The 144,179-nt window shown below is 34.2% G+C and overlaps 11 protein-coding genes across 16 annotated transcripts; 3 read left to right on the top strand and 8 right to left on the bottom strand.

Annotated features, from left to right (window-relative positions):
• Nucleotides 1-16,506: 16,506 nt before the first annotated feature.
• Nucleotides 16,507-19,388, bottom strand: LOC124840876 (mitochondrial phosphate carrier protein 3, mitochondrial-like). Its single transcript, XM_047317009.2, has 6 exons — nucleotides 18,943-19,388; nucleotides 17,954-18,315; nucleotides 17,784-17,827; nucleotides 17,264-17,478; nucleotides 17,039-17,163; nucleotides 16,507-16,938 (listed from the first exon to the last, which is right to left on the bottom strand). The coding sequence occupies exons 1-6, from the start codon at nucleotides 19,249-19,251 to the stop codon at nucleotides 16,866-16,868; spliced, it is 1,128 nt and encodes a 375-aa protein (XP_047172965.1). The 5' UTR covers nucleotides 19,252-19,388; the 3' UTR covers nucleotides 16,507-16,865.
• Nucleotides 19,389-23,513: 4,125 nt separating this feature from the next.
• On the top strand, nucleotides 23,514-25,372 carry LOC124840877 (protein NETWORKED 3C-like). Its single transcript, XM_088092195.1, has 2 exons — nucleotides 23,514-23,913; nucleotides 24,450-25,372. Exons 1-2 carry the CDS (start codon nucleotides 23,838-23,840, stop codon nucleotides 25,235-25,237), a joined length of 864 nt encoding a protein of 287 aa, XP_087948321.1. The 5' UTR covers nucleotides 23,514-23,837; the 3' UTR covers nucleotides 25,238-25,372.
• A 152-nt stretch (nucleotides 25,373-25,524) lies between these two features.
• On the bottom strand, nucleotides 25,525-28,703 carry LOC124840879 (pentatricopeptide repeat-containing protein At3g26782, mitochondrial-like). The gene is made up of 2 exons (XM_047317013.2): nucleotides 27,582-28,703; nucleotides 25,525-26,702 (listed from the first exon to the last, which is right to left on the bottom strand). The coding sequence occupies exons 1-2, from the start codon at nucleotides 28,542-28,544 to the stop codon at nucleotides 25,659-25,661; spliced, it is 2,007 nt and encodes a 668-aa protein (XP_047172969.2). The 5' UTR covers nucleotides 28,545-28,703; the 3' UTR covers nucleotides 25,525-25,658.
• A 5,355-nt stretch (nucleotides 28,704-34,058) lies between these two features.
• Nucleotides 34,059-34,815, bottom strand: LOC148197779 (uncharacterized). Its single transcript, XM_088091978.1, has one exon. It carries the CDS (start codon nucleotides 34,756-34,758, stop codon nucleotides 34,240-34,242), a length of 519 nt encoding a protein of 172 aa, XP_087948104.1. The 5' UTR covers nucleotides 34,759-34,815; the 3' UTR covers nucleotides 34,059-34,239.
• A 7,744-nt stretch (nucleotides 34,816-42,559) lies between these two features.
• LOC148197778 (nuclear cap-binding protein subunit 1-like) lies at nucleotides 42,560-64,456 on the bottom strand. Its single transcript, XM_088116288.1, has 19 exons — nucleotides 64,219-64,456; nucleotides 64,079-64,138; nucleotides 63,419-63,475; nucleotides 62,358-62,429; nucleotides 60,570-60,632; nucleotides 58,995-59,171; nucleotides 57,950-58,081; nucleotides 57,449-57,515; nucleotides 54,904-55,103; nucleotides 51,968-52,038; nucleotides 51,587-51,671; nucleotides 48,854-48,922; nucleotides 48,631-48,749; nucleotides 46,961-47,099; nucleotides 44,309-44,806; nucleotides 43,729-44,028; nucleotides 43,360-43,532; nucleotides 43,140-43,251; nucleotides 42,560-42,982 (listed from the first exon to the last, which is right to left on the bottom strand). The coding sequence occupies exons 1-19, from the start codon at nucleotides 64,300-64,302 to the stop codon at nucleotides 42,872-42,874; spliced, it is 2,589 nt and encodes an 862-aa protein (XP_087972414.1). The 5' UTR covers nucleotides 64,303-64,456; the 3' UTR covers nucleotides 42,560-42,871.
• A 10,413-nt stretch (nucleotides 64,457-74,869) lies between these two features.
• Nucleotides 74,870-76,234, bottom strand: LOC148197777 (uncharacterized). The gene has a single exon (XM_088115438.1). The coding sequence runs from the start codon at nucleotides 76,163-76,165 to the stop codon at nucleotides 75,281-75,283; it is 885 nt and encodes a 294-aa protein (XP_087971564.1). The 5' UTR covers nucleotides 76,166-76,234; the 3' UTR covers nucleotides 74,870-75,280.
• Nucleotides 76,235-81,816: 5,582 nt separating this feature from the next.
• LOC148197776 (uncharacterized) lies at nucleotides 81,817-85,511 on the bottom strand. 3 transcript variants are annotated; one of them, XM_088115291.1, is made up of 7 exons: nucleotides 84,591-85,445; nucleotides 83,758-83,814; nucleotides 82,934-83,465; nucleotides 82,631-82,723; nucleotides 82,289-82,412; nucleotides 82,055-82,115; nucleotides 81,817-81,972 (listed from the first exon to the last, which is right to left on the bottom strand). In XM_088115291.1, exons 3-6 carry the CDS (start codon nucleotides 82,991-82,993, stop codon nucleotides 82,090-82,092), a joined length of 303 nt encoding a protein of 100 aa, XP_087971417.1. In that variant the 5' UTR covers nucleotides 82,994-83,465; nucleotides 83,758-83,814; nucleotides 84,591-85,445; the 3' UTR covers nucleotides 81,817-81,972; nucleotides 82,055-82,089. The 3 variants fall into 3 exon arrangements, with proteins under 3 accessions (XP_087971417.1, XP_087971416.1, XP_087971415.1); XM_088115290.1 differs by having other exon boundaries at nucleotides 82,631-82,726; nucleotides 83,758-85,511; XM_088115289.1 differs by having other exon boundaries at nucleotides 83,758-85,511.
• A 3,401-nt stretch (nucleotides 85,512-88,912) lies between these two features.
• On the top strand, nucleotides 88,913-93,376 carry LOC148197775 (uncharacterized). The gene is made up of 4 exons (XM_088091954.1): nucleotides 88,913-90,126; nucleotides 90,385-90,481; nucleotides 91,677-91,783; nucleotides 93,265-93,376. The coding sequence occupies exons 1-4, from the start codon at nucleotides 88,913-88,915 to the stop codon at nucleotides 93,374-93,376; spliced, it is 1,530 nt and encodes a 509-aa protein (XP_087948080.1).
• A 532-nt stretch (nucleotides 93,377-93,908) lies between these two features.
• Nucleotides 93,909-97,606, bottom strand: LOC148197774 (uncharacterized). Of its 4 annotated transcripts, none has more exons than XM_088115303.1 (7): nucleotides 95,850-97,606; nucleotides 95,507-95,557; nucleotides 95,026-95,145; nucleotides 94,723-94,815; nucleotides 94,381-94,504; nucleotides 94,147-94,207; nucleotides 93,909-94,064 (listed from the first exon to the last, which is right to left on the bottom strand). In XM_088115303.1, the coding sequence occupies exons 1-2, from the start codon at nucleotides 96,425-96,427 to the stop codon at nucleotides 95,533-95,535; spliced, it is 603 nt and encodes a 200-aa protein (XP_087971429.1). In that variant the 5' UTR covers nucleotides 96,428-97,606; the 3' UTR covers nucleotides 93,909-94,064; nucleotides 94,147-94,207; nucleotides 94,381-94,504; nucleotides 94,723-94,815; nucleotides 95,026-95,145; nucleotides 95,507-95,532. The 4 variants fall into 4 exon arrangements, with proteins under 4 accessions (XP_087971429.1, XP_087971431.1, XP_087971430.1 ...); XM_088115305.1 differs by having other exon boundaries at nucleotides 95,026-95,557; nucleotides 95,850-95,906; nucleotides 96,683-97,543; XM_088115304.1 differs by having other exon boundaries at nucleotides 94,723-94,818; nucleotides 95,026-95,557.
• Nucleotides 97,607-111,587: 13,981 nt separating this feature from the next.
• LOC148197773 (uncharacterized) lies at nucleotides 111,588-113,907 on the bottom strand. Its single transcript, XM_088115256.1, has one exon. The coding sequence runs from the start codon at nucleotides 113,652-113,654 to the stop codon at nucleotides 111,804-111,806; it is 1,851 nt and encodes a 616-aa protein (XP_087971382.1). The 5' UTR covers nucleotides 113,655-113,907; the 3' UTR covers nucleotides 111,588-111,803.
• Nucleotides 113,908-130,140: 16,233 nt separating this feature from the next.
• On the top strand, nucleotides 130,141-132,156 carry LOC148197772 (uncharacterized). The gene is made up of 5 exons (XM_088115630.1): nucleotides 130,141-130,206; nucleotides 130,288-130,848; nucleotides 131,628-131,738; nucleotides 131,807-131,951; nucleotides 132,116-132,156. The coding sequence occupies exons 1-5, from the start codon at nucleotides 130,141-130,143 to the stop codon at nucleotides 132,154-132,156; spliced, it is 924 nt and encodes a 307-aa protein (XP_087971756.1).
• Nucleotides 132,157-144,179: the final 12,023 nt, after the last annotated feature.

Genomic DNA, 144,179 nt, shown 5'->3' with positions numbered 1-144,179 from the left:
ATTTATTTCAAAATATAAATTAAACTATGTTAATTAATTATTAAATAAATTAATGCATTATTTTCTTAAACATGTTTTTCTATATGTTTTAATTGATTATAATCAATTATCGTATAATCAAATCTATGAAGAACAATTTAATCAACTTCGTAAAACCTTAATCAATTAAAACAAACTTAAAATCTTTATAACGCATTTTAACCGTTTTAAAAAGTTCTATTGATTAATTTTAAGATTGGTTGTATGCTAAATTAAAATTCTTATGAATACCTTCTAGATAAGACTCTCAAGCATATGCAATAAAAGTTATAATATTTAATACATCTCATCAAAATCTTCAAACATCTTCATCAAAATTGGTTCCCTTGATGCTTGACTTTATTCTTCAAGTCTAACAATTAATACATTGTTTTAAATAAGAGAAGAAGTTTTTAAATTTTTACATGGTGTGGAGGTTGCATAGGGTTACTCTTCCAATGTCAAGGACCTTCTAACCATGAAACTACTTTGGTTAAGGTCTCATGATATTCATATTTCGATGCAACAACCTCAATATGTGGTTATTTGTCGAATATTTGCCTAAGAATATAAGATAAGCATTAACAAGATTATGCCTCCTTTTTTAATGCAATATGAAGTTATGAATCCAAGGAAGTTGGATCAATCAGAAAATTAAGTTGTAGTTATATTGTGTCAATTAGAGATGTATTTACTCCATTATTTTTCGACATCATGATACACTTTAGTGTACATTTAGTAAAAGAAGTTACACTTTATGGTCCATTATTCTTATGATGGATGTACTAAGTTAATTGATACATGAAGATATTAAAAAAATATGTAACGAATCAATATCATCCTAGAACATATTATTGAAAGATATATTGCAAAGGAAGGTATCGAGTTTTATACATAATACTTATCAGATGTTGAAGTTGTGGGGCTATTCAAGTCTCATCACCATGGAAGGTGCTAATAAGGGTACTCAAAATGAAAAAGTGATGGCATTGTCCAAGATGAAGTTCTCCAAGCATAATTGTATACATTTATTAACATTGATATTGGCATCCCCTACTTAAGGACAAACATCATGTTGTACATCAATGTGTTACTTTGGTATAATTGAAGACATTTGGATGATTAATGAACAAGATTTAAAGTACCTATTTTTAAATGTAATAGATTGATAATAATAGTAGTGTCAAGATTGGTGATATGGATTTTACATTGGATGACCTTGAAAAGGTTGATTGTAATGAAGAGTCATTCACCATGGTATCTCAAGCAAAACAAGTTTTTTTATGTCATTGATCCCATAAACAAAAAAATATGGTCGGTGGTTCTTTAAGAAAAATTCACAAATGATATTCATGAGAATGGTGATTCAACACTTGATATCAATGAGGCTTCAACTTCCTCCACAAATATTCCAACCTTGGATGTTGATGATGAAGTGGATGATGTTCACGCTACACAAGATGACCATCATAAAAGATTATGGAAGAATACTCTAACCTTACAATGTAAATAATTTACTTATGTTTCCTTTATAGTGTAATATTTCTATGTTTATTTTTATTTAGTATATTTCATTTACATATAATAATTGTTTCAATAGGTGTATGATTAATTCATAGTGTACACCTCTTCCCTTAGAAAGGGAGGGACCAAAGTCAATTTCCTACCCAAGAAAGGTAGGTATGTGACTATGTTGAGAGAGGTGATTTATTTTTATTAGTGTTCATGACCATGTTTTAAAGACATTGAAGAAGTAAATATGCTAGAATATCTTGGTATAAAATTTTTAACCTAAGTAATTTAATAATAAACAAACTTGCAAAAGTAACATATAAATGTGTATATATTATGCAATTAACATATTATGTCTAAAATAGTATTATGTTAAGGGCAAAAGGAATTTCACATGATGGCAAGTGATGAAGGAGTTTTAAGAGTGACCTTACTAGTCATTATATTTGTGATGAACTGAGTAACAAAGACCCCTGAGAGACATACCATTTCCTCCATGAAGATATGTGGCATACGTTTTGGGCAAGATGATTAGACGTTGGCGTTTAGATAAATTGAATTATAATTTATGGAATAGTATCTTAATTATTTTGTAACATATATTCTTCTTGATTATTTATACATATGATGTAAAAACAAACAAGGAGAAAAGTTGAACAAGAAATTTAGAAAAGGACTGCTCACTCTCACATATTACCTTGTTGGAGATATATAGGCTAGAACAAACTATGATTCGTAAGTCGTCTTTCTCGGCTAAGATGTTTAGACGCTGGTTTTTATGCAGTGTGTAAATGGAAAACATTTTAAAGAGCAAGGTAGTAAAACACATATTTTATACTGGTTCACTCAACCTAAGATACGTCCAGTTCTCCTTTAATAACTCTCAAAGGGTTCTACTAATCTTTAACAATCTTTGATGAAATTGTAGACCTTGAGGCCAAACCTCTTGAGTCAGTTGAATTAGATGCAGGCAATGATGAAGATTTGTAGAAGACAACAAATGAAGCGAAGAATGATGACAATCCTCAAGATGAGGATCTAAACAAAATGTGGAAACAACCTAGAGGATTATCATTACGAAATTGGAGGCATATCTAACGGGGTAAACATTAGAAGAGATCTAAGAATCTTTAGAAATATCTTAGGATTGAATTTTTAAATGCGTTCCAGTTTTGCAATTTTGAAAAACTAGCCATATTTTTGTATGCTTTAAAATTCCTATCTTATATAGTTCAATGTATGTTTAAACAATGTTTTATAAGTTCTTCATCCTAAAATTATTTACTTTAAATATCCTATTGTGTATGTTTGAATGAATCTTTAAATTTGAAATATTTTTATCTCATATGCATACATGCTTTTATGAAGGGGGAGTATTATCTTAAGCGGAGAACATCAAACACACCTTTTTAATTATGATCAAAAAGGGGGAGAAAATGTTTAAAGCTTATTTAAGCTTATTTGCTTATTTGTGTTTATTCACTAATGCACTTTTTCTTCCATAAGTTGTGTTTTATCGAGATTATTACTAAAAGCTTTAAATCAAAGTAGTTTTTGATCATCATCAAAAAGGGGGAGAATGTTAGCAAAAATCAAAGATGAAGTTTTGATGATGAACAGATTTGCACAAGTCAAGATCCATAAAGACAAATTGAAGATCTCTGTATTTTATAAAGCTTTTATAATAATCAAAGTTGATGATGTAATAGTGTTCAAATATGTATTAGGGTTGATTCTTGTAATTTATATTTGATTTATTTAGTTAATCGATTATTCCTGAGAATAATCAATTAACACTAGCCGTTGGGGGTTTCAGATTTGAAAAACTAGCCGTTGGGGGTTTCAGATTTGAAAAACTAGCCGTTGTACTCATTATTAATCGATTAATATTTATGTTAATCGATTAAATGCGTTAGATGGCCCGTTTTCGAAGAATGGAAGGGTATTAGGCCGAGTCTATAAAATGGCTCACTCTTTATCTCAAAAATAACTCTTCCCTTGTGCAAAAGATCTCTGAACTCTTTGAGAACTCTGTGAGATTGTTGAAGCTAAGGAAACTCTTGTCTGCAAAGTCCTGAAGTGCTACTGCGGTGACAGAGGAATAGCTTGTTCATCCTTGGTGTGTCCGAGGAAGTGCGTGGAAGAGAATCATCCTTCGTGAAGCATTCGAAGGAGGTGGTCATCCTTTGTGAAGATTCAAAGGAAGTGTAAGTTCGTCTCTTGTGGTTTCAAGAGAGGTGGTATCATCCTTTGTGAAGATTCAAAGGAAGTGTAAGTTCATCTCTTGTGGTTTCAAGAGAGGTGGTATTTCTAAACTCTTACAAATTGTTTTTCTTTGTGACTAATATTTGTAAGTGTTTTGTGTTAGTGAAAAAGGTTTATCTTGTTTGAGATAAGCGACTGGACGTAGGATCCTAGTGATCTGAACCAGGATAAAATCACCTGTGTAATTTTTCTCTTTCCCTTACTCTGTCATTTATATTTAATCATTCGCCCAGTAAGAAAAATTAAGAGAAAAATAATAAAAGGCACAATAAAAGTATATAACCAATTCACCCCCCCCCCCCCTCTTGGTTTGTTCCACGCTAATAATTCCGTTGCAGCGATTCTAACATAAGGTATAATAGGTAGCCTTTAGGTGAGAAGTCAGACTCAAGTCTACTTTCCAGAGGTACAATGCCTAGTCATAGCCTTTATCAAAACATAGCTTGTACGATGTGACAAAGTAGAAGGTTTCAAGGGAAATATTCCCATAATGTTCTTTACATATCTCAATGTCCTTTTCTTTGGTGTAGTGATTCATATCATATATTTCTACTTTAGTGATATGCACAAATATTAAGAACATAGTACACAAGCATCGAGGCACTTTATGGTACATGCATTAAATACTTTTAACATTGATAAGCGTTAGCTCGCATTGCATGTTAAAATTTTTTATCATTTGTCATTTTATTAATAAATGCATTGTTTGGTAAAGAATGATTATAAGATGATGTAAGACATTAGATGCTTGAAAAGGTGTTTGTACATGTAGTGTTTAGCGGTCTTAGCGGTCTTTTGTTAGATGGTATATTTCGTAAGATGCTTTGCTTGAACTTAACATTGTTTTGAATAAAATACATTTTAAGGTTTAGTGTTATCATGAGATAGATGTTTAATGTTCATAAAACTCTTACTTTATAAAATGTTGTTTGCTTAGGAATTTAGGTGTTGTATATAAAATGTTGTTTGTTGTCTGTATCATCTATTAGATGATTCATTAAGAGAGATGCTTACTTTTACTAAACGTTGTTTGTAAAATTTTTATCAACCAACATAATTTAAAAAGAAGTTATTGTAAGCTTGACTTTGTCTATAAGGATGTTACAAAATGTTTTTATCTTAGATGTTATTTCTTTAAACCGTTCAGTCTCTAAACGATATTGTCTTAATATCACTATATAGGGAAGAGAATTCGCCAAAAAAACTTTAGGAGAGTACATATTTAAACAAAATCATATCATAGTTGGGTGGATTATAAGTAAGTCATGCTAGAAATTATTTTAATGTATTGATTATTGTGGGACATTTTTCATAAAAATATGTATTAAAATATTGTTTTAAGGATGACTTGGGCTGCTTTGGTAAATTGTATTTTAATAACTTTTTGTTTGTATTTGGTTTATTCTCATCTATTTTTGTAACTTTAGGTAAGGTTTATAAGTTGGGGTTAACCATTCGCCACCAGATGATTTAGGATGACATGATGTTAGTGATGATTGTATACATTCGAGATTTTGTCGCTCAAATCCATGTACCCACTGAGGAAGTTTGAGGTGGAACAAGCCCCAATAAATTTTATTAGTTGGCTAACTAGACTAGAAAAGCTAATTGCAGTTGGAGTAACTCTCTTGTTTTGATTATATACTCATCTTTGCAACATCTTAACATGAGTTATATTTGTATATTAATTTTATTTAAATGTTGGATGATTCTAAAATGAGTGTTGCTCCCTACACCTCACTTGTTTCACCTTACACCTTCCAATGTACTAGAAGTTTGTGCATGCACCCCATCTCATTTTTTCACTGTTCCATTTTTTCCTTCCTTGTTTCATTGACATTTATTTGTGAGAGATTATATTGTGAAGGTAGTGATGCATTGGTGGTGATCGTGGTGACCGTTTTGTGGTGGTTCTTGGAGGAGAAAGGTGTTGGAAGAGATTTGATGGTTTGAGAGTCTTTCACGATGTTAGTAGAGAGTAATACACATTATCACCCTTAACTGGCGTTGGAACGCTGGTTTTTGTAGTGCCACAATTGGAAATTCGGCTGCCGAACTTCGAATTTCGGCTTGTTTTTATCTTTTATATATATTATTTTTTTATTATTTGTTTAATGTTTTTATATTTATTTATTTAAATTGCATTATTTATCCATTAATCATATTTATTTTTATTATTTTTTTTTATAAATTTTTTGTTATTTATTGTGTATTAGTTAATTTTGTAGAATTTTTTTTATATAGTAGTTAGTTTTCTCTTTATTAAATATTTTATATTTTTTATTAAATTTTTTGTTAATTTTTAAGTGTTAATTTTTTTAACTTTTGATTTAATTTATAAGATGTTTCTATTTATATAATATGATATATGCTGTTTTTTAAATTTAGTTTTATGTTGTTTTAGTTTTATGCTTTTATTTAGGTGTTTTAGTTTTATGCTGTTTTTTATTTCGTTATATATATTTTTACAATAAATATATTTAAAATATTTTGTATTTAAATTATAATATGTTAATGTTTTATGTTATTATTTAAATTGTAATAATTTTCGTTGTATTTTATTTTTTATGTTTTATTTATTAGGTGATTTTTATGTATTATTCTTTTTCAATAATTGTTATGATTTTTTAACTATTCTGTATTAATTAATTGTGTTATGATTTTTTACTGTTTTACTTGTGTTGTGATTTTTTATATATATATATTATACTATTAATGAAGTTTTATTTATTTTTAATTAATTTTTTTATTTAGTATTTAGTTTAATATATTTTATGTTATTTTGTATTTATTATATATGTCAGGACCTATTAAAATACCTCCAAAGCCACCTGTTAGTATCATTAAATGCACCCAAACCCCACCTGTCTAATCCCATTTATTATACCCAAAACCCTGCTTAGAACCATTAAAACGCACTCACACACTCTCTGCGCTAACGCCAAGTGTCACAGTAGAAGCTTCGGAAGTCAGTTAGTGGAGTGCAGGTATCAAGAGGAGAGCGCACGACCGTTTGGACGTGGGGTAAACAAAAATGATTTTCTGAAAAACGCTGCCCAGTCTCCTGTACGCACCTTCTTCTTCCTAAACTCAGACTTCCATTTTCTCCTCCTTCTCTCTAGAAAACTCTTCCTTCTCTCTACTGAAACTCACCCTTTTTCTTCTCCGTTCATCACTCAGAAACCATAGAAGTACTCCCGGCGCCGTAAGCTTCAGTTTGGACCGAACAGTTTCAGAGTCTGAAGCTGGTAAGTTCTCATCTATAATCGTTCGTTCTTGGGTTACATGCAAAACCAAGTTTTGGTTGCATGCAGGGGTACCATCTAAATTCTTCTTTATATTTCTGGTTAGACTTAGTTGGAAGAATTAAGAAATCGTTGGGGTAGAAAGCTGTATACGGACAACCAAAAAATTATAGTCTTAGAACGTTCACCACTAATCCAGGTAAGGGAAGCTTATTCAATTTAATTCGTATGTTGTATTGTCCTGTATGGATGTTCTGTGATTTGCATGAAGCATGATCTGTGATATTTAATTTTGATATATGGTCATAAGTATGAACTGATGTATGGTGAAGATGTGATGAACTATGGTATGAGTATTTGGAAGTATGAAATGTATATGCTGAAAATGAGTAAATGTAAATGAATCTTTAAGTATGAAATTCCCTATGATAAAGTACGTTCGTCATTGAACGGTCCTTGACCGTTCGGTGTTGTTATTAAACTTTATTTGAAATTGAATTCTTTCATTCGGAAAGAATTCTAGTTGAGGACGAACGCCCTCTTATATTAGTCCTACGTTTGAGCGTTCGGCCAAACGTTGATGCCCTGAGTGTTAAGTGAGGAGTTGAGAAGCTTGAAAATATACATTCGGACACTTAGTCATTCTTAAAAATCTAACTTTATCATCTCGTCTTATATAAATTTCTATTTTTAATTCGAATCAGTGATGGGTCTCGACCCAAAGCGTTCGTTATGAGTGGCGCTCGGTCTTATACCGAACGCTCGTCCTGGCCTTTAATTACCAAATGGTTGGAAATAGCGTTCGTCCAAACTTTCAGTAAATACGTACCGCGTTCGGTCATTGACTGGCAGTCGGTTTCTATAATTGCATTGTTCTCGGTATGGTCGTTCACTCGTCTAGTGGTGTTTCTATCCATCTGGATTCGGCCTAGCGCCTTGGTACTTAATTTATTCTGAGTGTTGATCGGATATTCCTAGAGTCATTTCATTCAACTGATTCAATTGGTAATGACGTTCGTCAAATAATGTGTCGGTTTTGTTCTGTTCTGAAAAGAGGATTCCTCGGTCTCGTGTTTTTACATTCGTCAGTGTTATAAAGCGGGCTGAACGCTCATCATTTTATGAACTTGGATCTGATGACGAAAATGATATTAAATTGAAAGGTTATAAAGGATGAATAGTATATGAGATGAAATAATGGTTGTGTATTTTGAACGAGCGTTCCAGGGAGGAACGACTCTTGGATGAAAGTTGGAATTGTAAAGTATGAATGTGGACAAAGCTTAGCTGGCGATTCATCCTGATGTTCCGTGAGTGCTCGTCCTCACGTAAAGGGGAGTATGTCATGTGTGGGAACGGCAGGAGGTCTTAGTCCATAAATGTACTTTGGACGGAACGGACTAACCTCGGGTGGTAGCTGATGAGAATTCCAACTACTCCACCTGGGTGCACGAACGTCGTAGCTACACAGAATTCATACAGTCCGGACAGTCAGTCTAGTATCAGGAATTGATTGAGTTAAAGAATTGATTGAATTATATGTTGTGAAATATTTGATATGTTTGATGTGTTATGAAATGCATGTTATTAATTGAATTAAATTCAATAAGCTTACCCTTCGTTTTTCATTGTGTTGTCCTGTCTCTGTATGTCCGTTCTTGTCCTTGCAATGATCATCCGTGTGGATGTGAGCAGATGGAGAGGCGTTGCTGGAAGAGACGCTTGTGGAAGGGATTTTGGAGGAAGAGAATCTCGTTGATATAGAAGTGAAGGTCGAACAGTAGGACGTTCGGTTATTAGTTAATTTAGAATGTTAGCATGCTGTATTAGGACGACCCCCCTTCCCTTTTTGCTTATTTTTGGCCGTTCGGTATTTATATTTTGTAAACCGTTCGGACAAGAAGTCTTAGATTGAACATCTTTATTTGTGTTTGCTTATGTAAGGCTGTTCGGCTAAGAGTGTACTTTACCTCTTTAAATGTAAGACTGAATTGATGTATTAATATATGTAAATACTCTATTTTATATGGTTTATTACTGTATTTTATGGGATGTTACAATATACATTTTGTTATGTGTTAATTTTTTAATTTTGATTTATTTTAAAATATTTTATGTTATTTATGATGTATTATCTAATTAATTATATGTTATTTTTTACGTAGTAGTTAATATTTTGTTATGAAATTTTTTTATTTGTTATTAAGTTTTTAATGTTTTATATGTGTTAATGATTTGAAGTATTATTTAATTTTGAATGAGTTTTAATTTTTTTATTTAGTATTTAGTTTAGAATATTTTTTGTTATTTTGTATCTATTGTATATATTTTTTTTGGGTTAATTTTTTAAAATTTTGATTTAATGATGTTTATATTTTGTAATTTTTAATTTAATTTTAAAAATTTTCTTTAATTTGTTTTTTTTTTTGTTAAATTTTAATATTCTAATGTTTACTATAGGTTGTATTTAATTTTATTATCGATTCACAAATAAATTATGGTTTTATGTCAGAATTTTCTTTTTTCCTAAACGAAGTTGGTGAGGGTGATTACACAGATAAATTTTCCACTGATCAAATCTTCCTATCACGTGCCAATTTAATTGAATTCGAAAGCTTGCATTCGACTTTGGATTTGTTGTCGTGATTATAAGATCTAACACAACAACTGGTGAAGCTGGAAGAAAGACATTGTGTTAGGCTGCGAAAGGAGTGGGAAGTATAGAAAGTATAAGCTAGATGTTCAGTCTAGTGTATTTGGCACAAGAAAATATGAGTGTTTGTTTAGGTTGAGGGGTAAACCTAAAGGACACTTCTGGGTGTTAAAGGTTATGTGCGGCTATCACAACCATGAATTAGCATAGACTTCAGTTGGTCATCCTTTCACGGGAAGGTTAAATGCTACTGAACAGTCAATTCTTGTCGACATGACTAAGACTCAAGTAAAACCCTAAAATAATCTTTTGACTCTTAAAGAACATAATGAAGATAATGTGACCACGATAAAGTAAATATAAACGCGAGGTAAACTTTCAAACGATCTTTGAGAGAGTCGAGAACTGATGCAGCAGTTGATGATGTTTTGGACGATTCTAACGTGGTAAGTGACCTGTTTTGGACACATCCCGATTTAGTGCACTTGTTGAATTCATTTAATATTGTCTTCTTAATGGATACGACATACAAGATGAACAAATATCGTCTTCCGTTGCTTGAGATTGTTGGAGTCACATCAACTGGTTTGACATTCACAGCCGCCTTTGCATTGCTTTCAAGTGAACGCCAAAATAATTTCACTTGGGCATTGGAAAGGTTCAAAGGATTACTATTGAAATCAGAGGGCGGTCCACACGTTGTTGTTACTGACAAGGACCTTGCTTTGATAAATTTCATTAGCAATTTCTTTCTTGAGACGTATCAGATGCTTTGTACATTCCATATTATGAAAAATGTGAAAGCAAAATGTAAGATGTTAGTGGATAATGTTGAGGCATGAGATGTATTTATGGAAGTGTGACAAAATGTGATGGATTGTGACGACTAGTCGATGTTTGATGCTTATGTTCATTGTCTTGAGTATGCCTCTGCCTCATGGCCTCTATTTTTTTATTATGTGAACTGTACTTGGATCATTTTGTACAAGGCAAACTTCGTCAAGACGTGGACAAACATAGTCATGCATTTAGACAACACTACAACAAACAAGTAATTGTTATTGTTAATTTGTTTACTTATGTATTTCATATTTGTTGTGATAGTATTAATGTGTTTTGTGACTGGGTTGAGTCTGCGCACCAGAACCTCAAGAGATTATTGGGGTCTAGTATAGGAGAAATATGGTCGTGTTGGGATGTTATGCATAATGTCCTTGTCCTACAACATAATAAGATCAAGGCATCCTTTGAAATGGATGCAACACAACATCGGATCCTAGCATTGGATTTGTTAATGGATGTCATTTCGTACAGGTAAACTTCCATTTCTATTGTACCATTACTCATTATGATTCATTTACTAATATTAAGTTTCCAGGTTCACTTACAAGATGGTTGTCCGTTACCCATGGTAGACATAATTCCTCAAACCATTGTTACATAGAGGTGCGAGCATGGTCTTCATTTTATACACATAGGATGCAATCATTTATGGAGTTAATGAGAGTTAATACGACTTATATAGATCTTGGAAAAGACTGAAATTAAGTTTGTTACGTAGTAATTTTTTTTTCAATTGTAAATACTTTTTGTAGTAATTCATTGTTTTCAATTGGTTATCGTATTAATTGAATTATTTTAATTGTGTCTCGTTATATAATTTGATTCAACGAAAGTGATTCATATTAACGCGTTAAATAAATTATAATTAGTCAAAGTATGAAAACCAAAGTATAAATAAACGTTGCATTAAATAACCATTAAAAAATAAAGATATATAACAATGTCCTTTCAAGAAAATGATGCTCGTCCACGCACATGATGAGCAACTCTACTAGTACTAGCCTCATACTCCTCAACGAACTTTCGAGCTACCTGTAGTGTCTCAATAGTACGATGATAACCTACAATGCTCTCTATGACGTCTCGACAGGTTAACATGCCCTACATCATCCTGATCACACGCCTCATACTACCCTGAAATTAATATAACAAAAGAAGTAAATTTACTATGTAAACAATAACAAAAATTGATAAAAAAAACCATAAGAGTTAGTTTCATTACATACCAACAATCCTAGCTCAGGCGACCGTCAATGAATGGGCAAGTACGTCCGTGCGAAATGTATGGATGTGAAATGACTGCACAATAAGTGAGGGCATCCAGATATGTTCGCCCCTCCGTCAAACTTCAACCCTGCCTTGAAGGTATATATCATGAAGCCCGTGGATCGAGGTTTTTGTACCTCCCTGACACTTGCCTCCTTCTCATGCCAAGAAGATGCTCATATATCCAACTCTACAAAAAACATTATTTAAATTGTTTTGTTCATTCCTAAAATATATTAAAATAAATTTCTAAAACTAAAATGTACTTGTAGAATAGTAGAATATCCAACTATCTGCCTGACCTAGTGAAGCTAGCATCTCCTAACTGCTCATAAGTATGTGCCAGTGTCGTTACTCCCCAAGCATATCTCACACAGGCATTCAAGCCTCGCAAGAGAAGGAGGTACGAGACTCGAATCAGAGTGTCACTCTTATTTATAAAAATTGTGCATCCAAGTAGATGCAACAAGTAGGCCCGAGTAGCGCACTCCCAAAGCTCCTGCTCAATGCACTCCTGATAGACCTCCCGAAGCCAGCCCAGCCTAACTTTTGGACTACGTGATCGTTTCATCTCAGCCTAACAAAATTGACCCATGATAGGTAGGTGGAGCAGATTGAGAACGTCATCTAATGTGACGCTTATCTCACCTACCAGGAGGTGGAAAGTATTCGTCTCCGGGTGCCACCTCTTTGAAAGGGCAACGATCAATCTATGATCGGCATATTCGTATGATAGGTTCACTAAGGAAGCCAACCCCGACATGGAGATATAAGGCTCAATAGCCTCATGGTACATTCCAAAATATTTTAGTTTTTTCCCAAGAGAGATCACCTTGATCTCCCTTCGATCCTACATAAAAATACAAAATTATATAACAAAAGTAAATTAACAAATAGTGAACAATTAACATTTAGGTTAATGACTAACATGGCCTTGGCATATGACAAATGCAACGTGATGGGTATAATGGGTAAGCAAGGAGGTGTGATGTTGATCTCTTGGGATCCACCATCTTCATCTTCATCTTCTTCCTCACTATAGTCATCCTGGTGCTGAACATCCTTCTGCTCAACATAGTCATCCCCACCATATCCCTACTATACAAACATGTCCTACTCCTCATGCTCATGCTCATGAATGATGTCCTTCTACACGTCTTCTATGAGCAAATGTCGTAGGTCGTCTCCTTTCATCATGTGATGAAGATGAAGGCTCACTACGAGAAGATGAATTCTCATGACAAGAAGATGATGCACATCTAATTATGACCGTTTCTATTAACCAATTATATATATAAAAAAGAAATAATTACATAATAATAAAAATTGAAACAAATAATAAATAATCAAAAATAAAAAATTAATAATAAAATAATAAAAAAATAACAACAAAAATTACTTAATAAATAATACTTAAATAATTACAAATTATAACCAAAACATTAAAAATTATAAAAAAAATTAAGAAACAAAATAATTGGTAAAAAACAAAAATTTAGGGATAATAATTATTATTTAATTAAATAAATAATTTAATCAAAATTACAAATTCAAAAACAAATAAATAAAATTAAACAAAAAAATATACATAATAAATAATATATAAAAAATTTAAAATTATAAAAAAACAACAAATTCAAAAAAAATTAACAAACAAATAAAAAAAATGAAAAGATACTCCGAAAATATATTAAATATTATTTAACAATAAAACATAACATAAAAATTAAAATTACAGAATATATAAATATAAAATATTAAACAAAAAATATATAAAATATTAACAAAAATAAATTTAATATACTAACATAATAAAGCAAAAAAAGAAAGCAATAAAAAGAAAGCCTAAACCACAATTCCAACTACGGTAAACACCAACCTAAGCTCCAAGTGCGGCTCCCATCAGCCCCATCTCCAACTGCAGCACCCCCCTCAACCGCACTTCCAAGTGCGGTGGGGCCTTAACTGCAATTCCAATGCGGTTAAGGCCTCCGACTTCGTCTCATGCACAAGCCTAGATCAAGCATTTTTTCACACTACAACCATCCATCATGCATCATATACTCTATCATGCAAAAGGAAATCACAACCAAGAACCAACCTGGACGCCAAGCAAAGCTTGATGTGAAATGTGTGAGAAGAAGAACTACCCCTACTACAGCTTACCACGACACCAACACCACACAACCACCAAACCAGGGAGGACGAGAGGAGGGAAGGAGCACTCAGCGAGAAGACCTTAAAAAGAAATGGTCAAAAATGAGGGAAGAGGGGAGGAGCGCTAGAAGAGAGGAGAAAGAAAGGGGTGTAGACTTTTATATATGAAATGCGGCAAAGAGGAGGAAGGGAGGAGAAATGGGGTGTAGGATTTGCAAATCTGAAATGCGGCAGAGGAGGAAGGATTGTTGCTTAATTTTTATTATTGAATGGGTCAGCTTTTTTAAAAACAAAAGATTCTCTGACAGAAGTACAGTTGGAAATATAAAAAAAGAAAAGTGTAGGGAGAAATACTCTTCTAAAATAGTAAAAGGTGTCCTTCTTTCAAAATATTTTCTCTTCAATGACTTTAAGTATTAGTGATTACGAGGTAACAACCTATACAATTATATATTCCTCCAAAAGTCATAAGCATGACTAGTAGAGTCTCTCATATAGAATCTTTTTGAAATTGTTACTAGTATTGATCTACAATGTTTATCAATTCTACAACTCCAATTGTTCTAAGTATATTTTCATTAACCTCTACAAATTTAATATATTCAATAGTTTTTGTAAGATTTAAATTTATTCTAATTCAATATTTTTTATGTCATAATTAAATAGTTTTTTTTATAAAAAAATATGATTAATGGACCTACAAAATAATGTTTATCATAAAAGCTTTTTTAAAAGAAAAATTGATGATGTGAGATTTTTAGGAAAAATATTTAACTTATCAATTTAAATATATTTTTCTGTTAATGTTTCCTGTCAAATTATATTCTATGCATATTGGGAGGAACACCATATACACTACTCCTTACAATGACACTACAATCCCCACGTTCTTAGATAGCACACTACCTAAACATATCCCACCATCACATCAAATCATGGATAATAGAGCTAATTGGGGTTTTTTTGAGTTCGTAATTGGCTTTAGACCATTTGTTGGATTAGATTCCTGGGTTGAAAACCTAACTATCAACGCTATGAGTCAATAAAAGAACAAAGAAAGAATGGATTTCTGTATTGAAATTGAGAACAAAGTACACTGATAGTGTTAATGGAGGCCTAATCCCTCTCTTCTGGCCAATGTCCAGATTTACAAAATAATCTTCAATAATCCCCCATAGAATTACCAAAAGGCTTATTTATACTCTATTTCTCCCCCTAACAGCCTAACAAACTTTCCTTCTCTTTACTTCTATCCTAAATCAATTACCCATTATACCCTGCCACCCCATATCCTAACAGTTCTCTAACATGAATAATATATTTTCTACATAATGTCATCAAAATTACTTTGAAAACCCAACAACTCAAAACTCCAGGTTCTTTTAGAAAATAAATGTACATTTGAGAAGTGCATAATTGTATCAATAAGTTCACACAAACCTTTCAATTTAGAATTCAATTAATGATTTTCCTTATGAAGTGTACTAAAGGAATTGAAATGCAAATTATCCATTCATTAAGATGCTGAATAGAAAAGATTTTCTGTTAATATTTTTTTTTTGGTCTTATGCTTATGAGAAGGAATTCAACCCGATTATGCACACCAAAAAGAATGGTCTAACTTTCCATAAATACCGATTTAATCTCTAGTTTATGGTCGTGGAGTTATAATGATGGTTACAAGTGATTAAGACGAGTCTACATAGTTTTGAAGGAATGAGTTTCTTTAATGCTTAATTTTCAAAGGCATAACACAGTGGTCGATGTTCATCAATTTTAACCTAACGTTCATAAGATTAACTTAGTTTTTGCAATATATTAACTTTGACGAGTAATTTTGTTTTTGAGGTCATGTCGTCATTTCTTTAAGACAATAATGTTGCAGACACAATAAATTAGTTAAGTACTAAATGTTGACAAGTCTTCCAGTAAAATTTACACCTTCAGTTACTATGTTGTGAAAAACTAGCTTCTTTACTTAGAATATCTATTCAAATTCATAATAAATGTAGAAGTCGACCACTACTTGTGAAATGGACGAACCCTGAACATTGTTGAAATATACGTGAGCATTTCCTTGGTGATTCTAATATAATTTATCAATGCGTTGCAATTAAACCTTTTTGTTATAGGAAAAAAAGAATTATTGATTATTTAGATTTGAAAAATAAATAACAAAATTTTACGTAATCGTTTCACCTCTAAAATTAAAAGGTATTTTAAAGTTGTTGCAATAAAAATTTAACAAAACCTTAAAACTACTTACTATAATAGTAAAAACATGAAAAATAATAATGAAAGCCAACAACCCCAACGAATTTCTTTTGTTCAACCATCTTCCCAACCAGACAAATTTGACCAATTACTTTTCCATGTTTTTACCAAAAAATTAGGCTTGACGGCCCTAGATATAATAAATCTAGCACTAGCCAACAGAACCAGTCAACAAAGTACTGTTTCAGGATCTAGTTTGGAAACGATCATTGCAAGAGTTTATGTATGGTATGGAATTAATATAAAACGTAATTTGACAATTTCCAGGCAACAAACAATAAAAATTATCTCAATCTCGGCATTGCATAGGCGTCTGTGCTTATTGCACTGACAACAAAACAAATGTGTATTCCCGGTTGGCAATGGCATGTGGCGAACCAAACATGCTATAAATTATATCATTCCTAGCTACAAAGTTCTCAAAACGGGAAGGATGCGAGCAAAACCATCCTCCCAAAAACTTGACATACTCATACAATAAAATGGAAACAATGTCTGAACTTGAAAAGAATATTTATCCAACGAAGCTTGAGTTCCACCCAAGCAACTTCAGTCATCTGTTTATTTATGGTCCCTATTCACTGCCTTCTAACTTTCGTAAACAAGCTATTGAGTGGTCATCACTGGACATTTTACGCCTTTGCTAGGTCAGAACCAGGAGCTGGAGCTGGAGCAGCGGCAGGAGCAGGACCACCAGTTGTTGGCCTGGGAAGTTGAGGAAATGATCATCAGCACATCATATAAATAACGAAACATATAACAAAGTGTAGAACCCTATCATATAATAGCAATTGTGTAAACTTACAGCCCAACAAAGACTTTGAAAGCATCATATATTCCCCATTGGGCACCAGTAAGAGTTCCAATCATCACAATACGGAGGGGAAGACCACGGGTGAAGAGACCCCACAAACCAAGCTTACTCACCGCCTGCATTACATGGTACATAGCATTTAAAGAAACTTGACATAAACAGATGAACAGATATTGTTAGAAACTACACAACAATGGCTCCAAGTCTGACACTCACATCACCAACTGTTGCTCCTTTAGCATTGTTCAGGAAAGAGACAAGATTATCAGCAGGATGAGACACGATTGCACAAAGCACACCAGCAACATATCCACCAGCAAAACTGACACCGAGTTGCAGGCTTTTGGTGCACTCATTCTTTGGAGTAGGAATGGCATGCTTATAGATCAGCTCCACTATGGTCTCAAATGAAGCAAACTTCATCATTGTGTCTGCAGGAAAGAACTTTTTATGTCATACAAGTTCAGGTACCGGGACCTTTAATATACCACCAAGTTCCAAGTTAACGTATATAAAACAAAGGTCAAACAATACAGCACAAAATTTCTAACTTCAACACCAATATTCACATTGGTGTTGAAAACCAAAAACTTGCAACCACCCAGAATAGGGCATAACTCTTGAAGTACAAATAAAAACCAGTAGTCCAGCATCTCAAGAAATACTGAACAATGCACAAACAGCAAATTTAGGGGCACTAAAAACTATAATGCAAATTATATAATGGCCAACTTACATGGAATTTGTCGTCCCCACAGAGGCACTATTCCCTTGTACAGCCTGAAATCACAAGACATTCAATAGATCACATCCTAATCTTAAATCCAATCATAGACCAACATACTATGATTTCAAACGCATCCTCTACCAAACAATTATAGGAGTTAACAGTATTTGTAAGCATACCCCAAAGTTCCTTCAGATTTCACAAATTTTGGGAGCCCATCAGCCAACCCCCTAGCAAAACCAGGCTGTGTTTGGACACGGACCTTCACAGCCTCGAAGGGGCAAAGAGCAACATCAGCAATAACCTCGGCAGAAGCGGAACCAGCAAGGTAAATCAAGGTCTTGTACTTGCTAGCATACTCTGGACCAGCAATATCAGAGTAATACTTCTTAAAGAACTCGTAAAATCCGAATTTGCAAGCACCCTGGGCACTGTAACCAAGCAAGGTAGGCACCCAACCACGGAAAAAGCCCCTGAAGCCCTGCTCCTTAAGCAAAACCCCAAATCCAGATGTGATGTTCTTGTACTTAGCAGGGTCGATCTGAAATCAACAAGTAAACATTAAAACACAAATACTAGTAAAAAGAAGTAAGCAATTCCAATTTCAATTCCACTGGTATGCACATAATCAAGATATTGACTTTAAGCCCAGTCTCCTCTAAAGTAAACAAAGACAATAAACATCAATTGTTTATGAGAAAACTAACTCCTGATATTCCAACAAATCCATAATATGCTATTCATGTGCAGTGCAAGCAATATCAGCAATTAAATTTTATTATCAACCACCGAGATTGCCTACTCTAGAGAACCTGGATCCTTAACGTCACAACACAATCACAATACTAATAACAGATTCCGCACTTCATAATGTACCAACTTCTATGTCCTTCACCCAATTATCCGCACTTCATAAGAGGCTAACGATTGTTCAACTAAACAAACAGCCAGACCTAGCAGATCTAATTAACTAAGACACAACAATCACGACTTGATACCGGAAAATACTTCAAAGAAAACTGCAGATCTAACAAGAACGAAGACAAGTGGCAAAAACACCACACAATCGAGCGAAAACGGTTAAATCTAAGGACAACAAGTCAGATCGAGATAAACAAATATATAGAGATAGAGAGAAATACAGAGACAGGAAGAGAGATAGAGAGACCTGCATATTACACTTGACAAGGTCAAGAGGAGTGACGGCCATGTGAGTGAGGCCACAGCTGAGGATTCCACCGGCAGTACAGGCGGCGTAGAAGGCGGGAGAGTACAGCTCGATTTTACGTGACTCGCTGGGAGAGTGAATCATGAAGCCGCGCGATCCAGAATCGAGGTTTGCCGGCGGTGCCGAGGGTGGGGCGGCGGCGGCGGTGGAGTGGAGCATACGGTGGAGAGGAAGCGTCTTGGAGGACGAGGAGTATAGGAAGGAGGGGATGAGAGAGTTGCGGCCAGAAGAAGAGTCGGAGAAAGCCATTAGGTCAGAGAAGAGAACAGAAAGGCGTTTTGGAAGGGAAAAGGGTCAGAAGCGTCAAAGGAAAGCAAGAGAGAAGGAAAGGATCTCTCTCTATATTTTTCCAATGCCCCTGCTGCTTTTGGTTCCAAGTTTTCGGCTTCTCTACTTTATATTGGTGGTGACGTTTTTGTTCAGAGAGAATGGCCCCACCAACCTATGTGAATTACCGTCTTGACACTCTGGGAAATGGAACAGTAATAGTTTAGAAATGAGAGAATATAGGGGAATGAAATCAAGAGAAAATGAGTGCGCTAAGATTTTGAGCCACATATATAATATTTTTAATTTTTATAATTATTATTTTTAGTTTTTATAATTATTATTATTTTAATAAATTGATATATTAGAAAAGCGTTTTTTTATTAACAATAGAAATAGAAAAGTTAAAGCTTTAATAATTAGATTTATGATTAGATAATGATATCAAATTGTTTTTTATTTATCTTTTCTCTAGAAAGATAAATTGAAGTGAAGTTGGTATCTTCTAAACTTAAAAAATATTATTGTAAAAATAACAAATTATTAAAATTTGTATAGTTTTAAAATATTATGGAATTAGTTCAAAAATTCATTTATTAGATATAGGAAAACATTATGGAATTAGTTCAAAAATTTATTTATTACAGAATAGGTGACAAAACAGATTGATTCGATTTATTTGAGTCTAATTTGACTTTGGTTCGAAAAAAATGAGTCAGATCGGCTAGCCTATCATTTAAAAATAGGTTGATTTTTATAACCTGGTTCGCCAAGTTATTCTCATGGTCCACTACATTTTGTAACTTTAATTCCAATATTCAAGTTTTCCTTATTTATGTTTTATTGGATTGAAGATAGGTTAGTCAATTTGCTTAGTTCATTCTAGAGGTTTAGAATAGGGAAAAATACATAATTGGTAATTGGATTTTGTTTGAGAGTCTTAAAGGAAAACATAAATAGTTTGCATCTGATTTAGATGTCAAAGGACCTCAAAGTGGACCTAGATTTTCAAGAGGCCTTCTTGAGATATGTTAAATTTCGTGTTGTTAGACCAAGTCTAGTTTCAGCTTTGTATTTTCATTTCTTGTTAAATTTGCATTTACCATTCTTACAGCTAGTTCATGTGCAAATTGTAATATATTAGGTGATGTATCTAGGAAATGCTTGGTTAGTAAAAAATTAGGATTTACTCTACATTCGAAACTTAATAAGAATCAAGTCCTTTGATTGATCCGAGGTTATTCCCTATACTACATTGGTGCGAGATACACATTTCATTTCAACACAAATATCATATTCATTTGTATTATTTCTATCCTCTCATTAATAGTTATCAATGTGTACCTTTGCTCATAACACTATCTACATTGTAAATTCTGAAAAGAATTAAAACATTTGGTGTTTAGCTCAATTGAGTTAAATAGTCTAGATGTGTTGCTAGAGTTGAGATTAGAAGTAGTTAGAATGCTTGTAAACCAAGAGTGGTTAAATTCGGAGTATTCGTGTTGACTAGGTGAACTAGGAGTGATGAGAATACTCATTGTAAACCTGGAGAGGTAAAACCTGTGTAAACTTGTTAAAGATTAGTCGAACCTCTTAAGAGATCTTAAGGGAGAACTGAACGTAGTTTAAGTTGAGTGAACCAATATAAAATTTATGCTTTATCACTTTTCTTCTTAAAACATTTTCATAAATCCCTTTTGAAACATCATTGTGTGAACATATCTTTTGTTTATTAATTTTTTGAAAACTTATGTCATTTGGGAAAAGTTTTCACTCTAGTGTTTTAATGTGTTTTTCACTTTTATGCTTGTTACTTTTATAAGACACTTCAATTTTTTTATACTTGCGTTTGGTGAAAATATCTTGGTGTTTCATATGCATTTATTATATTATGACTCATTATTTCTTGATAATAAAGGCCTTAATCTCTTTTCTCTAAAAACATGTCTACTCACTCATTCTTTGTTTTGTGTTTCTCATTCCTCTTTTGTGTTCTTCTTTATTTCTTGCAAAGCACAACACAGAGTACTCCATTCACATCTCTTCTCGTTTCACAACAACACATTCACATAGTGATCCCAACCACTTCATGCATGACTATTAAGTTTGATGAAAATGTAATATTATAGAGTTTCAATCACTTCATTTTGCTAAAATTGTTGAACCAGGTATGAAAAAAATATTAACCCTAATACTCGTTATATTTTACCGTAGAAAATTATATAGTTGTTATTCTTTTATTCTATCTTTCATTTTTTTTAATTTGTTAATTGTATAATTTTGGTTCATATTTAATTATTTTTTAACATGAAGTTTTTCATTTATTTTTTTTCAAAATACAATATTTTCTCTAAAATGTTGTATCAAATAAGAAAATTTCTGACTTTGAAGATACGGAGGGATATGTATAAATAAAACATAAGAGTAAGATGATTTCACGGAATTTATAAAGTAATAAATAATTTCATTATAATTAGGAATTAAATTTGAAATAAAATTTAGTGGAGTGATTATTAAAGATAATTTGTATTTGATAAAAATAGAGGTTTCAAGTTGGTACTCACAAATGTAAAACAGTATTTTCTTTTTCAACATGAGAAGTAGTTTTTTAACTCTAACAGCTAATGAAGATTTCTTTTTTTCTACCTTTAAAAAGAATGGAAACGTTCTAATGTTATGGAGAACTCCAAATATAACAAACAAAGAGATGACAATTTTGAACAATTGTTTTTATCATTAATAATAAGAATCATACTTATTTAGAATCTTATTAAATTTTTATGATCTATAATCTTGAAAAAATCTAAAGATTTTGCTCACATAACTATGAAAAATCATTTGGTGATATAAAATGTTTTACCGAGGTCTCATTTGAGAGAGAGAAAAATAGAAGATGAAAATTTTCATTTTCTTATAAATAAAAATGTACTACAGCATATACGGAACTATTTTTCTAAACATAATTAATTAAATAATAAAATTATGAATATTCAGCAAAAAATTAATTGGGTCTCAATACATTATTTCTATTTTCTCCTCCCATGTCCTTTTTTGCTACGTTTATTAATTTTTTATTTTATAGATATTTTTCCTTTATTCATATATAATTTAACACAAAGATGTTGTTTAGAAAAAGTATATTAATTTATTAATTAAAGCTAAAAATAATGAAAATTTTTTATATGTAAAAAATAAATTTAAAACTGAAAAAAATAAAATTTATGAAATTATTATATGTTAAAAACTTCATTAAGTTTAGATTTCATTAATTTGTGAAAAATATTAAATAATACACTTTTAATTTTCACTCTAACATTCAAACCGGTGTAACAAGTCTAAATTTTATAATAAAAATCTTAATATTTTAGTAATTTTTATTATAAGTTTACATTTACAACATTCCAATATATAAGAGAAGTATTGGCGGCATGTACAGTTATATATTATTTGTAATATATTTCCTTTTATTTATTCAAATCATTAAAAAATATTGAAAGTTACACTTATTAAATAAGAAATGAGTTCCACACGATTTATAATTTTCAATCAATTTAGACAAAAAATGAAAAATAAAAACTTATCTTTTGAAATCTAATGATTATTCCTGCCTTTGATTTATTTTTCTTTCAAGAAAATATCATTATAAAGAAAAAATGTTTTTTTTTTTTTTTAAAATTCTTGCTATATTTCGTGCTAAATAATCTCCATGAAAATTAAAATTAAAATATAACTTCTACGAATTAACAAAAAAGTATTAAACGGTGGAAATATCACATTAGTTTCATTAAATCGTTTAATTTCTCGTAAAATCATAACAAATATGCTTTGTTCTGAGTTTAGAAAAACATTAATATAGTAAAAATATCATACTAATTTTATTAAATAATTTAACATGATAAAGGATTAAAGCTTTTATTAAATATACAAAGTAATTTTGACTAAATATTTTATAAATATTTCCAAAATTATTTATGACAAATCAAAAATAATTTTTAATCATGCCTAAAGCTTATGGTTTAGAGCATGTGGGATCTCATGTATCTTAAATAGCCTACCGAATAAAAATCACTATTCATATGATATGATTTTTAAAATAGTTATTTTGGATGGCATGTTAGTGTATTTCACAGTTATTACGTTGCCTATTATTTTATTAAAAGAACTTGAAATAAATTACATATTAGGTACGATTAATTATGACCAAAGATTACTCCATTGTTTATTATGCTGCAAACTAACACAGCTGAACTGTCAATATTATAGTCATTACAAAATAACGTGTGCTTTAAATAAATGAATATTATTGAAATGGTTTATAAAAAGTCAACCAAATTTTTTGAGTTAAAATAGGAAATTGGAAACTATAGAACTCTGCCACAGGATGCTTTCTAATTTGTTAAAGAATCTGCTTAACTTTGGTCTGCTGCAATATACAAAGTCCATCATGGCATAAATCTTCCTCTTCAAATTCTATACTTTACTTGTTTCCTTACACTTTACCCTGTTGTCACCGTTTCTCCTCTAATAAATTATCTTGCTCGGAGTTGAAGAAGACACATTTGACCATGGAGAATAAAGATCCTGAATCATGGAGTTCTGCTCCTATCTATCAGTCTCAATGGCTTCAAACAACCATATCAGGTTCTCTCTATCTTAGTCACTCATACTCATACAGATATACATACACATGCATGCTTGCTGAGGTGTAAAAGTTCTATTTTGCAGACTAAATATATGTGCAACTAGTATTTCCATACTTTAACTTGTTAGCGTTCTTTGACTCAACTTTGCATTAAAAGCATATTATAAAGTTGTAGAAAGTGAAGTTGACTACTGAAAGAGGGAGGGGGTGACATGAACTGAGGCTAGAAAAAGGCATGTTTGAAGTCGATTTCATATACTAGATTAGAAACTGTCCTCTCAGAAAAGGTTCAATAGGAGCACCTGGAATATATATTGCACATTAATTATCAAGTAGTAATATTTTTAGTCCTCAAAATCCCTTAGACATCCCTCTTAACCAAAATTCCAGGTTTAAAATCTGGGATTTCTGGCTTATTTATTGCCTGTAGGAGTTGCTCAAAGTCAAACAAACATTATTGGAATATACATAAGGTCTTAACCTAGTTATTCTGCAGTATATACTCACAAACACCTGAATTTTAATAACTTTTTAGACTTGGATGAGAAATTGGATGCTATGAAGACCATTTTAGATGGTGACAATTCTCCAAAAGAACTCATGCATTGCGAATGGAGAGAAGATCTCATAGAGATGCTTGAAGATTTTGGCCAATCTTACCGTGTGTTAGCCATAGCATATAACCAACTGAAGTTAAAAACCTCTCAGGGTACCTTCCAATCTGGATCTTTATCATCTTCTGGTACATCAAGAACCATTTGTTCTATCTGCAATAAAAGAGCAATAGGTAAATTGAGAGATAAAAATAACCAAGGAGATGAATGTTCCTTGGAGCACTCCAATATCAAAATTGACCGTAGTATCCTTGGTTTTGATCTTTCAAACGAGCAAGGAGATGAATGCCATGAACTGTTATCAGCAGGCACATGCAGCACGAAATTAAAACCAGAACGCAGAAATATTCAAATGGAGGACAGAATGACAAAATTTTCAACCACTGAAGAGAAGATTGACGATTCGGAATTAAATCAGAGAACTGAAGATCCTCCAATGATCAGTTTCAAATGTGACAATTTGTGGTCGACACTAAAGTATCAAACAAAACTTACACAGGACAATCTGCACCAGTTGCTACTGCTGGTCCAAAGAAATGATGAAAAGAGAGAAACCATCAGAAGGCTTAGACTAAAGGTGGAAACTTTGAAGACTGAGAACAGGGCCCTGCAGATTTCTTTAACCCACTCCAATGCTGATTCAGAATGTGATCAACCACAGACTTCAAGAGCAGGAGGAAGATCTACAGGCAAGCTCTTCAAAATCTAGTATTCTATGCAAGCAATCGACACTCAGAATTTTTTTTTGCAGAACGTTGTTATGATATACTTTTTCCTTTAGTAACTAAGTGAGCACTTGTACCGACGATACTATAGGTGCGACTTTACATGTCTTGAGGCATGTAGTAAAAAACAGTCATCATATGTTATTTGCAGTTGGTTCTACGGTGATCTCATGTGTACTATAACATTGTACATTCAAACTGAGTATTAGTCACTAAAAGATCAGTGCCTTTTTTTCCATTATCCTAATAACTGGATCTAATGGATCCACTGTTCACTCCAAAATCAAATTAAACAGTGTATTTAAGATAGATATGCACTTTCATAGCTCCATGTCTGGCTAGTAAGATGAATACATAATGCACAACCTACACCATAGATTTTGGCTACCATTATTTCAATTGCTGTCACCAGTAGTCCCCACATGAACACATACCATCCTTAAAATGATGAAACCGCTTAGAATCTCTGACAACAATTTCTCGATTTACTGCTTTGGAAATAAATTTAATTGCAATGTGGCAGTCACCACAAATTCTAAGATTTTTTATGATATGGATCACTGACCCAGGAACTGAATTCATGATTCCAAAGCAAACTGCTAGTTTCTCACTATGAACTCTTAGAACCATTCCTTTCTCTTCCTCATCAACATCATGAAGAACTGAGGTCAAATTTGGCATATACCCAAGTGCTTGCAGCTTGACATTTAATTTGTCTAGGTACTCATAAATCTTCTCATGTTGAGGATGTTCTTTGTCTCCAACTAAGAATACATGTACCCTACCCTTGAGCTCTACTATACTATATCCAGGGGTTTTAAGCAACCCACGACTCTTCATCAATATCCTCATCCTCTCAACTTCATCCCACCTTCCAGCATCAGCATAAATATTAGAGAGTAGAACATAGTACCCACAACTACTTGGATCTAACTGAAATAGTTTTTTAGCAGAGATCTCCCCAAGTTCCACATTTTTATGAATCCTACAAGCCCCAAGAAGGGAACCCCAGATTATAAAATCAGGTTTCACCTTCATTTCCAGGATCAAACGATAAGCCTCATTAAGATAGCCAGCACGCCCGAGGAGATCAACCATGCAAGAATAGTGCTCAATACCAGGTTCAACATTAAATTCACTTTTCATTCTATTAAACCAATGCCGGCCTTCTTTTAACAAACCAGCATGGCTGCATGCAGCTAAAACTGACACAAAAGTAATGTAATTCGGCTTGTCTCCAGATCTTATCATCTCGTAGAAGACTTCCATAGCCTCTTTTGCACGGCCATGCATTCCGTAACCAGCAACCATAGCAGTCCATGACTTAACATTCTTCATGTTCATGCGGTCAAATGCCTTCCTAGCCATCTCAACTCTCCCACATTTGCAGTACATATCCACTATAGATGTACCTACAACCACACTATCCTCCATATCCATCTTTATAACCTATAGTACAAGAAAACGAGCCGGTGAGACCAACAAAAATCTAGGCACTCGCTAATTATTCCATACATAAATACAATTTTAGGACCAAAAATTGGAGCAAAAATAAATTAAAATTTGGAACCTAAACTTGGACAGTTTACACCATGTTTCCGTTTTGGTCCTTATTAAATGAAGAAAAACTCATAATTTTGGTTTATACAAAAAAGGCATAAATCTTCTCTTACTCATCATAGTTTCAAGGATGTACAATTTTAGTTTCTATAAAAATTTAATTGCTCATTTGAACTTTCAAATTTTCAAAATAAACCATTCTAGTTTACTATTAATATTATCTAATTGTTAAAAAAAAATCTGACGCATGGTTGGTGAAAAAGCGTAGTTAGTTATCCAAATAGGATATCAACGGTAAGGTTTAAAACCTGTTATCGCTAACAGACACATCACTATTTTTTGTTAGAATTAGATGACATATTAACTTTAGACAAAAATTGTTCAATTTTAAAAACTGAAAGATCGAACGAGCAATCAAAATTTTATAAGAACTAAAATTTCACATTCATAAAACTATGGAGACCAAGAGTGAATTTAAGCCAAAAAAAAATATTACAACAAATTTGCCGCCCCCGTCCTTTGCCACAGTTACAATGCTATTAGATGTTTGCAGTGTTTGACAAACACTAGTCAATTAAATATTTAATTTCGTCATAAAATGTTTACAAACTCAGAAAACATCGAACATCATGATAACTTCAACAAGCAGTTAGGACCAATGTATAAACAATTTCATCAGGTAGGAACCAAAATATAAAATTTTCAAGTAACCACCAAATGTAAATCGGTGTCTAAAGACCAAATGAACCGGTGCATTAAGTAACACACCTGGTCATGTATGCACTTTCCCAGCTGCAAAGCTCCTGAATTCGCGCAGGCCAACAACACCGCAGACAATGTCACCTCGTTATATTTAACCTTGCCACTCTTCACCATGTCAGCAAAAACACAGAAAGCCTCAGCTGACAACCCATTCTGCGCATACTGAGAAATTATAGAGTTCCAAGAGCAGACATCACTCTCATGCATTCCATCAAACACTTTCCTCGCCACCCCCATTTCTCCACACTTGGCATAAGCATCCATCAAAGTATTCCCAACACCCACACACCCCTCAAACCCCCTCTTGACCACCAACCCATGAACCCCTTCAGTCGCACTCCTCCACCCCACCCGCGAACACGCCGAAAGAACACACCCCACAAGCATGGAATCCACGAAAGCCTCATACTCAGATTCCGCACTCCCACTGTCCTCCGCCAACAACTCCTTAAAGAGGCAAACGGCTTCCTGGGCGCGGTCGTTTCGGATGTAGCCTGCAATCATGGATGTCCACGAAACGACGTTTCGGCTGGGAATTTCGTCGAAAAGGTAGCGCGCGAGGTCAGGGAAGCCGCATTTGGAGTACATGTCGACGAGCGCGGCGGAGACGAAGAGGTCGTGGCCGAACCCAAATGCGAACGCCTGCTGGTGGGTCTGCACGCCGGCGCGGAGATCGGAGAGTGCGGCACAGGCCTTGATGGCGCATGGGAAGGTGGAGCGGTTGGGATGTAGAGAGAGCTTGCGCATGGAGGAAAATGCGCTGAGAGCTTCCATGAAATCGCCGCTTCGAGCGAGGTCAGCGATGACGGTGTTCCAGCTAGAGACGCTGGTTTTGTCCACGTATTTGCCGAACATGCTCGTAAGGTTCGCGGTATTGGTCTGCCATGTGGAATAAGCACGTTTGCGACGTGCGGTTGATGGTGTTGTTCTGAACACTAACCGAGTCATCGTCAGTGTTGTTGTTTCCATGCAATGTGATTTGAACTTGCTTCACGTCCCAGGCATTGATAATCGAAGGTGATTTACTTACAGTTCAGAATGCGTGTTCTGCGTATTGCATTTGAATCTCCAAATTATTGAGTGGGAAAATATACAAATATTTTTGGTGTTTTATGTAATTATTATAAACTGTCATGATTTTATAGTCTAAACTGCGTTTGGAATTTATGAGATGTCAGCTTAGGAGTGATGACCATAAGTATATAACTTAAATTCACTCGCAAATTAATGTGTAGAATCTAACTTGAAGTTTTAGGAAAATCAAAAGTAATTTACTTGCAAATTACGAGAGTATTCACCTCTTGAAGGATCAATATATTTTACTAGGGCAATATGAAATCAGCATACAAACACATCTATTGACACCTTTTAATTTCCTTATTTTTTAATATTGCTCTTTAGAGCATAATATTGTTTTTATTATCTCAATTCCCACACTTCAAATTTAGTTTGGTGTGACATATTTATCTTGTAAATGTATTAGTTTATAATAGGGAATCAATTAATAATATGTTGCATATGTTCTTTTATATCGAGAACTAATCAATAAAGTATTTTATGGGGAAGTCAAATAATTGTTACGGTGAGTTTTACACTATGTTTTGAGTGATGTATTATTTTGTCCATAGATGTTTGAAATGGTGACAGTTTTTTATCATCTTTATCATTTACACTTTGAATTAGGATGTCATCTTTGTCTTCTCTAAAAGAGTAGAAGATTTTTGGTTGAAAGATCAATAATTGCATGTTCTTTTAAGTGTCATTGGTGGATTGATTGAAATTCCTCTTTATTAAGATTTTATGTGAAATCAATAAGAAAATAGGTGTAGGATAGCATAATATCTTTTGAAGTCTCAAAGTTTGTTATCATGAATAAGTTTAAATTTAAGGTTGTTAAAGATAAGATCATCTAGAGAGACTAGACCGTCTAACAACTCATATTTTGATGTTTAATATACAATACTTAACGAAATATCGGTTATTGACTAAAGCATCTAAAGGATGTGTTTACTAAAAATAACATTGAAGATATGTAATCAAATTATCCATGACGTATCCATAGAAGAAGTTATAAAAGTTTAAAACAGTGTTTGATAAATATGGCTTGATCAAACTCAGGTATACGTTGTAGGCCAGTAGGGCTTTTTCACGAAGATAGCTTGTACGATTCTTCTAGGTTAGTAGCTTTGAATATGTATTCTTGTTTTTTAACGTCTCTATGTTTAGAGCTCTTAGATAAAACTTAGTGTTGTTATTTTCTACACAGATAACGAGAACAAGGCATGCAAGCACAAAGACACTTTTTTGTATAGTATTAAATATTTTATCTGTTGATGATTGTAAAGTATATAATGTGTTTAGAGCATTCTCATATGTCAATATCATTTAATTAATGCATGTTTAACGATCATTTTAATATAAATGGTGTATATGACATATTTATTAGATGCTTGTCTTATAAAGTTTTTCATGTGATATCAAGTACTAGCTTTTAAACATTTTATCTTTTGAATACGCATACGTGATACGCTGTCGTTGAAGCTATCAAATTAATACTACTTTTCAAGGCAACTTCAATATTGCCATGTCAGTAGTCAAGAAAGTAGATAGGGTTAAAGTAACCCTGAGTCGTCTCTCAACAAATACGAAATTGCTTTTCAATATTTGAATCTTATGAATGTTACGCAATGCTCAAGAATGAAAGTGAGAAACTATGCTAATGAAATTAATGTTTGAAGAATGTTTAAAGAACAATGAGAAAACTTAGAAACAATTATGATGAAATAGGCTAATTCCACTGCTTTTCCAAGATAGATTCATCATCGGTTATCCACAGATCATTGTTCAATTGATTATTGTTCAAGTTTCAAATTAATTAAAGTACATTCCTAATTAATTGGAGGGCGATCATGCAATTAACCAAAGTAGATTCTCAATCAAAGGCAAGACCTTTCTAGATTATTCATAATGAATTCAACCAAAGTACATTCTTAATCAAATTCTATTGTGTTTAATCATGTCCATTCTTAAATCTCCTAACCAAATATTAAAAGCTAATTAATCAAAGTAAATTCTCAATTAATTATAGTTGAAATTATTACCACCAATCAAAGTACATTCTCAATTGATAGCAAAAACCCGTTTAATCATATGAAAGTTCCTAAATTTAATCAAAGTAGATTATCAATCAAACCTAGAAACCCTTGGACTCATATGATTAATATGCATGTAGATTCAAACACCTTATGATGCAAAAATCATTACTTTTAATATGATTGAGAGATGAAAGACTTAGAAGAAGAATAACTCAAATCAATAATCAAAAGAAACAGATTCATAAATTCAACTTAACCTCATAATCCATAATGAAATTACAGTGGAATAGCCCTAGAAGCTTAGCCCTCCATGAATGGAGTAGAATACATGATGAAATAAAATGAAAGGAGTGGTGGATGAATGCTTCCAAGTGGAGGAGGGAGTCTGAGAGAATGAATGAGTTGTGATTTCTGCCTCCCCTGGGTCTCTTTATATAAGCTTGATTGGGCTTGCACTCTAAATCTTCTGTTGATAAAATCTTTTATTTTATATCTAATATCTTCCAAATATTCAACAGTTTAATCGGTTTTTGAGAATATTTGATAATATCTTTTCTAGATTCAAAAAGATTTGACAAATATTATCTTTTGATATTTATTGATATAGTTAAATAAGGTAATTGTTTACCAATATCAAATAAAATATCTTAGGATATATTTTCTCCATATTATCTTTTAAAATATCTAACAAATTTGAACTTGCCCAAAATTACAATTCAACCCATTTTATTTTATTCAAAATTGCCCAGAAGTCTAGAAATTTCTTCTAATTGCACTTTAGCCTTTTCTTTCTTTTCAAAATTGCAATTCAAACTTTAATTCCATCTGCATCAATAAACATTAGACTCTCCAAAATAATTTATGCAACTAAAATCACATTTTAAGCCTCTTTAATTCCTAAACTTGATAAAGTCAATCATCACAAATTCACTTTAAATCAATTATTTAAGCACAAGAATCTCATCAAAAAATTGAATTTTAAAACATAAATGTGGGCATAAATATGCACTCATCAATATGTCATTGTAGTTCTGACAGAAAAATGTTTGGATGCTTTTTTTTAGGAACTTTCTATCGTTTAGCGTTGGTCTGAGTTTAGTTTATTGATTAGACACTTACATATGTTTTTTAGTATTGTTTATGACTTTCGTTTCATAAGATATTTGCTTGATAAAACGTTAGTTTTAGAAAAACGCTTCACTTTGTAAGGTGTTTTTTATAACATGTTAACTTTTTAGACGTTCAGACGTTGTTTGTTACACATATCATCTATTAGATTATTCTTTAAAGAAAAAGTTTTCTTTCATTAGACGTTATTTTACAAAGGCAATATTTCATTGAATATTTTTTGATAAACTTTAAAACTTAAGTTGCTAGACATTATGATTTTGTTTCAACAACCCTCTATCATAATAGCTCACATAAAGTCAACCCTAGAGTATACAATTACTTATAAGAAGGCTTGACTCATAAAATAATTAGCCATAGAAAAGGTTTATGACAATTGGGAAGAGTCATACCAAAATTTGTCATCCCTTCAAAAGCTAAAGCAAGTTTACTTGAGTTTATTTGAAAAATGAATACCCAACCAACATATCAAGGTAACCAGTTAGATGAGGACCACATCCTCTTTAAGAGGATGTTTTGGACATTTAAACCATGGATTGATGGCTTTAATGAAATCTTTCTAATGCTTTAATGAAATCTTAGCTTATTCAGTAAGTCTAGTAACAAGTTTGACTTAATCATATTTTATGTATTAACTATTGTGAAAACATCGGTGGAGTCCTATGCTACACAATATCCTAAAGATAATGGTTAGAATTCTTTCATCGATTAGAGATAAGATAATTTCATAGTATATAAGTGAGTGCAAATTTTACCTTACAACCTAGTTTTGTGTAGTTGAGTTAGACTTTCTTAACATGATATCAAAGTCATGCATTAAAACCCATCCTAACGAGATTTCTTGTTTGTTTGGTCTATTGTACCACCTACTATCATAATATTTATTGTTTGTTGAGCATATTATTCCACCTACTATTGAGCCGCTATCGGACTACTCATTAATGTCTAGTCTCATGCTCGAGATGTATATGGGAGGTGTGTTGGAAGTCTCATGTCGCCTAGAAATAAGACGATTTCATATTATATAAGTGGAAGTTAAAACTTCATCTACACAAACCGATTTTATAGAGTTGAGTTAGGGTTAAAGTCCACTTTTTAACAACAATTTTTATAAAATTCTTGCACAATAACTCCACTAAAAGACTTAATCAAATCACATATTTCATGATAATAATGTGTAAGCTAATTGTTAGCTTATGAACAACACAAGAACTATCAAATTAGTCATTTTGTATTTTTTTTTATAGTATAATGGAAGCCTATGAATGTAGATCTTCAATAACTCCGAAAAAAAATATATTCAATTAACTTTTGTGTGTCTTTCACTATTATAGAATAAGTTAATTAACTTTTGTGTGTCTTTCACTATTATAGAATAAGTTTTACAATATTACTGGCTTTGATGCACCATAATCACTATATTATTCACCACTTGATGTCATCAATATTTGTGGTGGAATTATTAGATGCCTTGAAATGAATGAGTTCATGACACTATAAACCCTTAAAGAAGTCATTTTACATTTGCTATGATAAATTAAGTATTGTTTGTGGCAATTTGATATATATATATATATATATATATATATATATATATATATATATATATATATATATATATATATATATATACTTTTTTAAAAAAACCAAATTTTGTAAACAGACAGAGAAAATAAGTTTACATATTATATTTTGAGTAAGTGTTACAATTTCTTAAAAAAAATTAAATTTTTTGTATTTTTTACTTTGTGAACTCACCAATAAACTTAAATCAATCTTTCTCTTTGAGAGTTTTTTTTTTTAATTATCTTTTGAGATTTTAATCTCAAGAGAAAATTGAAACAAAATAACCGGTTTGTGCACTTCTTATAATTAGAAGTGATTTGTTTATTCATTTATAATCGGTATTTTAATTAGTGAAACATCTTGTCTTAAGAAAAAACTAAACGTAACACTAGTTGAGATAAATCAATATAAAACTAAGTTGTTGCGTAGTTTAATGTTTAAATAAGTTATTATTCGTGATAAATAGTCTAAAACTTTATTCTACTATGTTTAAATATTACCAATTTCATAAAAATACCAAACACATTACCAAATAATGAGTCACACGCCAACATTTAATCAAATACAATACGAGAATCTCGAGTTTAATTTTCTAGACAGAAAAAAAAAAAATAGTTGCTAATACTGAATCTGATTTTACTACAAACATCAGTCGCTTAGCAGTCCATAAATACTCTGCTTTGACTTTTAAAAATAAAAAAACACTAAAACCAGAAAATTCTTACTAATTTTTCCTGTAGCAAGATCTCACCAGGAAATTGGAACAAAGTTCATGAGAATCAACGAATTGGGCAGAAGTGAATGTATAAAGTACATAATAAGGTAGGAAGAAGAGTGAAAAAGCCTTGAAGAGAAGACAATTATATAGTAAATACTCAAACAATAACCATGTTACTACTTATGACTGCAAAAGATAGGAGAAGAGCAACAATGAGAGCAGCAGAATGGAACCTAGCTGAAGCAGAAGAGATTTTGCCCTGAAATTCCCCTGAAGAGGGTGCAGGAGCTGGTGCCTCAGAAGAAGTATCATAACTCAGTGGTTGATAGCCACTTGGAGTGGGAAAAAATGATGAAATATCAGGAGCAGACACATAAGGCAAAACTCCTGGAGAAGCTGAAATTGTAGGCTCAGTAGTAGTTGAACTCACACCCTTTGAAACCAAGATAACCGAAATGGCAAATGAAAAAAACAGCTTCATCAGAGTGGCCATGAGGGTGCAGAAATTTGTGGAGTGTTGGTAACTGTGAGTGTGTTTTTGAAGGGATAAGATAAAGATGTAATAATATAAGAAGCAAGAATAGAATGTGAGAGTTAAATTTGAGGTGCATTTGGTGAGAATCACGGGGTAAGCAAGGAAGAGGGTGAGGTATAAAATTATGTTTTTTCTTCCCATATTTATGAAACTCCTTTGTTTGTGTTTCTTTGTCGGTTGAGGAGAGTGCAAAAGAGATTCTCTATTTTCTAATATTGGAACAATTCAGCCACTGTGAGATTCATTTAACACAGTTCACATGGTGAAGCCTTTAGATTTTTATAATGAAAAGGGACCCAGTTTCTTTTGGCCTACCATGTGAGTACTAGAACATGCTAAATGATGGTAACATGCATCTCTAGTTTAAAATATAACACAATTCTTCTACCCTGTTGCAGGCACCAAATGAAGCTTTATGTGTTCTTGTTTGGATAATTTTTTTAGAGTAAAAAAAATGTTTTTCTTGTTTATCTTTTTCAGTAATAATAGTATAAAAGTAAAAGTTTATGACATTGACTTTACCAAAAGGTTTAATTTATTTTAACTGCTAATCTGCTAAATATTATCCAAACAAACTAGAGTTCAATTTTATATATGATTAAAAATGCTTTTTGAGAAGCAGAATGCATGAAAAAAAAATTGATATTTAATAGAGATTTATTTTTTAATTTGTCAAGGTTTTTATTCTCCACAAATTAATTTGTGAGAGCTTTTCAAACCTCCACGGTTAGGGTTGTAACTATTAATTTGTGGAAGTTTTTTTTTATGCGGGGTTTTTTTAGAGCAATAACTTCTTCTTATTAATTTATAGAAGTTTGAAACCTTTCTTATTTATAATTATCCACCTACATTTATAGTTTCTCAATTTAATGAAATTTGTCTTTTATAATAAGAAGTAAACAAAATATATAAATTTCTAAAATACACAAAAATTAACCAAAATTAATTTTATTGATGATTTAAGGTAAAATACATTCATTGATAATTACCCTGTAAATATAAAAGAAGAAAATACATAAGGTTGAAAAAAGAAATATTTAAGAGGCAAATCTTATTATCATTATCATAATCTTTGAACTCTCTAAAATGTACTATTATGCCCTAGTCTTCAACTTCATCCATGACGCGATCAACTTCATCTAACATTGTATTTCACATGGTTAACTACCTTCACTTATACACTGAATAGACCCTTTCGTGATTTCTTTTTTGAATTGACTTTAGTGAACCACCACAACAAAAGCAACATCATGATGGCCAACAATCATAATGCATCTTTGGTCTTTTCTTTGATACAGGTGGATCCTAACCTAAATATACCTGCAAAGAAAGTTCAGGAGTCATATCAGTTGATGACAATTATTTCTGCTAACAATTGATACTAATTATTAATCAAACATGTTGAGACAAGACAAGCTCGTCTACAACATCTTTGATTTTGAAGTTTAAACAAACAACATTAAACGAAGCAGTCTTGAGTATAGTCTTAGATTGTAAAACAGTAGAAACAGAGAAATACAAACAAAGAAGAAGTTCACCATAATCAAAATACTAACGTTTAATAGGAACACTAAGTATATAATAAAAGGTGTATACATAACAAATCTATTGGAAAAACTAAGACAAAGAGATGACAACAAATGAAAGAAATAAAATAAAAAAACATAAGAGCTAAAAGCATTTAATTCACAAATATAAACAACAAAACACTAGGAATCCAAAAAATGTTTCGACATGAAAAGCTACAACACAAATAGGTAAACAAGGCTTAAAGAAAACTACTAGGAACGAAGGGCTTTGTAAGAAGTATCCTTAACGACCTCTCCAGGAAGAACAAACAATAAACAAGCCTCACTTAACAATGATCAAACTAATTCTAAGCATAGCTTAAATATAGAAGGATTGAAAGATGTGTTTGGAAGAACATCTCAAAATCCAAAAACTCATATCAAATGAGAATCTTGCTAAACAAGACACACCACCAAACACGTCAAAAAGAGTCTTATAGAACTAGATGACGATAATATTCTCTCAATATGCCGCAATTGATAAAAGTGTCAAACGATGAAGGCACGCTAAAAAGTCTCAAACGATGTAATGGAAAACATCGTGCTAAACACGTTGGTTAGAAAAACCTAAATGGTTTACCCGAACTAGACAAACTCTCACCATAACATGATGAGTTTGATAGACACACCAAAAGAACAAAACTTGCTTCGAAACACATGATAAAAGACATTTCACTAAACACACTCTTGAAAATAACAACTATCTACCAAACAAAAACTAGCTAAGAAAAAAACATCCTACAAGCTAAATGATACCACGTGCCAAACACACTCTAATTCAATGATAAAACTTTCATGACAAATTTAGTATTCTTAATAGAAAAATTGTCTGTCAAAACCTAACCAAACGGTAGAACACATGAAAACCTAGATTGTTCTAAACAAGCATTGAATGTCATTAAACGCTCAACGTTTAAAAGCAACAAGGTAAATAAGAAAAAGGACATATCTATTATGTAGACATTTATTCTAATTTATGCAGGATATCTAGTACAAGCATTCATCTGTTCTATCCAATGCAAGTCAGAAATGATCGTTAGAAAGAAAAAGACATTAGCGGAATGTTTCGTTCATCAAAAGTCGTGGCAAATGAATAGTCTAATCTACCTTTGATAAAGATCTAAAAAGCAAGTCTGCTCTGACAAGAAGACATCAACCTATGATTGCCACCTACGATAAAAGCTACGAAAATTCAAATCACAAGGACAAGCTTTGTCCAACGGTTACAAATCTCAAGGACAAGCATCATCTACCGACTTTATTATCAAAGGTGTATAAATAGAGGATCAAAGAAGAAGATAAAGATAATGATGGAGAATTAAGAAATACAAAGAAAAATCCTTCCAATAGAAGAATTAAGAATCTCTCTCTGAGTTATTAGAGTCAAATCCTCTTACACAAGAGAAGAGCTCAAAAAGGAGATTTACTCTCAAGCTTCATTGCCATACATACTTACTATTGTAAGAAGAGAGAAAGAAAAAGAGAGATAGAGAGAAACACCAGAAAGAAAGAAGAATTGCCATCAAGCTTCATTGATGTATAAACTTACTATTGTAAGAAGAGAGAAGAGAGAGAAATAGTTAGGGAGTAAGTATTGTATTGTATTGAACATATATCCTCTCTTTGAGAGTAATTGTCTAAGACTTGTAAGCAATATGATTGATTGCACATTCTGAAGGAATTTAAACACTTGTGATTAACTCAAGTGAGTTAAGGATTACTAGACAACATATCAGGTTGATACTAGGATTGTCTAGTGGAAACTAGGAATGGGTGAAACTCAATTAGTCAAGGTAACAGAGGTTATTCGTTGACTAAGGATACTAGGAGTGGTGAATAATAATGCACAACCAAGAATGGGTGAAACTTAGTCAAGGTCACAGTAACAAGGGTTACTAGGTTGACAACGACAACCAAGAGTGGGGTAAACTCAAATAGACGATGTATCAAGAGGATACCATGAGTGTCTAGGGATACTAGAAGCGATGAAGAATATTGCACAACCAGGAGTGGCTGAAACTCACTCAAGGTCAATGTAACAAGGGTTACTTGGTTGACAACAACAACCAGGAGTGGGTTAAACTAAACTAGATGGTGTATCAGGAGGATACTAGGAGCGTCTAGAGATACTAGAAGTGGTGAAGAATATTACACAACTAGGAGCTATAAGAGCTTGATCGCTCAACGAATGAGCTCACAAGACATAAAGGGATCTTTTAGAAGAATATGGGCATAAATCTTCAGGACCTGAGTTGTAAAACAAAGCAAAGGAAGGAAAAGCTCACATAAGAGACAATGCTCATAAGCACAAGAAAAGACTTGGGTAAGTCTATAAAAGGCATAAAAGGAAGAGCATGCGTCTCACGAACACTCCTCAAGGAAGCTTAAGGAAAATAGGATCGAAGAGGTTAAAAGAAGTATCTGTCACAAGGATCAACAACAAGACTCTCCCCATGACAAAACCAAAAAGTTAGCTATAGAGATGGGATTGTACCAATGACATTTTTCCAAGACACCAAGCAAAGGAGCAAATGAAACAATTACAAAGCAAAAAGAACTACGAGAGCACAAATGTTTCGTGATACAAAGCAAAATACAATGCGCAAATAATGTTAAGCTTGCTTTGTTCAAGTGTTTGTCTTCTCTTAGTTTTTCTCTCCCAATTGTCTTGAATGTCCTCCTTTCCCGAGTCCAAAGAAGCACCTCTAGTAGCCTTCTTTCAATCCTTTAATATGTCACCTTTAATGTTAGTCAAACTTCAAAAAGGAAACACAAACCACAAGATGTTTTCAAGCACACAAGAGGCCAAAGAAAAAAAGCAACAAAACACAATTTTGAAACTAAATTCAAATGAAATTAGGTGAGACAAGACATAAGCAAAGCCAAGAAAATGACAACCTAAAATTAAGGCACAAAATCAAGTAGGTACACGAAGGAAAAATCCTAAATAAAGGTTCTAGAATAGATGAAGAAAAAAAAACTAAGGAATTGAAGTGTAATATGCTTAGCCAAGAATAAGAAGCTTACGACAATTTGAAAGAATACCAAATTTCAAGTCCAAAATGTGTTTCATAGTTGTTGTAACACTTTTCTTTTAACTCTTTTTTCACTTCTTTTGTCCCTTTTCTTTTCTTCTTTTTCTTTACTTTTTTGTAGAGGAAACTTGTCTTTTCTTTATATATTTCTTGAGACAACAGCAACCAACATATAATCTTAAAAATTCATACCCATTAACAAGGCTGAGACAATCAACATATAGAGAATCCTAAGGAAACCATTTATATTTTGATATTTTGAAAAAGACTTTATGAAAACCTAAGACTAAGAACTTGTTTAGGAACTAAAAACAAGCATGAAAAATAGTAACTAATCTCATACATAAAGCACACAACATTAATGCAAAAAATTACCCATTATAGGTTACACAAGTTTCAAAGGTTTTTCAACTTTTGCAAAATGAAAATAAAATGGCTAATGGCTAACATGGAAGTAATGACAATTTCAGATTCAAACGACTTAGACAAAACTTATAAGATCATAAAATCAAAAATAATGGCTCAAGACATAACCCAAACCCATGACAAATGACACACAAAAAACTGTAATTCATATAGACAATGGAAATCTTAGAACAAAAACATGGATTGATTCAAGAAGAACAAATAGTTTGAATCAAAACTTCAAAACATATGGAACATATACATGGATCAAAAGTACAAATAAGACATGGTGGATCATGTGAGACAACACGAAAAATTCAAGAACATACAATACAAAAATGGGTAAGAACTAGAACACTTATCTATTGAAAACCTCCAAGGAAAGTAATTAGGCTTTGATACTAAATGATGGAGAAGCTCCTTTGACATTTTTTATATGAAGTGATGGCATTGCGAAAGCACGAAGAAGAAGTGTTGAGTTGGCTTGAAGTTGTGAATTAGTGAAACATCCTAGAAGGAGGTTGGGCCAACTTGAAGTGATGTTGCGAGAAAACACTAGAAAGGGAGTTAAATGGTGTCTTCATAACTTATTTTCTTTGATAATAAGTTGATCATGAAATAAATTATCTTAATGAGCTAGTTGTCCTTAATGTTGTAAACGCTATCCTGTTGCAAGCGTTTACAAAACAAGCTTTTAAATCATTCTCCTAGGTTTGGTGAGGAATAACACTTTTGTGGGATTAACGTGTGTGATGAGACATCGCTTTTACATGATATAATTGGTTGTACCGTAGATTCAAACACACAAGCGTTTTATATTGGTTCACTCAAATAAAGCTACTTCCAGTTCTCCTCTAAGATAACTTAGAGGGTCTCATTAAATATTCAACAAAGTAAATTTGAGTATTCTAACCACTCCCGGTATCCCTAAACGCTTCTGGTATCAATTTGATACACCGTCTAGTTGAGTTTCACCTAGTCCTGATTGTGTAGTATTCTTCACCACTTTGGGTATCCCTAAACGATTCTAGTATTAAACTAATACACCGTCTAATTGAGTTTAACCCACTGTTGGTTGTCCTCGTACAACAATAGCAACCTACTATTGTGACCTTCACTGAGTTTCACCTACTTTTGGTTTCACAATATTCTTCACCACTCCTGGTATACCTAAACAATCCTGGTATCCCCTAATACGCTACCTAGTTGAGTTTTCTTTTATAGTTAAAGCAAAGAGCTAAAGTACATGCACTTAAGAAAGAGCCTTGAAGCTTCTTTGGCAAGGGGATGAGTGAGATCCTTCCCTTCCAACTAACTCCTAACTTTCGTCCAAATAAATGCATAGAAACCTTCTCTTGATGTAATCGGTCAAGGCTTCTTTCTTCCAAGTCCAAAACTTCTTCAAGGCCTATTAAAGCATATTTAGGCGTTAATTAAGGCTTAAGGAACTACATTGAACATTTTTAAAAAATAAGGATCATTTCAAACAAAATTGACAAAAATTGGGACCATTATTAAGCCAATTTTTTTTATCATGTGTTAAGTTCAAAGTGTGACATGTGACACTAACAATATAATATAATATGTTAAAAATTATTTTTAATAAAAATGTTAATATAACATTTATATAAATAAAAAATTATTTAAATTTAAAAATAGATAATATTGCTTTATTTTGATAAAAAAATTCAGACAAAATTATGTCTGTTAATAATTTTTTTAAAAAAAAGCCTAATTAAGACATTTTAAAAAATATTAAGACATAATTAAAACTCTTTTAAAAAGAACCAACTTACACACTTTCACCAAAATGAAGTCTATCCGAAGAATTAATTCTTATAATTTTTATGAGACCGGAAGAGATGGAGTGGCGTTTGGAAATTAAAAACCACCGCGCAGCAGAGTCCATGGGGCATGGTACGGAGATGTCAAATTAAAAGTTAAAGACATGTAAGAGTATGGGTGTAAAATCGGAGGTTTTCCGCTGTGGTCCCATTCTTTATATTTTGAATAGTCCAACGCAGTTTCACGAGAAGATATAATTTTTGTAACTATCTTAAATTTGGGAATAAAATAAGGATCCCGGTACTTTGATACTGTGTTTTATTATAACACTTAAATATTATTATTTTATTCAAAATTTATTTATATTTATTAAATATAATACTTAATAAATAAAAAGCAGAGTCAAATGATAGTCAGAGAAAAAGTGGATGTCAAAAAACATTTTTTCATAAAATAATTGTAAAACATGTTAATTCCAAAGACCTTCTCAAGTACGTCAAATACATGCAACAAAGATGTATAGCACCAAATTTTCAACGGGCTACCAATATTTCTGTTACCCAGTGCATCATCTACTTTTGGTGCTGACCCAGAGTTCATACCACATAATATTTCAATTCACATGAATACATGGTAAATACAAATTTCTTCTTTTAGACATGTGGTTAGAATGTTTGATCCGTCCTTTAAAATTCCAACAGGTTCCAAAATCTGGTTCCTGTAAGTAAAGCTTCTGTATTTAGAGAAAAACCTATGGTTTTCAGTTAATCTAAAATCTTTTTAAAACTGAGCCATCTTGCATTTGTACAAGTGAAGGTGCGGACTCTAAGGTTTAAACCAAACTCAACTTTAGAAAATGAACTCATCCTTAAACTACATACACTATTTTCATTATATCACTACTCAATGCGGTGTTTCTAATCACCAATCTGAAAATTGATGTTTTGTCAAATTATACATTTATATCAAACTCAACTTATGAAGCAGTCAAATAATGTATATAATTAATCAAATTACTTTTGGCTAACATCAAGTTTAGTATTTTGAATCTACTTATTCTCTTTAAGCTTCTTTTTTTCCGGAGGGTATATAAGATTTTACTTCTCGATCAAAAGAGGCATCATAGGCCAATAAAAAAGCACATTTGAATGCAAATAATCACAACTCAATTTTCATTTTACTACTAAGTGAAACAGAAGTATAGTTCAAACTCCATTTTTTTTTTGGGTATTTGAGGTCCAATTAAAAGCTATAATCGAAATCTAATGTACAGCAGCGGTGATAAAGTCCCTGTTAGAATCTAAGATGTAGAGACTCGTCATACCAACCTTGTCATTTTTAAATTACAATTGCATACAGTTTTAGGCTTTTAGCAGACTAAAAATGCTTAACTAGCAGACTAAAGAATGGAATTAAGTTATATTCTAAATAACATAGCTCAGAGGTGAAGTAACAAATTGATCATGCCTCGTGAATCGGTCTTCGAAGACCAGTATAAACAGCTGACCTAAAAAGATAAGGTGTTTCTTCTGTCAATACCTCTGCATCCAACTTTTCAACATGGGGCCATATCTGCAAGCAACAATTTAATACTAGTTTTTAGAGCTAAACAAATCTAGAGCAATCTAACCCTGGAGGAACAGGTGCAAGATTTTGTATATGCTAAGTGTTGTTTACAAGGCATTCCCTTAAAAGCCAAGATAAATGCAAAAAGGGAATGGAACAATACCTCAGCAGCATACTGCCTAGAAAAAGCCTTCACATAGCCCAAAGTGGTGATACACCACTGCTCCTTTTCACCTACAACATAAGCACCACCTTTCTTCTCTCCATTTGACTGACTGTAGAAGACATTAAAAAGCAATAGTAATATGCACATGCGTACAAAGCAAGAGAAACATTAACTTCTCTTAATTATTAATCTAGCTCAGAAGGACAGGCACGAGAACCTGTTTTGAGATCTCTGGTTTTCGTCATCTAATTCCATTGTTGGTGGCTCTTCAGCGTCCACTGCCATCACATCTACTTGCACAGACTTCAACTCATGCAGTGTTCTAGTTCCTTCAGGAAGCCGCTCTGTCAACACATTTGAGAAGCTTTTGTACAACAAGAGAAATAATGCCTGTATATGCCAATAACCAACAATGCAATGAAAATTTTCTTAGAAACATACTATCGGCACATCTATTTTATTCAAATACATGGAAAAGTTATCTCTGGCTGTAACAAAAATGAAACCATTCCCAGACATTGTAAACATGTTTGATACAAAAAACTTTATGCAAACAATTAACTTTAACAAATTTTCCATCAATTACCTCATTTTCCTCAATTGCTCGGACAAGAAGAGCTTCCTTAGATTCTAAGGATTCTTTAACAGTCAGCACGTCCTCCGTTGCCTTTTCAGCATGTGATTTCAATCTATTCAATCTAACAGGATTGTCACCAAGAACTGGTTCACCATCCACAAGTGTAAGTTTTGACTCTGCAGCATCTAGCTCAGCTTTTGCCTCCTTGGCAGCTTCTTCGGCAGATGAAATGTTCTTTTTAATAGTTAATATTTCTTTCCGTAAATCAGAAATACGATTATGTGTCTTGCTTACTGCATTTCTCAGAATCTGTTCAATAGAAATCAGGGTCAAATTACTATATGAAAGCAAAAGTAATTATCATGATGATCAACTGAAAATCCCATACATGCTAAAATTCATAATCCATGGCAATCAAACCAAAAAAAAAAAGGATGTAAATTTTGAGCACTTAAATTTAAAAATTAAAAAGCAGATCACATGAAATACAATAAAAAGCAAAAGCCAGATGGTTTCTGACCCCTGTAGACCAATAGCCCAGGAGGAAAGAGTTAACAACAATCTATCCGTAAAAACCTCAATTATGTACCTCCCATGGACGATCCGATGTATGAAATTGCTCAATATTTTCTGCTGAGAAGACCCATCTCACAATAGCCAGATTTGATACAAGTCGATAACCCATCATCCTGTCAATAGCTATTGCTGTCATTTGGGTGTTACTCTTCCAGAAAGAACTCACTTCAGCTATCAGCATGACTTGTCGATCCTCATCCGGACATACTTTCGCAAAGACTTGTGCGTATCTCTCCAAGACAGTTATCAAATGAGTGAAACTCTTGGATCCAATATTGAGAAGAGTTTGTACAATCACTCTGAGGGTAACTTCTAGACCATTATTTGGAAGCACACTTTCATCAATCCAAGAGATTATTTCACGGACAGGTGACTTCCCTTTAACCATGCCGTTGAGCTTTCCAGACAGTGCATGCTCATTGCTTTCTTTACCATCTTCTGAACCAAAACTAAAATTTGGCCCGCTTTTAGGAGGAAGCAATTCTTCCAAACGAGGTGCATTTTCAATACTCTACAAAATATCATGAAAATATACCATAAAAACACAATATGCCAATTATATAAAAAAATACCTTTCAATTAATTCTGCTGCTAATAGAAAAGCATCCAATGTAGTCAATATCAAAAATTTAGACAAGATTAGTAGGATGGCAGTAAAATATCATAAACCATAGTTTCACAACACGATCCATAGAATCCTACAAAAAAAATGCAAAATCATAACAGATAATGAAAATAACCTTTCAATCACATAATAAATTAAGTTAGAACTGAATTCTTAAGCATGACATTCAATAAAATGCAGGAGTGATAAATAGCCACATAACACAAGTTTTTCACTAAATAAAGGTTGATTAAAAAAATTAATCTGTTTTAGTGAATTAGAGTTGTTTCTTTCGGATAAAATATAAATACAAAGCCAAACAACAGAGATGAGAGATTAGGGTAGGGAAACTTGCAGTGAGAGAACAGAAGCTTCTCTCCTCTGCTGCAAGCTCTTTGACCTATCTATTTCCCCTCAGTTGTAAGCTCCACTGCCCTGGCAGACCAAAGCATGGGTGTAGAGAAAGCAGGTTGAGAGAAGACAGTTATCAACATCTCCGTTAGGAACCCAAAATTGAAAAGAGAAAGAAGAGTAATATTTCTTTATTGAACTCTGATGCATAAATATTCTCTTCCACCAAGCTGATTTTGTGAAATTGAATTAGGCTTAAAGTCCACTTTTTAACATGCTATCATAGTTATAGGTTAAAGTCTATCTTAGCGAAATTTGATATTTGTTGGATCTATTGTTTCGCCTACTATGGTGCCACTATTAAACAACCTATTAATGTCTAGTCTCATGTACGATATGTATATACCTCAATGGGAGAGGATGTGTTGAAAGTCACATATCAACTAGAAATAAGGTCAATTTACTGTATATATATATGGGTACAAACCTCACCTTATAAGCTGATTTTGTAAGGTTAAGTTGTGGGTACTCTTTAGTATGCCACTCTTACTAGACCAAAGACTAGTTATGTAAACTGAGGTACCTTAAGGATACAATATTTCATGGCTTGCATTTTCAACCTGCATCACTTAAGTACTCTTCAGTATGCCACTCTTACTAGACCAAAGACTAGTTATGTATACTGAGGTATCTTAAGGATACAATATTTCATGGCTTGCATTTTCAACCTGCATCACTTAACTGCTCTTTATGCTTATAAACCTGTTGTGATGCTGACTGGGTATCAAATATAGATGATCGAAGATCTATTTCAGGGGCAGTCATTTTTCATTGTCCTAATTGGTGGTCTAGAAAACAAGTTGTTGCACATTTCAATACTGAATCTGAGTACAGAAGTCTAGCTGAAACAGCCGCAGAATTGTCATGGATTTCCAAACTGTTAACAGAGTTGCAAGTTTCTTTCCTTACTCCAGTTCTTCTTTGTGATAAGCAAAGTGCAGTGGCTATTGCTCACAATCCTGTTTTGTCACAATCGATCTAAACATATGGAGATTGATGTCTTCTTTGTACGAGAAAAGATTTTGGCAAAGCAACTCTTAATTTATCATATTCATTGTCCAACACTTGGTTCGTGCTTCTTCGCAGCAACCTCAATGTGAAGACTTTTGCATCTAAAAAAGTCTTCTCCTTGAGTTTGAGGAGGGCTGTTAGTGTATATACTATAGCCAACGGTCAACTTGTATAATTAGTCAAACCTGTTCAGCGGTAGGTTTCTTTCATTGTATATTTTTTTCTCTGTACAGCTGTCAGTTTATAACAGCTTCTTAGACATTTGTGTCCATAAATACCTATTGTACATAACATACAATGTGTGAAAACAGTAAATAAAAATATTATGTTATTATTCAATTTTCCCTCTCTTTTCTCTGTTCAAGTTATCTAAGAAGATTCCACCACAATTCTCCTGACATGATCCTGGAGTGAGTTACCTCAAGGAAACTGAAAAATAAAAAATCATTCTATTTAACAAAGCATCCATTCCTCTACATAACAAAAACAGATAAACAGAATATCTAACCCTTTTATGATTTCCCTATATGATCCATAACCATGAAAAGATCATGAGTGGCAATGCAGTCTAATTGTCTCATCATAAGGCAATGTGCAACAAATGTAAAATTTACTGTGGTTCTAGCTTTGATAAATTACCTGCTTAACTTTGTCCCAGTATGACAAGCGAACTTCCCTCTCCAAAACCTCTTGGACAAAGACACGTTGTGGAGCCCACTTTGGGAGCTCTAGGACATAAGCCCACTCTTCCCATGGCCAGATAAACTGGAAGTTTGATCTGCATAATATAGACCATAAACCAAATTGAATATGAAAACACTTAATACACAACTTAGGACACAGACACAGATTGTGTTTTCAACTACTAACATTCATCTGAAAGTGATGATTGAAACAAATTATCAGTTTATCATCACAATGCACCAAATTGTGAGAGCTATAAATGAGCATCTAATTATTTAATACACTCATCCAACAACTTTACGCATAATTATCATAAAGTTTTGTGCATCAGCAATGTATAGGATTAATCCAAACATCACAACCACTGTTTCCGGTAACAAATTAGACCACAATCGGGGAACCAGTTAAAACCACAATTTAAGGCTAACACCAACTTCATCATAAACATCAACTGCCTCCTCAGTATCACCAAGTCACTTTCTCAAATTCTTTAATCCTTATTAGTTGGAATCATTCACTACTATGCTTAGAGAGACAAGACTCCGTTTCCTTTTGACCAAAATAACTCCCACATTGCAGAGTCATAAATGACACTGCAGTCTTTATTTGAAGTCATTATATAACCTTCTATTAGATCAATCCTTTAACATGCCAATTCCAGCATTCCATAAAAAGGACATTCAGGGCAATATTGTAGCCAAGATCAGAGGCTACAGATGTCAGAAATGCAGCTTGAGTTTCCACCTTTTCTGTTAGTTGAACTTTGAACTTTGGCAGGACAGGGGGATTAAACAATGAACCAGTTTATGACTTTTAGAGAGTGGTTAAGAAGTAACAACATATTCACTTCAACCAATTGAGTAGCTGATTATTCCTAAACTAGATATACGTCAACCAGTACTTCACTTTTTTACAGTTACCTTCTATTCGAAAATATTCACTAGGGAGTAAAAGACCAGACCAGACCAGGCACAGAGGCAACACCAGATATTATCAAACTAAAAAAGAAAATACAATTGCATGAAAAAAATAATATATTATGTTATTAATTATGTTTGGTCACCCATTAGCAATCAATTAATGGTAATCGGCAATTAAATTTTATCCATTTATTTGGCCCATGTAGTTGAATGGTAGTATCAATGGCTAACATTTAAGAAAGGTTTGTATGGTTTGGGTGTGCACAAAATATCTAACAGTTAACTGATAATTTGCAGTTGATAAAGTGAGTATTGCACAGTTTTCCTATATAATTGATAACTTAGCATGATCAAAAGGATAGTAAATACATCCATTAAATCGTTTATAATTTGGGAAATATAAAGTTTGCTTTAAAGTGTTAAGAAATGTGAGACAACAGGTTCATTTCAATGATCTTCTCACCATTGAATATAACCACACCAGAGAAATCTCGTGTCTAATTCATGAATGATATATCTTTCAACTCTAGTGTCTAGATGCCACACAAGCTTACGCATGGTTTTTAATTTTTCTATCTACAAACAAAGTGAAATAAATGAAAAAAAGGTAAAGTTGGCCAGGACAACAAAACAAGCAGCACAAGCACGTACGAATTATCTTAAGTAATGCATGTCAAAAAGAAATTACTAAAATTGTGAACATACAAATGGTGGGAGAACCAAAGGATTAGACGTGTTCGGCATTCCATATCCAAATCAGCTATCCTCTCAAAGAGAGTACGAACTGCTCCAGCAACAACAGCAGGAAAAGCTCCAGGAAGAGCCTATTGGCAGCCACATGATTACAAAAGCATTAAACATGAGCTTAAATTTCAAATCTGTATTGTTTTGAAGCAACAATATTTCCCCAGTGACCGAAACACAATACCTTGCAAAGGTCAATAATTACAAGTGTGTAATATACTGGTCTGAAAGGTGGTTGAGGTAGCATCAGCAACTGCAACAGAAATAGACATCATGTTACCCAAATCAGCCAATATTCTTATTCATAAGAAGCCACTAATTAAAAGTACAGATTCACAAATGTCAGTTACATCAAATTAGAAAATTAAACATTTCAGTGTATTTAATTTACGTAGCATGTTATTTACAAAAATAATGAAAAAGAATAAGACCATTTCATTAAACAAACACTTGCAAATAAAAATAGTAGGTGGATTCACTGTAACATTTTCCAGTTCTAAAAAATCCCGAGTTGCTATCCACTTGCATGAAATTAATAAACATTCAAAACCATTGAGTTTAAATCAATGGTTATCTATACTGCACTTCGTAGAATGTTAGATTAAATATATGACAAAAAAGCCTACATAAATGATAAATTTGTCACTGTTTGGGATTGAAGATGCAACAAATCTTGATTGAATTGATCTGATGCACTTGGATTTGATAATGAATGTGTTGAAAAGTTGATCTTATAGTTAATATTCTTCTATAAAAGTTTTCTTTCTTTCACATGTATTGCTCTTGAATGGGGTTGTCATGAGGTTTTCTAGAAATAGGGTTTCACAAGAGGTTGTAAGATATCTTGTACGGCTCAAGATTTTTTTTTTTATGAAACTCATGCAAGACACCACTATGCTCCTTGACATCTTGGCTATGTTGACACCCCAAGATATATCTATATATTATTAGAATTGTTGAAATGTAATGTTTCTATATTATTATTATGTATGGGAACACATCTCTTAGGTTAGGGTTTTAGGAGGTGCCTAACCTTTTTGTATGCTGCACCTATGTACTCTATAAATACAATAGTAAATTGTAAGAGTGGAATAAGAAAAAAAAAATACACTGGTTTACTTAATCTAAGTATTTTTTAAGTTAACATCGTTTGTCTCCTCCATATTTCTCCTTTGTTTCTACCTTTTCTACCATTAAGGTTCCTAATAATGTTCATGAGGCACTTTGTCATTCTGGATGGCAACAAGCCATGATTGACAAAATGCAAGTACTTGAACACAATGGCACTTGGGAACTTGTCCCTCTTCCTCCTGGTAAGAAGCATGTGGGCTGTAGATGGGTCTATTGTATTAAGGTTGGTCCTATTGGTGCAATAGATCGTCTCAAAGCTCGTCTAATAGCTAAGGGATATACTTAAGTTTATGGCTTCAACTATTGTGATACTTTTTCTCAAACGATAATGTTTGTCATTTTCTTGCTATGATTGTCATTCATCAATAGGCCCATCAGTTGGACATTAAGAATACCTTTCTTCACAGTGATCTCGAAGAAAAGATATACATGAAGCAACCTCTTGGGTTTGTTGCTCACGAGGAGTCTGAGTTAGTTTGTAAATTATATTGTTCACTTTATGGCTTGAAGCAATCACCTCAACCTTGGTTTGGTAAATTTAGTCGAGTTGTGTAGAATTTTGGATTGAAACGTTGTGAGGCAGATCATTCAGTGTTTTATGGTCATTCTTCTCTAGACAAATGTGTTTATCTTATAGTTTATGTTGATGATATTGTTATTACAGGAAATGGTGTCACTAGAATTGCTCAATTAAAAAATCATTTGTTCATCCATTTTCAGACCAAAGATCTGAGTCTTTTAAAATATTTTTAGTATTGAAGTGGCACAATTAAAAGAGTGTGTCCTCATTTCACAAAGAAAATATGATTTTGATATTTTGGAGGAAACAAGCTTGACAAATCGTAAGCCCATTGATAGCCCTATGGACTCAAATCAAAAGTTAATGATAGACCAAGGTGAACTTTTCCCTGACCCAGACAGATACAAAAGGTTGGTTGGAAAACTCATTTATCTTACCATAACAAGACTTGATATTTCTTATCTAGTGGGAGTTGTGAGCTAATTTATGCAAAATCCACATGTTGATCATTGGAATGTTGTGATTCGCATTCTCAAATATGTAAAAGGAAACCTAGGCAGGGATTGTTATATTTGAACAAGGGAAGTACTTGAGTAAAAGGATATTATGATGCAGATTGGCCCGATTTTCCAATTGACAAAAGATGTACCATAGGATATTGTGTATTACTTGGAGGAAACCTTGTATCTTGAAAAAGTAAGAAACAAGGTGTTGTTGCTTGATCTAGTGCAGATACAAAATATCAATCTATGGTCCTTCAAGAGTTGAAATTTTATGAAAATGAGCAGATGAAGTTGTACTGCAACAACCAAGCAACCCTTCACATTGCCTCCAATCCAATGTTTCATGAGAGAACAAAACATATAGAAATTGGAACATACAACATTCACAGGCTGAATATGACATCAAATGTTAAGAGATGAGCTTCTTTTTCTTTTTCCCACATCACTCAATTTGCTTAACATTCAATCGACAATACAAGTTACTTAACATGTCAGTGGAAAATAATATTGTTCTTCAGCTTTATTAGAATAGGCTTTATTAAAAAGTTGTACTTATCTATACCTAGGGTCTGCTTTACTTGTTTTCTATTTTTTTTTCTGCAGATTAATCAACGGTTTACGTATAAGTATTTGAACCAGAGAGGGACTAGAACAAGCTTTCTAAAATGATCTTGCTCAGGTCCCAATAATGCTAAATGCTTCAGCTTTATGCTATATTGTTATAAAAGAGGTGAGATATTTATTGCAACTTCACAAGTAATACCTGAGAGAATATTGTCTCGGCCATGAGGTACTCATATCTGAAGGAAACAGGCAAACCAACCATGAAAGATGCACACTCCTTTCGACTAGCTTTGCAATAAACCAGAAATGATAATAGTTATATTCACATCAAAACATTTTTATAGGATAAAGCGATAAGGCAGAGATGCAATATATAGCACTACAGGAAAATTCTAAACAAAATAATGTAGAATAGAACTTAGAATTCTTCATTGACACTCAATATAACAAAAAAAGTTAAATTAATAACACAAAACGGCAAGTCATGATGTGTTCTACTATATCTTTTTGGTATTCAAACTCCATCACAGGTTCATCACAACACTTTCAGTACTAGAGAAAATGAATGGTGTATACAAACCAGCCATTGAAGAACAGAAGCACATCTAGGAGATACTCTTCCATAACAAATCTGTCTATAGGTTGTATATCCTGCATCCAAAAGATTATTTCATTCAACCCGCATATATGATTGGCAAGTATTAAATTGAAATTACTGAACCTAAAACTACAGCTATAACACACGAAAATGAACATCATAACATGCTATAAAAAGCAGATCATCAGGCAGAAAGCACTTTGATCCTCAAAACAAAACGATTTTGAAAGCTGTTAAGAAAAGATTTAATTTAAGAGAAGATTTACTAAAGAGAAATACAGAAGCACTAGCAGACAAGATATTGTGCAAGGAAACTCAACATACAAGAAAAAAAAAACAGATTTTTTGGCTGTTCAACCATGAAATCGCCATCTTCTAGAAAAGGACATTAACAGTGACAATTGAAAAAAGGATACATCTTAGCCATCAAATAACAAAACCAACCACTTCATTCAAACTAACAATTCAGTAGTGGTAGATTAATTTGCAATGAATGTATGAAAGACTTCTCTCTGTTCAAAATATAAAGACAGATAATTAAAAAAATTCCTGCCTAAGGATTTCAATGGTTTTACAAATGCAGTTGTACCATAGATGCTGACTGAAATCTATTAGGAAGAACATTAGAAATATTGTTTGGAGAATATCCAGTTAAACCCACTGACAACCCTATCACTGATTAATAATTACTACCTTAAAACTCTTATAAAAGTATAGCTTAAATTAAGAAATACCAATGGATAATAGAAACACCTGAATTTAGAGGACCACCAAAAACTTATTGAGCATGCCTAAACTGATGCATGTGTGCAGGAAAAGATGAGTACAAGTACAATACAAGGAAAAGGCTACTGCCTGTGAATCTTAACACTTAAGCTAGATGCATCAAATGGGCAATTTTATAAAAGTTGTTAATTAAATAATAAACAATTATTTAACATAAATATAGAATAAAATTTTATAAGAATTCCCTATTATTGACAGCCACAACAGTTTTTAAAAGAATCCCCAAAGATGCTTCCCAAAGGTAATTGTAGCTTTAAGGCAAAACCGTCAAAACATTGTGTAGAGAAGAATGGTATACTCTTATGTGACATCAGTGTAAGTGATATCGGACAACGAAAGATATCGGAAACCCAAAATTCCATTTTAAAGCTATAACGGAAACTATATCAAGTTATGATGGATGCATTGTGGTTAAAAGAAATACAATATATGCATATAGATAATATAAGAAAAAATAGTGAGCAGCAATCGGTGGCAGACGACAGTGAGAAGTGAGGTAAGAGCAAGCAGCATGGGACTGAACAAGAATAAAGAAAGGCATGGGTAGTGTGTGAGAATAATAGGTTACGTTATAATATTTTTGTTGGGCTAGGTATGGCCCAATTTTAACAAAATTATCATTTGGACTTTTAACCCAAGAGAAAGCAAATGTGCCCTAAAACTACAGTTTCATCCTCTTGCCGCTGCCCCTACACACAAGGGTTTTCTTCTATTATGCTGCACCACTACCCTTCAAATGGTGTTTTCTTCTCCTGCACTGCACTGCACTTATCCCCCTCTTTTTGCAATCTCCACTCTGCGCCAGTAAACTGTGATGCAAAAAGTCACCACGAAGAGCTGCCATGAGAAACCCACATGGCCACTGCCATTTTGTGGCAGCAAGCTGCAAAACTGCCACAAATTTCTGCCATGGCACCACCATAATAGATTTTCAACAACACTGTGCGATATAATCCTCTTGTTTTTCTATTAGCATAGCACATGACCTGATAGCTTGGACTGAAAGTTTATCCACACTTGGAGACACATCATGTAGAAATAGAAAACACACATCCAAACTAGAGGAGGAATGTGAAACAAAGGTTCATTTGGAAACAAAATGGACTATGGAACTTTATTGACCAAAGAATAAGAGGACATTCTATTAATAAGATAACATGCAAAAAGAATGGCATCACCCCACTAATGGACAAGAGCATCGGCACCAAGCAACAAGAAACAAGCAATTTCAACTAAGTGTTTATTCTTTCTCTGTTATACATTTTGTTGAGGTGTATGAGGACATGTGGACTGCTGTAAAATTCCATGTGAGTTTAAACAAGTGGAAAAACAAGAAGAAAAGTACAATATGGCATTATCACTCCTTAAGATTTTGATCACCTTGCCAAATTGGTCTTTAGATTTCATCAAGGAATGACATGAAGATATTCAAAAGTTTAGATCAATCTTTCAATAAGTAAACCCAAGTACGACAAGAATATTCATCAATAAATGTGACAAAGTAACAAAACCCAAAGGATGAAACTTGACTTGGACACCAAATATCATAATGAATTATAGAGAAGACAGGAGCAGCCAGAAATCAGAACGAGACACAATTTTGTGAAAGAATTTGACACAGATGAATAGTGGGTACACCGAGATGACATAAATAGGAGAATTAGACTTTGACACCATCTAGAGAGAAATGGCACACATTTGTGATATAATCCTCTTGTTTTTCCGTTAGCACATCTGAGGAACATATATACATATAAAGTATCACATAAGGATGGGTTCATATACATAAAAAATAGCTTGACTACTTAAAAAGTGAAACTTCATCAGGGATTTTCAATATTAAAAGCTGAGAAATATTCTAAAGGAAAATGGAAAATTGAGTAGTTTTGACTCATATCTTTAGGAATTTCAGAAGTTCTGCATACAGAGGAAAGATGCAGACATAGAATGTCTGCAATTAATACATTGGTTAGCAAGAAAACTGTCAAAACAAAATTCATTTTTGAAAATAAAAGCCTAAATTAATAAAGCGCAGAGCTGGATACAAATAACTGTAATTCCATTTACATGGTAAAAATACCAAAAAGAACTTTAATTGATTAATAGAATGGAAATTTTGACACGCAAATTACCTCATGTTTACTGGGAGGAAATATATTTAACCGGTGTATCCTTTGTGGATATTTTAATTCAGCTTCATGCTTCTGTTTACCAGTAGACACGCCAGAAGGGATTGAAGGTGGTTCTGGTAGGCTGGGGCAGCTTATTGGCCCAAATTCATGAGACTTCCCAGCAACCAATTGAGCTTCAAATGAAAGATGAGGTCTAGGAACTACCAATTGAAACCGAAAATAATCAAAAAGGGAATAAAACACAAGAAAATTTAAATAAAGATAAACAAATTGATGTTAATGACAAGAAAAATAGAACAATAAGAAATGAAAAAGATAAATCAAACGAATTAATTATTCATTAAAAGATTTGAAAAGACAACATAAGCTTCTATATAGTTAATGTTCATGAAGAATACGATTGTCATTACTCTCCTCATATCATCTTAAGTGTAAGACTAGAATTTGAAAGCAAAGCTAGAAAATAATTCAATACCACGACAACTAAAAGCAATAAAACAGAAGTAAAGTGATAGGGTCTATGTTAGGAAAAAAGGGACAAAAAAACAGGACATAAACGGTTAGAGGATAGAGAAAGGTTGTTGGTCAAGTGGGAGAGTGTTAGTTTGATTTGTTTGTTGTTAGTTGTTTTTGTACCTAGTATAAGGGAAAATAAGTGTCTTTGGGGGTCACATTTTGTCTATAAAAAAGTAGACAGGATCATTACATCCTGGGGAGGAAGGATTGCTTCCTTGGTTGTTTTTGTGTGAGTGCTTTGCAGCAATATTGCAGCAATAAAGAAATCTTTGCAGTTTACGTGTTGTGTGTGTGATCTTTCTGTGTGGTCCAAACCAGTGGATAATTTGGACTTCTTGTCACCAAGAATCCTATCATTTGGTCCAACCTGCCAGATCCACAAAAAGGAAACAAATGGAAGGAAGAATCAGCACAGTAGAAAGGGGAATATAAACTAAAAGAGGGTCATCAAGAACTCAGAGATGTTCAGAAATTTTAAAAAAAAATTCCAAGAATTCAGACTGGAATTCGGAGGGCAGAACAGAGAAAAGGGTGGCTTCTGGACTTCACTAAAACTAAAATTAAGTATTGAGGGTCAAAACAGAGAAAAGGGGGTCTGGCGACAATTATGGAGGTGAAGCGATGTTGTTCGCATGAGCAGATTGAGGTGCATGGACAACATGTCGTAGGTTACAAATATGATGTGCATGGAAGAGAACTGGCCTTCAGCACCAGCGGGGTTGGTTATCGCATGGAGAGGCGATCCAGATCCTATGGTAGCTGGACGAAACTATGATGACAGAAGGCGGCGAACGGTGATGAAACCGCAAAGAATAGTGGTTGACAGTGTTGGATAGTTTCAAACTGCATTCGATAGCTTCAGATACAGGTGGACAGCAGCGAAACGACATCAGACAATCGCAGACTGCGGCAAACGGTGCCAAACATTTGTGGACAGCAAAGACTAGTGTCAACGAATAAGATGAGCCAGAAACCAAAGCAGGATTGACCTGCTCTAATACCAACTCGAGATTAAAACAAAGAAATATATTTGTAAAGGGATTGAAAAATCCCTCTCATGGTTCTCTATTTATATATTTGAAGGTCAATACAATAAGGAGATGAAACATTAGAAGCACTATCCTACACTACTTGGACAGAGAACTAGGTATAGAGGTTATCTAACACTCAACCTCCTATCTTAGACGTAATTATTACATAGATTTAATAATTATTTCAACAATATGAAATTAAACAAGAACAAACCAACTTAATAGAAAATTGGTGGTCCAAGTTAGTAAAGCACAGAGGTGCAAACAGCAAAGACAAAGACAAAAACAAACAAATAAGGGGCTGCAAGATAGTAGACAGTGTGGTGCATTAAATAATATGGCCTAATGACAAACCATTAAAAACAAAAAAGAAAAAGTGTAAGGAAAGTAAAAACGGGTGCACTGAGTAGAATGTACAGTCAAATCCAACTTCTTCAAAACAAATCTATGTAGTTTTAAAATTTCAAAAAAACTTGAAACTTGAATTATTTGGATAAATCGATCTAAATTCAAGCCTTTAGTTTTAATACTGTAATTTAATTTCTACTATATCATATGTATGTGTGTGTGTGTGTATAATTGAAATTTTATGATAAGCGTGTGAAAATTTTCAAATTCCTAGCTTTTAGTTGAAATTTTAAATTCTACAGATTTTAAGAAATCAAAATACTGAAACAATTTTTGAAAATTTAATTTTCTTTTTAAATTATTTATCTAAACAACATATTTAGTCATTAAGCATTTTTAATGCTTTATAAAAATGAATTACCCTCTAAAATATTATTTTCCAAACACAAGATTAAGTTTTACTTTAAGAAATTATTTGTAAACTTAACATCAATATGTAGAGAATAACCACAAAAATGGAACAAGTAATGTTAAGACAAAATTCCCTAAAACTACAGAAAGAAAAATGGGTGAACAACAGTGCAAAAGATTTCAATTTTTGAGAGAAAGGTATAGTAGCATAAACCATTCCACACAGAAGAGAATACTACCACTTTCAACTTTCCATCCCCTCGTTGATAAAGCCTGTATTCTATCCCATAAATCTTCTAAAAAATCCTGCAATGTTAAAATGAAATGTTACAAATATAATCACTTTCAAACACCCTCTAAACGAGTATTGAAAGGGAGTAGAAATACAGAAACATACCAAGATAAAAAATGTTTAAGTTACAAGAAAAATGATTAAGTTGCCAATACATTAACTCTATTACCAACTAACTAAAGAAATAACCCTTCATAAATTTTTGAATTTATTAAGCACAGAAATAAGACATGATCAACAAAAATCGAGTCTTTATCCCACTAGGAGAGCTTCCTTTCAACATGCAAAAAAATTTGAAATGATGATTTTAACACAAGTGTCCAACATGTGTCAGACAATTATAAGTTTGTAACCATGGGCAATTATATAATAGTATGGGAAAATCCTAAAGCACTGTTCATCCTTCATCAAATGCACCACCATAAGTATTAGCCAAAAAGGAGCTAACCTTGTCACTAATACCTTCCCCATTTTCATCATCATTCTCAAAAAAAGATAAGCCAGTATCAGATGTATGCTTTCTGATGCTCAAGTAAGCTTCTACACCGACCATCACTCTATCAATATCTTCAGGAACTTGCTGTTAGCAGACATGAAATGCAGTTAAAAGGAAAAGAATTCAAAGAAATCCATATTTGTAGAAAGAGAATGAATTCTGCATTTAATGTACGAGACCCGTACAGGTCAGGGGTTGGTTCCTATTTAAAGTACAGTAGAAATACATAAAAGAAAGAAGGAAAATTCTAATAAATGAAGATGCCAATCAGCATACAAATACATCCTAAAAATCAAACATAAGTAAAAGGCCCCTTTCCAATCATTCCCTTTATAATTGAGATTCTATGGGGGAAAAACATTTTCAAAAGTGTAACCTGAACATACATGAATATATTTTAACAAAAAAGGAAGTACCAACCAAGAACAGATAGCATAGCAGTTGTATCATTTTCTGCAATGTTTATAACTTCTCAACATAATGAAAGTTCATGATATGTGCATTAAATTATTTACTCATTGTTGCCATAATATGAATAGCACACAACTTAACTGCTATTTCACTATTTACCAATGCTACTAACTAATACACACCCACAAATGGAAGAGATACAGCGCCTCTCTGCTCACAGACAACATCTATATTTAAACACAGATAACTCCAGCTGAAGAATGGATAAATAACTGAAATCAGTCTTTTGTTTAGATATGAAAAACAAAAAATACAGATGTTCTTGAATAAGCAATTAAACAGTTTATTCTATAAAAGCTCATATTACTTTAAGAAATTAAATATAAACAACAAGTGATATATCAAAGAAAGATGAAAATAAGTTAATATATAAGAATTAAAAAATAATTTATACATTTAATAATCAGATAGAGAAAGGATTGGAATACTAGCAAAGGAACATTTTAAATTACAAGAACTGACGTAGACTGCTTAAATAAAGTCGAAAAATTAACCACACTTGCAATTAAAAACATCAAATAATTACCTCAGTAAGTTCTGCTCCGCCCCATGGAAGGCATGATAAAATGCAAGTGATGTAAAAGTCTGCACAAGGCTGCCATAAGGGATTGCCTTTTTCCTCATCTACTGTTGTGGCAGCTGAGGATAAAAATGTTTCAAAGACAGCCACCAAGGAGCTCGGTTGAAGAACCTTACTGCACATCTAAAGAATTTACAAGAAAGCAACATGCAAAAAAAAAAAAAATTCATTCAGTTACACAAATACATCGCATGAACAAACAACATGAATAGAAAGATAAAATGTGATCATATTTAGAACTCAAAAGGGTCGGAAAAAATAAACAAGGGTGCTGCATTAGCTAAGGGAATGTACAATAGTTTAATACAAAAGAGCAGAAAGGTTTCTAATCAGCTTTTTTTATGGAAACAGCCTTCTTTTGCACATTACAGTCAGTAAGAAACATGCTCTATAAGCTGTACATGTAAAATGCAGTAGGGAACAGGATCTTAATTAGCTTCTTTTATGGAAATGTCATTTTAAAAATTACAATTCGTAACAAGCATGCCCTATATATAACTTCTTTTTGGAGTTATAGATCTGCTCCCTTTTCGTCGTGTGTGGAGGCGCGTCCCGTCTCCTCTCAAACAACAATTCAGAGAGTAAAAGTCACTCTTTTTTCCTCTTTCAGGTCCATTGTGTGTGGTCGCATGACCCATCTCCTCTCAAGCAGCTATTCAAAGCATCGAGATAGCTCTTTTTCCTCTTTCAAGTGCCTTGATTGTAGAATCTTGGATTTTTAGGGTTTTTCTCTCTTCTATTCTTCCATGACTTCTTTTGTTATCTCTTTTGACCTGTCTTCTATAACTAGTGCATTGGACCCGTCCATATATGTTTTTTCCCCAATGGCAAAGATGACTTTTGTTAGTTTATTTATAGCCATGGTGGCTCTTCAACAATGGCTTTTTTATCCATTAGATGTTAGCAATGCATTCCTCAATGAAGATTTGCAATAAGAAATTTTTATAGAACAACCTCTCAAATTTGTTGTTCAGAGGGAGCATAGGTTGGTATTTCGTCTTTTATGTCGTCTTCGTAAATCATTAATAATTTGATATTACTCGAGTGCAGAAACAGATATTTTCACTAAGTCTTTATTGACTATATCAGTAACAAGGTTGGTACATACAATTTGTATGCACTAGCTTGAGAAGGAGTGTTAGATATATTATATTGTTAGATATCCTAGAGAGATATCTTATCTTTATCTTTTATTTTTAGTTAGTTTGTTATTATTCCTTATTTGTATTTTGGACTTAGTTCATATTTCTTATATTATAAATATATATTCAACATAAGGGAAATTAATCTCATACATAGTTTTACTATATTCAACAATTACAAGCTAACTATACAATATTTTAGACTAAAAAAAAAACAAGACATACTCAAACACAAATTACTCATAAATGTAGAATAAGTGAAAACTAGAAGGATTTCTTATCTACCTCAAAATTCCAATAATAACAATATTTCAGTCTGAAAGTTGAATGTCAATAATGCTACACAATTTTTATGCATAAAAACAGTGCCAATACATACCATAACAGTCAAAAGCCGCATTAGAACTCGAACCCCATTGCAGTTTCCAGTATCCAAGGCATCCTGAATTAAAAATATAATAAATGAGAAATGCACAAAAGCAAAATTATAGGGAATAAATTAAAAGGAGTCAGGACAAGCACTAAAAGATCAATTTAATAAGTTCTTAGATTCAAAAACATTGCAGCTGAATAGAGAAGTATATAATGGCATTATTTCGGGTGAACAAAACAAATTGAAAATGAATGTGTACTGAAAAACCGTTAGTAAGAACCATACCTTGCATTAAATCAAACAAGCCTTACCCAATAAAAATAATTGTCAATTTTTTGTTTATAAAAATCAAGCAGAAAGATGTTTAACCAACAACTTAATATTTCAATCTGGTTTAAATGATTGCAACAGACAGAAAATGGCCAGGTCATTCATCCCACTATGATGAAGGTTAAACCGATGGTTTCTTATGTTATATGCACTTTAATGTAAGCAATTATCATAAGAAAAATTCAACATGAAAATATTATTCACAAAACTGTTTTCATTTATCAGGGAAGCAGGCGAAAAATCACCAGTTTTACGACAAGTGGTCTAGAAGCCAAAGCCAGTTGAAAGACACTAAATAAAAAAAAATCAAGAAAAAATAAATAAATAGTATTTAATCAACACATTTATAGAAAGAAGATAGAAAATTTTAATAATCGACACCAACAAATATAAAGAAACTAGTATTTTCAACCAAAAATTAACTCCTTTTTTATTTATTCTTTTTCCAGTTCAATCCTCATATTTGTACTTTTTTTATTATCAGTAAGTACTTTTCCAGTTCTATTTTGAAAGTTAAAGCTTGATGAAGTTGGGAACCTACTTTATTGTTGTTCGATCGAGGACATATCACTAGGTTAAAAGTTATAGTTTATAATCAAGATGCAACTCTTGATATTTAAAAGCATAAGAACTCAAGCACCGTGATTCAATTGTGACTTGTCCACTTGACCTTTACTATAGGACAATTGATGAAGCTTATAACAATGCCCCCATCAACAATTATTCCACTAGGAATCGAAGCCTTGGCATATCTAGTCTCCACCATGTGACATTTGATGCAATCCACAACAATCTCTTCTTCAACAATTGTCTTGTTGGAAATTGAACCTGTGACCTTGGTCTAATACCAATAACTTTTTTTCTTACTAACATTCCAATATTTTGAACCTCAATATCAAACTATTTTGATGGTCTTTTTGGAGGGATTAAACTATTTTATATCAAACATGGCCAAAGTATACATTCCAAAAATCACAAGTTCATTGGTTAGGAACAAGGCCATCCATTCCTAAACCTAGATAATTCTATGGAAAGAAGCATTAAACTTTCCATGTCATTCCAAAATAGCCAGCTTTGATATTGCAAGATTTAACGGAGACAATGATGCTGCCATCTAAAATAATAGTTTCGCTTGTTTTTTTCTAATCAAGCATCCACATACATGAAACTCAATTTGAATTTCTATAGGAAAAAGTTCCTAGTTTCAGATCCAAATACCTAATAATTATATATAGCAAGCAGTCAACATTGCTGTGAAAACTAATTACATAAACTTTCACATTCTAATTTACACCATTAGATTTTAGAATTCCTAATCAATACTCAATTAGTTATAGACATCTTAGTTAAATGGAAATAGTACTAATACCCTTAACTGAACATTCAGCTAATTAACGGAATAAAGACAATGAAAATACAACACCCATAAACCAACCTAGAAGTTTCAGTGGCTTAATAGCTTACCTGAAACATGGTTTTAGTTTTCTCCACTAGTTGCTTCCCAAAGTCCTCATTTTCCAAGTTAATCAAGCCAATCTGCAATGAAATCATTCATGGAGAAACAGGATGCTCAGAAAGTTCAATTGGAACTACACAAGCAAGACAACAACAGCATAATGATACACCTAATTCACATTCAATGTAAAATACAGCAAATAAATTAATAACTGAATAATGTAACAGCATAAAAGAGTGGAGGTGTTAGACTAGGTTAATTACAATGCTTCTTTTATTATTTAAGTATCTAGTTTTCACCCAAATTTTGCTGGTTACATACATTTCATTCTTGAAAAGCACATCAAGTATAAATCTTCTATGAACATTATTGTCATCATGATGTTAAAATCATAATATTGCTCACGAAAACACATATTTTCCAAATGCATTTAACAAAAATGTTAATTCCAAAGCCAAACAGAATAAATTGAAGCCACTGCATCTTTAACAAACTGTTTTAACTATATTGAAATATATAGGTTATACTAAAATTGTCTGTCAATGTAGTTGATTGAAAGGAACTTTAAAATACACAAAAATTACTAGTAATAAACACAAGCTAACAAAGTTTATATAAAGGTTGCAGTCGAAAATATAATAAAACATGGGAAAAATGGTGTGAAAATTAAGAATGTTAAGTCTTTTTATAAAATGGAAACAAGAACACATTTTAAAAATTAAAGATCAGATACATTATCATGTCATGATTAATAACTAGAAGTTCTGTGCAAATAGGTCATAATATTCAGTAGAACTTACAGTTGCACAACCACGACAATAACAAATTAAGTCCACCAACATCCCAATATTGATATCATTAGCGTTCACTAAATAAAGCTACCTCTAAAAATGGAACACATATATACACACTCCCAAAAGTAACAATAATAACAATAATAATGTTGATGAGAAGTAGACTTCATATATACATGACATTCGTGCATACACATCCACAGTAAGATATTGCAACATGCAGGGAATAAAATAACAGATGTCACTACAGTTCAAGAGAAAAAAGAAATCTCTACCAGGGTTCCATACAGAGGAATCTTGTGAGGCAAATGTTCAGCACACGTGAGAAGGAACTGCACAAACAAATCCAATAAAGTAAATCTGATGTGATATCATGAAAGGCATTACGGTACAGAAAGAGACATGTACAAATACTGCATAACTCACAAAGTCACATATGCTAGAATATTGAAATAAGACAGCAACATAAAAGATATAATATTTTAAAACATGTAAAGAAAATGCAACGAAGCAACTAACAGGTCCAGATAACACACTTTTAATATAATTACAAGGTTATAGATTCCAATCTACTTTAAATGTTTCAGATTTCTGAAGCATATTGCGCTCTTTTCTGAAGAAAACCACTGGCAAGCACCAAGCTAAAAAGGTCAAAATAAAGTATAACTAGCATTAAAACAAGCAATATCAACATCCTCCTCAAACATGTGTGTTCCACATTGATGGCCCTACAATTAAGAAAGAAAATTGATTCACAACTACTTCGTACAACATAATATAGCATACTACGAATTAGTCCACTATCGAAGTTACGAGTACAAGCCTCAAAACCCCCAAGAAGCGAATCGAAACAATTCAATTATTCAACCGATAAATCAACTGACCTAACTATCCAAAACACGACCAAAATGCGAACGAGAAGAATCAGAGTTTACCTCCAAAACATCGGAATGGGAGTGGTCAAGTTCGCGACGAAGGGCGCCAAAGCACGTATCCTGAGAAATCAAAAGCAAAAAGAAAGATTAGACATCAACGAGTTTCGCGGCGAAGAGAAAAACAAAGAAGAGAAAACTACAATGTGATCTTTATAGTCAGAGGAGACTCCGTATTCGGGACTCTTGTCACCGATTCGTAGAAGAAGGTTTTTCCAACTGCTCATGGTTTGCCACACTACTACCACACGGAAGAGTGAGAAACCAACAGAGGAACTAAAAGGAAGGAGCTTTGGGTTTTTACGAGGGTTTTGGGTCTGAGGCCTGAACTGTGGTGCATACAACAAGGACTTCGACTTTCTACCCTAACGCTGTTACTTGGTGGCCCGGAAGTGGGAAGGGAATACACTTCTTATTTGTCAGACTTACTTAAACAATGTGAGTAAATCATTTTTAAGTCCACATCTGATTAACATTTTAACATTTATAGTAAAATATGTATTTATTTTTTTTATGATAATTAAAAGTAATAAAATTGCTATTATTATTATTAGAAAATTAATTACAAATAATTTTTGTAATTTTAATATGAGTATTTTTTATTTACTTTGTAGACAATTTTTTAATTAAAAAAATAATTAAATTTAGAAAAATAATTAAATTTAAATAAACAGTCACCTAAATGATAATATTTATAAAATTACTGTTTTCATTTAAAACATTATTTAAAATATTGTAATTGATTATGCTTTTCTTTATTGAATTTATCATTTCACTATAAATTTGGCTAATCTTTTTTATTTTAATAATTATTATAATATTGTTTTAAATTTTTTTTATATTTTATTATTGTAAATATATCGTTTGTGACACATTCTATATGTTTATGTCTTTTATATATAAATTTTATTAATATTTGGTAATAACTATTATAATGTTTAACGTAACATTTAGGAAAATAGGAGTTTTAAAAATAAAATAGTTTTAAAAATAAAATAGTTTTAAAAATAAAATAGTTTTAAAACTTTAGGTTTTTATTTGGAAATTAGTGTATTTTTGTTATAACATAATTGTTATGTTATTTCTTTATTTTTATATTTTTTTTTATGGGCAAGATGATCTTTTACCTTTATTTAATCAGTGTCAAAATTAATTAAGAGAGTTGTAGAAAAGAAAAACATGCAAATTAAATAATTTGGATATTTAATAAAATGATATTATGTAAATCTTTTAGAAGATTTAGTTATTACTTTAAAATTTAAATAAAAAATATGAGATATAATCTTGGTGGGTTTGAATATTAAAAGAGATATTATTATCAAAGAAAATCATTAATAGATATTGTTAGATATTTTAAAGATTTCATGGATTTAAAAAAATGTGATTGATGATATTTTAAAAATTAGTTAAGAGAGGAAATCCTAGTGATTTTACAAATAAACTGAGAGATTTTATTAAAACTAAAAGGCTTAATACCCTATTTTGTCCCCAGTTTCGTTCGAAAATGTCAAATTAGTCCATCCTTTAAACAATGTGTCAATTACGTCCTCACTTAATAAAATTTGCATCAATGAAATCCCTTCCTTAATAAAATTTGCATGAATGAAATCCCTTCCGTTAAATCTGTACAAACGGCGTTTATTATCTAAGTAGAAGAAAGAGAAAAATAATTAAGTACGGATTTAACGGAAGAGATTTCATTGATGCAAATTTTATTAAGTGAGGACGTAATTGACGCATTTTTTAAAGGATGAACTAATTTGACATTTTCGAACGAAACTGGGGACAAAATAGGATATTAAGCCAAACTAAAAAGATAGAGATATAATAGAAGGAGATAAAAAGGTGAAGAGTGAAAAGGGGTCTACATTTTGTTACCCTAAAATAAAAAAAAAACAAAAATTAGAAAGATAAGGGGGAGAAAAGACATTTTCTAGGAGAAAAGAGGAAGAGCTACAGAAAACATCCGTACAAGAGAGGATTTGTGGTGTTTTTTAAAGTTAGATAAAACTCTAGTATTGGCCAAGGTACGAGGAAGCTTACCATTGTTTGTTGTATGTTATGCATTCTCGATTTACTTGCATGAAAATACTTGTTTGATATGTGTTATATGATTATGATTATTTGTTGCTATTATTGGGCAAGGGTTTGTGTGTGCATGGGAATAAGTTTTTGGTAATATTTGTGATGGGTATTCTTATGAATGGATTATGTATGTTTTGTTGGGTTATTCCAACAGAGGGTTTAATGTTAAGAGAGAACAAAGTTATGATGTATGGGGGTTTCCATGCAAATATATATTGTAAGTGTTGGGTTATTGGGCTCCCTTCCAAATAATATGGATCATTATGTCTCACTTTGTTTTAATGGAGATGAGTCAGATTAGTAGGTCACAATAGAGTCATTTGAAGAAAGCAAAAAACCAAGTGAGGGAGAAAGGAAGAGAAAAAGTAATTTATGCATAACATAAAACCTGCACTGGTGTTTTCATCGTTGTGAAGTCGTTCATCGTTGGATCGGGCTTATTTTTGGACATAGGGTTCCAGACACATGGTTCTTCATTTTGACCGTTCGGATCATAAATCAATGGTCTAGTTTGGGAAAAAATAGCCCCGCATCATCAACTATATTTTGAAGAATTTTTTTCTTCTTTGTTCTTATTTGTAAGTATTATGCTTAGTTAGTTTGACTGATTGAAAACCCCATTTGGTGTTTTTATCGAAGAATTTTTTGCACCCTATTATTGATCACAAGAGATTTTACTTTAGTTTGGACGACTCGTGATTTTTATTATTGCATTGAAGGGTTTTTCATGTTAAAAATTGCTGGTGTCTCTTTGTACTCTGAATTATGGTTTTGCTCTATTTGTTTGGTGTTCTTCGCATATTCTCACAAAGAGGGGGATTGAATTTCTGTTGCATTATTACTCTTTGTTAAGTTGCTATTGTTTTTGGCCTTTTTCTTCATCAGTAGGGATATGGTAATAATCATATGCAATTTAATTGGGTTTATTCGAGGTATAACATGTCAATGATTGGATCTGGATGATTCAAGTGGTGTATTATATGTGTTTGAGTATGTTTACATGGGTATGTGATGCTTGAATGCATATATGATGTGTTAAGTATGTTTCCACGTGATCTAAGGTTGATGTATATATGTTTGAATGCTTGAATTTTGTCCAGGATGTGTTTTGATTCAGCAATAATCTATTATCTTTAGTTATAATCAATTATCTGCATGTTGATTTTGAGTGTGGTTTCGAAAATAATAGATTATTTGGGATGATAATCTATTATCCCTTCCTGCGTGATGCTTTTGTTAACTTTCACTAGGATAATAGACTATCTTAAGTGATAATTGATTATCTTAAATGATAATCGATTATCATAGTGCATTTTGGTGAAAAATGGCGAATTTGATGAAGAATGGATGTGGACCAAGCCTCAGGAGTTGTGGAACATGATTATTATCAAAGATTGAGGTTAGTGGTTATGTTTAGGATCAGTTGGATTGAGAGTGGAGCATGAGTGAGTGTTGGGATGTACTTGAGTATGTGAATGATTAGCATGAAAGTGAAGGATAAGTATACTTGTTGTACCTCTTAAATCTTGGTTCTATTTGTGGATAGGTGTTTCCTTTTGCCTTGTGTGCATTGGAATGATTGTTCGGGTATTGAGCCTTTCTTGAGTGGGGTAAAGGTGTGTTATGTGTCCTTGTGTGGCAGAACTACATGTTCCTTAGTTGGATTGCAAGACTACTCGAGCAAATCTTTATGGGAGACTATAAATGATCTGTAGGGGAGGCTACATATGTCTTGTGGGGGAGGCTACATGTGGGTTGTAGGAGCAGCTACAGTCGGTGAGGTAGGGTACATGAGTGAGATGAACTCTTTCCACTATGGTGTTATGATACGGGGATGCTCATGGTGTTGTTCATGACTGGGATAGTCATGATAGTGGTGTATCTATGATGATGATCGTGGTACTTGAGATGCTTCAAATGTTCCTATATTGATAGTTGTGTTACTATAATGGTTATAGTAGGTAGTTAGCATAGTGTTAATGGGTAGATAGACCAATGGTCTAAGTGTGAGATGTTGAAGATGACATTAATGGTTAAAGATTGAGGATCGAGGATCGTGTAATTTATTATGTTTGAATTGTTTATGTTAGAAGATTAAGACTCCTATTGTTATTACTTCCATGTATCGGGTGTTTGAGTATGGTTGATATAATCAGAAGATATGTATCTTGGTGTCTGTTTGATTATGGTTGATATAATCATAAGGTATGTATCTTGTTGTATGTTTGATTATGGTTGATATAATCAGAAAGTACGTATCTTGTTGTATGTTTGGTTATGATTGATATAATCAGTATGTATGTATCTTGTCGTTACGATTATTTTATTGGTAGCTTATCCCATATAAGTTTGTGTTTGTGTGTTTGTGAATGAAATTATTGACGATGATCGTATAATGCATTATACATGACCAAATAATGTTACATATGTTTCAAAGGCATGACGTGATTGACTCGAGAGAGGATAGAGAAAAACCTTGAGATTCAATTAAAGCTATTTTATTTTATAAGATAAAACAATATAAATGGAGTATTTCCTTCGTTATTTTATTATTCCAAATAATGTAATTGGATAATGTTTTTTTAGTATGTTTTTGTGTTATGATAAATTTTGAATTTTACCGATTTTTAGTAACCCATGACATCTCAAAAATCGGGATACTATAGTTAATTTTTAAATTATTTTTTATTCACTATTTTAGTATATACATTATTATTTTTTTTCTATTATAAACATAACTCGTATTATTTATTTTATTATTTGGAAAAGAACTACTAGCCATAAATAACTACAAATTGTACTCGTGGAATGGATGTTTAAAAATATAATTTATTTATGATATTAATTTGAGGTTGTAATAATATATTTATAATTTTATATAATTATTTTATTTAAAAAAATTAAATGATAATATTTTTATTATTTTTTTACCATAATGTATTTAATTATTTTTATATTTATAATAAAATATTTTGTATATAATTATTTTAAATAATATGTTAAGATTGAGTTAATTAAAATAATAATTTAAATTCAATTTAAAATGAAATATTGGTCAAATATTATAGAAAAATGTAAATAGTATACTCTCGAATATAAAGGAGAATAATGAAAGTTATTATAACTACATATTTAATAGAGTTTTACAAAATATTCAATATACTCATAAATTATTCATATTATCCTATGCATATGTATCCTCATCATCGAGTACCCACTTCATTGAAACATCCTTATCATCATCATTTGTTCATACAATTACGATGATCATTGCAAAAGGGAGATACAATCACACAAACAAACAAATTCACATAATGACACATATTAAACACATCATAAGAGATATATGAAAATCCAGTTATGATATTTTCGCTCAACCATCATATTTGCTCGCTCAACTAGTAGTGCTTGATAACACACTCACCCAACAATCAAATATGCTCGTTCAATATGAAAATCACTAGAACTTACATATTTAAATTCTTTGAAAAGTCACCTAACGAGTATAATTTCGTTTTGTGAATGTCAAGTTAGTAAGCTCTTTAACTTTTGTTTTGTCCAACAAGATTTTTCTTGCCCAACGACCACCAAATCAATAGCTCCTGGATTTTAACTTCGCTCAATGAGTTTGCATAATTATGCAAAACAAGATCTTGTAGATTTATGTCATCAAAACCCTATAGAACACTAAAAGGGAGGTTGAATAGTATTTTTGGAAAAAAAATTCTTTTTGCAACCCTTTTGATATAGCACGTAGTTGAGCTCTTAATGTACCTTAAGAAAGCTTAAATGTTTGACTTAGTATAAGATGTAAGACCCGTGAAAAATAAAAATATATTTTTATTTATTTATATTAAGATAATTTATTATGATTGTGTTTTTGTGGGTTAAAAAGTGTGGAAGGAGTAGATAAAAATTAATTATGATTGTTTTAATTAATTTTGTAAAATGTGTGAAATATATTAAATATTAATATTTGAAGCATGGTATTAATGAAATTGAATTGATTTAGTGGTATTGCATTGTGTCCAAAATGAGTTGGGATGGAGATGTTTTGTGTGCAAATCTTGGATGAATTGCACGTAAACGGAGTGGGTGCAGAGAAAGAGAAAATAAAAGTGTAGGAGAGAGAAAGTCCTTTATTAATTAAAATAAATGGGTGTATAACTTTTAAAGTTGAGTTTAAAGAAAGAGAATTTCCCTTTTTATTGTGCATGCCATGCAGAGAAGAATAAAAAGATAATTTGTTTAGGTTATTTTGGTTCTTAAAAACATGATTTTCTTGTATGCTAAGTTTTTTGAGATATAATTAAAGATAAGTTTTAATTAACACTTTTAAGTTGGTATCTCAGCTAGAGTTAAAGCCCAGGACCCATTTGTGAGAGGGATTTAAGAGTGATTAGGTTATAATTAGCGGGGATTGCACCATGGTCACATGAGGGAAAAGAAAACCATAAAACCCACCATCACTCAATCTTTGAGCGTTGGAGAAAAGAGTGAATCGTGAGAGAGAAACGCTGCCATAAGAAGGAGAGTGGTTTCTAGAGAGATAAGTGTTTTAAAATAATGAAATTCTTTTATAACAAAACAATTTATATTAAAATAATTTAATATTAAAATAATCGAGTATCACTATTTTTAAACCACTATCATTTCTAAAATGCAAATTTTTAGATCTTTACAAAAACTATCAATATAGTAAAAGTTAAAAAGAAAGAAAAATAACTAAGAACTTACCAAAGAAGAAGATAATCAAGTCACAACAAAAAAAAAAAGAGAGATAAACTTCACTTCTTGAAACAAAAATGAAAATTAGATAAAGGCTTAAATAGACTTTAGGTCTCTATTTTTGTCAACTTTATTTATAAGATTCATTCTTTTTTGGATGTTCAATAGAGTTCTAATTTTAGTAAATTATGTTCAATTTGATCATTTATTAATTCGTGACTTTTTTAATCCTTTATTAATTTTTAAAAGTTGCCATTATGTCACCTAATATTATATGACGTGACAATATTAATATCATATGTCAAGGATTTAAATGCTTAGTTGGTTCCCATGTTAAGACGTAAATTTCTGTTTAGTACCCGATTTTAAAATTGAAGATATTGGGTCCCTATGTTATGAAAAGTATATGAACACTCTTAACACGGAAACAAAGTAAACATTTAAACCTATATCAAGTGTCAAAACCACATATCAAATTAGTAATGCCAATACCCTGTATATCTTATATTTCATTCAATTCCAATTTTTATTAATTTTGTTTAATTTAACCTCATTTTTTTTGTTAATTTTATTTAATTTAGTCTCAATTATATATCTTGTTTTAAATTAAAACCAAATTTAATTTTTATTAAATATTTATTTCATTATTTTTAAACTAATTCTAATTATATTATTATAATATAATTATTATATTTATATTTGATTTTTTTAAAAATAAAAAAATAGAGTTAAAAGTTGACGTAGAAATAATGAAAAAAATTTCTTCTAATTTTTAAAATAATAAAGAATTTTCTTTCTAATTTTAAAAGTAAATTAAAATTTTCTCTCTAAGGTTACAAATATATTAGAATTTTCTTTCTAATTTTAAAAATAAATTAAAATTTTTCTTCTAATTTTAAAAATAATGTTGAATTTTTCTTTTAATTTTAAAAAGAGTAATAATTTTTCTTGTAATGATAAATATTTCTTCTAATTTTAGAAATAATGATAAATTTTTCTTCTAATTTTAAAAATAATAATAAATATTTCTTTTAACTTTTAAAAATAATGATAATTTTTTCTTTTAGTTTTAAAATAATGATAAACTTTTCTTCTACTTTTAAAAATAATGATGAAATTTCTATCTAAAATTTAAAATAAAATAACAAAAGTTGAAACTAAGTTAAATATTTGACACTGATTTAATGCTGACTTGCCACTCGATGCTAACTTGACACCTTACATAGACTAGACTGATTTATCTTCCATGAGAAAAATACAAAATTGAACCTAATTTACTAAAATAAAGAAGATATTAAACATATAGGAAACAATGGTTCACATCAAACAAAATCTTCGAAAATAGACAAAAAGATGTTTAAGAATTAAAGAAATGTTAATTAAAAGAAGAAAAAATGGTTACAGGAAGAAATAAACGACCGAAACAAAGAATAAAAAAGGAAGCGCATGTGTTTAGGATAAATGAGACAGGAAAGATGAACGAAAAATCTGTTTAGATAAAAGAAGAGTCTATATTTAGTGTGAATGAGGGAGAAAAAGCTTCTGAAACACAAATTTTACTGAAGAAAAATGCAAAACTTAGAATGCAATTAAAATTTTCAAACACAAGCATCAAAGACGAAATAAAGGAACTTCAAAGACAACAAAAAAATCTTTAAAAAACAAAAAAAAAAATTCAATACCTTTAACATTCAGACCTAAAGAAGAACATGGTTATTGAAAAAAATAACACCTTCAACCCCTGGTTACAAAAGGAAGCAAAATACATCAAATTTTAATGAAGTGTAATAGAAGAACAGAATCTGGTTAAATGAAAAATATTGAATGCAAATGTTGATTAAAGTAACAAAATAAAATGTTAGAAAATAAACGAAAATAAAATAGATTTACAGAAAAAAATAATGAAACCTTGCGGTTGGAATAATGGGGGAAGGAGAGAGTAAGAAGAGAAAAGAAAGAAACGGGCTCATATCAAGTGTAAATTTTGAAAGCCGTCACTGAGGAAAACCCAATTCAATTTGTGAAGATGAGATACCAAAGCCGAAACCTTTGAAGCAAGGAGATGGCGGCACCATCTTCAATATTGGAATTAGGGTTTCCACTCAAGCCTCTCTCTTTCTAATCACTGCCCAATTATTTTTCAGCATAACAGCTCAACTTAAATAGAGTTGCGGTTTCTAAGCTTTCATTTTTAAAAATATATTTATTTTTATATATAGTTATTTAGCTTGTAATTAATAAATTAAAGTATTTTTTCTTAATTTTCATTATTATTGTATATGTAAACTAATTTAGTTTGTAATAATTTTCTATAGAAATATTTATTCAAATAACTTTTAATAATAAATTAAATTTAATATTCATAACATGTCTTACCTATGATTATTTTGAATTAATAAAAAATATTTATTTTTACTATGTTATTCTTGTAAATGATATTATAATTGCATTTATTTTGAATATATTTTTTCTTATCCTTGTCTTGATATAATATCTAAAACTTTATAAATAAAATTATTTTAATTTTAATATTTTATACATATTATATATAATGATTTTAACATTATGTATATTATTTTGTATTTAATGTATAATCATAGTAATATTATATATATATATTAACCTACTTAACATTTTAGAATTAATGCTAGAAGTGTTTTTTTAAATTTATATATTTAAACTAATATTTTTATATATTTTTAATAATTTAAAAATGGTAAGTATAATTTTAGAATTAATATTAAGATATATTTTTATTAATTTTAAAATTATAGGTTATATGTATTTTTAATAGTTATAATTAGATATAGGTTTATATATTTTTGTTAAAACGATTAATTTTCTCTTCAAAGCCTCTAGAATGAGATAAGGTAATTTTCCTATGTTTTCTTTTCTATTTAGCTGTATACAGGTCTTGTACTCTAAAAGACCAAGTTGATCAATTGAAGTAATTGAGATGTTGTTTTATATGTTCTTTTATTTTTTTATTTTTGAAACAATAGTATCAACCTTGTAACTATTTTTTTTTTTTGCTTTCTTCACATCTTACTTTCTTTTTGGCTCCATTTTCTGATCAACCATGGCAAATTCAAACTAAAATAATTCTCATAGTTTTCTCACTCAAAGTCCCCCACCGGATCATCTTATTAATCCGACAAACCCTTTCTATCTTCAACCTGGTGGAAATTTGGCAATCATTCTTGTCTTTCCATTCCTAACTAAGAATTATTATCACTAATGGGAGTGTGAAATAATGGTTACTCTTGAAACCAGTAACAAGGAAAAATTTGTCAATGGTAGCCTCCCATGTCCTCCGACCATAAATCCTCTTCATGATGTCTGGTGTCGATGTAATCAAATAGTCATGTTGTGGCTCATATTATGTGGATCGACAGAGCAATTAAAATCTAGAAAGATCTCAAAGATCGTTTCTCACATGTAGATAAATTTTTCGTTGCTGATCTTCAAGATCAAATCCAAAGGTGATTCAAGTATCTTTGAATACTATACTAGATTAAAGATTTTATAAAGAAATCAAAATGTACAGGTTCATTAATGCTGCATCTGAGATTTTCCAGATTGCAGCCATCATGAATGGGCTTGTTCATATTGAAATTATGGTATAGAATTTGTTCTTCTCTGAATTGAACCAACTTTGGAAAAGTCTTAATGAGAATCTCATGAACTTCATTTTGATTCATTTATTCATTTTCTTAATATAAAAAGAAATCGCATCTCTCTTCAAGTCTTCTTCACCATGCAGAACTTAATTATTATTAGTTGAATTTTCACTTGCACACAATTTTGTCTGGTTTCTGGTATAAAAACATATTTTTGGAGAAGCAAGTCCCTGTTAAGAGTTTCCTGTACATGTAAGAAATCAGTTTAATAATTTTATCAGTATGCTTTATTTTGTCAAATTGGAAAATGGATTTACTGCATTTATAAATGCTATATGTCATAAAGAAGTGAAGAGAGAAATGAAAATCAGAAATTTTGCAACATCAAGGTCATTTATAGTTATCAACTATACACAAAAAACTAAACAGTAAGCTAACACACAGAAGCATTCTTATAATCCAGTAGTCCAATATCACAGTCCGTTGTTGGAAATCCAAGGAATTTATGAAGCAATCAAGATCTGGAGATATTAGTTTCTTACACAGACATACCAGCAACTTAATAGATTTTATTACTACCAATAGATCTGGAGATATTACTACCAACATCATATAGCTCGCTGTAGATTTTATAAAACCCAACAGATTGTTGGACATCAATCTAAACTTGGTCACACTGTAGCTTATTTTTCATTGCATAGCTCAGGTCTCTTGTATACACTTGAGACCTTAAAAATGAAAGCACCAGGCCTGTTCTACAAACTATGGTAGATTATCTGCCCTGCTTCAAACCTTCATTGGCCAAAGCTGAGTCTGCACCTTTACTTTGAATTCTCTCATATTCCAATCGGTTTGTTGCAATGGTACATTTTCTAGCAAGTTTCAAGCAAATGATTCCTGCAAATATCAGAATTGCAGAAAGGATCCAACTGAATTGTAAATTGGCCAAGCCCCTGGCCCTAAAATCAGCCTCTTTGGAGCCACAAGTAACTGCTCCAATGATATCATGGCCACTTGCCTTGGCCAAATTCATCAAACACCCTTCAGGGACTAAAGCTGGAATCCATAGCATAAACCCCATGTTTATGAACCAACATCCTTGGAAGATGACTGAAATAGAAAGCACTAGAGCCGCATTGAAATTGTTAGGAAAAATAGTTGCAGCCAAAGCTGCAACCAGTGAGACCAGCACTATGAGCTGCAGTAGCCAGTGGTAATGGCCTTCAAGTCCAACATGGTCTGTGGAGTGAAAATGGAGAAGGAACAGTTCTTGACTGAACACTGAGGATGCAAGTATCCCAACAAAGCCAGAAAAGAGGTCAAGTGAATCAGTCAACTCAGTGCAGAGGGAGAAACCAGCAAACAAAGCAAGGTGTATGAACATAGTTGCATGCTCAAAGTTATCAAGCTTAAAAGCATAGTGGAAATGAGGGAAGTCCAGAACTTGCATGAATATTGCAAGGATGGAAAAGGATAAAATGGAGACAAGCTCCAAGTGTTTGAGTCTGGAGTGAGGGGTACTAAACTGGTACCAGAATCTAACAGTGAAGTTTGCAGGGCCCTTCACAAGGTAAGTTCTGATGGTGTTGATGGCGTGCCATAATCCAAGGAGAGCTAGAGCTGAACCTTGCACTGCGTGTCCTACAAATGAGCCCATGAATGATAATTTTTGTTTCTCTTCAGAAGACAACCACTTTTGAGCTCATTTCCTTCATTTAAATATATGAAGCCACAGCAAAAATATGGTGCATACACGAAATAAAGTGCTTTATGTGATACATGATTGTCCGAGCATTTGACTAAGTGCATGTTGCATGTGTTTCCACAAACGGAAAAGAAAACCTACTATGAGCAACATCACGAAAGAAGATGAAAATGGGGACGGCACTTGATTAGAGATTAAAGTAACCCTTAACACAAGTAAAAGTTGGGGGACGTGTAACCTGTTGTTTTCTTCAGAACTGTTGCACTCTAATAATTTGAAATCCGCGTTAGAATTTTGAGGATAAGAGATAACTCCACTACCAAAAACGCCAAATATAACAGCATTGTCTTTCGTAGTGAAACTGAAAACTGGCCCTGCCGATAGTGGTTTTTGACGGGAAAAGGGAAAAAAAATATAACAACTTATCAAACACTAATAACGTAGCGGAAATTCAATCCTCCTTCTTGCGAGAATCTGTGAGGAACACCAAACAAATAGAATCCAAAACACAAAGAGACACCAACAATTTTTAGCGTGAAAAACCCCTCAATACAAGGGTAAAAACTACGAGTCGTCCAGACCAAAGAAAAATCCACTATGATCAATAATATGGTACAAAAGAGTCTCCAATAATAACACCAAATGATGTGTTCAATAAGCCAATTTAAATAAGCACAGATGCTTACAAATGAGAACCATGAAGATGAAAATTCCACAAAACAGGACTGCTGGTGCGGGACCGATTTCTCCCAATATAGACCTCCAATTGACGATCTGAACGGTCAGAATGAAGAACCGTATGTCTAAAACCTAATGTCCAAATATCAGCTCGATCCAACTGTGAACGAGTTCACAGCAAATAAAACACCAGTGCAGGTTTAGGGTTGTGCGTGAATTACTTTCTCTCTTTCTTTTTCTCTCACTTGGCTTTTGCCTCTCTTCAAATGACTCTAATGTGCTCTACTAATCTGACCCATCTCAATTTGACCTAGTGAGACCTAAAGGTCCACATTATTTGGGCCTATTCTTCACATAGGAAGGGAGCCCAATAACCTAACAAATCTCCCCCTCACGACTATGTGGAGATATCCGCCAAACCGGCGATCTCACAACAAACTTCAAACTTTCCTCTTGACAATGCCTTGGTCATCATATCAGCACCATTATCATATGTATGAACTTTAGCTAATTCCAACAACCTAGCATCCAAAACATCACGTATCCAATGATACCTCACATCAATATGTTTGGATTTAGAATGAAAAGTTGGATTCTTACCAAGATGAATAACACTTTGACTGTCACAATACAACAAGTATTTCCCTTGCATAAAACCAAGCTCCTGTAAGAATTTCTTCACCCATAACAACTCCTTACATGCTTCAGTAAGTGCAATGAATTCTGCCTCAGTATTAGACAACGCTACACACTTTTGCAACTTTGATTGCCAAGCCAAGGCTCCCCTGCTAAATGAATCAAATACCCTGAAGTAGACTTTCTGGAATCAATGTCTCCAGCCATATCTGAATCTGAGTAACCCACCAAAGTAGGCTTATGACCTCCAAAACAAAGCCTCAAACCACTAGTACCACGAAGATACCTCAAAATCCATTTCACAGCATTCCAATGCTCTCTACCCGTATTCGACAGAAATCTACTGACTGTACCAACAACATGTGCAATATTAGGCCTTGTACATACCATTGCATACATCAAACTACCCACCACAGAAGCATAAGGAACTTTGCTCATATCCATATTCTCAGCTTCATTTGAAGGACTTTGTTTAACACTCAACTTAAAATGAGTAGCAAGAGGAGTACTTACAACTTTAGCACTTTCCATTTGGAATCTTTGCAACACCTTCTGAATGTAGTGATTCTGTGATAGCCAAAGTTTCTTCTCTTTTCTATCACGAGTGATACTTATACCAAGAATCTTCTTAGCAGCTCCCATGTCTTTCATGGCAAATGACTCGCCCAGTTGCTTCTTCAACCTGTCAATTTTGGATACATCTTTCCCAACAATAAGCATGTCATCAACATATAACAACAGTATAATGAAATCATTCTTAGAAAATTTCTTGACAAAAACACAATGGTCAGAAGTAGTCTTCTTGTAGCCTTGCTCACACATAACAGACTCAAACTTCTTATACCACTGCCTCAAAGCCTACTTCAAACCATACAGGCTTTTTCATTGCCTACACACATAGTCTTCCTTGCCTTCAACAAGAAAACCATCCGGTTGCTTCATGTAAATCTCTTCCTCCAAATCACCACGAAGGAAAGTTGTCTTCACATCCATATGCTCAACCTCCAAATCTAGAGTAGCAGCTAAACTTAACATAGTTCTTATGGATGTCATCCTCACCACAGGTGAGAAAATCTCATTGAAGTCAACACCCTTTCTTTGTCTGAAGCCTTTCACCACTAATCTGGCTTTATATCTGGTAGATGTAGAATTGCTCTCTTGCTTTACCCTGAAAATCCACATGTTCTCTAAGGCTCTCTTACCCTTAGGTAACTTCACCAAGTCATAAGTGTGATTATCATGCAGAGATTTCATCTCATCCTGCATTGCATCCAACCACTTTTGCTTTTCTTCACTTTCAATGGCCTCCTCATAACATTCAGGTTCTCCGTCATCAGTCAACATCACATACTCATTGGTAGAGTACTTCTTAGAAGGTTGTTTTGGCCTATCAGATCTTCTAGATTGAGCTTCTGATAACTCAGGTACATCACCAAGACTCTCATCTAGTGACACATCATGTTCCTCTTCATCAACATTATCAATAGGAACATCCAAGTCATCTCTAATATGCTGATTAGTATCACCATGTTGTTCATCATCATGAACATCAATATCCAAATCATTAATAGACAACCAAATTGGATCAAAATCAGCCACATTACCATCTTTCTTAGGTGTAGACTTTTCCACCTTATCAATATCTTCAATGGTTTGATCTTCCATGAATTGCACATCACGACTTCTAACAACTTTCTTTTCAACGGGATCATACAACTTGTAGCCAAATTCATCCTGACCAAAGCCAATGGAGATGCATTGCCTTGTCTTCACATCCAACTTGGATCTTTCATTCTTTGGAACATGAACAAATGCTTTACAACCGAAGACACGCAAATGATCATAAGTAACATTCTTGTCAAACCAAATCTTGTCTGGCACCTCAGAGTTCAAAGTGACTGCAGGACTTAGATTAATAACATGCACTGCTGTAAACAATGCCTCACCCAAAAAATGCTTAGGCAATTTTGCTTCAGAAAGCATACACCTAACTCTTTCAATCAATGTCCTGTTCATCCTCTCTGCTAAACCATTCATCTGAGGAGTTTTGGGAGGAGTCTTCTCATGTGCAATACCATACTGTCTACAATAAGCATCAAATGGTCCACAATATTCACCACCATTGTCAGTACGAATGCGCTTCAGCTTCTTGTCTGACTGTCTCTCAACTAAAGCATGAAATTCTTTAAACTTGTCCAACACTTGGTCCTTTCTCTGTAAAGCATAAACCCAAAGCTTCCTGGAATAATCATCAATAAAAGTAACAAAGTAAAGTGCACCACTAAAAGACTTTACCTTCAATGGGCCACAAACATTAGAATGCACAAATTCAAGCAACTTTGACTTCCTGGAAGGAGGATGCATCTTGAAGGATACTCTGGTTTGTTTACCAGCCATGCAGTGAGAACATTTCTCCAACTCTACACTCTTAAATCCTGAGAGAACATCCTTTTTAACTAAGCAGTTAAGTCCTTTTTCACTAATATGCCTAAGCCTTCTGTGCCACAAAGATGATTCCATATACATGACATTCACACTATCTTTAGCAACCAAAGCTTTTGTCCAGTAAAGCTTAGAGTTTTTCTCCCCTTTAGCCACAATCAAGTTACCTTTGGTGAGCTTCCACTTTCCAGAACCAAAGTGGTTATCAAATCCACCATCATCAAGTACCTACATAGAAATCAAGTTAAAGCGAACATCTGGAGCATGTTTAACTCCTCTAAGCAACAACAACATCCCCATGTTGGTTTGCAAGTGAACATCACCAACACCAATAACCTTAGACACTCCATCATTACCCATCTTCAATACTCCAAAATCACCAGGTGTATAAGATGTGAAGAACTCCTTCCTAGATGTAACATCCAAGTGTAGTACCACTATCAATTATCCACATGCTCTCATCAGATACAAGATTAATAGTGTTATAATCACGAAGACAAATAAGGTCACCACATGTAGTAATAGTAACACGATCACCATCATCGACATCTTTTTCTCTTTGCTTACCCTTTTTGTCTTTGTTCTCTTTCTTCAACAAAAAACAGTTCTTCTTTATATGCCTGTTTTGTGACAATAATGACACTCTGTTAGAGAATGGAGGGTATATGAGAGAAGAAAGGAGAAACAGAGAACTTAACTGCTAGGCAGTTAAGTGGGTTTGGGAAAGAGGCCTATATAAGGACCTCTTTGTTGTATCAGTTAGTTAGTTAGACATTTGTTGAATTGTGACCGATCTTAGCACCTGGTGAAGGATGTTAAGCTCCTGGACTATCTTGTATACTAGTTTCTTTCTTGTGAATACACACCCATTATTCATCTCAAACTCTGTAGTATTTGTCTCAGTGAGGGTACGAGTGCGAGTGAGTTAGAATTCCTACCTGAATCTCTAACAAAGTGGTCCGACCTGCTGGATCTGTGCAGAGGAGAGAAGGTGTTATGGAGGGAAGGATGAATGTTGTTGAGGGGCGATTGGAGCACATCGAGATGGCAGTGGATGGGATGAAAGCGGAATCAGCAGCGAATCGGCAATAATCTATGGCCATACGTAAAGACATTCAAGACCTAATGCGGATGATGGGGGCTCGCGCCAAAACAACTGATAACCATTTCGACGGAAGCCAAGGATCCATCAACGATCAAGGGGGTGGCCGTCACAATGATGGTGGAGGAGGAGGAGGCGGGGAGCGTCCTGAAACGCTACCCAATTGGAGAAGAAGGGTGGAATTACCCACCTTTGAAGGACCTGACCCTTTGAACTGGATTAGTAGGGCAGAGAAGTTTTTCGCGATCCGAAGAGTGGCGGAAGAGGAGAAGGTAGAGTTGGCGCACACACTACAAAAAAGAAGGGCATTACCGAAGGCCAAAAGCCTCGGAAACAGCCCAAAACTGTCGGTAAAAGGTCATTACCGAAGGCTTATCGACGGCCAAAAAGCCCTCGGTAAATCTCTTGTCGCTAACATTTACCGAAGGCTTTTGCCCTTCGGTAATTACCGAAGGCCACCGAAGGGCTAAAGCCTTCGGTAATATTGTTTCTAGCAGTAGGCATTCCTATCAGCTGAGCAGGATGAATCTGGCCATATTTTGATAGCATGCATGGTTGAATCTGACAACGCAATTTGGCATTTATGCATAAAACTGTATATGTCTCCATTTTTCAATGTTGTATACCAATCAAAATCACATATATTTCATTTTCATGTCAATCCACAATAACTTTTATGACTCAATGAAACATAATAAAAATATATCTTGAGATTAAAAGCCATAAAATCATAATACATTTAACATGATTTAGTTACTTTTGCATTTACTCTCAAATAATACAATTTGTTCTCTTCATACATATTAAAATGAAACAAAAATATATGAAAAATTTAGTAAAAAGTTACATAAAAGTAATAGGCACTCGAACAATTAAAAAAGGAGCAGCTTGAACATGCTTCCTGAAAAGAAAATTAATTAGTATTAGTATAAGAAACAAAGATAAATGTAGATAATCACAACAATGAACAATCTATTACGCACCTGATGTCTCGATGATTTACATATTCTTAACTTTTTTAAGTTGTATAACTCTTCAAGAGTACTGCATTACAAAAAACATCATAAAAAAATGTAACCTCAAACTAATAAAATCTTTTTCAACATCATCCATTACCCACAGTTATAAGGTATCACAGTACTCATCTTTCACATCAAAATTTTCAACACATGCAAGATCAAAATTTTCAACACATACAGTAGTTTTTACATACTAACCTGATGACACTGTAATGTTTTTGCTGTGAAAGATGACATCGTTCATTTGATTAGCATCAACATCCCTCGATTTTTTATGCATTGAGATAACATACTTGTATACGTTTCTAGGATCTCTTCTTCCCTAATTGGTATAAAAAGACATGATTTAAAAGATGGAATAATAGAAAATATTATCTGTATGAATAAGATATCTCTGACACAGTTCACATTCTGCTATGATTGAATTTTCTCATAAGCAAGCAATTTACATTATGCTATGATAGAAAAGCAGAAACAACACCAGAAAACTTTTTTATTAATCAAGGAAATAAATTAAAATTTTAGGAAGAAGCAACTTACAGTATCAATTGAATAGTTAGAATCATCAATAATATCTTTTCGCTTCCTTTGACGGGAGCTTCTAGGAAGTCGTTCAACCAACCCACCCACATTCTGCTAAGATACAATCTTCTCATAAGCATGCATAAATATATAACTAAACATATAATACCAAGCAAAACTTAAAATATTTTACCAAATAATTCTAAACATCTTTTACATTTATCAACAACTTTACCGCAAAATATCATTACTGATTGAGCAATTCCCACAATGCCTTAAATCATATTAAAATTGCTAACACAAAAATGTGAACTAACTTACAGTATCATTTCCATCAACATCAAATTGCGTTGTCAGATTCAACATGAGGTTGTGGGTCATATGGAGAAGCTAGTAGGCCACTAAAGCATGGCTCAACAAGATGGAATGCAGTATGAGCCTGAAAAGCAAATTATAAGAAAAGAGATTTGCAAACAATATCAGTCCACTGAGATACAATCATACATCAACTTAACAATCTAACAAAAGAAATCTTAAAACAGCAAATCCTAATTTACAAGCTCAAACAGAACCTAGAAAATGAAAAGAATCTAAAATAACTACTAAGAAAACAACAACAGAACAAGAAACTAAAAGAAGGAAGAGAAAATAGGAACAGGAAAAGAAAGAAACCTAAAAGAAGTTCTAACAGAATCAATGAAAGTAAAAGAATCTAAGAAGTATTAACAATCAAAACTAAAAACTAGCTAATTCCTATTAAAAAAACCAAAACAGATCTTTCCAAGCCTTTCTGCACTTTCCTCCTCCCAAATAATTGCCTTAGTGTTTTTAGCATTCTTTGCTTCCTTTAATTCTGCACAATAATCAAGTTCAAAGTTAGATTCAAAGTTAGCAAAACAATCTTTTCTTCCTTTGACAATAAAGTGCAGTAACAGATTTCAAACCAACATTAACTCTGTAGAGTTGGATTTAAAGAACAGAACAGAACAACACATAATTGACTCTTGGAATTGATGACACTATGAACATAGCAATGATCTAATACGAAGCAGGAAATGATTTTGAACTTTCTTTGATGTTTTAAGCATGTTAAAAAACAAAGTTTTAAGCATAAAAACAAAATTAAAACAACACTGAAAGCTTACTTGTGATCATTCCCACCCACCAGAGTGGCTCCAAGAGATAATAATACCCACCAAAACCTGCAAAATGGCAAAGAAAACAAAATCATGTATAACCAAATACAAGCAGAACATATGGCAGAACTGATTTCTTCACAAATTTCACAACCACCCCCAAGGCATGTACAAGCAGTGAGTTTTTCATTGTTCAGTTCTAAAGAATTTAAGAACCCAACAAACTCAAGTTCAAGTTCTAATCCTAAATCAGTACAAGCATTTTCAAAATCAGCCAAAGCAACTTTCACATCATCAAAAACTGCATGTCTATCATCATGAGCATCTGATTCCTCATCAAAAAGTGCATTTAAATATGTGGAATCATCAAAAACACTAGATGCAGGTATATGAACTCTATCAATGGAAAATGCTGAATTTATGATATTAGAATTATCAAAGCAAGGAGTAAAATCAACAACTTCTACAGGCACATCATGCATATGATCAAGCACATTGAAATCAATTTCAAGCTCACACACATCAGCATCAAAATGCATTTCACAGTACTGAATGAGGTTCAGTACTATCACCATCATAATACACATTTTCACTCAATTGAACATTAGCAGTGGTAAATTCAGATATAGGGACAACAACAAAGCTATTACAATCATAGCCAACTACCTAAAACCATCAACTAGCTTTTCAAAATGAGTATCAGTGTAATTATGGTCATAAGGTTCACATACACATTCAGAAATATCAATAGATGCACTCATATAATCATCACTCATCAGAGAATTGGAATTATCAGAATTTAAAGCATAATATGAATTAGTGAAAGAAGGATTAGAGTATACAGAGGTGGTAGGACACTCAATCTCTTGAAATTATGGGGCAACAGCTACCATCAGTGGTGCTTCATTGTTTGTTGCCCCTTTCTCCTCTTCATTTTTCCTTGTCAGCTGATTGATAACAGTCACCATTTGAGCCACTTGGGTGGTCATTTCTTGAACCCGTCGTTGATACTGTCATGCTTCAGACATTGCCGATGCATCTCGGATCACCATCGTGCTCCCCTCCACCCTGAATGTCCCTCGCTGCCGTCGCTCCAGAGACGTCATCTTCCCCCGCCACCAATTTTGCAAGAGTAGAAACACGAAAATAGCTGTAGCGCGTCTCGCTACCTCCATCACCATCGCAATGCTATTCGCTCCAGATCTACCAGTCTTCGCTAGACAGTGAGACTCTCGGTGCCGCCGCGTTCCGGACATCTCCCACGAACCCCGAAACCTGCGTCAACGAACCCAGCCGCAAAACCCCCAAATTGGCGTCAACCAACCCAACCGTAGAACCACCAAACCGACCTCAGAAAACCTAGGCGTAGAACCCCCAAACTGCCATCTTCAATCCCAGCCAAAGAATCCCCAAACCGGTGTCAACCAACCAACCCTCACTTGTCTCAAAATCGCTCAATATTGGAGGGCACAATGGAGGGCACCAGCATAATAGAGAAGGGAAGGGGGAAGCTTTCAGAGAACCAGCAGAATAGAGAAGGGAAGGGGGAAGCTTTCAGAGAAGAGAACAAAGGGGAGGGAAATTGGAAAATTTGGGGAAAGTGACGAAGCGTGAAGTTGAGGAAAGTGATGAAACTAGGAACGAAAACCCCAATTTCGAACTTAAATTAGCGAGAATGTTACCGACGGCTTAAAAGCCTTCGGTAATCACCTTAATACCGAGGGCTTCAAGGCCTTCGGTAATATGCCGTCTGTAAATCGCACTTTTCCAGTAGTGACATTAGTATGGAGGGGAGCGTCGTGTATTAGTTTAAATTCTGGCAAGATAAGGCGAGGGATCAATCATGGGAGGGCATGAAGGAAGCGTTGTTGATATGCATCGAGAGCCGACACCGCGACGGAATTTTTTAGAGGATGGCGGCGACACGACAGACGGCCACCGTGGAAGAATACGTCAGGGAATTCGAAGCGTTAGCGGGACAGACGAAGGAATTCTCTGATCACCAGCTTTTGGGATATTTTTTGGCGGGATTATGAGAGGACTTGAGATGTCAGATGAGGCCACACGACCCGCGAGACCTGATGACCGCGATGAAGATCGCGCGGGACGTCGAAGAGGCTTTTCGGGGTCTAGGGTTGACGAGATGGGTCGTGTAAGATCCTTGAAAATATTTGTATGTTAAAATGTAAGATCCATGAAAAAAAAATATTTATAATAGTAAATTTTAACATTTTATTAGTAATAATAATTTTAATGGATAGAAAAATGTAAATTTTTGGATATAAAGTTATAGTAATTTTGGAGGGAGAGCTTCAAATTTTTGATAACTTATTTAGGATTTTTTTAGAAATGTGAATAGTGAATAGTGAATAGTAAATAGTAAATAGTGAATAGTGAATAGTGAATAGTTAAAAAAAAATATTAAAATAAATTATGGAAGAGAACACTCCACGTAGAATTAATCATTCAGAGATAAGAATGGTGAATAAAAAATAATTTTTGAATAGTAAAAATGAATAGTAAAAGTGAATAGTAAAAATGAATAGTAAAAATGAATAGTAAAATTTTTGGCTATAAATAGCCAAGGGGGGGAGGCTGAAGATTTACACCAAAATTCTAGAGAAATTGTGAGAGAAGAGAGTTAGAGGAAATTCTAGTTAAAGAGGGGAAATTCTGGAAGTTTCCGGAGAACGGTTTGAGAAGAGGAAACTAAGTCTGGAATAGAGGTAAGGGAAGCTAACTTTGAGTATTTCTTTTTGTATTATCTTGAGTCTTGAATATGCTATATTTTTCTTTTGTCTGATTTTAAATCTTAAATATGGAGTATTTTGTTTCTGTATGATTTTGAATTTTAAATGAGAATATGTTTTTTTTGTGTGTTAATATCCAAGTGTGATAATTGTAAAATGTGATATTGATTATGTTATGTCAATTGTATGTTATTAGTGGTTTATATTTTTATTTTGGAAGGATTAGAAATTGTCTAACCGGCTCTGCCAGATTCAATTTCTTGTTTCCCCAAACATTTTATTGTTTTCCTTATTTATTTTTATTGTATTTTGGAAGGATTAGAAATTGTCTAACCGGCTCTGCCAGATTCAATTTCTTGATTCCCCAAACTTTTTTTTTATTTCCTTCCGTATTTATTTTATTACATTTTTGGAAGGATTAGAAGTTGTCTAACCGGCTCTGCCAGATTCAACTTCTTGTTTTCCCCAAACTATTTATTTCTTTACTTATTTATTTTATTGCATTTTTGGAAGGATTAGAAGTTGTCTAACCGGCTCTGCCAGATTCAACTTCTTATTTCCCCAGACATGTATTGTTCTTGTTATTTAATTATATTGTATTGATGGATGGATTAGAAGTTGTCTAACCGGCTCTGCCAGATTCAACTTCTTGTTTCCCCATGAATTTTTATATTAAGATTATTTTTATGATTGTCAAATATTGTATTCTTCTATGACCATTTATAGTAATGTTTTATTATTGTTAATTGTTTATAATTATCTTGTATGAATTCTATTATGGATGTTTATTGTGATGATTTGATTGAATGAGTTTGTTGGCTGAAATTAATCTTGTTGGAAGGTTTGGAATAAGGGTTCTATAATAGCTTGTATATGGGTATTAAATATATATACAGTGTTTGAGGTTGTTGTGAGAGGAAGTAAAATTAGGCATTTTAAGATTTAGAGCATAAGAAAACAAGGTAGATAAATTAAATAAATAAATTGTTAATTATTGAAGGCCTCCCTTTGTTGGTAGGATAGAGGAACCTTAAAAACCTGAGTTGGCACATCCCTGATCATAGAGCAGCCCTGGCCTGGTCCAGTCAGTTGTGACTAGTCATATGTGCTGGCGTCGAAGGTGAGTTTGATGCGTTCAGACATCTGGGTCCTCTCCGGTGACCAATTGGGGTAAAGAAAAATCTCTACTAGGATGAAAATAAAATAAAACAAGTTGATTGTAGATGCATAATATTATCATGGTAAAAATTTCATATATATTTTATTTATCATTACATTGAGCCCAGACTTTAATATGTAGTTCCTAAGATATGTTGATGTATTTTGGTTGATCCATGATCTTTGTTTGGTGAAAATATGTTGAGTTATACTCGTTATGGGCAAAATGAGTTTATAATATGAAGCATGATATCTGTCAATGTGTTTAATTTATCGATACCAAAACGGGTTATTATGAATTCATGATTAAAGAATGAACATGATTGAGTTAGGTGGATAAGAGGGTATGAATTGTTGGTTTTTATGAAATGTTGGAGTGGATATGAGAAATCATTACTTATGAAATGAAGTTTACTACCGGGAGTAGTATGTTCGAGTTATACCATGAGAGTTTGGTATGAGCAAAGTAACACCTGAGATTTATGGAAGCAGGCAGAGAGGGGTCTGACCATAAGGCTTCAGAAAGTAAGACATAGTATGTAAGTGAGGCTTAAGGAAGCAGGCAGAGAGCGGTCTGACCATAAGGCTTCATGAGTAAGCATGGTACACTTGTAAGATTTATGGAAATGAGAAAGATGATTTTGATAATGATGAATTAATGACATCGGAATAATGATATTTTATCAATTGCAGAAATACCTGATTTTAATATTTTTGTTACAAGTTTAATGATTTTATGATATGGTTGGCTTACCCTTATTTGTTTGTACTATGATCATATAACTCATGTTATATGTGATTAGATAATGTTGCAGATGCGGTTGAAAAAGCTTAGAGATGAGAGAGATGCGGGGAAAAACTTTCAGGGATTTTTGTAAAAAGAATAAATTTGTATTGGGAAGATTATGTTGTGTAAAATTTATAAGTTGAAATTTCAATGGTGAAGACTATATTGTTTAAAGTTTGTAAGTTTGGTATTGTACTTTGGAGTAATTGAAATAAAGTTTGATTGTTTATATGAGATATCAAATTAATTTAGTCTCTACTATCAGTAATACCCTTTAAAATATTCGGGTGTTACATTATGGTATCAGAGCAATGGTTTTCGAAAGTATTTTGGGACTATGGGGAGTGAAATTATTATTCTTAGTAAAACTATTAATGGTTATGATGAAAATGACTATTTGGAGGAAATTGATATCATATGCTAAATTGTATTGTTATCTTTTTGAAGAAATCATTTAAACTCGACAAAGATGCAGCAACAACAAGTTGATCAAGTACCTCAAAATCATTCTAGCTTGAATGACTTCTTAAGGCATGATCCAACTAAATTTAATGGGGAGGCTACTCCTGATGAGGCTGACTCTTGGCTAAGGCAGAATGAGAAGATTTTTTGGGTAATAACTTGCTCAGAAGAACAAAAATTAACTTATGCATCATTTCTTTTGGTGGGTGAGGCTGAATATTGGTGGGAAAGTATGCAACAGTTGATGACGGTTCGTGGTGAGACTGTGAATTGGGAGAACTTTAAGATAAGGTTCTTGGAAAAATATTTTCCAAACAGTGCAAAATTTGCAAGGGAGGCGGAGTTTCTGACCTTACAACAAAGAAGGTTATCAGTACAAGAGTACGTAGTAAAATTTAATTATCTCTCGAGGTTTTATACTCAGAATATCACAGAAGAATGGAGATGTCGAAAATTCGAGGGAGGACTAAGGCATGAACTGAAGAAGGTACTTATGCCATTGGAAATACAAGAGTTTCCAGCATTGGTAGAGAAAGCCAGAATGATAGAATTGTTGGAGTTTGATCCAAGTAGAGTTTCCAGACTTGCAAAGGGAGAATCTTCAATGAAATTCAACAAGAAACCTTATGAAAAACCACAATTATCATATCGAGGAACAGTGAAGTGTTTTGAGTGTGGAGGGGCACATTTCAGACGTGACTGCCCTAAACTTACTGGGGAAAGAGTTGAAGGGAAGAGATGTTTCATCTGCAATGATCCAGGACACTTTGCTAATGTCTGTCCAAAGAAAAAGAAGGTGGGAGAACCACAACAACAAGATTCTGCTGAAGTAAAGCCCCGGGCAACAGGAAGAGTATTCGCAATGTCTGCAGAAGAGGCTACTAAGCCAGGTACATTAATCTTACACACCTGTATGCTGTTAGGAGAATGCGTATATGTTTTGTTTGACTCTGGAGCCACACACTCCTTTATATCTCTAGCATGTTTAGAAAGACTCGGATTACCGATGCTTGATCTAGGGTGTGAATTAGTAGTTTCTACACCAGCATCGGGACCAGTTACGACCAGTTCAGTCTGTGTCGGATGCCCGATCCAAATTGCAGGACGCAAGTTCAAAGTGAACTTGATCTGCTTACCCCTTCAAAATCTAGACATTATTTTAGGAATGGATTGGTTGACTGCCAATCACGTTCTTATTGATTGTGGGAAACAAAAGATAGAGTTTCTAAATTTGAACAATTTAGAACTAAGCTCAACTCGAGTCGCTGCGAAGGATATCAAAGATGGAGCTACCTGCTATGTGGTGTTAGCTCAGGAGAAAAGAGAGAATACTGAAGAACAAATCATCGGAATACCTGTGGTAGAAGAATATGTTGATGTTTTTCCAGAAGAAGTGCCAGGTTTACCACCTAGTCGAGAGATCGATTTCACAATAGATCTAGTGCCCGGAGCTGGCCCGGTTTCTATGGCTCCATACAGAATGGCTCCTGCCGAACTAGCAGAGTTGAAAAAGCAAATCGAAGATCTGTTGGAGAAGAAGTTTATCCGTCCAAGTGTGTCTCCATGGGGAGCTCCTGTATTGCTGGTGAAGAAGAAGGATGGAAGTTCAAGGTTGTGCGTGGATTATCGACAGTTGAACAAGGTTACAATAAAGAACAAATATCCTTTGCCAAGAATCGATGATCTATTAGATCAGTTGAGAGGAGCAGAGGTGTTTTCAAAAATTGATCTCAGATCTGGTTACCATCAGATTCTTGTCAAGACGGAAGATGTACAAAAGACGGCTTTCAGATCTCGCTATGGACACTTTGAGTACGTGGTAATGCCGTTTGGTGTGACGAATGCCCCAGCGATTTTTATGGACTACATGAACAGAATATTTCGGTCATGTTTAGATAAGTTCGTGGTAGTATTTATCGACGATATTCTTATCTATTCAGAGAATAAGGAAAAGCATGCAGAACACTTGAGGGTGGCGTTGGAAATTTTAAGAAAACATCAATTGTATGAGAAACTATCAAAGTGTGAGTTCTGGATAGAGAAAGTACAATTTTTGGGTCATGTGATTTCTGCTCAAGGAATCTCAGTGGATCCAGCAAAAGTGGAAGCTGTGCTAAAGTGGGAGCGGCCGAAAACTGTAACTGAAGTACGAAGTTTTGTAGGATTAGCCGGTTATTACCGACGTTTTGTCGAAGGGTTTTCCAAGATTGTAGGTCCTCTAACTCAGTTAACTCGTAAAGATCAACCATTTCTGTGGACTGACAAGTGCGAAGCCAGTTTTGAAAATATGAAGCAACGAACTAACATCAGCACCAGTATTAATCATTCCAGACTCTAGCAAATCTTTTGAGGTGTACTGCGATGCGTCATATCAAGGATTGGGGTGCGTTCTAATGCAAGGAAGGAGACCTGTAGCTTATGCATCTAGGCAGTTAAAAGCGCATGAGAAAAACTACCCAACGCATGACATCGAACTTGCAGCAGTAGTATTTGCATTAAAGACATGGAGACACTACCTCTATGGGGCAAGTTTCCAAGTTTTTAGTGACCATAAGAGTCTAAAGTATTTGTTCGATCAAAAGGAATTGAACATGCGACAAAGAAGATGGATGGAATATATGAAGGACTATGACTTCGAGCTTTTATATCACCCAGGAAAAGCCAATGTGGTGGCAGATGCATTGAGTAGGAGACAAGCTCAGATAACAACGATGATGGTGAAGGAATTAGAACTGTTAGAAAAGTTACGTGATATGAACTTGGGGTTGCAGTTAAACCCAGATCACATATGGTGTAGTCATTTAGTAATCACTAGTGACTTCTTAGAACAAGTGAAGGTTGAGCAGTCGATGGATCAAGAGTTGCAGCAAAAGATCAGGTTGTTGGACACCGATCAAGCTAAGGAGTTCGTTCTAAGTAAAGATGGCATACTTCGATTTAAAAACAGAGTGTGTATCCCTGCAAAGAGTGAATTAAAACATTTAATTTTAGACGAAGGCCATAAAAGTCGTCTTAGCATACATCCAGGTATGACTAAGATGTATAAGGACCTGAAAGAGTCATTTTGGTGGAATGGAATGAAGAGGGATGTGGCCGAGTTTGTAGCAGCCTGCTTGGTGTGTCAAAAAGCAAAAGTGGAGCATCAAAAACCGGGAGGGATGTTACGACAGTTAGACATTCCTCAATGGAAGTGGGACAGTATCTCGATGGACTTTGTAACACATTTACCAAAATCATCAAAAGGTCACGATTCTATCTGGGTTATCGTTGATAGACTAACCAAGAGCGCTCACTTTTTGCCTATTAATCAACGTATGTCACTAGAAAAGCTGACGGAGTTATACATCGGGGAAGTAGTGAGGTTGCATGGCATACCTACAAGCATTGTGTCAGACAGAGATCCAAGGTTTACTTCAAGGTTTTGGCAGACGCTACAGAAGGCTCTGGGAACACAGTTGAAGATGAGTTCGGCTTATCACCCTCAGACTGATGGTCAAACAGAAAGGACTATTCAATCTTTGGAGGATTTGCTGAGAACTTGTGTATTAGATCATCTTGGAAGTTGGAATGAGATACTACCATTAGTAGAATTTACTTACAACAACAGTTATCATTCCAGTATTGGTATGCCACCATATGAAGCTTTATATGGAAGAAGATGTAGAACACCGTTGTGTTGGTTTCAAGATGGGGAAGCACTGACAGTGGGACCCGAGCTATTACAACAAACCACAGAAAAAATAAAATTAGTCCAAGATCGGATGAAAGCAACTCAAAGTAGACAAAAGTCATATGCCGACAAAAGAAGAAGACCGTTAGAATTTGAAGAAGGAGATCATGTATTCTTACGAGTAACGCCAACTACAGGAGTCGGGAGAGCTATCAAGATGAGGAAACTGACACCAAAATTTCTCGGACCGTATCAAATTCTCAAAAAGATTGGGCCAGTGGCTTATGAGATAGCACTACCACCTCGATTGACATATTTGCATAACGTTTTTCATGTATCCCAACTGCGGAAGTATATTCCAGATCCAAAGCATGTGTTAGAAGTTGATGAAATTCAGGTCAAGGAAAATTTAACAATGGAAGTTGGCCCAGTGCGTATACTAGATGTTCAAATGAAAAAGTTAAGAGGGAAGGATATTCGCACGGTAAAGGTACTTTGGAATGAAGACACACAGGAAATGACTTGGGAATTGGAAGAATTTATGATAAAGGAATATCCATATCTCTTTTGTAAGTAATTTTTTTTTTTTTTTTTGTTAAATAGTCTTTGTTTAAATAAATAATTTTCGAGGGCGAAAATAATTGTTGTTGGGGAGATTGTAAGATCCTTGAAAATATTTGTATGTTAAGGGTGGCCGTCACAATGATGGTGGAGGAGGAGGAGGCGGGGAGCGTCCTGAAACGCTACCCAATTGGAGAAGAAGGGTGGAATTACCCACCTTTGAAGGACCTGACCCTTTGAACTGGATTAGTAGGGCAGAGAAGTTTTTCGCGATCCGAAGAGTGGCGGAAGAGGAGAAGGTAGAGTTGGCGCACACACTACAAAAAAGAAGGGCATTACCGAAGGCCAAAAGCCTCGGAAACAGCCCAAAACTGTCGGTAAAAGGTCATTACCGAAGGCTTATCGACGGCCAAAAAGCCCTCGGTAAATCTCTTGTCGCTAACATTTACCGAAGGCTTTTGCCCTTCGGTAATTACCGAAGGCCACCGAAGGGCTAAAGCCTTCGGTAATATTGTTTCTAGCAGTAGGCATTCCTATCAGCTGAGCAGGATGAATCTGGCCATATTTTGATAGCATGCATGGTTGAATCTGACAACGCAATTTGGCATTTATGCATAAAACTGTATATGTCTCCATTTTTCAATGTTGTATACCAATCAAAATCACATATATTTCATTTTCATGTCAATCCACAATAACTTTTATGACTCAATGAAACATAATAAAAATATATCTTGAGATTAAAAGCCATAAAATCATAATACATTTAACATGATTTAGTTACTTTTGCATTTACTCTCAAATAATACAATTTGTTCTCTTCATACATATTAAAATGAAACAAAAATATATGAAAAATTTAGTAAAAAGTTACATAAAAGTAATAGGCACTCGAACAATTAAAAAAGGAGCAGCTTGAACATGCTTCCTGAAAAGAAAATTAATTAGTATTAGTATAAGAAACAAAGATAAATGTAGATAATCACAACAATGAACAATCTATTACGCACCTGATGTCTCGATGATTTACATATTCTTAACTTTTTTAAGTTGTATAACTCTTCAAGAGTACTGCATTACAAAAAACATCATAAAAAAATGTAACCTCAAACTAATAAAATCTTTTTCAACATCATCCATTACCCACAATTATAAGGTATCACAGTACTCATCTTTCACATCAAAATTTTCAACACATGCAAGATCAAAATTTTCAACACATACAGTAGTTTTTACATACTAACCTGATGACACTGTAATGTTTTTGCTGTGAAAGATGACATCGTTCATTTGATTAGCATCAACATCCCTCGATTTTTTATGCATTGAGATAACATACTTGTATACGTTTCTAGGATCTCTTCTTCCCTAATTGGTATAAAAAGACATGATTTAAAAGATGGAATAATAGAAAATATTATCTGTATGAATAAGATATCTCTGACACAGTTCACATTCTGCTATGATTGAATTTTCTCATAAGCAAGCAATTTACATTATGCTATGATAGAAAAGCAGAAACAACACCAGAAAACTTTTTTATTAATCAAGGAAATAAATTAAAATTTTAGGAAGAAGCAACTTACAGTATCAATTGAATAGTTAGAATCATCAATAATATCTTTTCGCTTCCTTTGACGGGAGCTTCTAGGAAGTCGTTCAACCAACCCACCCACATTCTGCTAAGATACAATCTTCTCATAAGCATGCATAAATATATAACTAAACATATAATACCAAGCAAAACTTAAAATATTTTACCAAATAATTCTAAACATCTTTTACATTTATCAACAACTTTACCGCAAAATATCATTACTGATTGAGCAATTCCCACAATGCCTTAAATCATATTAAAATTGCTAACACAAAAATGTGAACTAACTTACAGTATCATTTCCATCAACATCAAATTGCGTTGTCAGATTCAACATGAGGTTGTGGGTCATATGGAGAAGCTAGTAGGCCACTAAAGCATGGCTCAACAAGATGGAATGCAGTATGAGCCTGAAAAGCAAATTATAAGAAAAGAGATTTGCAAACAATATCAGTCCACTGAGATACAATCATACATCAACTTAACAATCTAACAAAAGAAATCTTAAAACAGCAAATCCTAATTTACAAGCTCAAATAGAACCTAGAAAATGAAAAGAATCTAAAATAACTACTAAGAAAACAACAACAGAACAAGAAACTAAAAGAAGGAAGAGAAAATAGGAACAGGAAAAGAAAGAAACCTAAAAGAAGTTCTAACAGAATCAATGAAAGTAAAAGAATCTAAGAAGTATTAACAATCAAAACTAAAAACTAGCTAATTCCTATTAAAAAAACCAAAACAGATCTTTCCAAGCCTTTCTGCACTTTCCTCCTCCCAAATAATTGCCTTAGTGTTTTTAGCATTCTTTGCTTCCTTTAATTCTGCACAATAATCAAGTTCAAAGTTAGATTCAAAGTTAGCAAAACAATCTTTTCTTCCTTTGACAATAAAGTGCAGTAACAGATTTCAAACCAACATTAACTCTGTAGAGTTGGATTTAAAGAACAGAACAGAACAACACATAATTGACTCTTGGAATTGATGACACTATGAACATAGCAATGATCTAATACGAAGCAGGAAATGATTTTGAACTTTCTTTGATGTTTTAAGCATGTTAAAAAACAAAGTTTTAAGCATAAAAACAAAATTAAAACAACACTGAAAGCTTACTTGTGATCATTCCCACCCACCAGAGTGGCTCCAAGAGATAATAATACCCACCAAAACCTGCAAAATGGCAAAGAAAACAAAATCATGTATAACCAAATACAAGCAGAACATATGGCAGAACTGATTTCTTCACAAATTTCACAACCACCCCCAAGGCATGTACAAGCAGTGAGTTTTTCATTGTTCAGTTCTAAAGAATTTAAGAACCCAACAAACTCAAGTTCAAGTTCTAATCCTAAATCAGTACAAGCATTTTCAAAATCAGCCAAAGCAACTTTCACATCATCAAAAACTGCATGTCTATCATCATGAGCATCTGATTCCGCATCAAAAAGTGCATTTAAATATGTGGAATCATCAAAAACACTAGATGCAGGTATATGAACTCTATCAATGGAAAATGCTGAATTTATGATATTAGAATTATCAAAGCAAGGAGTAAAATCAACAACTTCTACAGGCACATCATGCATATGATCAAGCACATTGAAATCAATTTCAAGCTCACACACATCAGCATCAAAATGCATTTCACAGTACTGAATGAGGTTCAGTACTATCACCATCATAATACACATTTTCACTCAATTGAACATTAGCAGTGGTAAATTCAGATATAGGGACAACAACAAAGCTATTACAATCATAGCCAACTACCTAAAACCATCAACTAGCTTTTCAAAATGAGTATCAGTGTAATTATGGTCATAAGGTTCACATACACATTCAGAAATATCAATAGATGCACTCATATAATCATCACTCATCAGAGAATTGGAATTATCAGAATTTAAAGCATAATATGAATTAGTGAAAGAAGGATTAGAGTATACAGAGGTGGTAGGACACTCAATCTCTTGAAATTATGGGGCAACAGCTACCATCAGTGGTGCTTCATTGTTTGTTGCCCCTTTCTCCTCTTCATTTTTCCTTGTCAGCTGATTGATAACAGTCACCATTTGAGCCACTTGGGTGGTCATTTCTTGAACCCGTCGTTGATACTGTCATGCTTCAGACATTGCCGATGCATCTCGGATCACCATCGTGCTCCCCTCCACCCTGAATGTCCCTCGCTGCCGTCGCTCCAGAGACGTCATCTTCCCCCGCCACCAATTTTGCAAGAGTAGAAACACGAAAATAGCTGTAGCGCGTCTCGCTACCTCCATCACCATCGCAATGCTATTCGCTCCAGATCTACCAGTCTTCGCTAGACAGTGAGACTCTCGGTGCCGCCGCGTTCCGGACATCTCCCACGAACCCCGAAACCTGCGTCAACGAACCCAGCCGCAAAACCCCCAAATTGGCGTCAACCAACCCAACCGTAGAACCACCAAACCGACCTCAGAAAACCTAGGCGTAGAACCCCCAAACTGCCATCTTCAATCCCAGCCAAAGAATCCCCAAACCGGTGTCAACCAACCAACCCTCACTTGTCTCAAAATCGCTCAATATTGGAGGGCACAATGGAGGGCACCAGCATAATAGAGAAGGGAAGGGGGAAGCTTTCAGAGAACCAGCAGAATAGAGAAGGGAAGGGGGAAGCTTTCAGAGAAGAGAACAAAGGGGAGGGAAATTGGAAAATTTGGGGAAAGTGACGAAGCGTGAAGTTGAGGAAAGTGATGAAACTAGGAACGAAAACCCCAATTTCGAACTTAAATTAGCGAGAATGTTACCGACGGCTTAAAAGCCTTCGGTAATCACCTTAATACCGAGGGCTTCAAGGCCTTCGGTAATATGCCGTCTGTAAATCGCACTTTTCCAGTAGTGACATTAGTATGGAGGGGAGCGTCGTGTATTAGTTTAAATTCTGGCAAGATAAGGCGAGGGATCAATCATGGGAGGGCATGAAGGAAGCGTTGTTGATATGCATCGAGAGCCGACACCGCGACGAAATTTTTTAGAGGATGGCGGCGACACGACAGACGGCCACCGTGGAAGAATACGTCAGGGAATTCGAAGCGTTAGCGGGACAGACGAAGGAATTCTCTGATCACCAGCTTTTGGGATATTTTTTGGCGGGATTATGAGAGGACTTGAGATGTCAGATGAGGCCACACGACCCGCGAGACCTGATGACCGCGATGAAGATCGCGCGGGACGTCGAAGAGGCTTTTCGGGGTCTAGGGTTGACGAGATGGGTCGTGTAAGATCCTTGAAAATATTTGTATGTTAAAATGTAAGATCCATGAAAAAAAAAAATATTTATAATAGTAAATTTTAACATTTTATTAGTAATAATAATTTTAATGGATAGAAAAATGTAAATTTTTGGATATAAAGTTATAGTAATTTTGGAGGGAGAGCTTCAAATTTTTGATAACTTATTTAGGATTTTTTTAGAAATGTGAATAGTGAATAGTGAATAGTAAATAGTAAATAGTGAATAGTGAATAGTGAATAGTTAAAAAAAAATATTAAAATAAATTATGGAAGAGAACACTCCACGTAGAATTAATCATTCAGAGATAAGAATGGTGAATAAAAAATAATTTTTGAATAGTAAAAATGAATAGTAAAAGTGAATAGTAAAAATGAATAGTAAAAATGAATAGTAAAATTTTTGGCTATAAATAGCCAAGGGGGGGAGGCTGAAGATTTACACCAAAATTCTAGAGAAATTGTGAGAGAAGAGAGTTAGAGGAAATTCTAGTTAAAGAGGGGAAATTCTGGAAGTTTCCGGAGAACGGTTTGAGAAGAGGAAACTAAGTCTGGAATAGAGGTAAGGGAAGCTAACTTTGAGTATTTCTTTTTGTATTATCTTGAGTCTTGAATATGCTATATTTTTCTTTTGTCTGATTTTAAATCTTAAATATGGAGTATTTTGTTTCTGTATGATTTTGAATTTTAAATGAGAATATGTTTTTTTTGTGTGTTAATATCCAAGTGTGATAATTGTAAAATGTGATATTGATTATGTTATGTCAATTGTATGTTATTAGTGGTTTATATTTTTATTTTGGAAGGATTAGAAATTGTCTAACCGGCTCTGCCAGATTCAATTTCTTGTTTCCCCAAACATTTTATTGTTTTCCTTATTTATTTTTATTGTATTTTGGAAGGATTAGAAATTGTCTAACCGGCTCTGCCAGATTCAATTTCTTGATTCCCCAAACTTTTTTTTTATTTCCTTCCGTATTTATTTTATTACATTTTTGGAAGGATTAGAAGTTGTCTAACCGGCTCTGCCAGATTCAACTTCTTGTTTTCCCCAAACTATTTATTTCTTTACTTATTTATTTTATTGCATTTTTGGAAGGATTAGAAGTTGTCTAACCGGCTCTGCCAGATTCAACTTCTTATTTCCCCAGACATGTATTGTTCTTGTTATTTAATTATATTGTATTGATGGATGGATTAGAAGTTGTCTAACCGGCTCTGCCAGATTCAACTTCTTGTTTCCCCATGAATTTTTATATTAAGATTATTTTTATGATTGTCAAATATTGTATTCTTCTATGACCATTTATAGTAATGTTTTATTATTGTTAATTGTTTATAATTATCTTGTATGAATTCTATTATGGATGTTTATTGTGATGATTTGATTGAATGAGTTTGTTGGCTGAAATTAATCTTGTTGGAAGGTTTGGAATAAGGGTTCTATAATAGCTTGTATATGGGTATTAAATATATATACAGTGTTTGAGGTTGTTGTGAGAGGAAGTAAAATTAGGCATTTTAAGATTTAGAGCATAAGAAAACAAGGTAGATAAATTAAATAAATAAATTGTTAATTATTGAAGGCCTCCCTTTGTTGGTAGGATAGAGGAACCTTAAAAAACCTGAGTTGGCACATCCCTGATCATAGAGCAGCCCTGGCCTGGTCCAGTCAGTTGTGACTAGTCATATGTGCTGGCGTCGAAGGTGAGTTTGATGCGTTCAGACATCTGGGTCCTCTCCGGTGACCAATTGGGGTAAAGAAAAATCTCTACTAGGATGAAAATAAAATAAAACAAGTTGATTGTAGATGCATAATATTATCATGGTAAAAATTTCATATATATTTTATTTATCATTACATTGAGCCCAGACTTTAATATGTAGTTCCTAAGATATGTTGATGTATTTTGGTTGATCCATGGTCTTTGTTTGGTGAAAATATGTTGAGTTATACTCGTTATGGGCAAAATGAGTTTATAATATGAAGCATGATATCTGTCAATGTGTTTAATTTATCGATACCAAAACGGGTTATTATGAATTCATGATTAAAGAATGAACATGATTGAGTTAGGTGGATAAGAGGGTATGAATTGTTGGTTTTTATGAAATGTTGGAGTGGATATGAGAAATCATTACTTATGAAATGATGTTTACTACCGGGAGTAGTATGTTCGAGTTATACCATGAGAGTTTGGTATGAGCAAAGTAACACCTGAGATTTATGGAAGCAGGCAGAGAGGGGTCTGACCATAAGGCTTCAGAAAGTAAGACATAGTATGTAAGTGAGGCTTAAGGAAGCAGGCAGAGAGCGGTCTGACCATAAGGCTTCATGAGTAAGCATGGTACACTTGTAAGATTTATGGAAATGAGAAAGATGATTTTGATAATGATGAATTAATGACATCGGAATAATGATATTTTATCAATTGCAGAAATACCTGATTTTAATATTTTTGTTACAAGTTTAATGATTTTATGATATGGTTGGCTTACCCTTATTTGTTTGTACTATGATCATATAACTCATGTTATATGTGATTAGATAATGTTGCAGATGCGGTTGAAAAAGCTTAGAGATGAGAGAGATGCGGGGAAAAACTTTCAGGGATTTTTGTAAAAAGAATAAATTTGTATTGGGAAGATTATGTTGTGTAAAATTTATAAGTTGAAATTTCAATGGTGAAGACTATATTGTTTAAAGTTTGTAAGTTTGGTATTGTACTTTGGAGTAATTGAAATAAAGTTTGATTGTTTATATGAGATATCAAATTAATTTAGTCTCTACTATCAGTAATACCCTTTAAAATATTCGGGTGTTACAGGTCGAAACCAAGAAACCGACGCCATGGGGGCGACCTTCGGGTGGAGGAGCGGTGGTGGCTAGGACCGAGCCCCAGAGGAGTACTTCGGGAAGAACGAGTCCGGCCGAAAGCAGTGGGTCGGTGAGACACGACAGAGCGACGGGGAATGTGACAACGAGGAATGGGACGGTCGGCGAAGGGGAGAACAGGGGAAGAAATACACGTAACTTACCTTACCTAGAGTTTCTGAAATGCTGGGAGGAAGGCCGATGTTTTCGTTGTGGGGGACCTTTCAGCCCTGGCCATCAGTGTCCGGAGAAGAATTTGAGGGTGGTGTTATTGGTCGAAGATGAAGAAGGGGGAGACGAGGGGATGGAGGTCGAAGCAGAAACCCCATGCATGGAGCTGTCGGCTTTTTCGGCTGGGGGATTAACCCAACCCAAGACGCTGAAGCTGCAAGGTCGAGTGGGGGAAAAAAAACGTTATAATTCTGGTTGACAGTGGCGCTAGCCACAACTTCGTGAGTAGACGGTTGGTGGAGGAATTGCAGCTTCCGCAGGAGGACACACCTCCCTACCAGGTGAGTCTGGGAGACGGACGAAAAAAAAGACCTGTGGATGTTGCCCGAAGATAGTGGTCGACATAGGGGGTGTTGCGATTGGGGAAAAATTTTACTTGTTCGACCTGGGAGGTGTCAACATGATCCTAGGCGTGGAGTGGCTGGCTAAGCTGGGGGAAATTACCCTCAACTGGCGGGAGTCCACCGTGGCGTTCAAACATGCATGGAGAAGGGTGGTTGTTCAGGGTGATCCGAAGTTGGAAAAAGGGGTGGTCGAACCGGAGAAGTTGCTGAAGGTGAGTGAGGTGGAGGCATGGGCGATCGTCTGGAGTTTGGAGAGCGAGAAGGAGAGAAAAAAAGAGGAGTCGTCTGAAGAGCCGAACGGGGACTTGGAGAGAATTTTAACACAACATGCAGGGGTATTTCAGGAACCCCAAGGTTTGCCACCTAATAAAAAAGAGAAGCATCAGATTACTTTAAAAGAAGGCGCCGACCCAGTGAACGTACGTCCATACCGTTACCCGCACACCATGAAGGAAGAGATCGAGCGGCAGGTGTTGGAAATGCTGCATGCAGGGATTATCCGGCCGAGTATAAGTCCATACTTGAGTCCGATCATCCTCGTCAAGAAGAAGGATGAGAGTTGGCGGTTCTGTATCGACTACCAAGCGCTCAATCGCGCCATTATTCCCAACAAGTTCTCGATCCCAATGATCGAAGTGCTGCTGGACGAGCTCCACGACGCTCGGTATTCTTCGAAGGTGGACCTCAAAGCTGGGTATCACCATATTAAGATGAGTGAGGATGACGTGCAGAAAACGGCGTTCCGCACTCACTTGGGACATTACGAGTTTCTTGTGATGCCGTTCGGCCTCACAAATGCCCCCTCAACCTTCCAGAGCGCCATGAACGATCTCCTCAGAACATACCTGCGACGATTCGTGCTCGTGTTTTTTGACGACATCCTCATCTACAGTGCGACTTGGGGTGAGCATTTACAAGACGTTGAGCAGGTGTTGAGCTGTTTACAACAACATAACTGGGTGGCCAATCAGAAGAAAAGTGAATTCGGGAAAAAGACGATCAAATATTTGGGGCACGTCATATCAGGGGAGGGGGACCAGATGGATCAGGAGAAAATAGAGGGGGTAGTCGCGTGGGAAGAACCAAAAACGCTGAAGGCGTTGAGGGGATTCTTGGGCCTCACCGGATATTACCAGCAATTCATCCGAGACTGTGGGAAGATAGCCAAGCCCCTTACAGAGATGTTGAAAAAGGGAAATTTTGCGTGGACTGAGTCTTCCAGGGAAGCGATGGGAAGATTGAAAAGAGCGGTGACCACCGCACCGGTGTTGGCGTTGCCAAACTTCTCGCAACCCTTCCAGGTGGAATGCAACGCGTCGGGCACGGGGATATGGGCGGTGCTCACCCAGAAAAGGAGATCGATAGCTTACTTCAGCAAAGCGTTATCGGAAGTGACCTTGGGCAAGTCAATCTACGTGAAAAAGTTGATGGCGGTGGCCTTGGCGGTGCAACACTGAGACCATATTTGTTGGGCCAAAAGTTTGTGGTGTATACGGATCAGAGAAGTCTAAAGTTTCTGTTGGAACAGAGGGTGACGACTCAAGCGCAGCAACACTGGATAGCCAAATTGCTCGGCTACGATTTCGACATAGTGTATAAAACGGGAGCTAGTAACCGGGTGACTGACGCGCTGCCACGAAAAAGCAGCGAGGAGTTGGTTGGCGAGGCTGAGACCGAAGGGGACGACGGGGGTGTTGAATTGATGGGGATAATGAGGCCGTATTGGCAAGATTTCCAAGACGTGATGCGAGAAGTGGAGGAAGATGATGACTTGAATGAAATTAGAGAAGGCGTCACCCAGGATCCCAACAAATACACGGCTTACACCATCGAAAACGGACGGCTGCACCACAAGGGGAGGCTGGTTATTCCGGCAAAGTCTGAGTGGGTACAAAAATTGTTGGCCGAATTTCATACAACACCGACGGGGGGTCACTCGGGGATCTATAGAACTTATCGGAGATTGGCACAGTCGCTGCATTGGGACGGGATGAAGAAATCAGTGACCGAGTATGTCAACCACTGTTCGGTGTGCCAACAACACAAATACATGACGGCGTCACCACAGGTCCTGTTGCAACCACTGCCCATTCCACAAGCTATATGGGAGGACGTTAGCATGGACTTTATTGTGCGACTCCCAAAATCCAGAGGCAATGACGCTATATTGGTGGTTGTCGATCGACTGAGTAAATACGGACACTTCATACCACTCAGACATCCCTACACTGCTCGAACAGTCGCGGACGTTTTTGTGAGAGAGGTAGTAAAGCTTCATGGGATTCCAAAGACCATAGTGAGCGACCGTGACCCCTTATTTCTCAGCGCTTTTTGGAGAGAGATGTTTAAGATGCAGGGGACCCACCTCCGGATGAGCACAGCCTACCATCCGGAGATGGACGGCCAAACAGAAGTGCTGAACCGAGTGTTGGAGGGATACTTACGATGTTTCTATTCCGAGCAGCCCAAGACATGGAACGTGGTCCTTCCATGGGCGGAGTACTGGTACAACACCAGCTACCAGGGAGCTGCCAAATGCACGCCGTTTGAAGCTGTATATGGGAGAGTCCCGCCTTCGTTGTCAAGGTTTATTCCGGGTGAAACGATGGTGGAAGCCGTGGCCCAAGAATTACAAACAAGAGATGAAGCGTTGTAGCAGCTGCGATATCATTTGTCGAAGGCGCAAGACGCGATGGTGAAACAAGCTAATCGTAAGAGGAGGCCGGTGACCATTAAGGTAGACGATTGGGTGTTTTTAAAGATAAGGCCCCACCGACAAACCTCTATGTCGGTGAAATTGCATCCAAAGTTAACGGCTAGATACTACGGGCCGTTCAAGGTGCTCCAGAAGATAGGGGAAGTGGCGTTCAGATTAGAATTGACAGCGACCGCCAGGATTCACCCGGTTTTCCACGTGTCTTAGTTAAAATTGGCGATTGGGACGAAGCAGGTGGAAGCTGAGCTGCCAGCAGATTTGCAAGTTGGGGGACACACGTGCTGGCCAACTAAGGTGTTGAATAGAAGAGTCCAGCAGCAAGATGGGGAACAACGTGAACAAGTTTTGATAGAGTGGCAAGATGGAGGAGCAGACAATGCAACGTGGGAGGATCGGAGGTTGATGCAGGAACAATTCCCCGAGTTTGACCTTAGGGACAAGGTCAGTTTTCAGGGGGGAGTAATGTTAGAGAATGGAGGGTATATGAGAGAAGAAAGGCGAAACAGAGAACTTAACTGTTAGGCAGTTAAGTGGTTTTGGGAAAGAGGCCTATATAAGGACCTCTTTGTTGTATCAGTTAGTTAGTTAGACATTTGTTGAATTGTGACCGGTCTTAGCACCTGGTGAAGGAGGTTAAGCTCCTGGACTGTCTTGTATACTAGTTTCTTTCTTGTGAATACACACCCATTATTCATCTCAAACCTGTAGTATTTGTCTCAGTGAGGGTACGAGTGCGAGTGAGTTAGAATTCCTACCTGAATCTCTAACACACTCCACATTCTTGTACCGAGACTTGGACTTGCTCTTGCTTTTATCTCTACCACTATTTTGTTCTTTCTTCTGGCTTCTCCCCCTATTCTCTGTAATAAGCACTTCTGAATGAGATGAAGCACCCTGTGTCTTCCTTCTCATCTCCTCATTAAGAGCACCACTCTTTGCCATTTGCAAAGAAATATCATCATTAGGGGTAGCACTTATCATGGAAAACCGAAATGTCTCCCATGAATGCGGTAAAGAGTTTAACAGGAATAAACCCAATAGATCATCATCAAATTTTATACCCACTCCTGCTAATTGATCATAGCGCCCTTGAAATTCACTCAAGTGATTTGAAACAGGATTTCCTTCCTTGTACTTCAACTCCACAAAATTTTTCAGCAAGTACAATTTATTAGTTTCTGACTTAAAGGCATACAAGGACTCAAGCTTATCCCATAGGCTTCTCGCATGTGTCTCATTAGCAACAAAATTATAAACATTATCATCAACAAACTGCCTGATAAATCCACGTACATGTTGATGATCAAAATCCCATTCTTCATCTGACTTGGATTCCGGTTTATTGGAAGCAAAAACTGGAAGATACAAAATTTTTCACAAATAGCAAATCCTTCATCTTGCCTTTCCATAGGTGATAATTTTCTCCGTTCAAAGGAATCAATTTTGTATGTGCCTCCATCATTCACTCAAACTAAACAGTCCCTTAACCAAAGAGCTCTGATGCCACTCTAATGGGGAAAGGGCCAAAAAATATAACAACTTATCAAACAGTAATAACGCAGCGGAAATTCAATCCCCCTTCTTGCGAGAATCTGTGAGGAGCACCAAACAAATAGAACAAAAATAGAATCCAAAGCACAAAGAGACACCAACAATTTTTAGCGTGAAAACCCCTTCAATGCAAGGGTAAAATCCACGAGTCGTCCAGACCAAAGAAAAATCCACTATGATCAATAATAGGGTACAAAAGAGTCTCCAATAATAACACCAAATGATGTGTTCAATAAGCCAATTTAAATAAGCACAAATGCTTACAAATGAGAACCAAGAAGATGAAAATTCCACAAAACAGGGCTGCTGGTGCGGGACCGATTTCTCCCAATCTAGACCTCTGATTGACGATCTGAAGGGTCAGAATGAAGAACCATATGTCTGGAACCTACTATCCAAAAATCAGCTCGATCCAACGGTGAAAGAGTTCACAGCGAATAAAACACCAGTGCATGTTTGGGGTTATGCGGGAATGACTTTCTCTCTTTCTTTTTCTCTCACTTGACTTTTACCTCTCTTCAAATGATTCTAATGTGCTCTACTAATCTGACCCATCTCAATTTGACCTAGTGAGACCTAAAGGTCCACATTATTTGGGCCTATTCTCCACATATGAAGGGAGCCCAATAATCCAAACAGTTTTGCCTTTTTTGCATTGAGTTATTCATGCAAATGTGTCCCTTCAAGGAGTGGAGAGTGAAACTCTCCATTAAATTCATGTAGCAAGCAATATGTTCCCACTCATTAAAAGGAGCTGCTTCTCCATTAGATCAAATTCACGTAAAAGTATATGACAGCGAAAGAGATAAGGTTATGGGTATATCATTTCACCTCCACATTATTCATGTACCGTATACGTAACATATAATCCTGGTACATGGACCACCCCAGAAAAGTGAAGCTCTCACTTTAGAGATATATAAATATAAAATGAGATTTCATATACCATATTATACAACAGAAAAATAAGATATGGAGCACTATATTATATGTGCAATGAACGAATACATAAGTATATTGAATACATGTACACTACTACATCACTAAAATATAGAAGGGTAGATGTAGATGAAGCAACGGTGTTAAACAGGTCGAGTGGATCCCAAGATTAATATGAATTACTTAAACCTTAATTAAACCAACTTATAAGAATCCTCGATATCAATGATATTAAAACATGAATTGCATTTATTACTTGGTGAAAAATTTCAACGCTGTTTGAAAAATGCAAAATAAAAAGAAAATAAAAATAAAAATGAAAAGATAGAATGCATTTGAAAGATACATATTGGCAAAGCACTGGTCATTGATCACCCATGCTCCTTTCTATTCTAATTGTGTAGTTTTCAAGTTTTGGTGTTTGACTCAGCAAAAGTTACAATTATGAAATAAGAAGTTAGAAGTTAACACACGATTTCATAAGGAGACAAAGAGAAAACTCACTTGGCCAATGGAGGATCTCCACTAGCAGACATGTACTTCCACTTTCATCTATATACTATAGACACACAATAATCCTGGAAAGTTCAGCTTTAGAAGTTATTTGCAATGGCATCCTATTACGAGAAACGTATGTGCATCATCAAATAAAGAATGCGAAAATGCTCAGCATCCACACCACCAAAGATATACTTTCTTTAATTATCGTAGAATTGACACGAGATTCGATATTGTAAGTCTCTTCTATATCATATTCATCTATAAATAAATAAAGAAATAATAAGTTGAGAAGTGAATGGAGAAATATAGTAATTTAATTTATAAAAAGGCTAATTTCAATTTTCTTAATTTTCTCTACGTAAAGTGTTTAGAGATAAACTCGTCCAATCAAATTCGTAATGTAAGAACTGGAAAAAGAAAACAGAGAAAACAGAAAACATACTTTCATCAAACATTAAAAGCCTACTTATTTAATCAAGCAGAGTAAATGATAAGAAAATTTTCTCCATATAAACAAGGTTTAAACCCTCCCTTGGTCCTCAAGTTTATATGAAAATCTCAGTTGGGTCCTCAAGTTTTTTTCTGTCTCAATTGGGTCATATTTTTTGTAAAAGTGAGCACATTATACCATAACCGTTAAATGGTGTGAGACGGCGTTAAATTGGTGTGAGCTGGATTTTTTCATTTACTGACGTGGCATTGTGCACTAAAATTAAAAGGCCACGTGGTGCCAGATCTTCTCCTCCCTCCCCCTCTGCTTCCTTCCATCGGCGCTACCCAGCTGCAACCTGTTCACCTTCCATGGCTTACCCATATTACAAAACAATCATGCGCACCCCATCTCCTGCAGTTTGAATCACATTGCAGCAGAGCCAACGAAGAAATGTTGACTTTAAATTTTTTCCTGTAAAGAAGAAACCAAATTGTGTGGCTAAGACTTACTCTGAAGGCTATAAACATTGCTAACAACTCCTACCATGCTAACAGTCACAACAAATACCAACATCAACCATGACAAAACCCATTCTCCGTAGCTTAGATCTCCCAGATGTTTTAGTCTCAAAGAAACAAGAGAAGGAAATATAAGGGTTTAAACCTAAATAAAATAAGTAAGACTTGAGATTTAAAATTGTAGAAGTGGGGTTATTAACTGGAGTATTTAACTTACTTACATTAGGCATTAGATTGATTTGACTTTTTGTAGTGTGTGTGCTTGTTTTTAGTGAAACAGATATTAGAAGAGTGATAGGAATGTGAAGGAAGAACAGGGGTGGTTTTGATTAGGATTGGAATCGACGAGACAGCTTTGGATGAATAGAAAGAAAGGAATGGGGATGTTGAAAGGCAGCGGATGGCCGTTGTTGATGTTAATGATGTTGTCGGTGGGGAAAAGGGCGGCATCATCGGAAGAGGAAGAATGCGAGAATCGATGGATTCACATAAGGAAGCTACCTTCAAGATTCAACCTGGATCTGCTGGCAAACTGTTCGGAGTATCCAATGTTGGACGACCTGTGTCCCTACCTGGGAAACCACGGTCTGGGACAGAAAACCCATAACCGCTCCCGGAGTTGGTACCGAACCGACCCTTCCATGCTGGAACTCGTCTTCCACCGTCGGATGCTACAATTATGACTTTTTAGTGTTCGGAGTATCCAATATAAAACCCAATGAAACAGCCGTGGTTGCCCCAGTGAACTTAAAAGCTGTCCAGATGTTTGGAATCATAGTAGACCCAATATATATGAGGACCAACAGAACCGTAGTCAACCCCAAAGATCTCTTCTTACTTTCTGAAAGAGGAGGTGATCCCCCAAACAATAATGCGTCCACTGTTTGGCGCAATGAAAAATGAATAACAGGGAAAACAAGTATCAAATGAAGAATGTAGCCAATCCCAACAATATAGTTCAAGACTGGCAAACATATGCATTGGTCATGATGGGTATCGCAACAAGAAAATCCAAAATTGCAGTTTTGGAGCTAAGATCAGGAGCCAATCTGGGAGAATCAATCCGTCCTTCCACGAGCTTGATGAAAGCAACCGTAAAAGCAACAACGACAAACAAAACACTAAAATTGCAGCTGTGTGGCGCCGATGGAAGGAAGCAGAGGGGGAGGGAGGAGAAGATCTGGCACCACGTGGCCTTTCAATTTTAGTGCACAATGCCACGTCAGTAAATGAAAAAGTCCAGCTCACACCAATTTAACGCCGTCTCACACCATTTAACGGTTATGGTATAATGTGCTCACTTTTACAAAAAATATGACCCAATTGAGACAGAAAAAAACTTGAGGACCCAAGTGAGATTTTCATATAAACTTGAGGACCAAGGGAGGGTTTAAACCTATAAACAATGAACAAATATATCATCATGTGTCAGCCAAGCGCACAGGGACCAACGGACTGAGGATATAGTTTTGAAGGTTAAAATTTATTAGTTGTAGCAGAAAACTCTCCCATAGCCATATACATATAACTACGACTGGTGTCGTTCATAAAAACATTGTAAAAGAATTATGAGAAGAAAACAAATTAACTTCAAAACAGTGCACAGAATGAGATTATTGAGCAGAAAACAAAAAACCAAAAAGTAAAAGACTCGAAATTATTTAAAGCAATTTCTGTTTTTTTTTAAAGCAATAACTATTTTGCCTGTCACAAGAATCTTCCTGCATAGCTGATAGGTTCAGGGGCAAAATATATGTTAGAAGGAATAAGGATAACAGACTCTTGTAACTATTTGTGAGGTGGGTTGCTGTAAACAAACTATTATATATAGTCTATACAGGGGTTGTTTTTAGTAGTTTTTTTTGGAGAAAATTGTTAGTGAAAGGAAGGGAGAGACAGGTCCTCTCGAAAGACCTGGGATTTATGTGTACCAGTCACTAGATACAGACCAAGTTGTCTGGTTTTCATAGGAAGATCATCCAAGAACCTTTCTTGGAGTTCTTTACAGTGTTGATAAAATCTAGGTATCTATCAATTGGTATTCAGAGCCTCTTTCCTGGAGCTGTGGTGGCTGTTGGGGGCATGGTGAATACAAGAATGGAAGGAAGATTGGATGGACTGGAAAAAATAGTGCAAGAACAGGACAATGAGAACCATAGAAGGTTCCAATGATTGGAGGAGATGATTAAGGGTTGACGATGGTGGTAGAAAGATTAATGTCCTCTCATAAACATACAAAAGATAACGCTTTTGTTGCCAAGGTAGGTAGTGACGGCAACAGGGATAATGAGGGAGGAGGTTCTGTCGTGGCTTCTTCAAAATGGAGGAAGTTAGATATTCCTACTTTTGCAGGAGACGAGGCTTATGGCTGGACTAACAGGTTGGAGAGGTATTTTCATTTAAAAGGAGTCAATGAGGAGGAGAGGATGCAGGCCGTTATGGTTGCCTTGGAGGGGAAAGCCCTGAATTGGTTTCAACGGTGGGAAACCTGCAATCCGACAACCACGTGGGAAGCTTTCAAGGGGGCGTTGGTTCACCGGTTTCAACCAACAATGCTTCAAAATCCATTTGAAGTATTAATTGGGCTACGCTAAACTGGGCAGGTGGGAGAATATATTGAACAATTTGAACAATATGTTGGATTCTTGAAAGGAATACAACAAGATTATTTGATTGGCATATTCTTAAATGTTTGAAGGAAGAAATAAAGACTGAGATTATGTTGTATGAGCCTAATAATCTTGCTGAGTTAATGATGAAGGCTTAAATGGTGCAAGAAAAGGTTAGAGTCACCACCAAGGTACTGTGCAGCTTCATCAATAGTTTTACCAACTCCAACAGAGGAAATGGAGAGAGAAGTGGTTTTGTGAGCTCCATCAATAGTTCTCCTGTTGGGACTCAACAAAGAGGGGCACCGTTTAGAAAATTGTCCCTAGAAGAATTGCATGATAAGATAAAAAAGGCTTTATGCTTCAGGTGTGATGAGAAGTTTGGGCCTAATCATACTTTCAAAAATAAACAGCTCTATATGTTGCTTATTTCATAGGCTTTCACCTTGAGGATAAGGTGAATCTTCATGGACGGGTATTGATAGGTTTGGGGGAAAAGTATATGTTAGAAGGAATAAGGGTAATTGTTATAACTTTCTATGAGGTGGGTTGTTGTAAACAGACTATTATATATCTGTATAGGGGTAGTTTTCAGTGGAGTTTTGGAGAAAATTGTAAGTAAAAGGAAGGGAGAGAAAGGTCTCTCGAAAGAATTGGAATTTGTGTGTACCCGTCACTAGATACAGACCAAGCTGTCTGGTTTTCATAGGAAGATCATCCAAGAACCTGTCTTGGAATTCTTTACCATGTTAATAAAATTTGGGTACCTATCAATAACTTTGTACCAAAGACCGACAAACTCAATCATTAGCTATTATTTTCATTTTTCAAACAAAATCATCAATAAACATTTTGTAAACCATATGGTACAAAACTAATATAACTAATGAAGTAAAAAGTAATACTCTTGATACAAAAGAAGTGGACTAAGGAAAACTACAGTTTTTCAAGAACTTCTTTAACTTGTTACTCAAACATATTTGATTCAGCTTGTAGAACAAGGAATGTTGATATACTTGTGTCCAAACTCCAGTGCTAGAAGTTCACACAAACTCATGAAATACTATTTTCCTCTTCAATTCATTTATCAACATTTTCCTCAAGGTCATCAACTTTCTCCATCGCTTCAATTATAGATAGGTAGGTGCTGTCGTCAGGAGTAATGCCTTTACTTACCATTTCTTTGAGGAGCTCTTCAGCATGCTCACCTTCCCGATTTTTGCACAATCCTTGTATAAGAGCATTGTAAGTGAGAATTGTAGGATCAAATCCTGTAGTCATCATTTCATCCCGAACTCTAAAAGCATCCTTCATATCACCTCTTTTGCTGTAACCACTAATGAGTGTGTTGTAACTAATGTGGTCAGGTTTGATCCCCCTTCTCTTCATCTCATCAAGAAGCTTCCTAGCTTCTTCCACTTTCCCCTCTCTGCAGTATCCTTGCATCAAGGTGTTATAAGTGATTTCATCAGGATGAACCTTCATGTTATCCATCTGTTTCAAGAGTTGAAATGCACTATCAATATTACCATTTGCACAGTGACCATCGATCAACGCGTTAAACATTACAGTATCTACCAACAGACCTTCTTGTTGAACCTTATTAAACAAGGCATCTGCTTCTTTCATTCTATTCCTTTTTCCCAGAACATATATAAGTGATGTATACGTGACCAAAGTTGGCCGAATCCCTTTTCCCACCATTTCATCAAGAAGACTGAAGGCTCTCTTTGCATCCCCGCATCTGCAATACCCATTAATCAATATGTTATATGTAACAGCATCAGGCTTCATGCCTTTTTCTCTCATTTCTTTTATCATATTATCAGCTTCTCCCATCCTCCCTTCCATAAACAGTGCATGGATAAACAAATTGTATGTAACCAAAGTTGTCGTTACACCTTTGCTTATCATCTCATCCCTACATGCAAATGCCTTATCTAGATCCCCTTTGTTGCAATACCCATCAATCAACGCATTATATGTTACTGCATTTGGAACCAAACCAAATTGTAACATTTTACAAAGTAAATCAGATGCCTCCTCAAGTCTTCCTTCTTTACACAACCCAGATATGAAAGAATTATACGTATAGCAATCAGGCTCAAGACCTTTATCTTTCATTGTTTGAAAGATCACACGGGCCATTTGGAACTTCCCTCTCAAACAGTGTCCATGTATAACAGTGTTATATGTGACAACATTAGGCTTCACCCCAAGAGCCTCCATGTACGCAATAAACTCCTTTGCCTTCTTCAACTTTCCTTCTTTGCATAGCACATTAACCATGATGTTGAAAGTGTACATACTACATTTTATCTTCATCCTAAACATCTCAGCATACAAAACCCAAGCCATCTGAGTCCTGTTCAGTCTCAAAAACAGACTCAACATCTGATTACAAGTCTCAATGTTAGGCTCAACACCCTTTTCCTTCATCAAGTAGAAACACTCCAAGGCCTCATTGGGCTTCTTGAGTTCACAATAGGCCCTGACCAGAAGGTCAAAGATGAGACTAGTCTTGGCATCCAAGCGATCGAGGGAAAGTTCCAACTCATGGAAAATTGTTTTGTTGGTGGCAGCGAAAGATAGAATGAGGCTCTGTAAGAGGCTGATAGAGGGTTTGGGAGATGGGAGGCGACAGAGGATGCAAGCAGCAAGAGAAGAGGTGGTTAAGTCGAGCGAATGGCCGTTGAGATGGGATAAAAGCTGAAGGACGAGTTGGGGTTTGTGGCGGAGGGAGGTTAGAGTTGAGGAGATGAGAGAGGGAGTGTAGTGTGGCGCAGCCTGTTTGATGAAATGCCAGTGAGAAGATTCTATGGAATTTAGAAGTTCGGATTCTGTGATTGATGAAACGGTTGTTGGGAGGGAGAGGGAATTGAAAGGTCGAAGATTGAAGGGTTTGTATTTGAAGATTTTAAGGAATTTCATAATGGGTGATGAAATCCCAGCGGAAACTCAGAACTGAGATGAAGGGTTCGGAATTAAAGTAGGTGCAAAATAAAATTCAAGGCATATCTGTAATATGGAAATTGAACAAGAGGAGAAACTTTGGCAGTAGAATCCTTTGCCACGTCAACCAAACTTTGGCAGTAATACAGAAACAGAGGAGAAAACAAGAACAAACCCTCACTTGCACTGCGTCTGTGTCTTTGTAAGTAAAAACACGAGGGAAATGTGAACATGGCTGGGATCCATACTAACCCTTTCTTTGACCGTGTTCCTATTAATAATAGGATGTTAAAAAAAATAGTTTTACGTGTCAAAATATTTGGAGTTTCAATATATTCAAACAATTAATTTTGTAATATTAAAATTATTAGTTTCACGCTTTTAGAAACATTTCACCTAAATATTAAACTCTTTTAGAAATTTACAGTTTCAGAATAAATACTTCATAATATCAAATTTTTTTTTTAAATTATATATTCTGGATGAAAAAAACTTAAAACTTTTGTTTGATATTTTTATTATGATGCCTTCGAAATATGTAAGTATGAATATATTATGGATAATATTCTTTTTAGAAAGTATAAGAAATTTAAAAGGTTTGTTTTTTATCATTTTAATTTTATTTAGGGTTAAATATGTTTTTCGTCCCTTTCACATTATTTTTGATTTTTGTCCCTATTCAAAACTTTGATGGTTTTTAGTTTTCATAATTTTGAAACTCTTACTATTAGTCCCTATTCCATATATTGTTCTCCACCCGTCACCATAATCATTCGGTCTTTCTCCAACATCGTTCGGTCTTTCATATATTGAACACCACCCGCCACCATAACCGTTCAGTCTTTTATATAGTGCGCTTCTATTGCATTGTTCTGTTGATTGTAATAGAACCCACTAGGCCAACCGACCACCAGTCCGAGTGACCGATTTAGCCACATCTACTAAAAGTTAACGCCGTCCAATTTTAAGGACTAATAGTAAGAGTTTCAAAACTATGAGGACTAAAAACCATCAAAGTTTCGAGTAGGGACTAAAATCAAAATCGTGTGATACTTAAGGGACGAAAAACATATTTAACCCTATAAATATATAATATCAATAAATTTAAATATTAATATAAATATATTGTATGATATTAGAGATGACAACCAGTTTAAAATGGATAATACTTACTTATTATCTTATAAATTTTTAAAATAAAATTTAAATAAAAAAATATAATAAATATTAAATAAAAATTAAATTAAATTATTATTTTTAATTAAATCAAATTTAATAAAATATAAATTAAATATAAAAGAATTAAAAATATCTGCTATCATTTACCACAGATAATAAAACACTAGTGCAAAATTTGCCTTTCACGTCACCAAATAGACGTCCGTCCACGAAAACATCAACGTAAATAATTGACCGGTGGCATTTTCGTAAATAAGTTTGACTGTAGACGTCCGTTGTGGAGGGCCCCGATATTATAGCCGTTGGGGCCCCTCCGCAACGGATGTTTTAAGCGGCTGAGAGGTAGTTGAAGAGTTAATTGTTTCAGCCTCTTAAACGTCCGTTGTGGAGGGGCCCCGACGTGTATAATATTATAGATGTTGGGACCCCTCCACAACGAATGTTTAAGCGGCTGACAGGGTAGTTGAAGAGTTAATTGCTTCAGCCTCTTAAACGTCCGTTGGAGGGGCCCCGACGTCTATAATATTATACATGTCAGGGCCCCTCCACAACGGACATTTAAGCGGCTGACAGGGTAGTTGAAGAGTTAATTGCTTCAGCCTCTTAAACGTCCGTTGGAGGGGCCCCGACGTGTGTATAATATTATAGAAGTCGGGGCCCCTCCACAACGGACGTTTAAGCGGCTGACAGGGTAGTTGAAGAGTTAATTATTTCAGCCTCTTACACGTCCGTTGTGGAGGGGCCCCAACGTCTATACTATTTATTATACACGTCGGGGCCCCTCCAACGAACGTCTAAACCCCCCAGCGAATATCAATATTTAAATCCAAAACACGTCATATTAGTTATGGCCCCGGCGTCTATAACATTATAAACGTCGGGGCCTTCCAGTACCGGACGTCTAGTGCCATTTATACTAAAACGCGAACCCGCGAGGAGTTACGCTCACTGTTCATCGTCTTCCCTGCGATTTCACTCTACGACATTGCATTTCTAGGTGCGTTTTCTCTGTTTTGACCGTTTAAATTTACTTTTAATCCGATTAAATTGTTCTGTGATGAAATATCTTTGATTTGAACCGATTAAAAATTGTTTTCGGTGCGTTTTGGTGCAGTTTCATGCGTGTTCTTGGGCGGCGTTTTTGACTGTTTTTGGCCTACGTTTTAGGTCGTGCACTCCTCAATTTCCCTCCATTTCATTTGGAATCTGCTTTTCAGGTTAGCTTCTTCATTGATAATTTTTTTGTACGCATGTTATTGGGTTTTGTGTATGCATGTTTTTGACTTTAAGGTCTGCATGTGTTATTGGCTTTTGAATATGCATGTATTAGTTGTGTTATTATAATTCTCATGGTAGATTATAAGTATCAAATCATTGAGTGACACTTAGTTCCCGTTTGAAATTTAACACAAACGATTAATCTTTTAATCGTTTGTGTTAAATTTTGAATTGTCCGATTGGACAGTTTGAGAAAATTAATTTTCATAATTTGCAATAACATGTAAGTTGGAGTTTATGGATAAGATTGATAAAATTTCGGTTTAGTATTTGTGTTGTTCTCCGGATGCATATTTGATTGTGGTCATCGTTGGCTACTCTCATTTCATGTATTTCGGAGATCAATGCGAAATGCTGCCGAAATCTTATCAAATTTATGATGTAGACTTCTTTGCACGTGTCTTAGCAAATTATGAAAAATAATTTTTTTGAATGGGTAGGGCCTAACCTTGTGAGAGTTAAAAACTTAAACTGATGATTTTACGAACATAGAATGGATCGAAGCTGGATGAATGAACGTCACATCACTGAAGAATATGACAAGGGTGTTTCGGAGTTCTTACAATACGTTGAACAAATTATGTGGAAGAATGGATGAACGATCATTTAGAGGACATGATATGTGATGTCAGTGAAGATAATTTTGGAAGAGCTAATTTGTATGATTCTCTTATAAATGATTCAGAGCAATTGTTGTTCCCCGGATGCTTGAACTTTATACGTCTGTCTGCAACTTTAAAGTTGTTTAGTTTCACCGAGTTGTTGGAGTTGTTGAAGGAGATGCTTCTAGAAAATAATACTCTACCTATTCGTAATTACAAGGCAATTTTTTTTATGTCCAATAGGTCTTGAATATCAAAAGATACATGCTTGTCCTAATGATTGTGTTTTGTACACAAAGGAGTTTGCTTCGCTAAAGTATTGTCCAACATGTGGTTTATCTCGTTTTAAAAAGAAATATGACAGAAACACTACTGATGAAGGTAATGATGGTGCACCTGCTAAGGTGATGTGGTATTTGCCTATAATACCTAGGTTCAAACGTATGTTTTCTGTTAAAGAAGATGCAAAGAACCTTAAATGACAGTTTGATGAAAGAAAGTACGATAATCTTCTTCGACACCCTGCTGATTCATCCCAATGGAAAAAGATTGATGAAAAATTTCCAGAATTTGGTGCAGATCCAAGAAACTTAAGACTTGCACTTGCAACTGATGGTATGAATCCTTATGGAAACTTAAGTAGTAAACACAGTTCATGGCAAGTTATGTTGATGATTTACAATCTTTCTCCTATGTTGTGCATGAAGAGAAAATATGTGATGTTGTCCATGATGATATCGGGTCCTAGACAACCTGGAAATGACATTGATGTTTACTTAAAACCTTTAATTGATGATTTGAAATTGTTGTGGGAAGAAGGGGTCGACATGTTTGATTCACATGTTCAGGAACAGTTCCGTTTGCGTGCAATGTTGTTTTGCACTATAAACGAGTTCCGTTTGCGTGCAATGACTTTGAATTTGATGTTCACCTTAAACTTTTATGATAAATGTAGTTATGATAATTTTACTTTGTGTTTTCAATCTGTACAGAGTTATTGGTAAATCTCGAGGTCAACTAGTTCAAATTTTATATCCAAAGGTTGTAAGTCATTTATAGTTCTATTCATTTTCTATGTTATTGAATGATCTAAATTCTTGACTATTTAGTTTGTCATTTTAGTGTAACCAGCAGCAGGATTCATGGGAATGTGGCTTCTATGTCATGTGTTGGATTAAGACCATCATTCGAGCTGTCATTACAGATGACTGGAATGAGGTAATGATGCATACCTTGAATACAATACAAATCAAATTCATCTTTAAACATATATGAAACCATAATGAATCTTTCTTTAATTTTGCAGCGCTTCAAGAGTACATCTCCTATACCAGAGGACACAATGAGGCAGATAAGGCATGAGTGGACAACTTATCTTCTACAAAGATGGAGTTAGGAACAATTTTATTTGTTGTTGAACATTGCTTAGTTTTAGTTTAAGTTTATATCTTGATAGTTTTGGTATTGGATTATTTTGTACATTAAGTAGAACTTTCTTTATATGAAACGAAGATATACTATACTATATTGTTCTGGGACAATTTTCTACTTTTCAGGTGTGGTTTTAATGCAAAAATAAATTGATTTTTTTAAAAAAAATGCCCAGTAGACGTCGGTTAGTGCACTGACGGACGTCTATAGACGTATGGCAGTGCACAAACCGACGTCCAAACCTCCTAATCCCTAAACAACCCGTTTAGGCATATAGACGTCCGGGGTGGCTTCATCGGACGTCTTTATAGACGTCGGGGTGTGTGCCTCGGACGTCTCTATAGACGTCAGACCTGACACAACGGACGTCTATATAGACGTCGGACTTGACACAACGGACGTCTGACTAACGTCACTCACAAAGACGTCGGGTACAGGTCGAACGTCAAAAAGCAAAAGAACAGACGCCCTTTCTGCACTAGTGAAAATCCCCCTTTCTGTACTAGTGAAAATCCCCTTTCTGCATTAGTGAAAATCCATTTATTTATCATAAATTTTATCCACAGACACATATTTTTACTAATGTAATGTAATAGTGAAATATATTAATATTAATATGTTTGTTACATTTAAAATTTATATATATATATATATATATATATATATATATATATATATTAAAGCGTGATTAATAACCAAAGTACCAATATATTTTTTAAAACGTGTTACACTTTAAATAACATTTTTAAAGAATGTTTTGGAGAACAAGTTATGTTCATCTGCAGTTATATCATTTTAAAATAAATTGTCACGGTATTTTATATATCTTATTTAGAGTAACGTTCATTACTGTAAGATGTTTTCTTAAAAACTTGTTACTAAAAACTATTAAAGGTGCAGTGAGTGTACCGTTCCATTTTGGAGTTGAAAAGAGTTTTAACCATACAAATGCATTGAGGGTGAAATGAAGTGTGTATCCATCCAACCACATGTCCCATAAATACTCCTAAAAGTAGAAAGTCAACAAAGATTTGTAGTGTATAAACATGCATAATAGAATAATAGTAATGTGAGGGAATTTTATCAAATTCGGTGCAAATTTACCTTCATTTAAGAAAACTTTTTAGATTTTACTCTAAAGAAGCTATGTGATTGAAGTACCATTTTTTACTTTTAAAATTGGAAGTTTATTTATCCAACATAATTTCTTTTATTAAATGATTAAATGATTTTTTTTCGTCCATTGTGGAACACATTTTTTTTAGTATTCGTGGTTTCAATTTTTATAATTTATATTTAATTTTTTTATAATGTTATCGAAATTTTTAATTACAAATGATACATGTTGATAATGTTTTTTAAACTTTGCTTAAATAATAATTAGATTTTAACAAAACTCGTTAGATAAAATCCTTGAATGAAATAATTATTTACAACTCGACGTGAATTCACTTTTCCTAACAAACATTGTTATAACTTTACCTTTCGAAGAATGAAAATTACACACATTATTGATGAGAAGAAGAAAATTATTATAAAAGTTGACAGGAATAAAATTAAAAATTTATTAAAAACTAAAAGAACAAAGCTACACAATCAATTTCCTGACTAGGACTACTTCCTCCAACATAAACGAGTTAGTACTATAATAAGTTAATCTTACATAACAACATAAAGATTTAAAAACCAAGGAAAACACATCTAACTTGAAGAAGAATTAAACAAATTATATAATAGTAATAATTTTTTTATTTTCTTTTACAATTTTCTTAGAAAAAGGGAAGAATTCTTTTTTAAATTTTTTTTATAATAAAGTAAAGCAATTTAATGTAATTAATTAAAATATTGAGATTAATTTTAATTTTTTTAGGGAGAAATAACATAATAAAAGATAATTTCTGTGTAAATAAATTTTATAAAATATTAAGTATAATTGAGAACAATTTATTGTTATTATTATTATTATTATTATTATTATTATTATTATTATTATTATTATTATTATTGTTATAATTTGTAAAAAAATTAATGAAAAATAGAAGAAAAATATAAAATTTAATACCATTATGATAGAGACATCAAAATTTTATGATCATGAACTAAATTATTTATAATTTTATTATAATGAATTGAAAAATTATAAACATTAAAGATTAATTTAAAGTCGAAAGTGTGAGATATGAGAAAAATTGAAAATAACTTATAATTTAAAATCTATATATATATATATATATATATATATATATATATATATATATATATATATATATATATATATATATATGAGTGTGTATTTAATTAAAAAGAGTTAATTTCTCTGTCACCTTCTGCATCTCTCAATTCCTCTTTTGTTCTTACTGACGTGAATATACGTTGATTATGAATATCAACCTCCATTGAAAGACAAAGGATTGTCGTCCATCCATGAGCATTCACATTCGTTTAAGAATATATCTACAACTTACTGAATAGTACACTAACCAGTGCCCTTCATGTCAGTTTTGTCTAGAACTTTGTCAACAAGATACTCATCTCTTTTATCATCCTTAATTCCAAATATGTACTCATCTCTTTAATCATCCTTAATTCCAAATATATCTGCAATGATTTTCAATCAGGAAACTCAGAAGTTCACCTCTATTCCATTATGAGAAGACACTCTGTAGTTTCTCATTTGACAACTTTCCGATTGACTTCACGACATCATAAGCCTATGCAATCAGCTGCATATCACCATATTCAATACCATTGTGAATCATCTTCACAAAATTACCAGAACCACCTTTACCAATATATTGTTGGGAAAAACTTTAAAGGCTAGAAGGAAGTGTTTAAGATTGGGAGAGGTTGGAAGATTTTTAGAGAAGAGGAAAGGCTTGTATTGAGTGCTTCTAAACTTTTTTGGCCTGTTTTTAAATGATACAATCATCCCCTATTTATACCAATGACACCTCCTTAACCAATGGTTAGGATCTTGCCACCACAACATTCATCTAAGGGTTATAATTTATTCTCTAGAACTTTCTAAAACATTCCTATAATTCTAAACTTATCTAGAGACATCTTATGGATAAACATCTCTAGATATTTTTGTGGAACATTCTAGAATCCTTCTAGATAGGATTTTCTAGAATGCTATTTGGGCCTTGCTAATATTGGGCTTTTATCTTTTAGGTCCAACATACAAAATCAATTTATATTCCAACACCCCCTCTTAAACTTGATTTTGTACTCCAAGCAAACTTCTCAACTTCATAAAGACTTCTTTCTTCAGCAGTTTTGTGAAGATATCTGCTACCTGATCATGTGTCTTCACATATTCCATTTGCACATCCTTGTTGCTGATGCATTCTCTAATGTAATGGTAACGGGTGTGGATGTGCTTACTTCGATCATGGAAGACTGGGTTTTTTGCTAATGCTATTGCCGACTTGTTGTCTACGAAAATCTTTGTCGGCTCCACTTGTGGCAAGCTTAACTCCTTCAATAGGTTGCGTAGCCAAACAGTATGGCAAACACATGAAGTTGCAGCTACATACTCTGCTTCACATGTAGACAAAGTGACAATAGGATGCTTCTTGGACATCCAAGTAAAGGCTGTGTCTCCCATGTGGAACACAAATCCACTTGTGCTCTTTCGGTCATCCATATCTCCACTCCAATCGCTATCACTATATCCAACAAGCTTGTAATCGTTAGAAATGGAGTAGTATAGGCCATAGCTTGTCGTACCTTGGATATATCGAAGAATCCTCTTCGCAGACTTGAAGTGAGTAGTTGTTGGAGCTTCCATGTACCGACTCACGACTCCAACGGCATAGAGAATGTTTGGTCTTGTACAAGTTACATAGCGCAAACTTCCAACAAGACTTTTATAGAGGGTTGGATCAACTTTTTCTCCCTCTTCATCCTTACTCAACTTTATGCCGCATTCCATAGGAGTACCAACTGGATTAACATCATCCATCTTGAACTTCTTGAGGAGGTCTTTGGCATAACTTTCTTGAGTAATAAAAATTCCTTTGTTTCCTTGTTTTACTTCAATTCCGAGATAATATGCCATAAGCCCCATGTCGGTCATTTCAAATTCCATTGTCATATCCTTCTTGAATTCCTCAAACATGCTTGGATTGTTCCCTGTAAAAATCAAGTCATCGACATACAAGCATACAATCAAAATATCTTTACCTTGAACTTTGATATAGAGTGCATGCTCATATGGACACTTGATTAAATTCGCTGCTTTGAAGTACATGTCAATCCGAACATTCCAAGCTCTCGGGGCTTGTTTCAACCCATAAATAGCCTTCTTTAATTTGTAAGACTTTATCTTCTTCACCTTTGACTTCATATCCTTGTGGCTGCTCAATGTAGACTTCTTCTTCAATAACTCCATTTAAGAAGGCGGATTTGACATCCATTTGATGTATCTTCCAATTATTTTGAGCTGCTAATGATATAATAAGTCTTACAGTTTCTAGTCGAGCAATTGGAGCAAATACCTCGTCATAGTCGATGCTAGCCCTTTGACTGTAGCCCTTCGCCACCAATCTTGCTTTGTATCTCTGAACTTCTCCTTTGGAGTCTTTCTTTGCTTTGTAGACCCACTTGACACCAATTGCTTTGTGCCCTTTTGGAAGCAAGGCTAGCTCCCAAGTATCATTCTTCTTTATTGCCTCGATCTCTTCATTCATTGCATTTCTCCAACTCTTCTTTTCAATTTCTTCTAGGAAGTTCATGGGCTCACAGTCTGCAAATAGACAGAATAAGGTAACATTGTCTATATTTTCAGTTACCTCATAAATTTCTTGGAGACTTCGGAAACGTGACATTCTTTCACTTGAGCTTTCATCATCTTAAATGGTTGTATTTGGTGAAGTGGGTGGAGTAGCAGGTGCCTCTTGCGGTTGTTGTTGTTGTTCCACATCATCTTCTTCAATGCACGGGAAGAAGGTATGATCTTCACAGTTTGTCGACCAATCCCATTCTCCTTCTTCGTCAAACACTACATTCCGGCTGATGACTGTTTTCCTTGAATCAGGATTGTAGAGTTTGTACCCTTTGGAGTTGGCGTCATAACCAATGAAGATGTATTTTTCACTTTTGTCATCAAGCTTACTTCGTTTCTCATCTGGCACATGCACATGAGCTACGCTTCCAAAGACTCTAAGATGAGAAATACCTGGCTTTCTTCCGCTCTATGCTTCTTGTGGTGTTTTTTCACTAACGCTTCTTGTTGGAGGGCGGTTGGTTAGATAGACTGCACATGCAACATCTTTAGCCCAAAACTCCTTTGGAAGTTTCTTGCTTTTAAGCATGCTCCTTGCCATCTCCAGGATAGTTCTATTCTTCCTTTCAACCACTCCATTTTGTTGAGGGGATCTTGGCACTGTCAACTGTCGTCTGATTCCATTGTCTTCACAATACTTCTGAAACTCTTTTGATGTGAACTCTCCTCCACGATCGGATCTCAAAGATTTGATCAGAAGGCCACTTTCCTTCTCAACATGGGCTTTAAACTTCTTGAAGTTCTCAAACACTTCTGATTTTTCTTTTAAGAAATATACCCATGTTTTTCTTGAAAAAGCATCAATGAAGAGAAGGAAATAATTACTTTTACTGAGTGATCTTGGCTTGATTGGTCCGCACACATCTGTGTGTATGAGTTCTAATGGCTTTTGAGCTCTTGAGTCCGACTCACTTGGGAAACTCAATCGAAATTGTTTTCCAAGTAGACATCCTTCACAAACTTGGTTGGGGTGAGTAATATGAGGCAGTCCTCTCACCATTGCTTTCTTGAAGAGCAACTCTAATCCTTTAAAATTAAGATGGCCAAATCAAAGATGCCAAAGCCATGATTGGTCTTTGTAGCACATCCTAAGACATTGTGGGCCATCACTTTGAATGTTGAGCACGAACATTCTATTTCTTGTCATTGGCACCTTTGCAATGAACCTACTTGTATTATCTCTTATAGAAAGGTTATTATTCTTAAGTTGAATATCATAACCTTTCTCTAAGAGTTGTCCTAAGCTCAAGATGTTGCTCTTCATGCTTGGCACATAATATACGTTGGAAATAAATTGATGTTCTCCATTCTTTTGTCGGATGAGGACATTGCCTTTTCCTTTCACTACCACCTTTGATTCATCTCCAAAAGCCACGTTTCCCTTTACTGATTCATCAAGCTCCACAAACATGCTTCTTTTCCCACACATATGGTTACTTGCTCCACTATCAAGGTACCAATGATTATCCTCGCCTCTATCTTGGCCCTTGTAAGCCAATAGCAAGGTACCATCTTCTTGACACCTTTCTTCAGCATAATTGGCTTTCTCTTCGACTTTATTTTTGTTAGGGGCTCTACATTCAGAAGCATAATGTCCAAATTTATCACAATTGTAACACTTGATTCGTGTCTTGTCATACCTTGAATTCAGATTTCCTCTCCCACGACCTCTGTTAGAGCTTTCTCCTCTTTAGTTATTGTTGTTAGGCCTTCGTCCTTGTCCACGTCCATATGCACACCCTCGTCCTTGTTCTTGACTATAACTTCGCCTTGATTGGTTGTGTGTATTTTCTTCTTTTCTTGAATCAACGTGTGCCTTGAGGACTTGCTCCGTGATCTCTTCCTTCTTCTTTTTCTTTTCTTCATAAGCTTGCAACGAACCAAGAAATTGCTCTATTGACATGGCCTCCAAGTCTTTTGTTTCTTCGGTAATGGTGACAATATGTTCGAACTTTGGATCTAATGATCTAAGAATTTTCTCCATAATTCTTACATCTTCTAGCTTCTCACCATTTCTTTTTAGGTTATTAGTAACCGTTAAAACTCTTGAAAAGTAATCAAAGACTAGTTCACCTTCCTTCATATGCAAAGCTTCAAACTCTCCTCTCAAAGTTTGAAGACGTACCTTTTTGACTTGATCTGCTCCCTTGTAAGAGATCTTAAGCTTCTCCCATGCTTCCTTGGCTGACTTGACTCCATAAATCTTCTCAAAATTATCTTCATCTAATCCTTGATAGATTAGACAAAGAGCTTTCTTGTCTCTCTTCCTTGAGTCTCTCAAGTTATCCTTTTGAACTTGAGACAGACTCTCTAGATTCTCTGGCTCAATGTGGCCCTTCTCGACCACCTCCCAGACATCATGTGCACCAAGGAGAGCTATCATCCTTAAGCTCCAATTGTCATAGTTGCTCTTAGTGAGCATTGGTACTTGAAAGGGAACTCCAGTATTTGCCATTTCTATGAAGATCTTATGGCTCTTGATACCACTTTGTTGGGAAAAAACTTTAAAGGCTAGAAGGAAGTGTTTAAGATTGGGAGAGGTTGGAAGATTTTTAGAGAAGAGGAAAGACTTGTATTGAGTACTTCTAAACTTTTTTGGCTTGTTTTTAAATGATACAATCATCCCCCATTTATACTAAATGCACCTCCTTAACCAATGGTTAGGATCTTGCCACCACAACATTCATCTAAGGGTTATAATTTATTCTCTAGAACTTTCTAAAACATTCCTATAATTCTAAACTTATCTAGAGACATTTTATGGATAAACATCTCTAGATATTTTTGTGGAACATTCTAGAATCCTTCTAGATAGAATTTTCTAGAATGCTATTTAGGTCTTTGCTAATATTGAGTTTTTATCTTTTAGGCCCAACATACAAAATCAATTTATATTCCAACATATATGTCACGCAAGGACCATTACGTGGCCTTGAGCTGTCACCTTGAGAAGAATATCTTTTATGTATTTGAAAGCTTCAAACGAATCACCAGGCATCAAAGAATGACCATCACGAGCATCCTCACCACCAGAAACTCCCATACCAAGGTAGAGCAAACCCAATTCAGCCACTACTTTCTCTCTTCTTTCAATTGGTAAAAGCTAAATTAACTTAAAGTATTCTTGAAATTAAAAAAATAGTGGGGAGGTGGAGCACCCAGGGAGCAATCTCCCACGTATTTCCTCAGTATCCCAGTCTACCCATATCCTAGCACCTGCACACACACGCATCTTATCATGGTGAGTCAACGAGTGAGTGAGTCAATGAGTGGTGTTGATTCACAACTCTAACCTGTGTAGTAACGACTAGAAGCCAACAGGTGAAAAAAGAGGTGTTGCATCCGTAAAAGACTTTGATAATGGTAACAATTAAATCGGCGTATGGAGATCCGGACCCAAAAGCGCTTCCGGCGTTGGTAAACATGCTAATGAACACGTGCTCCTTCACGTTAAACGGACCCGGGTTGGAGGAGAAGGTCCTGGACCCGAACTCGCGGATTGTGAACTTTGTCTTGGGTAGAACCACGGCCATGAAATGCGCGACGGGGAGGACAACGACCTGAACGGTGACTTGTGTTATGATAATAGGCTCGGTGCGGTAGGCGAAGAACTGGTTGGTGAAAGAGAGCAAGGAGCAGGATAGGAGACCCAGGAACCGCATATAGAAGGTCCATATCGGTTGGGTCAGGTCGTCAGCGTTGGGTACCGTGAGATGAACCTCCTCAATGGGAGACACCTCGCCTTCGTCCGCTTCACTAGTGGTTGGGTTCTCTGTGTCGGACCACATGCTGTGGTGTAGTGTAAGAGACGATAGGTTTTTATGCTTGATCAAGGTTTAGAAAAGTTTGAAAGTGTTGTTTTCTGTTCGGCTAGATTTGGAAATTGTAATATAAGGAAAAAGTTCGAGTTTTCCATCGAAGTTGACCATGGAAAAGTCGCAGATTAGTCTTCTAAGTCTCTCACAAGAGCTTTCCATGCAGATACATTTTGGGAAGAGTAAACTGTCTTTAATATGGACGTAATATGGATGTCGCGATATCCGAATCCAACACATATTACATTGCGGTCAGTAACAAAAGTTGTGTATTTTCAGGATGTAAATGAAGACACATATGAAATGTATGAAGATTTAATGAATAATTATGGAAAAGTGGTATTTAGTAGAAAAGACAAAAAGCCTGCTAGCGTAGAGATTGATGATGATGCTGAAAGCTTGCCATGTAAACTGGAAGGAAGTTTTGTCAAAGAATTTTTTTCCACCTTGTTTACATTCATGTAAAATCTATCTTTCAACCTTTTGAATTATATCAGGTTTCTTGTGAAGGATGATTAATGGAGAGAAAGACAGAAAGTGAGAGTTGGAGGGTGGGGCTGATCAACTGTAAGTAAATAAAAATGATAGGTAGAAATTTAGGTTTTCATATAAAAATAAAAAAGTAAAAGGTTAAAGTTAAAAGGATAATTTTGTAATTAAAATTTTTTTGGGTACAGAGAAGAACGGTGATGGTGGAGGAGGGAGTTTCTCTCTTAATTAAATTAGGCAAGTTGGCTTTTCGAAGGAAAGGGGTGTTTCAATCTCAAACTTTTCATCTTGTATCATCAAAAATTTCAATTTTAACCTTAATCAATATTTCTTTAATTTTTTCTCTTTCTTGATAAAATCACTTTGTACTCTTCTAATTTTTTCTTTTTCTTATTAAAGTCACTCTATACCCTTTTAATAGATTTAAAAATCTGTACTTTGAAATCTCTTTTATAAATTTTATTTTTAGATTAAAAATTTAATAATAATTTAGTTTAATTTTTAAAATTTTAATATTATTTAACATACGTTTATATCTTAATAATTATTAAAATATAATTTCTACTATTATAATAATTATATTAAAAAAATAAAAACAAAAGTAATTAAATTAAAAGTAGCAGTAATAAATATTAAAAAATTGTTTAAAAATACTGTAAAAAATATTACAATTTTAAATTAAATAATTACTAAATTTTAAATAAAAAACAAAATTTAAATAAAAATTTACGGTTAACATATTTTAACAGATTTTGATATTAGATAAACAAAGCTTTTTAAAAATTAGTTCTTTTATTTAAAATTTAATAATTATTTAATTTAATTTAATATTTTAATATAATTCAATATATTTAAATATATTAAATCAAATTTTATATAATTATATTTCATTTTTATTATTACTATTTTTATTTTAATTATTTTATTTTTATTTTTTTAATATAATTGTTATTGCAATATAAATCATATTTTAATAATTATTAAAATGTAAAAATATATTAAGTAATTTTAGAATTTTAATTCAATTAAATAATTATGAAATTTAATTAAAAAACAAAAATTTAAAAAAATAGTTTATTGAATATCAAAATTCGATAAATAAATATTTTTAAAATTTTGTTTTTTTATTTGAAATTTAATAATTATTTCATTTTAATTTAATAATTAATATAATTTAATATATGTAAATATATTAAATTAGATTTTATATTATTAATTTTTTATTCTTTTTATTTTCATTATTACTCTTTTTATTTTTATTTTTTTTATTTTTATGTTTTTAATATAACTGTTATAATCATAGAAATTATATTTTAATAATTAGTAAAATATAAATGTATATTAAATAATATTAAATTTTTAAATTAAATTAGATTAATTATATAAAATTAGATTTAATATATTTAAAATTAATATAATATCAAAATCGGTTAGAATATGTACGGATTTCGATAAAAAATTTTTTTAAAATTTTGCTTTTTTTTTAAATTTGAATAATTAATTAATTAAATTTAAAATTCTAATATTATTTATAGTATTTTTAAACAATTTCTTTTAATATTTATTATTGCTACTTTTATTTTAATTACTTTTGTTTTTATTTTTTAATATAACTATTATAATAGTATAAATTATATTTTAATAATTATTAAGATGTAAATGTATGTTAAATAATATTAAAATTTTAAATTATTATTAAATTTTAAATCTAAAAATGAAATTTAAAAAATTTATAAAAGGGATTTCAAAATCTGTACAATGTCAAAGTCTATTAAAGGGGTATAGGTTGACTTTAATAAGAAAGAAAAAAAAAAGAAAGGTGCTGGGGTGACTTTAATAAGGAAAAGAAAAAATTAAAGGGGTGTAGAGTAAAAGAGAAAATTTTTTAAAAATATTAATTAAGATTAAAATTAGAATTTTTGGAGGTGCAGGATGAGAGGTTGGAGATGTAGGGTGAAACACCCGAGGGAAAGGCATTAGTCCAGCCTTTCCTGAACCCCTGGCCCAGGTTCGATCCTCACATGACTTGAGTGTTACTCCCTCTACCACCCCATCTTCTCCCTCCACCTCCCCAATTTTTTTAAATTTCAATCTTACCCTTTTTACTTTCACCTTTACATATTTTACTTTTTATTTTTTAAAACCCTAATCTTCTTTCACTTTCACATAGGCAAGCCCCACTCCCACTTTCACTTTCTCTTTTTTTTTTCAATTTCCATGTCCGTTAACTTTCAATTGATATTATTAATGAAAAATGAAGAAAAATATTTCATTTGTGACCATAAATAACTTACTAAAATATATTAGATTAAATTTGTGTAGTAGTACGAGAGTAAGTGGGATATGATTAGACCGAACCAAGAAAAAGTTGTGATGCAGAAAAATGTATTAAGGTTCTCCAAGCGTGGCAAGGCATGACATTTTGGATCTATGGTAGTGAAAAGAAAGAGAGAAAGTGAAAGTAGGGTGGGGTGGGGACTTCCCTATGAGAGAAAGAGTGAAAGGAGATTAGGATTTTAAAAAATAAAAAGTAAAATAGGCAAAGATAAAAATAAAAAGGGTAAAATTGAATTTAGAAAAAATTGAGGAGGTGAAGGGAGAAGATGGGGTGGTGGAGGGAGTAACACTCACATGACTTTGGATGATTTGGCCTCCTCAGTGTTTGGGTTGCTCCGCATTCAGGAGGTGTTTGGGAGTTACTCCCTCCACCACCACATACTGTGCGCTGCACCTCCTCGTTCTTTTTTTGTCCTTGTCTTGAATATAAACGGATGTTAACTTCCGATTCATTCAAGGCGAAACGGATGTGCACATCTGTTGAAGCATGGTCTGGGCGCTGATGGATATTAAGAGACCTGAAACTGGCGGCGGGATCCTTAGGAATGGCCTTTGCCAACATCACATGTTATTCGGTCGGTGCTATCGAGTCCTTCGGCGCAAACTGCTGTGTAATGTTTCTGCTACTCTGCTCCATCCCAATATCATTCCTCTTGCTCAACATCTCAAACATCCTTCTACCTTTGCACCAGGACCCTAACATCACCCGCATGGCACACACCTACCTCATCTTTTCCCTCCCCGACCTCCGCACCCACTCCTTTCTCCATCCAATCTGCATTTACCTTTGCGCACAAGGCGTCACCCACCCGGTCACCTTAGAGTCCCTGGCTGGAACCCTCCTCCACTTCCCCTTCAACTACCTTCTCATCATGCGACTCCGCCGCGGCCTCGCCGTCGTCGCGGCAGCTTCCGCTGCCTCCAGCCTCTCCATCCTCCTCTTCCTCGCCACGCACGTGTGCCTCATAGGCCTCCGCTGCGCCGCGCCGACCCAAGACTGTCTCGCCGGGTTGAAGCCGCTGCTCCGGCTCGCCGCGCCGAGCTGTGTCTCCGTTTGCCTGGAGTGGTGGTGGTACGAGATCATGATAGTTTTGTGTGGGCTTTTGGCACTTCAACCGTTGCTTCCATGGGTATACTCATTCAAACAACTTCCTTTATTTACGTTTTTCCCTCTTCGTTGTGTTTTGCAGTTTTCACTCGTTCGAAACAAATGCATTTGGAGAGAGAGTGAAAATGAGAGTTGGGGGGCTACTGTGAGAGTTAAAGTGAAAAGGATAGTTTTGTAATTAAAATTTTTTTGGAGAGGTGGAGGGAACAATTGGGGTGGTGGAGGGAGTAGCTCCCGAGGTGTTTTTGTTAGAGAATGTGGCCCACTGTCTTTTGGTGGGTGTTGCTCCCTCCACCACCCAAGGTGCTTCCTGCACCTCTCCACTATTTTCTTTTATTCCAAAAAGACCCTACACCTCCCCACTATCTTTAACATAACTATCCTATACACCTCCCCACTATCTTTAGCAATCTCTCTCTTTCTTTCTCACCCTTAGTCTAAACTTTTATTCCTCAATCCAGTAACCATAACCTTACCTCTCCTTCTCCATCACCAATGGAACTACATCAAGCATCAAACCAATAGGTTCTCCCAAGCCCAAAACACGAGTATGGCACTTGTTCACATACCAACGTCCCAAACCCATTTCTCCTTCCTTCATGCAACCCGTGACTACTTTGTTTACCCCCTCCTATCGTACTAAATCTTCACCCAACCTTCACTATATCCGCAAGGGAACATCTCTGCTCCTCTCACCTCTTCCATGCTAGGAAGAGAAATCGAATTCGCCACAACAGAAATAACAAAGAGAATAATATAATACTACAACCGTTACGTAAGACATCTTCCTCAACCCATGAAAATAAATACAAGCTTACCTCAACGTCACACCTTTCATATAAAGGATTCACACATACTTAAGAAACTTATAACCCATGCCAAACACTGTTCACTAATATAACTGGTTTCTCCTTCGTGTCAAAGTACTCCCTCGGCGCCTTTACTAAAATTTTTTCCGGTCATATCGGAACGATCGAGCTGACGGCCGTCTCCATCGAGAACTCCCTCATCGCCGGCTTCTCCTACGACATACCGGTAAAGTCCTACAAATATATATCCATTTGTAGTAAGTTTCTATTAGTAATTATTTTGGCTAAGTGTAGCAGTCCCTGGGAACTTATGCCCCTGGAAATACTGCTCGTATCTATGGATCTGAAGAGAATGTTCTGCCTTATTGCTTATGCATAATTTTTAGAAGGGCAAAAGATTTTGGTGGTGGAGTTTTCTCTCTTGCAACTACTGTTATGAGTGACTTAATACAAAAGGATCCTACTTGTTATTTTTGGATGCAAATAATCTTCCATTTGCCTTCTTGGATGCTATAATGGATGATTTTTTAATTCTTTACCACTATCTTGGACAATTTTCACACTCTTGAATACTCAATTTGTTTTCTTCTATGTTTTGTCTAGGTGCACTTTTCAAGGCTTCTAGTTCAGTTTTCAGATATTGATTTTCTTTGTCTACATTTTCTATTCTACCTTCTAGGAACTTCTTTTCACTCTTAATCCTATTATTTGCATACTACATTTTTCTAGCCTCTTCATGTAATTCTTGAAAAGCATCAAGTAATTGATAATACCTATCTTCTATGATTTCATCTTTAAAGCTACACACACTGCTTTCTGAAGATATTTAGTCAGCCATCAAACATAAATTTGTTTCCTCTTCAATGCTCTCATCAGATTCAATTGAGAAGGAGCTTAAGACATTATCTTCCCAAGCTATATAGGCTTTTTTCTTCTTCTGATTTCTACTGTCAAGGTTGTTCTTCTCTTCCAGCTTTCAAGCATAAAGTAATTGATAATACCTATCTTCTATGCTTTCATCTTTAAAGCTACGCACACTGCTTTCTGAAGATATTTAGTCAGCCATCAAGCATAAATTTGTTTCCTCTTCAATGCTCTCATCAGATTAAATTGAGAAGGAGCTTAAGACACTATCTTCCCAAGCTATATAGGCTTTTTTCTTCTTCTAATTTCTACTGTCAAGGTTGTTCTTCTCTTCCAGCTTTTGCTTCATTTTATTCAGTGAACATTATGGTTTGATGTGTCCAACCTTGCCACATTCAAAGCAAGTTGGTGTGGCAACAAATTTTCCCTTTCTTCTATATAACCTTGTATTTCCTACAAAGTCATAGTTAATTTTATTCTTGAATTTAAAAAAATTTGGAGAACTTCTTTACCATATCACTATAAAAAATTTCAACATCAAGATCATCTTCAGAGTCATGTTTCCTTGATCTGGTTTTTGTGGCAGTTCTTGCAGCTATCTTGAGAGCAATGATGTGTCTTTTCTCTCATTCTTCTTCTTCTTTCAAATCTTTCCAACACTAGTTCATGTTCCCTTAGCTTTCCAAATAATGTAGCCTTATTCATGGTGATAAGATCTCTTGATTCTAAGATGGTTGTAACCTTAGGTTGCCAATTTCGATTTAGGCTCTTTAGGATTTTGATGTTCAACTCTTCCTTATCAAAGGTCTTTCCAAGAGCAAGAAGGTGATTTATTATGTGAGTAAATCTTTTCTGCAATCATATATGTTCTCACCATTTTTCATCCTAAACATCTCATACTCTTGAATCAAATAATTCTTCCTAGCTCTTTTTACTTCATTTGTCCCCTCATGTGTAACCTTTAAAACATCCCACATCTCTTTTGGCTATTTAATAAACTGAAATTTTGCAGAACTCATCAATTGTTAGTGTAGAGGGGATGACGTTCTTGGCCCTTACATCATAGTGAGGTCTCTTACTTTGTTCTGTTGTCCACTTAGAAAATTCTTTGGGTTTGGTTTTTCCATTTTCTATCTTGGTTTGTTCATAGGGACCATTAATCATGGCATCCCATGCACCTTTGTTTATTGATTCCAAGAAAATATTCATTCTAATTTTCCAAAAAGGATAATTCTCACCGGCAAATGGAGGTAACTTATTTATGGATGCACCTTCTCCAAAGGTTTGAGATATACTAGCTATATTGGATCGATTTAACCGATTAAAATTTGATTTCCAGCTTTGATACCAATTGTTAGAAATAAGAGGCCTTATATCTCAATCCAAGAAGGGGGGTGAATTGGATTTAAACCTTTTTCTAAAATCATTTTCAAATCTTTAAAGAGTTCTTGAATCTTGGAATCAATAACCAAAGATTAAATGAATCAACTAAGTAAAGAAATATGAAAGAAAGATCAAAGAATACAGATTTATACTAGTTCAACTTCTCACAAGCCTACATCTAGTCTTCTCCAAACAACCTGAGTTGAGAGGTAATCCACTATATCAAATTTAAGTTGAGAATACAATGAAACCCTCAATGGTTATCCTCACCACCCTCAAATCAGATTACAACACAAATAGGATAGGAAACATTCACTCTCACCCAATACAAGAGATGAAAACCCTCAATCTCTAACCTGGCCTAACCGACACAGGTGCTACACAATGTAGAATCAAAGACAAACTTATTAGAACAAACTCCTATAGTGCAGTTATATCAATACATGTGAAGTCGATCTTGAATGAATTCTTGATTGCTTGATTACCAATGAAGCTTGAAAATCTCCAAGAGCAATTCTTGAGAAACCCTATACTCAAAACTCAGAAAGAAAGTCAATATTTGCTAATTAAAATCATGAATGAAACAAGTCTCAAGTCTGGTTTATATAGAAAAACCAAATCCTGACGTAGATTAATCAATTACGTTATTAGCATAATCTTTTATGCTTTTCTTTATGTTTTAATAGATTATAACACATGTGTAATCAATTATTTCAACATTTATGCCTATAACGGCATCTTTTAACTAACCTAACAAATTATGTTATTTATATAATGGATTAGACTTTTCTTTCTATTTTAATTGATTATGGAACTTATATAATTGATTATTTTGCCACTTAGCCTATTTAGTCATTCATTTGCCTTTCTTAACATATTATGTTATCATGCATAACAAATTATGCATTTCTCTCTGTTTTAATCAATTATGTAACTTATGTAATCGATTATAACATAGTGCTTTGCCATTGTTTAACTTTCTAAGTGTTCTGGCTTAATCTAATGGATTATATCACTTATGTAATCGATTATTATTACCAAAAACTAGATTTTCAATCTGTTTTAGGTTTATTTCACTAATCATGAATTAATTAATACATCTAACACTAACATGTTAATGATCTAAACATTTGTTAGGCCATTTTGTTGTGTAAGAATGATTAAAACCATTTTTAATCATTTAAAACTGTTCATCATCAAAAACCAATATATGTAGAGACTAGACTCCCCCTATCAACACATACATTAGAAATATATCATAATTTAAGTAAAATTAAAAAATTAGTCAAAGTTTTATAATGGGTAGATATGAGAAAGTTGAAAAGACTTATAAATTTATTGTTTTTGAGTTGAGGGTAGAGTCGTTCTTTTATATATGCTAGATTAAGATCTTATTGGGGTTGTGTCTCCCTAATACATTAATGGAGATTCAACATGTCTTATTGTTGGCATAAGATACGAATGGATACCAATGTAAAGTGACTCATCCTAGATATAATAAAAAGACTGAAACTCATTGTATTAAAATTTTGAATTAAGGTGATATCAATCTCATATATGAATTGAGTTGAGTCCTATTGATGAATAAATTTTCTAATAAAAAAGTCTCATAAAAAAATTAACAATTTTTATAATAATTATTTTAAAAATCATGCATAAAATTATTAGTACATAACAAGTTAACAGTTTAACATATTTAAACATTAAAATACATGCATAACTGTAAAATAAATCTGAATATAACTTTCCTGAAAAATGATTTATTGAAACAGTCATGTATACTGCTAATGCATACACCACTAAAGTTAAACTCTTTACGTATATAACAATTTATGACATAAACTATATTTATTTACACATATTTTCTCTTTCCTTTAGCTGTTGAAACAGATTATACAAATAATTTGGCAATACAGTTTGGTTGCAGAAGACATTCCGGAAAATATGTCTGGTGTTCTTAAACATGGAAACAAAGAAAAAGATGGTGCAAAAGGAAAAGGGGTTCCCACTTTGCTACAAGGTAGCATAATTGAACCCACTATCACCTTGTCTTGAGTGCAGCTGTTTTCTATATGATATGATCCCCACTTGTTTAACCACTTTAACAATACCATAACACAGTTGTTAATGATGTTTATATAAAATTACTACTAATTAAGCAGGTTAACTAAGCTTTTCTGACAAAACAGTCCCTGACAATTCCAACTTTGTTCCAGCTGGTTTCACTGTTTTGTCTGACGGCTGTCTTCCCAGTTGTCAGTAATATATATGATTGTTAACTGATTGTGCTGTTTATTACTTTAAGAACTGTGCTTGTTCTAGTTTAGTTTTATACAATTTTAATTTCTCAGTGGTAGTGGTTTTCTTGTTCTCGTGATGTATGGGTTAATGAATTATAAATTGTTGGGATAATAATTTTGTTAATATAATATGGTAAAGTTAATTATTTACTAGTTAAGTGATTTTAGAGTTTGAAATTTCAATTCAATTTTATCTTTTACATTTAAAGAGCGTTTTAAAGAATTATAAAAAAGAAAAGTGTATTTAAATACTTTTAGACGTGAACTTTTAAATTATGCTAGACTATTTGAATATAAATAATTACTGTTATTCTGTTAGATTAATTAGATGTATACTAACATAAATAATTAGCGTTATTCTGTTAGCTTAATTAGATTAGCATGGGGAGTATCAAGCATCGTTCCCCCAAGAAGGTGTGTCCACGATCAATATATATAAAACACCTTAACCTGATGCCACAGACCCCAAGGTAATTTTCTTTTAACTTTTTGACTAACAGAAAAGTTTAATGCATGCAAAAAATAGTGTTATAAGTAAATAAGAATTTAATTTATACGTTTAGCAGAATTAAATATTTATGTGTAAAAACTGAGTCATTGGTGTCTGTTGACAAATATAACTCATTTTGTCTCTTTGTATAGTTGATTCTATTTTATTGTTATGAATTTTGTTCATATTTAAAATTTGAATATTACAAAAAATAATTGAAGTTATGACAAATTTTATTGACAAAAATAAAATATTGGTAATATATATTTTATTTATCCAAAAAAAATTCATCAGCAATATATATTTTATTTACTAATGAAAAAATTTGTCGATAAATCTATTGATAAAAAAAGCGGTAAATTTTTCGCTCACTCTTTCTCTCTCACTGCAAACCACACATTATTATTTTTTCTATCTCTCTTCCTTTCATTGCAGACTTATTTTTCTTATCCTTCCCCAACTTCAAATCTCACTTCTCGTTACCTCATCTTTCCCATTTCTCCCATCTCAACTCATACCATCACAGCTACAGGATCCCATTTGACGCGTCTCCATCTTTGTTGAGCCATGCCTCCATCTTCGTTGCCATCAACGTCATCGAGCATCGAGTTTTTCACTCCATCTTCTTCTTCTCTAAGACGTGTAAGGGGCTGATGATGTTTCTATTCTTCCATTTTCATGCAAGGGTACATCTAAGCTAGTCCATTGTCGTTGTGCTACACACCACCACCACCACCACTGTGCATCATCGTTGAACCATGCATCCAAACCCCACTTCTTGTTTTCTCTCTTTTTTCTTTGTGTTTATTGTGAAGTAATTTGCTAGGTTGGCTTTCTAAAGGTTATGAATTTGTATGAAATTGTTGTAATGGTAATTAGGTTATAATAAAATTGTTTTTATAGTACAGAAATGATTAAGTTATCTTACTGAAAGAATAGTGCTTGGGAAAAAGAAATATGACTCACAATATGTTTAATGCTGAAACAATTTTGAGATCTAAAATAATTATGTAAAAATGTTGTTCAACTTCATCATTTAACTATGTATGAGTCCTTTAAGAAATCTGTCTTGGAGTTTTCTTCTACCATTAGATTTCAGAGCTATTTGATTTCTTATGGTGGAAACAACTGCAACACAAATTAAATTTATAAAGTTGATGTCGAACGTTGAGTGCATTTGATGCGAAAGACTAGAGATTGTGTCAAATATTTGTTTTCAATGACGTCCTATATCATTATTCATCATAGAAATGTCTATGTTTAGTCAGCAAGGAGTTCATAAGAATCCAAAGAGATTTTTTACTTTTTCAGTGAATGATGTTTGAACGTCGAATTCGGTGGGGCTTCGATGTTCGGACAATTAATCATAAATACACGATGTACTGCTTTTATAATGATTTAATTTTCGTCTGCGGATCATCTAATTTTTAATATTTTTTTCTTTTTAATTTTTAATCATTAAATAGCATGTCCGACTATGTGGAGTAGTGGGACACTAATGGTTTATTGTTTCCAACGATGTTTTTAACGTCTTTTGTTGGGGGCTGGACGTCAATTAGTTCTTATGGTGGAAACAACTGCAATACAAATTAAATTTATACTGTTCATGTCGAGTGTTGAGTGCATTCGATGAAAAAGTCTGGAGATTTTGTCAAATATTTGTGATCGATGACGTCCTATATCGTTATTCATTATAGAAATGTCTTCGTTTAGTCACAAGGAGTTCATATCAGAATCCAAAGAGATTTTTTACTTTATCAGTGAATGATTTTTGAACGTCGAATATGGCGGGGCTTGGACGATCATACAATGTGGCAGTTACTAATCATAATTACACGATGTACTGCTTTTATAATGATTTAATTTTTGTTAGCGAATCATCTAATTTTTAATATTTTTTTGTTTTTAATTTTTAATTATTCAATAGCATATCCGACTTTGTGGAGTAGTGGAGTAGCGGATCATCTAATTCACGTCATTTGTTTGGGGCTGGACGTCAATTAGTTCTTATCTGAATAAAAAGAGATGTATTACTTTCCACTGATTGATGTTTGAACGTCAACTGCGGCTGGGCTTCGATGTGGCTACAGATGATGGACTGTGGCAATTGCTAAGCATTATTCATGAAATAATGTACGTCTATTTCTTAGACAGTCTGATGTCATCATTTAATCTATAAATATAGCTTAAATTTCGCGTAATCCCTGCCCTCCTGTTTCTCTGTTAAACATATTAGGATTCATGGTTTTTATATCCTTTGTGTTTTGTTTTCGAAGCATTTCTGTTCCTCAAATTGCAATTTGCTCACTTGAATTTCAAAGTGCCGCATTCAGGTCTCAGTTCATATGAAGGTGGCCTTTGAAGTTCAAGTCAACAAAATACTTTTTATAGTACATAAATGATTAATTTATCTTACTAAAAGGGAAGCGCTTAGGAAAAATGAAAATAGTTTACAATATGTTTAATGCTGAAACAATTTTATGATCTAAAATAATTATATAAAGAAGATGTTCAACTTCATCAATTTGGTTGCGGAAGTAATGTAGGATATGTTTTGAAAGGGTCTACTTGAAATTCATGTGTTAACTTTTTCTTGTGTTTTCTCCACATGCCTTCATGGTTAACAAAGAAATGTCTTCGTTAAGTAAAGGAAAAGAAGGAAAACACAAGAGAAAAGTTAACATGAATTTGATTACCGAAGTTATGTAGGATAGGTTTTTAGTGGGTCTACTTATTTATCAACGTGAAGGGCATTGGAGTGGTTAGGAAGATTAATTGTGTGACCAGAATGTTACGTCAAATTCAGATGGTAATGGACGTTTTAATCTTCATCCAAAAGCCAAAGTTCGCTCCATTTTTTATTATTTTTCCTTTTTCCTTTTAAACTCTCACTATAACGTCCAAGCCTCATATATCTTCGACGTTTTTTTCATCAGAAGCACCAAAGTTTTTTACTTTTTCATTGAATGATGTTTGAACGTCGAATTCGGCCGGGATTCAACGTTCATACAAGATATTGAGCATAATTACACGATCTAATGTACGTCATCGAATTTCTTATGGTGGAAACAACTTCAAGAGAATTTAAATTTCGAATCTAATTACACAGTTGATGTAATATTTGAAACGAAGAGATCCACGTCCAGTATTGATACCACTCGACGTGGATTGAATGGATTTATTTACAACAATGTCACCGGTTATTGTTAACGTTGGATGTTGTGTTATTTGACGTTGAACGCGTGACGTTGCACACCTTTATATACACTGAATTTGAAAATCTTATGTACGTTGTATTATATTGCACGAGTGACATATGATACTGAACCCTAATACTGAGGAAAGTTATCTGGTATCCAAAATCAAATGGCTTCTTCATCACATCCTTCAAGAGACAGAGGAAAGGTTGTTGTGGCTGCAAGAAATGCTAATCTCTCCAGGTGGATCAGTGATGAGGAACTCGTCTAGAGTTTATGAGGTGGACGAAGTTTAAACATATTGTTCCTCACAAATATCTGAACCTCGACTTATTTGAAAAAGAGGGATTTCACTTCCAGGAATGGATTGAAACTCAAGGTCTCTCTACACTTGTTTAGATGAAGGGTGATTGATACCCTGACTTAGTAAGGGTCTTCTACAACAATATGAGAAACATAGATGGTGTCCTCCATTCTCGAGTAAAAGGAGTAAATGTTCACATTGACAATGATGTCTGGTTTCAAGTTGCAGAGTTAAAAGCCGAAGGGTTATTCTCTCACTTACGATACTAAAAAACAAACAGATGGCTGAAGAAAAAGGACGTGTGTAGTAACTGGTTAAGGTTTCCTGGGAGATACATAATGGAAAGATTATATGTGCATGAGGGACTGAATAAAGAAGAAAAGATAACAACACACATTCTTGCTTGGGTGATTTTACCTACTAGACCTGTACAAGACAGAATGACAACTGAAGATGTTTTTCTGCTGTATGCCATCAAGAATGATGTTCCTACCAATTGGGTGGAAGTAATAAAAGATCATATGATTGATGCAGGAACCAAACATGCACAACATCTACCATATGTTGTGTTTATCAGCAAAATCCTGACCCTTCAAGGTGTGGATGTTAGTGGTGAAAAGAAATGCTCTTGTAACTGCTCAAATGTTATAAATCGAAACACCTTGATTTCCATTGGCCTTGTGAAGACCACAAAGGGATGGTGCTTCAAGGATGAAGAAAATATAGTTCAAAGTTCTGGAAGCACACCTGCACTAAATGAAGACCGCACCAACTTCGTCCCTGAAACCAATTTTGAAATATTTGTTGTTGAAAAACTCAGGAGACTCGAACAGAAGATAGACGCTCTGCATGAGAAAAAGAATAAAAATGATTCTCCAACTGAAGATTCAAGTAAAGAGTCTAGTGAGGAGGATTCAATGGAATTATTCTGAATTAGAATAGAGGCTTGGAATTTTAATATGGAGTCGGTTTTGTGTCTGTTTTGCTTCTAATCTGATTGTAATCACTATGAATATGAATGAAATTGTACTACTTGAAATGAAATCCAAATTGTTAACTTATTTCTTATGTTTTCTATAGCTCTTCCTTGTGTCACCCTAACTTTTGTGATAACCTAGGAAGAGCTATGAGGAAACATAAAAAATATGATATTAGAGTGACAAGTTACGACTAAATTTTATAAGTGGAGGACTAGATCAAGGATCTGAAAGTGTATTATTAGAAATGGACTTGATCTTTGATGTCGACTTTTACAATATGCGACGTAACATTCATTTTTTCCTATTTTTAACTTTTAAAACGTCGACGTTTTTAAGAATTCGACGTAATAAAACTTCAAGGATTTAAAAAAAACCATAATAACATTAAACCAAGGAAAAATATGAAAATATAACCACGAAAAGTACATATTAAAATTTCAAACAGAGTTCAAACATACAAAAATATACTAAAATATATTAAAATATTACATTAATTTCAGAAAAATAAACTAAAATAGACTCTTGTTCCTAATTTGAGTCACATGTCTCCATAGACTCATCTTCTGTTGTCGTCTTCATCATCAGATTCACTTGCTGAGGGAGTTATGAGAGCATTGTCTTCATCTGATTTCTTGTGAATCATGGTTAGAGATTTTTAAACTTTTGAAATTCTTGTTGAAAGCCTTCGAAATTGATCGACAACAAATCTTTCAAACTCAGTTTGTGGAGTGAAGGTAGAAGGAGTTTTGTCAACATCCTTGAACACCCAGCCATCTTTTGTTTTCTTTAGACCATTATGTCTTATTGCCGTTTTTCCTATTTCATTTGATTCGATGCACCAAATTTTTTTTCACCAGTAAGATCAACTTGATGATGCTTTAATACACGGTTGATAAAAACACCATATGGCAGAATATGTCCATGATTACTTGAAATTTCAATCATGTTCTCACTCATGATAGCAACCCAGTTGGTTGGTATCCGTGTTTTTATGGCATGAACCAAAAATAAATCTAGAGTAGTTAGATGATCACGTAAACATCTTCCAGGTAGTACTACCCAAGTAAGTACAAAAGCACACATTTTTTCTTCCATTTTCAAACCATCAAGTATATACGGCTTGTATACCTTTAGCCTTGTTGGACTTCTCAGATATTCCTTATAAATTTTCTTCTTGTTGGTCTATTGGTTGAGTTTAGAATTTCTTTCATGAGACATGAAGCCTTATGCTTTGAGACCAGTAAAAGATAGCCATATTTCGTCATCAATTTTAATATTGACACCTTGCACCTGAGAGCCTATAACACCATCGACAACCTTCAGATTGTGGTAGAAGACCTGTACCAGGTCAAGATAGCAACACTGGTCATTTCTACAAATTTTAGAAGACCAACATCTACAAGCCATTCTTGAAAGATAAACCCCTTCTGAATAATTCAACATCCAAGAACTTGTGAGGGACCACCTTGAAGAGTTTTCTATAACATCCAAATTTGTATCGTTCTTTGTCATCACTGATCCACCCATTTGGACTAGCATTTCTTACAAGGTGTGCAGCCTTCTTTCCACGCCATGAAGATGAAGAAGCCATTTGAGAACAGGATTTAGACATTTACAGGAAGGGTTTAAGAATTTTGTTTTTGACAATGATACATGATAGATTTAATCAAACTATATGACGACTTTTACATGAACAAGAAACAACATAAAAAAAACACAGGAATTAAATAAAAAAACCAGAAAAACAATGGAGAATGTTTTTGAAATTCATAAGTGTTAACATTTTCCTCAGGATTTCCACCGTGCCTTCATCGTTAACAAAGAAATGTCTTTGTTTAGTAGAGGAACTAATGGAAACCCTAAGGAAAAAGTTAACATGAATTTGGTTACGGAAGCTCTGTAGTGTAGGTTTTCAAAGGGTAGTTCCAAAGGATCCGAAACTGTATTTAAAGAAAATGTTGGGAGCCACTAATTCGCCCAAGTACTCCAGTGCCCATCAATAATAAAATGTAGAACCCTTTAAAAATTCGTCGCCCATCAAGTCAATCCTTATATTGTCAGAGTTCAACTTCAACCGCATAATAAAACGTCGAACGCTTTAGAAATTCGTCGTTGCTGAAATTATTTTATTGGGATATATAAGATTGAAAATTTTAGTTGGGCCTGAAACTGATAAGATTTGATGCACAACTTTATAAATACTAGATTTGAAAATGCACTCAGTGTTTTCTAAACTGAAGAGTTAACGACCCTAGAAATGTGAAAGACGTTCCAAATTCTGATCAGAAATGGCTTCTTCATCATCATCAAGAAGAAAATGGAAGGTTGCCCGGATTCCAAGGAATGCTAATCCTACAGGTTGGATTAGTGATGAAGACATTCGACGGAAGCTTTTTAGTCTAAGGAAGATTAAAACTGTGGTTTCTCACAGATATTTAAAACTGGTGAGGGTGTTCTACTCCAACTTAAAGAAGAGTGATGAAACATTTTGTTCCACAGTCAAGCGGGTTGATATAAAGGTTTGGATTGGTCATCAGCAAGTCTATCCCATTTCTGGATCTTGGAGTGCAAACAAAATAGATTTGAGAAAAACTGAAGAAGATGAGTGGGCTAAATGGTATGTGGTGAGAATAGATTGTATGTCAGAATCGCTAAAAGGATTCTTGGGGCTCAAGTAAATTGAAAGCTGATTGCAACAGAAGAATATGGATTTTCATTCTTTGATTTTAATTTTGTAATCAACGGCTTCTTAAGCCATCTTTTGTTTTGCTGGTTGTAATCATCTTTTGTATGTCAGAATCACTAAAAAGATTCTTGGGACTCAAGTAAATTGAAAGTTGACTGCAACAAAAGAATATGAATTTTTGTTGTTTGATTTTAATTTTGTAATCAGTGGCTTCTTAAGCCATTTTTGTTTTGCTGGTTGTAATCATCTTTTGTATGTCAGAATCGATAAAAAGATTCTTGGGACTCAAGTAAATTGAAAGTTGGCACAGTCATTGACAATAGACTCTAAGGATTGAAAAATCACTGACAAAATGGAAAGGAAGTTGATCTGAACCACCAGAAAGGGATCAACAATAATTTTGCAACACAAGAATATGGATTTTCATTGTTTGATTTTAATTTTTTAATCAGTGGCTTCTTAA

The sequence above is a fragment of the Vigna umbellata genome, chromosome 5 (genome assembly GCF_029865625.1).
Source record: "Vigna umbellata cultivar VRB3 chromosome 5, Vumbellata_1.0, whole genome shotgun sequence".
Classification (NCBI taxonomy): Eukaryota; Viridiplantae; Streptophyta; class Magnoliopsida; order Fabales; family Fabaceae; genus Vigna; species Vigna umbellata.
The sequence above is the reverse complement of the archived record's forward strand: the minus strand, read 5'-3'. Positions and strand labels throughout refer to the sequence as shown.

Bases quoted from the DNA above. Each gene is read 5' to 3' on its own strand.
- LOC124840876 (XM_047317009.2), bottom strand. From the start codon at position 19,251: ATGGCTTTCTCCGACTCTTCTTCTGGCCGCAACTCTCTCATCCCCTCC. The intron at 18,316-18,942 runs GTCTCTCTATCT...TGTTGATTTCAG, and splicing joins TTGTCAAGTGTAATATGCAG to ATCGACCCTGCTAAGTACAA. The intron at 17,164-17,263 runs GTGAGTGTCAGA...CATGTAATGCAG, and splicing joins AAGGAGCAACAGTTGGTGAT to GCGGTGAGTAAGCTTGGTTT.
- LOC124840877 (XM_088092195.1), top strand. From the start codon at position 23,838: ATGGAGAATAAAGATCCTGAATCATGGAGTTCTGCTCCTATCTATCAG. The intron at 23,914-24,449 runs GTTCTCTCTATC...ATAACTTTTTAG, and splicing joins GCTTCAAACAACCATATCAG to ACTTGGATGAGAAATTGGAT.
- LOC124840879 (XM_047317013.2), bottom strand. From the start codon at position 28,544: ATGGAAACAACAACACTGACGATGACTCGGTTAGTGTTCAGAACAACA. The intron at 26,703-27,581 runs GTGTGTTACTTA...CTTGTACTATAG, and splicing joins GAAAGTGCATACATGACCAG to GTTATAAAGATGGATATGGA.
- LOC148197779 (XM_088091978.1), bottom strand. From the start codon at position 34,758: ATGGGAAGAAAAAACATAATTTTATACCTCACCCTCTTCCTTGCTTAC.
- LOC148197778 (XM_088116288.1), bottom strand. From the start codon at position 64,302: ATGAGCAGTTGGAAAAACCTTCTTCTACGAATCGGTGACAAGAGTCCC. The intron at 57,516-57,949 runs GTTAGCTCCTTT...TTAACATTGCAG, and splicing joins GGGAAGGTATTAGTGACAAG to GATTTTTTAGAAGATTTATG. The intron at 48,750-48,853 runs GTATTGTGTTTC...GGCTGCCAATAG, and splicing joins TAATTATTGACCTTTGCAAG to GCTCTTCCTGGAGCTTTTCC.
- LOC148197777 (XM_088115438.1), bottom strand. From the start codon at position 76,165: ATGGGCTCATTTGTAGGACACGCAGTGCAAGGTTCAGCTCTAGCTCTC.
- LOC148197776 (XM_088115290.1), bottom strand. From the start codon at position 84,335: ATGTGTATTATGATGGTGATAGTACTGAACCTCATTCAGTACTGTGAA. The intron at 83,466-83,757 runs GTAAGCTTTCAG...ATTATTGTGCAG, and splicing joins GTGGGTGGGAATGATCACAA to AATTAAAGGAAGCAAAGAAT.
- LOC148197775 (XM_088091954.1), top strand. From the start codon at position 88,913: ATGCAGCAACAACAAGTTGATCAAGTACCTCAAAATCATTCTAGCTTG. The intron at 90,127-90,384 runs GTTTCTAAATTT...GGCTCCATACAG, and splicing joins TGTGGGAAACAAAAGATAGA to AATGGCTCCTGCCGAACTAG. The intron at 91,784-93,264 runs GTTGTTGGACAC...TTGTATGTTAAG, and splicing joins GAGTTGCAGCAAAAGATCAG to GGTGGCCGTCACAATGATGG.
- LOC148197774 (XM_088115304.1), bottom strand. From the start codon at position 96,427: ATGTGTATTATGATGGTGATAGTACTGAACCTCATTCAGTACTGTGAA. The intron at 95,558-95,849 runs GTAAGCTTTCAG...ATTATTGTGCAG, and splicing joins GTGGGTGGGAATGATCACAA to AATTAAAGGAAGCAAAGAAT.
- LOC148197773 (XM_088115256.1), bottom strand. From the start codon at position 113,654: ATGAAATTCCTTAAAATCTTCAAATACAAACCCTTCAATCTTCGACCT.
- LOC148197772 (XM_088115630.1), top strand. From the start codon at position 130,141: ATGGCCTTTGCCAACATCACATGTTATTCGGTCGGTGCTATCGAGTCC. The intron at 130,849-131,627 runs GTGAGAGTTAAA...TTCGTGTCAAAG, and splicing joins ATGAGAGTTGGGGGGCTACT to TACTCCCTCGGCGCCTTTAC. The intron at 131,739-131,806 runs GTAAAGTCCTAC...GGCTAAGTGTAG, and splicing joins GCTTCTCCTACGACATACCG to CAGTCCCTGGGAACTTATGC.